The sequence below is a fragment of the Pimephales promelas genome, chromosome 25, assembly GCF_988280905.1.
Source record: "Pimephales promelas chromosome 25, fPimPro1.hap1.1, whole genome shotgun sequence".
NCBI classification, from domain to species: Eukaryota; Metazoa; Chordata; class Actinopteri; order Cypriniformes; family Leuciscidae; genus Pimephales; species Pimephales promelas.
Window position 1 is genome coordinate 23,263,899 of NC_142793.1, and position 144,179 is coordinate 23,408,077.

At 37.0% G+C, this 144,179-nt stretch overlaps 8 protein-coding genes across 9 annotated transcripts; 5 read left to right on the plus strand and 3 right to left on the minus strand.

The window, feature by feature from the left end:
• Nucleotides 1-14,005: 14,005 nt before the first annotated feature.
• Nucleotides 14,006-18,857, plus strand: LOC120460299 (troponin I, fast skeletal muscle-like). Its single transcript, XM_089127922.1, has 6 exons — nt 14,006-14,062; nt 14,156-14,192; nt 14,714-14,842; nt 15,561-15,650; nt 17,813-17,989; nt 18,593-18,857. Exons 1-6 carry the CDS (start codon nt 14,055-14,057, stop codon nt 18,677-18,679), a joined length of 528 nt encoding a protein of 175 aa, XP_088984048.1. The 5' UTR covers nt 14,006-14,054; the 3' UTR covers nt 18,680-18,857.
• A 5,146-nt stretch (nt 18,858-24,003) lies between these two features.
• On the plus strand, nt 24,004-29,449 carry LOC120460301 (troponin I, fast skeletal muscle-like). 2 transcript variants are annotated; one of them, XM_039648007.2, is made up of 7 exons: nt 24,004-24,140; nt 25,356-25,388; nt 25,496-25,532; nt 25,647-25,775; nt 26,696-26,785; nt 26,918-27,094; nt 29,188-29,449. In XM_039648007.2, the coding sequence occupies exons 2-7, from the start codon at nt 25,381-25,383 to the stop codon at nt 29,272-29,274; spliced, it is 528 nt and encodes a 175-aa protein (XP_039503941.1). In that variant the 5' UTR covers nt 24,004-24,140; nt 25,356-25,380; the 3' UTR covers nt 29,275-29,449. The 2 variants fall into 2 exon arrangements, with proteins under 2 accessions (XP_039503941.1, XP_039503943.1); XM_039648009.2 differs by having other exon boundaries at nt 24,079-24,140; nt 25,359-25,388.
• Nucleotides 29,450-29,979: 530 nt separating this feature from the next.
• On the plus strand, nt 29,980-34,154 carry LOC120460300 (troponin I, fast skeletal muscle). Its single transcript, XM_039648006.2, has 7 exons — nt 29,980-30,068; nt 31,035-31,067; nt 31,264-31,300; nt 31,393-31,521; nt 33,108-33,197; nt 33,292-33,468; nt 33,598-34,154. The coding sequence occupies exons 2-7, from the start codon at nt 31,060-31,062 to the stop codon at nt 33,685-33,687; spliced, it is 531 nt and encodes a 176-aa protein (XP_039503940.2). The 5' UTR covers nt 29,980-30,068; nt 31,035-31,059; the 3' UTR covers nt 33,688-34,154.
• An 11,409-nt stretch (nt 34,155-45,563) lies between these two features.
• On the plus strand, nt 45,564-78,095 carry lsp1a (lymphocyte specific protein 1 a). The gene is given in 14 exon segments (XM_039648012.2): nt 45,564-45,763; nt 54,024-54,173; nt 58,835-59,207; nt 59,294-59,433; nt 61,432-61,693; nt 62,183-62,323; nt 65,679-65,722; nt 66,244-66,325; nt 66,614-66,754; nt 67,309-67,407; nt 70,236-70,328; nt 70,430-70,491; nt 70,493-70,533; nt 76,707-78,095. Coding segments are annotated over 14 exon segments (1,713 nt in total). The 5' UTR covers nt 45,564-45,704; the 3' UTR covers nt 76,733-78,095.
• On the minus strand, nt 72,816-79,839 carry prr33 (proline rich 33). Its single transcript, XM_039648011.2, has 3 exons — nt 79,040-79,839; nt 78,736-78,781; nt 72,816-76,539 (listed from the first exon to the last, which is right to left on the minus strand). Exon 3 carries the CDS (start codon nt 76,522-76,524, stop codon nt 73,492-73,494), a length of 3,033 nt encoding a protein of 1,010 aa, XP_039503945.2. The 5' UTR covers nt 76,525-76,539; nt 78,736-78,781; nt 79,040-79,839; the 3' UTR covers nt 72,816-73,491.
• Nucleotides 79,840-81,003: 1,164 nt separating this feature from the next.
• On the plus strand, nt 81,004-88,300 carry tnnt3a (troponin T type 3a (skeletal, fast)). Its single transcript, XM_039648133.2, has 12 exons — nt 81,004-81,052; nt 82,158-82,197; nt 82,294-82,307; nt 83,582-83,600; nt 83,698-83,743; nt 83,833-83,949; nt 84,053-84,130; nt 85,832-85,945; nt 86,027-86,139; nt 86,223-86,313; nt 86,447-86,487; nt 88,051-88,300. Exons 2-12 carry the CDS (start codon nt 82,178-82,180, stop codon nt 88,085-88,087), a joined length of 690 nt encoding a protein of 229 aa, XP_039504067.1. The 5' UTR covers nt 81,004-81,052; nt 82,158-82,177; the 3' UTR covers nt 88,088-88,300.
• A 1,517-nt stretch (nt 88,301-89,817) lies between these two features.
• On the minus strand, nt 89,818-92,099 carry myod1 (myogenic differentiation 1). The gene is made up of 3 exons (XM_039647847.2): nt 91,405-92,099; nt 90,891-90,969; nt 89,818-90,780 (listed from the first exon to the last, which is right to left on the minus strand). The coding sequence occupies exons 1-3, from the start codon at nt 91,912-91,914 to the stop codon at nt 90,542-90,544; spliced, it is 828 nt and encodes a 275-aa protein (XP_039503781.1). The 5' UTR covers nt 91,915-92,099; the 3' UTR covers nt 89,818-90,541.
• Nucleotides 92,100-93,251: 1,152 nt separating this feature from the next.
• LOC120460445 (ferritin, middle subunit) lies at nt 93,252-98,268 on the minus strand. The gene is made up of 3 exons (XM_039648215.2): nt 97,868-98,268; nt 96,845-96,991; nt 93,252-94,260 (listed from the first exon to the last, which is right to left on the minus strand). The coding sequence occupies exons 1-3, from the start codon at nt 98,033-98,035 to the stop codon at nt 93,967-93,969; spliced, it is 609 nt and encodes a 202-aa protein (XP_039504149.2). The 5' UTR covers nt 98,036-98,268; the 3' UTR covers nt 93,252-93,966.
• Nucleotides 98,269-144,179: the final 45,911 nt, after the last annotated feature.

The following is a 144,179-nucleotide window of genomic DNA, read 5'->3' on the forward strand; positions in this document are numbered from 1 at the left end:
CCCCAATCTTCTCGAAACTCTGGATTCTGATAGAGGGCACTGAGACTTACACCTGAGTGCAAAAATGGAGGCTCTAGACCCTTCCAGAGCTGAGATATCGAAACTCAAAATTTCGACCCGAAAAAAAAAACGACAGTGTTACCCCTTTCGTTTTTTTTCATTTTTGGGCGAAAAATTAAGTTTCTCCAATCTTCTCGAAACTCTGGATTCTGATAGAGGGCACTGAGACTTACACCTGAGTGCAAAAATGGAGGCTCTAGACCCTTCCAGAGCTGAGATATCGAAACTCAAAATTTCGACCCGAAAAAAAAACGACAGTGTTACCCTTTTCGTTTTTTTTCGTTTTCGGGCGAAAAATTAAGTTTCTCCAATCTTCTCAAAACTCTGGATTATGATAGAGGGCTGTGAGACTTTGACCTGAGTGCAAAAAATGGAGGCTCTAGACCCTTCCAGAGCTGGGATATCGAAACTCAAAATTTCGACCCGAAAAAAAAACGACAGTGTTACCCCTTACGTTTTTTTTTTTCATTTTTGGGTGAAAAATTAAGTTTCTCCAATCTTCTCGAAACTCTGGATTCTGATAGAGGGCACTGAGACTTGCACCTGAGTGCAAAAATGGAGGCTCTAGACCCTTCCAGAGCTGAGATATCGAAACTCAAAATTCCGACCCGAAAAAAAACGACAGTGTTACCCCTTACGTTTTTGTTTTTTTTTTGGGCGAAAAATTAAGTATCCCCAATCTTCTTGAAACTCTGGATTCTGATAGAGGGCACTGAAACTTACACCTGAGTGCAAAAATGGAGGCTCTAGACCCTTCCAGAGCTGAGATATCGAAATTAAAAATTTCGACCCGAAAAAAAAAAACGACAGTGTTACCCCTTTCGTTTTTTTTAATTTTCGGGCGAAAAATTAAGTTTCTCCAAACTTCTCAAAACTCTGGATTATGATAGAGGGCTGTGAGACTTTGACCTGAGTGCAAAAATGGAATCTCTAGACCCTTCCAGAGCTGAGATATCGAAATTCTAAATTTCGACCCGAAAAAAAAAACGACAGTGTTACCCCTTTCGTTTTTTTTCGTTTTTGGGCGAAAAATTAAGTTTCTCCAAACTTCTCAAAACTCTGGATTATGATAGAGGGCTGTGAGACTTTGACCTGAGTGCAAAAATTGAATCTCTAGACCCTTCCAGAGCTGAGATATCGAAATTCTAAATTTCGACCCGAAAAAAAAACGACAGTGTTACCCCTTTCGTTTTTTTTTAATTTTCGGGCGAAAAATTAAGTTTCTCCAAACTTCTCAAAACTCTGGATTCTGATAGAGGGCTGTGAGACTTTGACCTGAGTGCAAAAATGGAATCTCTAGACCCTTCCAGAGCTGAGATATCGAAATTCTAAATTTCGACCCGAAAAAAAAAAAACGACAGTGTTACCCCTTTCGTTTTTTTTCATTTTTGGGTGAAAAATTAAGTTTCTCCAATCTTCTCGAAACTCTGGATTCTGATAGAGGGCACTGAGACTTACACCTGAGTGCAAAAATGGAGGCTCTAGACCCTTCCAGAGCTGAGATATCGAAATTCAAAATTTCGACCCCAAAAAAAAACGACAGTGTTACCCCTTTCGTTTTTTTTCGTTTGCGGGCGAAAAATTAAGTTTCTCCAATCTTCTCGAAACTCTGGATTCTGATAGAGGGCACTGAGACTTACACCTGAGTGCAAAAATGGAGGCTCTAGACCCTTCCAGAGCTGAGATATCGAAACTCAAAATTTCGACCCGAAAAAAAACCCGACAGTGTTACCCCTTACGTTTTTTTTTTGGGCGAAAAATTAAGTATCCCCAATCTTCTCGAAACTCTGGATTATGATAGAGGGCTGTGAGACTTTGACCTGAGTGCAAAAATGGAGGCTCTAGACCCTTCCAGAGCTGAGATATCGAAACTCAAAATTTCGACCCCAAAAAAAAACGACTGTTACCCCTTACGTTTTTTTTTCATTTTTGGGCGAAAATTTAAGTTTCTCCAATCTTCTCGAAACTCTGGATTCTGATAGAGGGCACTGAGACTTACACCTGAGTGCAAAAATGGAGGCTCTAGACCCTTCCAGAGCTGAGATATCGAAACTCAAAATTTCGACCCGAAAAAAAAACGACAGTGTTACCCCTTACGTTTTTTTTTTTTGGGCGAAAAATTAAGTATCCCCAATCTTCTCGAAACTCTGGATTATGATAGAGGGCTGTGAGACTTTGACCTGAGTGCAAAAATGGAGGCTCTAGACCCTTCCAGAGCTGAGATATCGAAACTCAAAATTTCGACCCGAAAAAAAAAACGAAAGTGTTACCCCTTACGTTTTTTTTTTTGGGCGAAAAATTAAGTATCCCCAATCTTCTCGAAACTCTGGATTCTGATAGAGGGCACTGAGACTTACACCTGAGTGCAAAAATGGAGGCTCTAGACCCTCCTAGAGCTGAGATATCGAAACTCAAAATTTCGACCCGAAAAAAAAACGACAGTGTTACCCCTTACGTTTTTTTTTTTTGGGCGAAAAATTAAGTATCCCCAATCTTCTCGAAACTCTGGATTCTGATAGAGGGCACTGAGACTTACGCCTGAGTGCAAAAATGGAGGCTCTAGACCCTTCCAGAGCTGAGATATCGAAACTCAAAATTTCGACCCGAAAAAAAAACGACAGTGTTACCCCTTACGTTTTTTTTTTTGGGCGAAAAATTAAGTATCCCCAATCTTCTCGAAACTCTGGATTCTGATAGAGGGCACTGAGACTTACACCTGAGTGCAAAAATGGAGGCTCTAGACCCTTCCAGAGCTGAGATATCGAAACTCAAAATTTCGACCCGAAAAAAAAACGACAGTGTTACCCCTTACGTTTTTTTTTGGGCGAAAAATTAAGTATTCCCAATCTTCTCGAAACTCTGGATTCTGATAGAGGGCACTGAGACTTACACCTGAGTGCAAAAATGGAGGCTCTAGACCCTTCCAGAGCTGAGATATAGAAACTCAAAATTTCGACCCGAAAAAAAAACGACAGTTACCCCTTACGTTTTTTTTTTTTGGGCGAAAAATTAAGTATCCCCAATCTTCTCGAAACTCTGGATTCTGATAGAGGGCACTGAGACTTACACCTGAGTGCAAAAATGGAGGCTCTAGACCCTTCCAGAGCTGAGATATCGAAACTCAAAATTTCGACCCGAAAAAAAAACGACAGTGTTACCCCTTACGTTTTTTTTTTTGGGCGAAAAATTAAGTATCCCCAATCTTCTCGAAACTCTGGATTATGATAGAGGGCTGTGAGACTTTGACCTGAGTGCAAAAATGGAGGCTCTAGACCCTTCCAGAGCTGAGATATCGAAACTCAAAATTTCGACCCCAAAAAAAAACGACAGTGTTACCCCTTACGTTTTTTTTCATTTTTGGGCGAAAAATTAAGTTTCTCCAATCTTCTCGAAACTCTGGATTCTGATAGAGGGCACTGAGACTTACACCTGAGTGCAAAAATGGAGGCTCTAGACCCTTCCAGAGCTGAGATATCGAAATTCAAAATTTCGACCCGAAAAAAAAACGACAGTGTTACCCCTTTCGTTTTTTTTAATTTTCGGGCGAAAAATTAAGTTTCTCCAAACTTCTCAAAACTCTGGATTATGATAGAGGGCTGTGAGACTTTGACCTGAGTTCAAAAATGGAGGCTCTAGACCCTTCCAGAGCTGAGATATCGAAATTCTAAATTTCGACCCGAAAAAAAAACGACAGTGTTACCCCTTTCGTTTTTTTTCGTTTTTGGGCGAAAAATTAAGTTTCTTCAAACTTCTCAAAACTCTGGATTATGATAGAGGGCTGTGAGACTTTGACCTGAGTGCAAAAATGGAATCTCTAGACCCTTCCAGAGCTGAGATATCGAAATTCTAAATTTCGACCCGAAAAAAAAACGACAGTGTTACCCCTTTCGTTTTTTTTCATTTTTGGGCGAAAAATTAAGTTTCTCCAATCTTCTCGAAACTCTGGATTCTGATAGAGGGCACTGAGACTTACACCTGAGTGCAAAAATGGAGGCTCTAGACCCTTCCAGAGCTGAGATAACGAAATTCAAAATTTCGACCCCAAAAAAAAACGACAGTGTTACCCCTTTTGTTTTTTTTCGTTTTCGGGCGAAAAATTAAGTTTCTCCTATCTTCTTGAAACTCTGGATTATGATAGAGGGCTGTGAGACTTTGACCTGAGTGCAAAAATGGAGGCTCTAGACCCTTCCAGAGCTGAGATATCGAAACTCAAAATTTCGACCCGAAAAAAAAACGACAGTGTTACCCCTTACGTTATTTTTCATTTTTGGGTGCAAAATTAAGTTTCTCCAATCTTCTCGAAACTCTGGATTCTGATAGAGGGCACTGAGACTTACACCTGAGTGCAAAAATGGAGGCTCTAGACCCTTCCAGAGCTGAGATATCGAAACTCAAAATTTCGACCCGAAAAAAAAACGACAGTGTTACACCTTACGTTTTTTTTTTTTGGGCGAAAAATTAAGTATCCCCAATCTTCTCGAAACTCTGGATTCTGATAGAGGGCACTGAGACTTACACCTGAGTGCAAAAATGGAGGCTCTAGACCCTTCCAGAGCTGAGATATCGAAACTCAAAATTTCGACCCGAAAAAAAAAACGACAGTGTTACCCCTTACGTTTTTTTTTTTGGGGCGAAAAATTAAGTATCCCCAATCTTCTCGAAACTCTGGATTCTGATAGAGGGCACTGAGACTTACACCTGAGTGCAAAAATGGAGGCTCTAGACCCTTCCAGAGCTGAGATATCGAAACTCAAAATTTCGACCCGAAAAAAAAAACGACAGTGTTACCCCTTTCGTTTTTTTTCATTTTTGGGCGAAAAATTAAGTTTCTCCAATCTTCTCGAAACTCTGGATTCTGATAGAGGGCACTGAGACTTACACCTGAGTGCAAAAATGGAGGCTCTAGACCCTTCCAGAGCTGAGATATCGAAACTCAAAATTTCGACCCGAAAAAAAAACGACAGTGTTACCCTTTTCGTTTTTTTTCGTTTTCGGGCGAAAAATTAAGTTTCTCCAATCTTCTCAAAACTCTGGATTATGATAGAGGGCTGTGAGACTTTGACCTGAGTGCAAAAAATGGAGGCTCTAGACCCTTCCAGAGCTGGGATATCGAAACTCAAAATTTCGACCCGAAAAAAAAACGACAGTGTTACCCCTTACGTTTTTTTTTTTCATTTTTGGGTGAAAAATTAAGTTTCTCCAATCTTCTCGAAACTCTGGATTCTGATAGAGGGCACTGAGACTTGCACCTGAGTGCAAAAATGGAGGCTCTAGACCCTTCCAGAGCTGAGATATCGAAACTCAAAATTCCGACCCGAAAAAAAACGACAGTGTTACCCCTTACGTTTTTGTTTTTTTTTTGGGCGAAAAATTAAGTATCCCCAATCTTCTTGAAACTCTGGATTCTGATAGAGGGCACTGAAACTTACACCTGAGTGCAAAAATGGAGGCTCTAGACCCTTCCAGAGCTGAGATATCGAAATTAAAAATTTCGACCCGAAAAAAAAAAACGACAGTGTTACCCCTTTCGTTTTTTTTAATTTTCGGGCGAAAAATTAAGTTTCTCCAAACTTCTCAAAACTCTGGATTATGATAGAGGGCTGTGAGACTTTGACCTGAGTGCAAAAATGGAATCTCTAGACCCTTCCAGAGCTGAGATATCGAAATTCTAAATTTCGACCCGAAAAAAAAAACGACAGTGTTACCCCTTTCGTTTTTTTTCGTTTTTGGGCGAAAAATTAAGTTTCTCCAAACTTCTCAAAACTCTGGATTATGATAGAGGGCTGTGAGACTTTGACCTGAGTGCAAAAATTGAATCTCTAGACCCTTCCAGAGCTGAGATATCGAAATTCTAAATTTCGACCCGAAAAAAAAACGACAGTGTTACCCCTTTCGTTTTTTTTTAATTTTCGGGCGAAAAATTAAGTTTCTCCAAACTTCTCAAAACTCTGGATTCTGATAGAGGGCTGTGAGACTTTGACCTGAGTGCAAAAATGGAATCTCTAGACCCTTCCAGAGCTGAGATATCGAAATTCTAAATTTCGACCCGAAAAAAAAAAAACGACAGTGTTACCCCTTTCGTTTTTTTTCATTTTTGGGTGAAAAATTAAGTTTCTCCAATCTTCTCGAAACTCTGGATTCTGATAGAGGGCACTGAGACTTACACCTGAGTGCAAAAATGGAGGCTCTAGACCCTTCCAGAGCTGAGATATCGAAATTCAAAATTTCGACCCCAAAAAAAAACGACAGTGTTACCCCTTTCGTTTTTTTTCGTTTGCGGGCGAAAAATTAAGTTTCTCCAATCTTCTCGAAACTCTGGATTCTGATAGAGGGCACTGAGACTTACACCTGAGTGCAAAAATGGAGGCTCTAGACCCTTCCAGAGCTGAGATATCGAAACTCAAAATTTCGACCCGAAAAAAAACCCGACAGTGTTACCCCTTACGTTTTTTTTTTTGGGCGAAAAATTAAGTATCCCCAATCTTCTCGAAACTCTGGATTATGATAGAGGGCTGTGAGACTTTGACCTGAGTGCAAAAATGGAGGCTCTAGACCCTTCCAGAGCTGAGATATCGAAACTCAAAATTTCGACCCCAAAAAAAAACGACAGTGTTACCCCTTACGTTTTTTCTTCATTTTTGGGCGAAAATTTAAGTTTCTCCAATCTTCTCGAAACTCTGGATTCTGATAGAGGGCACTGAGACTTACACCTGAGTGCAAAAATGGAGGCTCTAGACCCTTCCAGAGCTGAGATATCGAAACTCAAAATTTCGACCCGAAAAAAAAACGACAGTGTTACCCCTTACGTTTTTTTTTTTTGGGCGAAAAATTAAGTATCCCCAATCTTCTCGAAACTCTGGATTATGATAGAGGGCTGTGAGACTTTGACCTGAGTGCAAAAATGGAGGCTCTAGACCCTTCCAGAGCTGAGATATCGAAACTCAAAATTTCGACCCGAAAAAAAAACACGACAGTGTTACCCCTTACATTTTTTTTTTTGGGCGAAAAATTAAGTATCCCCAATCTTCTCGAAACTCTGGATTCTGATAGAGGGCACTGAGACTTACACCTGAGTGCAAAAATGGAGGCTCTAGACCCTCCTAGAGCTGAGATATCGAAACTCAAAATTTCGACCCGAAAAAAAAACGACAGTGTTACCCCTTACGTTTTTTTTTTTGGGCGAAAAATTAAGTATCCCCAATCTTCTCGAAACTCTGGATTATGATAGAGGGCTGTGAGACTTTGACCTGAGTGCAAAAATGGAGGCTCTAGACCCTTCCAGAGCTGAGATATCGAAACTCAAAATTTCGACCCCAAAAAAAAACGACAGTGTTACCCCTTACGTTTTTTTTCATTTTTGGGCGAAAAATTAAGTTTCTCCAATCTTCTCGAAACTCTGGATTCTGATAGAGGGCACTGAGACTTACACCTGAGTGCAAAAATGGAGGCTCTAGACCCTCCTAGAGCTGAGATATCGAAACTCAAAATTTCGACCCGAAAAAAAAACGACAGTGTTACCCCTTACGTTTTTTTTTTTTGGGCGAAAAATTAAGTATCCCCAATCTTCTCGAAACTCTGGATTCTGATAGAGGGCACTGAGACTTACACCGGAGTGCAAAAATGGAGGCTCTAGACCCTTCCAGAGCTGAGATATCGAAACTCAAAATTTCGACCCGAAAAAAAACCGACAGTTACCCCTTACGTTTTTTTTTTTGGGCGAAGAATGAAGTATCCCCAATCTTCTCGAAACTCTGGATTCTGATAGAGGGCACTGAGACTTACACCTGAGTGCAAAAATGGAGGCTCTAGACCCTTCCAGAGCTGAGATATCGAAACTCAAAATTTCGACCCGAAAAAAAAACGACAGTGTTACCCCTTACGTTTTTTTTTGAGCGAAAAATTAAGTATCCCCAATCTTCTCGAAACTCTGGATTCTGATAGAGGGCACTGAGACTTACACCTGAGTGCAAAAATGGAGGCTCTAGACCCTTCCAGAGCTGAGATATAGAAACTCAAAATTTCGACCCGAAAAAAAAACGACAGTTACCCCTTACGTTTTTTTTTTTTGGGCGAAAAATTAAGTATCCCCAATCTTCTCGAAACTCTGGATTCTGATAGAGGGCACTGAGACTTAGACCTGAGTGCAAAAATGGAGGCTCTAGACCCTTCCAGAGCTGAGATATCGAAACTCAAAATTTCGACCCGGAAAAAAAACTGACAGTGTTACCCCTTACGTTTTTTTTCGGGCGAAAAATTAAGTATCCCCAATCTTCTCTAAACTCTGGATTCTGATAGAGGGCACTGAGACTTACACCTGAGTGCAAAAATGGAGGCTCTAGACCCTTCCAGAGCTGAGATATCGAAACTCAAAATTTCGACCCGAAAAAAAACGACAGTGTTACCCCTCACGTTTTTTGTTTTTTTTTTGGGCAAAAAATTAAGTATCCCCAATCTTCTCGAAACTCTGGATTCTGATAGAGGGCACTGAGACTTACACCTGAGTGCAAAAATGGAGGCTCTAGACCCTTCCAGAGCTGAGATATCGAAACTCAAAATTTCGACCCAAAAAAAAAACGACAGTGTTACCCCTTACGTTTTTTTTTTTTGGGCGAAAAATTAAGTATCCCCAATCTTCTCAAAACTATTGAGATATTTATAATGGCATAAATGCTATGTGGGATCTCAATATCTCAGCTCTGGAAGGGTCTAGAACCTCCATTTTGGCACTCAGATCTAAGACTGATGGCCCTCCATCAGAATCCAGAGTTTCAAGATCATCACAAAATGAACCTAATACCACATGGGTACTGAGTCGAAAGCTCTCTGGGATGTTTTTTCATGCTAATCAAATGTACCCAGTTTTAGCTCAAACCACTGATTAGCTTATAATGCTAGTATATAGGGCATATAGTAAGTAAAAAGAAATCTCTAGTTAATAACACTAACAAGGCTCAAAATAGCCCCGCACCAGCACAGTAACATAATGAGGGGACATGCAAACCGAAGCATTGAGAACTTTGTAAGTATAACAAGAAATAAGGACAGTACACTTCGCTAAAACTGGGTACATTTGATTAGCATGAAAAAACATCCAAAGCAGCGAAGAATTCATCTATTGTATCCTTCATTTCAAAGGAAACGAAGGACGCGGTTTAAGGAGCCTTTAAAATTGGGACAGCCTTTGGATTGGCCTTTGAATTGGGATGCAGCATGGGAGTGTTTGGTAATCTGTCTGTAAAACGGAAAACAAAAATATCAGTGCAAATATCAACTATACTTCTACCTTACGCTTGGAGCATTGGTTTGGGTGTTTTTAGTCCCAGACTAAAATTCATGTTTGAGCTGATTTAAATGAAAGCAAGTTTTGTTTTGTATCAGGATGCACATCAGTTACATTTTTTTCTGAGGCACATTTAAAAAAAAGCTATTTAAATGTCCAAATTGAACTAAGGCCTAATCTTAGTTTAATATAAGCCCTGTCTGGGAAATCAGGCCTTTAAATTGTACTTTATTTTTTTACTTTTATAACATAGCCTTTGATTTTTCTTATCAGGGATTAACGGTGAACGGAATCAGGAAGAGAGCTGGATCGAGAGTTGCAGAAGCGGTATCTGCTGGTCATGGTGGGAACTGCAGGTAATCTGACTCTTCAAACCCTATCTAGATTTACATGACCGTGTGTTATGCATAATTGTACATAACGTGCACAAAACAACTGTACAAAACATGCAATTGATAAAACATAATACCAGTGGCGTAGGTTTGATTTTGAAATTGGTGGGGACAGGGACATCAATATATAAATATATTAAAAAGTTTTGATCGAAATTATTGTTAGGGATATATCAGTGTCACTGGATGTAGGTAGGGAGTTGGGACACGTCCCTGGCGTCCCTACTAAATTCTACTGCATGATACTGACTGCTATTTTTATAATAAATGTGATACTGTAGTGTGATATGCAGTGATAAATGTGTCAACTTTAATATTCTTGTTTTTACATTAAGCATAGCCAACCTCATTCCATTTACATGCTTAAGTCAGTAAAGTAGATACTGAATGGTTTTCACTTTTTTAATCCAAGAATGTAAAATTTGGTTTGGTAAACAGGAAGTTGATGTTACTTTCGGTTTATGTATCACACCATAAATGGAAAGGTACGTTGATAGCTTTGTAAATTGGAATAACTAGTATATAGTAATTAGTCATGCATACAAAAATGTGCATAGTGGGCACAGTATATGTACATATTAATCATGCTATATTGAGTGTTGTTGAGTATGCTGTTCCAAACATTGCCAGTATGATAGTGTGAGCAAAAATATGCATGACATAACATTACTTGGTTGTTGAAAAGTCTAAAGTTGTTTTTACATTGCTGATTTACCAAAAAAAAAAAATCCTCAATGTAAATAATTTGTAATTAATAATAATAATAAATACATTTAACAAGCGTATTTTGGTTCTGTAAATTACTAATGGGCAGCAAATTTCATCATCATTGATTCATTTGCTGTTTGGACACTATTGGTTATTTTGGACAATTGTCTTGGACTTAATACTGCCATCTGCTGATGTGGATGCAGTTTTAGTCTCATGTAGCCAGAACTTCAGACTGATGGATTGGCCAAAGACCACCCAAGAGACCACCTCACTAACTTGTAAAGCAACTAAGTCAGCATCATGTTTAGTGACGTGAAAAATGTAAAGTCAATGTCCCTACAATAACAGACTGGCATGTAAAACTCTACGCCTGTCTGTGACAAGATGGCCGCCGGTGATGACGATAAATACTCCGCCGTGAGACATCTAGCCTTTCTATAGATATCTATGGGGCGACCTGCCTATTGCATAATAAAACAGATACTACATGACTGTAGTCTTCATCTCCCGTAATTAAAGGGTTAGTTCACCCAAAAATGAAAATTCTGTCAGTATTGACTCACCCTCATGTTGTTCCAACCCCGTAAGACCTTCGTTCATCTTCGGAACACAAATTATGATATTTTTGATGAAATCTGAGAGCTGGATCACTCCTGCATACTAGTCCATAGGCTTCTTGAGGGATTGAAACTTGCCGGCCTTGAAAAGTTAATAAAGACATCGTTAAAATACTCCAAGTGACTTCAATGGCTCAATCTTAACTTTATCAAGTGACGTGAATACTTTTTGTGCGCAAAAACAAACAAAAATAACGACTTTATTTCAACTATTCACTTCCTTCTCTATGAGCCTCTAGTCAGTTAACGTAGTGTGATAGAGCTACGTCACACGTAGGCTCACTATTGGCCGACGCTGGTCATGTGTGTGACGCATGTGACGTACAACAACAGATCATACGCTGTTAAACTAGTAACCTGACTCGAGGCAGAGAGAGAAGTAAATGAATAGTTGAAATAAAGTCGTTATTTTTGTTGTTTTTCGCGATCATAAAGTATTCTCGTCGTTTGCTAAACTTGTTGAGCATTGCTCCTGTCCTGTGTGTTCTTGACTCTTCAGATCTAGAGAGAGCGTGTTTGAAATTGTTGTAGTATTAATACAAATGTAATACATAATTTAATAGCGGGAGTGACGGTTACATTCGTATAGTGTTTGAGTGTGTTTCAACACTTACAAATAAAGCCACAAAAAGCTCATGGAAAGGCCTTTTTAATCATCTTGATGGATGATGAAGAGGAAATCTGACCAATAAGAGGACAGTTGTGCTCGCATGTGATTTTGTGCCTCGTTGGGATGGCACCACAAGGTAACGTTCACTTGCAGGACGCAAGCTTCTGGAGAGCTCTTAAGTGAGTTTAGGTATATGGGTGCAGAGCCATTGGTTGTTCTGTAGGCAAACATCAGTGCAGTGAATTTGATGCGAGTGGCTATTGGAAATCTGAGCAAATTTATGAAGAGAGGTGTAACGTGTACTCTCTTCGGCTTGTTAAAGACCACTCTGGGTGCAGCATGTTGGATCTCTTGCATAGGTTTGACAGTCCATGCTGGAAGGCCTGCCAAAAGAGCATTACAATATTCCAGTCTGGATAGAACAAGAGCTTCGACAAGGAGTCTCCTGGATGGAGATTTGTTTGACAAACCTAGCTGGATGGACTGTTGGGTTGGGCGGGACTACAAGCAGTTCTGTCTTAGGTTGAGTTTAGGTTTCTGAAAATAGTCCACCACCAGCTTAACAACTGTTTTACGTATATTAGCAAGCACTGCTGACTTTGCAACCCAGAGGATCATGTTAGGTCAAAGCAGGGAGGAGCACCATAAATCAGTTGTTTCTATTAATTAAACATGAGAAAAGTAATCATCACAAAGTAGAAATGGCAGCTTGTCTTCCGCAAAAAAAACCCCAAACAAATTTTTTTTCCTTAATTATAGCCAAAAAATGAAAGTAGAATAAACACAAAAATAAGTGTTATTCTTCAACTCCAACACCCTGCATGTTAATCAATTCATTTGTTAGATGAACGACTCCTGTCAGCCCTCATCAGATCATATTCAACAACTGCCTTGACCTAATTATCCTTGTTAGTTTCATTATCCTGACATCTGGAAATCTGTTTTCTTCGATAGACTATTTTAAGCAGTGTGATTGGCGGACAATAAAAGTGGATATTTCAAGAGCCTGGCAAACCAACTGTGGTTAGTACCTTGCCATAAAGAGGGGAGCCGAATGATGACGCTAGCTTTATATACCGTCCTTAAGTGTGTGTCCTGCTGCTAGTGGTCTGCTTCCTTCAGACATTCTTCTTTCAGGGCTGAGCTGCTGCTTAACTTTCTCACACAGGTGAGGACAATGTCTATTCATGGTTTGATTCCATTTAATCTCATCCAAAGATGCTTGACTTGTTTTTGGGGAGTTATTCACTTGGAGTTTACTGAACTCATGCTTTGGATTGCATTTTTAGGATGACAAACGTATTTCTGTAAGCATTGTAGTGATTTGGAACTATAAAATAAACTAAATAATATATTTTATTAAATTTTATTAAGTGATTAGCATTGAAATTAATTTGTACAAAAAGGTAATTTTCGAGTATTGTGCACAAATGATTTAATCCTAAATTCGTATTAAATATTTTATTTTCTTGTTACTGAGTTATACGGCAGTTGAATATCTTGCAATGTGTTGGAGTGCTAAAATGAGCTTGGCACAAACATGACATTTTAATTAAGTGTGAACATGAATATGCATGTTAAAATGCCACTACAAATGCTAATGCATTTATTGTTTAGATCATTAAAGGGATAGTTGAAAAATCCAAACTGTCATGATTTTCTCTCCCTCACATTGTTCCAAACCTGTATTCATTTCTTGTGCTGAGCACAAAATTAGATATTTTTTAAGATATATTGTGGGTTGTTATACCATTGACTTCCATGGTATAGAAAATAACACAATGGAAGGCAATGGGCACCAGAAACTGTTTAGTTAACAAACATTCTTCAAAATCTTCCTTTATATTCAAAAGAGGAAATAAACTCATACAGGTTTAGAACAACATGAGAGTGAGTAAATAGTGACAGAATTTTCATTTTGGATGAAATAACTCTTAAATTGTATAAAATTAGATTAAAATTATTTGCAAAGAAAGAAAGAAAATAAACTGTTCCTTAAATATCTCTGTCGAACCACCATAAGCTTTGAGGGTATCTCCTATAAATATGCAAGACATCTGAAGACAGCAAATCAGGATCTGTGTGATTTATACAGCTGTCTGCAGAGTATTGTATTGTTGGCAAATGCATAGATTGTTCCAGAAGCAGGGAGACGGGGATACTGATATCAGAGGGGGAAATTCACCCACCTCCCTCTGGATCGCAAGACATTTCCAAGTGCTGGTTTCAAATTATAATGCAGAAAATATAGCCCGTAATAAAGATTTAATATTGTATATCAAAAGGTATATATATAAAAGATGTTTCATCTCTCTAAAAATTTCTTTACATTTTTTTTTGCTCTGTTTTGCACTCTACAGGGGTGAAGAAAACAAGGGCTCAAAATGGCTGAGTGAGTATATGAATGTCTTATTTGATTGATTTCAAATAAAAAAAATGGGAATATATTCCTATTCGATTGTAATTCTTTCATCATCCATCACAGCAAAAAGATGACATCGAGCCGCAGGCACCATCTTAAGGTAGAGTAAAGAATGCACAGATGCTTTTGATACTATATAATATAATAAAATATTTATTGAAGACCTCATGAAATAATATTTGACTTTTGTAAACTGTAATATAATATAATATAATATAATATAATATAATATAATATAATATAATATAATATAATATAGAGAAACCGCAAGGCTATCAGGAATTCTTACTTTCCTTACTCTCTTGTGAATACGGAGCAAGAAAATGTATGGCTTTGTCTAATCAAATGCTTGATGAGATTGTCCCTCATTCTAATACTATCTACAACAGACCAGCAAGTACCACATCACATCATGGCTTTAAAAAGTAAAATCCAACCTTTTGAAATTTTCCACCCTCCTGTTTAAATAGGAAAGAAAACTGCATATCATGTGATTAGGTCTTTACCATACTGTCATTTTTTTCTGACTGCTTTTATGTTTGTCAGTATGTGTGCTGCTGATAAAAACTCTATAATGGTGTTGTATGAAATGAAGGTCTAACTGATGTATTTGCTCTACAGAGTTTGGTGCTTAGCATTGCAAAGGGCCTTATGGATAAAGAAGCCGCTCAATTAATTGTAGACAGGGAGAATTACATGACAGAAGCCTGCCCTCCTCTGTCCATGCCCTCATCTACAGCGGAACTGCAGGTCTGTCGCCACATTCACCGAATGCATTATAAGTACTTGAAACTACAGAAAATATATGAAATTAGAAAACACAACATATTTACGAAAACTTAAAACATAAAAAAAAAACATTTGCTAAAACAAAAAACCCAGAAAATATACAAATGTATTTAGTTATTTTAGTAAAAACTATAATATTAATAAAATAAAACAACTGATGCACTTATGAAATTTACACGCCAGTATAGTGTAGCGTATTGATGTAGTCGGTACTTGAAGAAAACCGTAGACGCATATGGAAAACCAATGGAATCTATTTTGATTTTACAAGAATGCCATTTGAAATATGTTTTTCTTGACGTTTATGGTTGTGAACGAACAAATAGGCTCTTAATATTGTTTATTAATTCTTAACTTCTGTGGCTTTTAATATTATAATATAATACAATACAATGTAATATAATATAAACATTGAATGTACTCATGTTATTTAGATGGCGCCATGAATTAAGAAAACTATAGTAAACATCCAGAAAACCAATGGAATTTATTTAGATTTTGCTACAATCATCTCTTTTGGATATTAGAATGGCATTCAATATATTTTTTTTCTTGAAATTTATGGTTGTGAACGAACAAATATGTTCTTAGAATGTAGAGCTGTCCAGGTGTTTCACTGCATGCAAAAGATGCAAAAGGTTATAAAAGAGAGCTTGACTCTTTCAATGTCGCCATTCAGGAACTGTGCAAGAAACTTCACCATCAGATCGACAAGGTTGATGAGGAGAGATATGACTTGCAGAGCAAAGTAAACAAGGGAGAAAAAGAGGTAACTTATAAACTAAATACTCAAACACACCTTATGATGATGATGTTTCTGTTGAGTCTTGCGAACTTGAGCTGCTTCGAGAACGCTTTTGCGTGATTACATCATGAAGCATGTATGAAATCAGTCCAATGGTGTGACTGAACATGGTGGATATTATTTTAATGGGGCATTTAACCCATTTCAACATTAATCTTTATTGAAAGTGGATCATATATGTAGTCGAAATGTAAAATAGTTTTTGAATTTGGTGCCCTCTTGACCGAGAAAAGACAGAAAATAACCGAAGGGTGCATTTGTATGAAAGACTACAACACCCACAATGCACCACATTGCACAGCTCCACAAGCCACACCCACTAATCCGGAACTGTGCGATAGAAGAGAAATCATTCATCAGAGCAATCAGTCTTTCGTCTACAAGGCTAACGTTAGCTGCCATCAGAGTTTGAAATCCGTTTCACGCAAAATTTCTAGCTGTGGCGAGCAGGACGAGGGACGTGAAAGTGGTGCGAGAGGACGGCGCGAGCCCGGTGGTGTGAGTGATAATGAAAGACAAGAGACACACCGATCGGTCTCGTATCTCTCACAGATTTTATGTTGTGTGTGGACATAAATCGTCAATTAGGGGCTGTTGGCTTAAAATTTCGTTTTGTATTTGTTCATTTTACTATTAAAATGTTTAAATGTTCGCAGATTCCCGCCGCCTTCTTCGCACAACTACAAACCCCGTTAACGTTACATTGGCAAACTCATTAGTGAATTACTCCTCGTTTGTATTTCTTTCTAAATATGGTGTATTACTGCATGATACCTGAATGTTCAGTCAGTTGAACTGGGATGGTTCACATCACAACACAAACGTCCGTGTGCTCGTCTGAATCAGAGATTTCGTCCAGGAGAAATTGCCATTGTTGAAATTCTCTGCAGCAGACGGACTATCTTTGTCTGTAGGCCGTAGCACGTAGCGAGAGCACATGCACAGCAGTCCGCCTCAGCTCGAGCCAGTCCGGGCTCCTCGACCGCGACAGGCAGCCGCCTCCTGTTCCTCCATCAGCCTCAAATGCTCTTCACTATATTGCGGCTCGTAAAGATAGCCACGAATATCGGATTCGAGCAGCAGAATTTCAAAATTCTCTTCTTCCATATCATGTTTAGTTTCTTCTGTCATCGTCATACTTCCTATCTCCACAGTACTTCTTAGCTTAGCTTCCAAAAACAAGATGGCGGATATTGATTTAGTTTCTGCAAGTGAAGTCCCACCCACTGATCTGTAATAGTCCCACCCCCTGGAATAATAATGAGCTAATGTTTGTAGTCTACACTTTTCAATGAAACGTGACTCCCTGCTTATTATGAGGCAAAATGACGATTTTTTTCGTCATAATAAGCAGGAAGTAAAACACCTAAATCCTTTCCCCAGCGATCCTCCGAGGTGAGTCGTATAACAGTCAGTTCGGTTGTTCCTTCCCGGTTCGCCTTTTCAGGGCGCCGAGGTGGCTGTTCGAGAGAATGATCCCCTTAGCAGATTTTCTGAGATGGTGCTCACTGCGGAACATGAAATCCACGGGGAGGAGTCGGATCCAGATCCAACTCCTCCCACCTTACATACACCTAAACCTAACCAACTCCGCCCCCTGATCTCTAAACCCACCCCTAATCCCTAAACCCAACCCTAATCCTACCCATCTCCACCCCTTGGATCGTGATCCGACTCCTCCCCGTGGATCTCATGTTCTGCATTGAGGTGCTACTGGATTTTCTGGCAGCGTGGATATCTCGTTGGGTCCTACTCAGGCTCTGATTATGTAGCAAGAAGTACAGACTCTTCTCAGAAACGAGGCTATAGATAGGGTTCCTCTTCCCAGCAGGGAGTTATGGTTTTACAGCCATTACTACATTATTCCAACAAAGGATGATGTATGGTGATGTATCAGCTGTATGGTGATGTGGCCCAAAGGTCAGTCCTTCCAGAAAAATGTGGAGTTTTTTTTTGTGTGATTGTTGCGGGCAAAAATCCTTGATTATTCATGATGCAATCATGCAGAGGCATTAAAACAGTGTCTCGACGCAGCATCTTGTTCCCTCCATAGGGAACCAGGGTCACAGTCGAAATCCGAGACGTTCTCTGAGGTCCGTTTTGAGTCTAGTCTAATGTGTGTGTAGATTGAAGAACTGAAGATCAAGGTGGTCGACCTCATTGGCAAGTTCAAGAAACCCGCGTTGAAGAAAGTGCGCATGTCTGCCGATCAGATGCTTCAGGCTCTTCTGGGCTCCAAACACAAGGTGTCCCTGGATCTGAGAGCCAACCTGAAACAAGTCAAGAAGGAAGTTAAAGAAGAGGTGAGTGAAATATGATCCTGTGACTATTCCTTTGTCCTTATAGTACAGGGTAGATGTTATCTAAATCCATGAAGCCCCGAGAGGCATTGCATTAGTGATTTTACCATGGGTAAATCTCCCTAACTGGCCTCAATTCGCTCATTGGTTCTTATCAACCGCTAACCATGGCAAAAATCATGCTAACGCATGGCTCTCTGCCATCTTTGATGTAATCAGTCTGGTTTTCTTTCCATTCGCGCTGATTGTTTCAATGCATTCGCTAATTGGATAATTGGACTGAAAACGTTCTTAATGGCTTAAAATAATCTGATCGCAAACAGAGAAACAAAACCGGTTTAAAGCGTTAGAATATACATTTCCGCCTACCAGGGTTACAGGTTATTGTGCCATTGTAGATCCTCAGAGTCAGTCTGAGAAACTCCTGACTTCTAAGATCAACTAATTGCATGACGTAAATTCAGTTAATGACGCAATTGTGTGTTTCCACATAAGGAATTTTTAAATAATTGCATGTGTTGACAGCCCTGATATGTACACAGTATACAGGCCTATGCTCAGTTGAACTACCATTCCTTCACACTCAATTCTTCTCTCATAATCCAGACCTCAGATGTCGGTGACTGGCGTAAGAACGTTGAGGACAAGGCTGGTATGGGCGGCAGGAAGAAGATGTTTGAGGGCGAAGCCTAAATTCCTAGACATTTCTTTGTTTAATTATCGTCAGTGCTATGCAATCATTTATCTTTTTTGCCATAGTTTCAGTCCCACAAATGAGCATTTGTTTCATGTAGTATGTATATGTCCTGAAAGAGAATTGTGTATCATCGCTGAGCCACGACCATTAAATGAATGCTTTTGAGGAAAATCACTTTTGTGTTTGTTTTATTACGCATGTTTTGGTTCTTTCACTCCCTTACACTCTTTGACTAGTGCTTTGTTTTCACTGTAATGAATGAATACTAGACCATTTCACAAGATGTAAACAACACTGGTCCAGAAGCACATGTAAAGAAAACATCTTAAAGATGTTTGTTTAAATTTTTGATTCAGTTTTAAATGTTCTGTTGGTTGTATTTTATCCCAGCTTTTATGTAGTGTTAAAAAACTGAAACAGGAAGTGCTTCTGGACCAGTGTTGTTTACATCTTGTGAAATGGTCTATAGTACTGAAATTTAATTTGGTCGGTACACAACTTGAAGAAAGAAATATGGGTGGCATTTCAACTCACATTTATGGAGATCTCCTCTTTTGCTGTATGGTGATTGGTGAGTAAATATCCCATTATTTTGATATATAACCCTTTATTTGTTCTGTGAGATACGTTATGCATTGGTGTATTATGCATTGCTTCCGTTTTACGGCACACGCGCATGTGCGTCTTGAAGGAAGGGACATTTTGTCCTGATATTTCAGGAGCTTAGCGGTTTATTGGTCTAGGCTGAAACCTACTTCCATAAACAGGAATAAAAAACAGTATTTCCATCTTTCAAGGCATGCCTGGCTTTGCTCAGAAAGTCAAGAACGAGATCAAATCGCTGTATTCCTTTCAGTTGATTCGGTCAGACTGGGGCAAATTTGGAAACCAAAAATGTTTCATTCCTGTTGCTTGAAAAGTGAAGGTTTAATAAGATATTGTATATATATTTTTAATATTATAAAATATGTAATACAATATTTTTTGTTTTGTTTTAGCAAATGCATTTTTTTTATTAACTTAGAAAACTGTTAATGAACGGTTCCTCGTGTGTGGGCTTCAGTTTGTTAGATTAAAAATAAACTGCACAATCTAAAGAGGAGTTATTTATATGGACGGGGTTCGGGTGGAGATGAGGGATTTGATATTGTGTTTCAGGTGTGTGTGTGTTTTCTATTGGTTCTCTGAATGGATCTACTACCATAAAAAGAGAGATGGGATTTCCTTGGTCATGGGGGAATACAATATATACTGTAGTTATGATGCCCGCTCCCTGCAGAGACGCAGTTCTTCCTCCATTCTTCTGCGTGTGCCTCAGCTCAAAGGTGAGATGCTGCTTTCTCTATTTCATTATCTTATTGGTAATGTTGTAATAGCATCTGTGTGAATCTTGACCAACTGCACAGTATACATTTTTGCCATTGACAGATTTAATATTTTAACCAAATTAAGCTATTTGTGATGCATTTGAAAGGTGTTTTTCCTGCTTGTTTATTTGTTATTGTTTCAGTTATAAGCACAAATTGAGATGCGTAGTTTGCGCATGATATAAAACAGTCTGTATGTACTTTACAAAACGACCAACTGTCACTTATGACCCTGAGGTGCTTGTCAACCAAGAGAAGATTAGAGTAGTGCCGGACTGTAAATATTTGGGAATCATCCTAGACTCAAATCTATTATTCAAAAAGCATACTAAAAAGGTTGCCAATATTGTTAAATTTAACCTAGCAAATTTTAAGCATATAAGATCGTATTTATCAATGAAGGCCGCAAAAATCTTTCTGAATGCAATGATTCTCTCACATTTCTCTTACTGTTTAACTAGTTGGTCGCAAGCAAACAAAACAACAATGCAACCTTTGGAGTCACTTTATAAACAGGCATTAAAGACTCTGGACCGGAAAGGAAATAGTCATCATCATTGTCTTATAATTAAAAAACACAATATGCTCAGCTTTGAAAATTTCATACATTTCGCTGATGCATGTCTTGTTTTTAAGGTACTCCGTGGGTTTGCTCCACCACCACTGTGCCAATTCATAAAACAGAAAGACAAGGCCAATAGAGCTACTAGAGCAACAACAAGAGGGGACTGCATTGTTCAGTATAGACAAAGCAGGTTTGGAAATGCAGTCTTCTCTATTAGAGCCACAATTTTCTGGAATAGTTTGCCCAAAGAGTTAAGGGAGTGTAATAGTCTCTTCTCCTTTAAAAAACAACTTAGGTCTTGGTTTGGGGACACTTATACGTGTAAGCATACATCCTATACTTAGGTTTAAAATACACTTGTATGTGTATATGTGGATGGATGTATGTGTATATGGGTTGTGTACATGTATGAATGTATGTAGAGATGTGCGTATGTATATTGCGTACATTTGTTTGCGTATATGTATGGGTGAGAGAGTGTATGTATATTTATATATGGCCTGTGTATGCTCTTTATGTTTTTTAGGCTTATATTGATCCTGATATGTCCTGTTCATATTTTATTATATTACTACTGTACTTATTAAATGTATTTTTTACTGACTTTTGCATTTTAGGCAGCCTGCTAAGACCTGGCTAGGGACAGCAGATGAAAATTAGCACGCGTAGCTAACTCTGGCTTGTTTACAACATGTATTGTTGTTGATTAATGAGCATTGTCCCTATCAAATAAAAAAAAAAAAATATCATTTTTCAGAGCGTTTAAGAAATGTTTGTGCAGACTTGGATCGATTTGTTGGCAAATCAATAATCTGGTTTTATTTTGTTTTACTGGTATTTGTCATAATCTGTATTCTTGTTGGGAATATGAAAAAAAACTGCTACTGAAAAATCACTACAGTATGTATTTTGACACACACTTGGTCGATGAAAGATAATGTGTTGATTTGAGATTTTGAACCATTCACTTCAGCTGGTGTGTCTACAATCAACCCCATCGGATCTTGGTGCTTTAGACAATGATGCTATGGCTTAAATCTGGGGTATTAGCATTGTTCAAATGTAAAGGACTTTGCTACATATTTACTCACATTATCACAATGGTACTCATTGTCATACTTTTGACCTGGCATTGCAATTTGCATCGAGTAATCCTGACACAGAAGAAGAATAGACAGTTGATAATTGCTCTGTTTTTAACTAATTATCATATACATTTGTTATCCTATTAGAGATGTTTATGTTGTAAATATTAAATTAAGTTGAATGTTATTTGACACATTTATTTAAACGATACAATCTTTAATATAACATAATATGTGAGTTACTATTACAGGATTTTCAGGGATGTATGTTTAAGTCTGTTTGGTTTCATCGTGTTTTGGTTTATTTTTCCCTGTTCCTGTTTTGTCTGTGGCTTTAATCTAGTTCCAGACTAAAATACATTTTTGAGCTGTTTTAAAGTATGGAATCTTAGAATATGTCAGAGCAATTGTTTTGTATCAAGATGCACATCAGTTATATTTTTTTCTAAGCCACATTTAAAAAAAAAGATTTAAATGTCCTAATTGAACTAAGGCCTAATCTTGACTTAACCTAAGCGCCTTCTGTAAAACCATAAACCTTATTATTATTATTATTATTATTTATTTTGTGTAACATAGCCTTTGATTCTTCTTATCAGGGATTAACAATGAACGGAATCAGGAAGAGAGCTGGATGGAGAGTTGCAGAAGTATTTAGCGGCGTCTGCTGGTCATGGTGGGAACTGCAGGTAATCTGAATCTTCAAACCCTAACTAGATTTACATGACCGTGTGTTATGCATAATATTTCATGCACGACGTGCACAATATAACTGTGCAATAATAACTCTACATAACATGCAATTGATAAAACAGGATACTGACTACTGTTTCTTGTAATCAGTTTGATACTACACTCTTAGAAGAAATGGTTCTATTTAGAACCAGAAATGGTTCCATCCCCCGCTTCATATATGGAACTCCAAAATGGTTCTATTTTTTTTGTAAAAAGGTTCTATTAGCCAAGTATGGAACCCCAGGGTTCTATTTAGAACCCAGAGGAACCCTTTTTTAAGAGTGTATAGAACTTTCAGGGGTTCCAAATACGTAGCGCTGATAGAACCTTTTAAGGTTCTATATAGAACCTTTTCTTCTAAGAGTGTAGTCTGTAGCCAATGTGAAATGTGTCAATTGTTTCTGCATAAAACATAGCCTACCAACTCATTACATTACCCGTTTAATTAATGCCAAGTTCAGACTGCACGATTTTCAAAGCAGTCGGGTCACTGTTCTTTTCACACTGCATGACTAACTTGGCCAGCATTCAGTCGCTACTGAGTTCACACTGGACGATGGATCGGTGACAGAAGGTTTCACACTGCATGATTTTACAATAGAATCGCCGACAACTCTGTCTAGCACGCTGCGCGCAAACTACGTACGTTTCAAAACAAACACACGCGAGATGCGACAAGGAAACAACCTCACACGTTCAAGACCAGAGTTCTCACGTGAGACTTTTTCTTTTTCGACCCGGTTGTGGTACAGCTCAGATGAAACGTCAAACAGACACGAGTGCTCCTGCCAAATTTCTACTAATTTTTCTTCAATTTCTTGGGTCCCATCCAAATAGACAGAGAAGAAGCCTTTTTCTGAAACAATGCCATGTTGATTTATGTATGATCTATAACTCCTCCCCGAACTCCCCGCTGCTCTGTATCTTGCTCTCTCATGGGCTGTCGGTAATCGCCGATGTAGTTTTCAGTCAGAACTTGAATTTGTTAGCTGCAGAGTCTAATGAACACGCTATTATGTCATCTAAATCATCTGACTAGGGCTGTGGAGAATCTTTCTCAACTGAAAATAACTCATAATTGCAATTTGATGAAAATGAGAACATAAAACATTACATAATGTACATCATATCCTGTTGGAATTGATTAAAACAGTAGTAGCATCTCTATGACCAACATAAGCAGTCTTAGAAGTTTCTGTAAATAGTACACTATTAACAACTGAGTAAGTATTTGTAAATGATCTTATGTTTATTAGTAAGCACTGCTGACTTTGCAACCTAGAGGATCATGTTAGGTCAAAGCAGTGGGGGGAGCACCTCTGTAAAACACAATAAATTAGTTGTTTCTATTAATTAAACATAAAATTAAGTGTTATTCTCCAACACCCTGCATGTTAAACAATTCATTTATCAGATTCAACAACTGCCTTGAGCTAATTCTTCTTGTTAGTTTCATTATCCTGACATCTGGAAATTTGTTTTCTCCATTAGTCTATTTTAAGCAGTGTGATTGGCATACATTCGAAGCGGATATTTCAAGAGTCTGGCAAACCAACTGTGGTTAGTGCCTTGCCATAAAGAGGGGAGCCGAATGATGACGCCAGGTTTATATACCGTCCTTAAGTGCGTGTCCTGCTGCTAGTGGTCTGCTTCCTTCAGACATTCTTCTTTCAGGGCTGAGCTGCTGCTTAACTTTCTCACACAGGTGAGGACAATGTCTATTCACGGTTTGATTCCATTTAATCTCATCCAAAGATGCTTGACTTGTTTTTGGGGAGTTATTCACTTGGATTTTGGCATTTTTAGCAGATTGTAGTGATTTGGAACTCTAAAATAACTAGGAATATCAAATATTTTTAGTTTATTAAGTGATTATTTTTGCGTTATTTTTTCAATTAATTTAAATGAGTATTGTGCACAGATGATTTAATTCTAAATTCGCATGTATTAAATATTTTATTTTCTTGATACTGAATCATATGCTTGTTGAGTATCTTGCAATGCGTGTTGGACTGCCAAAATGAGCTTGGCACAAACATGACATTTTAACTGTATGACCATATTAACAGGAATATGTATGCTAAAATGCCACTCAGATGACAGAACTGTATTTCTAATGTATTTATTGTTTATACCATTAAAGGGATAGTTGAAAATTATATCATCATTTACTCACCCTCACATTGTTCCAAACCTGTATTCATTTCTTGTTTTGAGCACAGAAGGAGATATTATCAAGATATATTATGGGTTGTTATACCATTGACTTCCATGGTATAGAAAATAACACAATGGAAGGCAATGGGCACCAGAAACTGTTTAGTTAACAAACATTCTTCAAAATCTTCCTTTATATTCAAAAGAGGAAAGAAACTCATACAGGTTTAGAACAACATGAGAGTGAGTAAATGGTGACATAATTTTCATTTTGGATGAAATAACTCTTAAATTGTATAAAATTAGATTAAAATTATTTGCAAAGAAAGAAAGAAAATAAACTGTTCCTTAAATATCTCCATAAGCTTTGAGGGTATCTCCTATAAATATGCAAGACATCTGAAGGCAGCAAAACAGGATCTGTGTGATTTTTACAGCTGTCTGCAGAGTATTGTATATTGTTGGCAAATGCATAGATTGTTCCAGAAGCAGGGAGACGGAGATACTGATATCAGAGGGGGAAATTCACCCACCTCCCTCTGGATCGCAAGACATTTCCAAGTGCTGGTTTCAAATTATAATGCAGAAAATATAGCCCACTCTATATGACACAATATCTCTTAATGTGTATATCACATAAAGAACCTTTGAAGGAATCAAGATTAAATATTGCATATCAAAAGGTAAAATATATAAAACTTGTTTCATCTCTCTAAAAATGTCTTTAAATTTTCTTGCACTGTTTCCCACTCTGTACAAAAAGAAGGTGAAGAAAAGAAGGGGACAAAATGTCTGAGTGAGTATACGAATATATCTGTTATTTATTTTATGTATTTAATATTAAAGAAATGGGATTCTATTTCTTGTTTTGTTCAATTGTAATTCCTTAATCATCCATCACAGCAAAAAGATGACATCGAGCCGCAGGCACCATCTCAAGGTAGAGTAAAGAATGCACAGACGCTTTTGATACTATATACTATAATAAAATTGATTTATAGCACTATAATGGTGTTGTATGAAATGAAGGTCTAACTGTGTATTTGCTCTACAGAGTTTGGTGCTTAGCATTGCAAAGGGCCTTATGGATAAAGAAGCCGCTCAATTAATTGTAGACAGGGAGAATTACATGGCACAAGCCTGCCCTCCTCTGTCCATGCCCTCATCTACAGCGGATTTGCAGGTCTGTCGCCACATTCTCCGAATGAATTAAAAGTCCTTCAAACTACAGAAAATATGATTTTCGGTCTCTCATAGCACATGTACATCACTTAGATGTTTCTTTTTGTTTGTTTAGAAGACAGAATGTTTAAGTACATTCTTTACAAAAACAGTTAATCAATGAATATATCATTATACTCATGATCTTCAGGGTTATTATCCTTACCTAAAACTGAATATTTATATGGTAGTAGTCAAGGCAACATTTGAATTAAAAAATAATTAAAACTAAGACAAAACACAAATTTACTAAAACTTAAAATTTTTAATTTTTTTAAAGTTATTTGCAAATTTTAGTAAAAACTATAATATTAATAAAATAAAACAACTGATGCACACAAGGTATTTACAAGGCACTTCGAAAATACTTCAAGAAAACCAGATGCATCTCGAAAACCAATGAAATATATTTAGATTTTTCAAAAATATTTTGAATGTTAGAATGGCATTTTAAAATATTTTTTTTTCTTGAGGTTTCTGGAACGAACAAATGTGCCCTTAATATTATTTATTAATGCTAAACTTTGTGGCTTTTTATAATATAATAATACAATTCATTTTATAGAATATAATATAAACATTGATGTACTCATCTTGTTATTTCGATACTTTAAGAAAACCAATGGAATTTATTTAGATTTTGCTACAATCTTCTCTTTTGGATATTAGAATGGCATTCAAAATATTTTTTTCTTGACATTTATGATTGTGAACGAACAAATATGTTCTTAGTATGTAGTGTTGCCCAGATGTTCCACTGATGTCTCAGTGATGTATATGCGGCTAGGGATGATACAAGTTACATTGCATACTCTTGAAACATTATGATGCAAAAGATAGTTAGAAAAAAGAACTTGGCATTTTTTTAATGTCGCCATTCAGGAACTGTGCAAGAAACTTCACCATCAGATCGACACGGTTGATGAGGAGAGATATGACTTGCAGAGCAAAGTAAACAAGGGAGAAAAAGAGGTAACTTTACAAAATACTCAAACATACCTTATGATGATGATGACGATGATTATGATGATGGCGATGTTTCTGTTGAGTCTATATATTGGATTTTCTGAGGTCCGTTTTGAGTCTAGTCTAATGTGTGTGTAGATTGAAGATCTGAAGATCAAGGTGGTCGACCTCATTGGCAAGTTCAAGAAACCCGCGTTGAAGAAAGTGCGCATGTCTGCCGATCAGATGCTTGGGGCTCTTCTGGGCTCCAAACACAAGGTGTCCCTGGATCTGAGAGCCAACCTGAAACAAGTCAAGAAGGAGGTCAAAGAGGAGGTGAGTGAATGGTTATAGTATCTAAATTAAGTGTAGCATCAGTTCTGGCAGGTTAGTCAAGCTCGCCTCAGCTGATCCACGTCTACCTATAGGAATATGACGCCTATCACTGTACACATGTACACTCACCTAAAGGATTATTAGGAACACCTGTTCAATTTCTCATTAATGCAATTATCTAATCACCCAATCACATGGCTGTTGCTTCAATGGCCCCTTAGTGCCAATTGGGCATTGTTTAAATGCCACGCCCTGGTGCTGGTCAAGACAATCTCCTGTACTCCAAACTGGGAGAGAAAGGTGATTTAAGCAAATTTGAGCATGGCATTGAGTGTTGTTGAGACATTCAGATGGTAGAGTCAGAATTTGGCGTAAACAGAATGAGAACATGGATCATCATGCCTTGTTACCACTGTGCAGGCTGGTGGTGGTGGTGGTGTAATGGTGTGGGGGATGTTTTCTTGGCACACTTTAGTCCTCTTAGTGCCAATTGGGCATCGTTTAAATGCCACGGCCTACCTGAGCATTGTTTCTGACCATGTTCATCCCTTTATGGCCACCATGTCCCCATCCTCTGATGGCTACTTCCAGCAGGATAATGCACCATGTCACAAAGCTCCAATCATTTCAAATTGGTTTCTTGAACATGCCAATGAGTTGACTGTACTAAAATGGCCCCCACAGTCACCAGATCTCAACCCAATAGAGGATCTTTGGGATGTGGTGGAACGGGAGCTTCGTGTCCCACAAATCTCCATCAACTGCAAGATGCTATCCTATCAATATGGACCAATGTTTCTAAAGAATGCTTTCAACACCTTGTTGAATCAATGCCACGAAGAATTAAGGCAGTTCTGAAGGCGGAAGGGGGTCAAACACAGTATTAGTGTGGTGTTCCTAATAATCCTAAAATAATTCCTAAAATAAGTGAGTGTATAATCTCCTTTAGTATTATCAGCAGCTATCGCGTTTCTCAGGAGCTAATTACCCTCCTCCATCCCCAGCTCCTCCTCAGTCAGTCAGGAGGAGCTGGAGTATGGCATTCTGATTCGCCTTGAATCAGAATAAATTCTTCGAATTATGGTGTACTTTAAAATCTCGAATTAATGATATCTGCAATACATTCATGTTTGTTAACTGTTAACCCTAAGGGGGGTTACTGCTGCTCCCCCGGCTCTTATCCATGCACAGGGTGATCTCGCCCAGAACAGAACCATACTGCCAATCCTTACTGTATGCTAATTGTCAATTGTATTTGACGATAGTGGTCCTGACAGAAATAATAATGCCATAAGCCCTGAAAGGCCGTGCATTACAGTGATTTTACCATGGGTAAATCCTCCTAACTGGCCTCAAGTCGTCTATTGCTTGTAGCATGGGTGGGCATTTAAATAATTATAATATAATAATAATAATATAATATAAACACTTATCACATAAATATAATTAAAAATAATATTTATTATTTAAACAAACGTCAACCGTCCCAGACAACAACATAGTGTTGGCTCTCATGATTTACTGCTTTAATAAATATGCAAAGCAACAGCAAAGAGCTTGTTTACGTTTTAGACATGTCAAGTTCCAATACTGAACAGAACCACATGGATGTAACACTTTTGAGAAACAATCACATAATATGACAACGCTCGTGTTTTAAACCTGAACAGACCCTGGAATGAATAATTCACTGAGTCTCTTTGATGTAATCAGTCTGGTTTTCTTTCCATTAGCGCTGATTGTTTCAATGCATTCGCTAATTGGATAATTGGACTGAAAACTTTCTTAATGTCTTAAAATCTGATCGCAAACAGAGAAACAAAACCGGTTTAAAGCGTTAGAACATTTCCGCCTACCAGGGTTACAGGTTATTGTGCCATTGTAGATCCTCAGAGTCAGTCTGAGAAACTCCTGACTTCTAAGATCAACTAATTGCATGACGTAAATTCAGTTAATGACGCAATTGTGTGTTCCCACATAAGGAATTTTTAAATAATTGCATGCGTTGACAGCCCTGATATGTACACAGTATACAGGCCTATGCTCAATTGAACTACCATTCCTTCACACTCAATTCTTCTCTCATAATCCAGACCTCAGATGTCGGAGACTGGCGTAAGAACGTTGAGGACAAGGCTGGTATGGGCGGCAGGAAGAAGATGTTTGAGGGCGAAGCCTAAATTCCTAGACATTTCTTTGTTTAATTATTGTCAGTGCTATGCAATCATTTATCTTTTTTGCCATAGTTTCAGTCCCACAAATGAGCATTTGTTTCATGCAGTATGTATATGTCCTGAAAGAGAATTGTGTATCATCGCTGAGCCACGACCATTAAATGAATGCTTTTGAGGAAAATCCCTTTTGTGTTTGTTTTATTACGCATGTTTTGGTTCTTTCACTCCCTTACACTCTGTTTTGACTGTAATGAATGAATACTATAGTGCTACTGTATGCTGTATTTTTTCATTAGTTTCATTGCTCTATATGTATTCCTTCAATTAAATTAAATTTTAATTTAATGAAATTTAATTTGGTCGGTACACAACTTCCAGAAGAAATATGGGTGGTATTTCAATCTCTTTTGCTGTATGGTGAGTAATTTAAAATACTTCTTCTTTTTTTTTTTTTTTTTTTTTGCTGAAATATCTCTCATTATTTTGATTTTTTTTTTGATGATTTGTTCTGTCAGATGTGTTATGCATCTGGGTGAATTAAGCATTGCTTCCGTTTTACAGCACACACACACATCTGCGTCTTGAAGGAAGGGAAATTTTGTCATGCCGAGGATGGGCTCAGGATATTTCAGGAGCTCAGCGGCTTATTGGTCTAGGCTGGAACCCACTTCCATAAACAGGACTCCCAAGATATGCTGACCCATCAGACTACAACATATATATCCTATTTAACTTTTCTCTCTCTGAGGCTCACCAGTCTTTCCAGTTCTTCCTCCAAGTGTTCCTCTTCTTCTCATTAGGTGAGCGTCATTCCAGAACTCTCTGTAGATCTGTACGTAAAAGACAAAGGCACATCTTTGAAAGCAAACATTTGTGCATAGATTTAGATAATATTTATCTACTAAAACAATTACGTTACTGATGAATCTTTCCATGTTGTTTAGAGACATACTGTGCTCTAAGTGCTTGATTTTTACATCCATATGTCCAGACACATATACAGTAGACTTTTAATATTCATGAGTGTGCTTTTAAATGTAGTTATGAATTACCTGATAATTTATGTATATAAGTATACATTATCTTTATTAATAATAAAATAGAGAATTTATATGAATTTGAAATGTAGGTATTGCAAGGAAACCATAGTTAACAGCAATACCATTAATTTATTTATTTCCATTATTCAATTAAATGTTCTATTTTAATATGCTCTAATTGATACGACAGTTTATTGTGTTTAAATCACGGGGTTGACTGTAGTTGTTACTGATAAAATATATCTTTATATTATTTTTATCATTAAAATGATTGATTAATACATTATAACATCTTTACTCTTCAAAAAAAGGTCAGCAATTTTCAACTTTTTTAAATGTCATACAAGATTAGAGTTGGAGTTGAACTCTAATTCAACTTTTTAAGTCAGTTTAATGTAATTTAAGTTGAAATGACTTAAACATGCAAGTTGATTGTATTTAATTTAAGGTAGTAACGTTTTTAACAGTATAATCTTTAATCACATTTGTCTTATAGCCTGAATACAGCAGCTGATCGCTGGTATCATGTTTATGACCTTTTGAAGTCGTGTCAAATGTGTCTCAAGCATCTCAGTATGTTGAGCTAAACTTACAGACTCAGTCTCCCTGATTGAATTTCATTTCTTACCAAACTTTACCAGTTTAAAACCGCATTGAGGTGCTTGTCTTGGATTGGCCAATTAACTAAACTGCCAATATCTAATGAGTAATTTCTATCCCATCCAGGGTGAAAACACACTAAACCACCAAGATGTCAGAGTAAGTATTCTAATCTTAATTGCTGTGGGTTCTTTATCAGTTTAGAATAACATTTTACATAGTGTAAAGACTACTATGTGTAATTTAAAATGAAGCTATGTTTATTTTGAATAGAATAGTTTATAATAGAATCCCTAGCGCTCTGAGTAAGTACAGCTCTGTTTGATACTCATGGTGAACTTGTTTTCATAAACAGAAAAAAGATGACCTCCAGCCGCAGGCATCATTTGAAGGTTAGCCAATTTTACAGTCATTTCATTTTTTTTAATTTTTTTTTTATGTTTTGTAAAGCGTATTGTTGATTTCTCTTCCTCTAACCCCTCAGAGCCTGGTGCTCTCCATCGCCTTCAATCTGCTGGAAGCGGAAGCCAAGCAGGCGGTTATTGATAAGGAGAACTACATGAGTGAACACTGCCCTGCTCTGGATCTGCCTGGATCCCAGCAAGAGCTGCAGGTGACCCCCTTATTGCTCGTTTCACCTGTAAAAATTATATGATCAATAATTTATTTTTGCATTGCTTTAACTCATCAAAATAAGTTAAGCGATTTTCAACTTTTTTTTTATAAGTTATTCAAGCTTCAACTAAGTCAGTTTAATGTAATTTACGTTGAAATGACTTAAACATGCAAGTTGATTTTAGATTGTAGTTAAAAAAAATACTGCAGCAACTTTTTTCTTTACAGTTTATGAATATTGTTATACAATATTTAAGCATTATTTTTTATCATCACATCAATACTATAGCTGTTTTTGCAATATAACTGTATTAGTATTTTGTATTACTTTTGTAATTATATATCATATATATATTGCAATTTTACATTATAAATAACTTTAACTAACTCTTAATTTATTAGTTATTTAAAAAGTTACTTATAGTCAACAGAATGTCTGGACCAACAAAATAAAGTGTTACCAACTTGTATATATAAACAATTATATTAATATAAAAATAGTAATGTATATTAATACGTGGTCAATTAATTTTATATGATCTATGCATGATTATATAATAATATGAGGTCACTATATATATAAATATATAAACATTTTTTTCAAACTATTTTTATACCATTCATTAACACTTTGTCAATGTTAGTTAAAATGTGTGCTCATGTTAGTTCACATTGCATTAACTAATGTTGACAACTTTTGATATTAAAATGCAAATATTGGCAATTTTAGAAAATATTGGTATTAGTATTAGTAATATTAGTATTAGTCTAGTATTTACTTAGAGTAAGAAATGCAGTATTGTTTATTTAAAAAATAATTGATTATTGTTGGTTCATATATATATATATATATATATATATATATATATATATGAAGAGTTCAGATGCAAAAGCCTCTAAATGCCATTTGAAATTTTCTTCTTTAATGATGATTTTTATCAAACTTGTATATTTAAGTTCAGTAATTTCACTTAAATAACAATTAATAGGTAATTATCATTGCCATTTAAGTGAAATTACTGAACTTAAATATACAAGTTTGATAAAAATCATCATTAAAGAAGAAAATTTCAAATGGCATTTAGAGGCTTTTGCATCTGAACTCTTCATATATGATCACATATTATTGATACTCCATATATAATTAGATCATATGTAATTAAGTGACCCCATATTAATACACATTTATTAAATATAATTACTTAATTGTATATATTATATTAAATATATTTGTTTATATATAAGTTATATATAAACTAATTGTTTATATTTAAGTTGGTAACACTTTATTTCGATAGTCCCCTTTAGACATTCAGTTGACTATACATGTAACTTTGCAAGTACGTCAGCCTAACACCTAAGGGTCTAATACTAATACTCTAACGACTGTAAGTTGATATTAAGTTGCAGTTACTTATAGTTAGTAGAAAGCAGACCAGTGTAACCTAAACGTTATATAAAGTTACACTGCATTCAATGTATATGTTTTTAGGTGCTTTACTTGTGAACTGAAGCAAGGAAGGTTATAGAATGCATACATAATTGTTATATGTTTGATAATCAATATCATATATCATGTATCAGGACCTGTGCAAGAAACTGCACCAACAGATCGACACTATTGATGAGGAGAGATACGACTTGGAGGCCAAGGTTTCCAAGGCAAACAAGGAGGTAAAGACCATAACACCTCAGTGTCATCATTTGATCAGTGATTCATCTATTTATAAGTTTTTCCAAAGTTATTTATTATTATTATATAATATAGATTGAGGATCTGAAGCTCAAGGTGGTCGACCTCATTGGCAAGTTCAAGAAACCCGCGTTGAAGAAAGTGCGCATGTCTGCCGATCAGATGCTTGGGGCTCTTCTGGGCTCCAAACACAAGGTGTCCATGGATCTGAGAGCCAACCTGAAACAAGTCAAGAAGGAGGTCAAGGAAGAGGTGGGTTGCACATTCAGACATGTTTCTTTCCTTTGTTTGGCCATGGGAACATCTCCAAGTGTGATGTATTTGGGCTTTATCCTCATCTCAGCACATTGTATTCATGTCTGATGTTTTTATGTTCCACAGTCTGTAGAACAAGTCGGCGACTGGCGTAAGAACGTTGAGGACAAGGCTGGTATGGGCGGCAGGAAGAAGATGTTTGAGTCCGAGGCTTAAGATGTATCGTTTTTGTTCTCCCAAATGTCTTACATTTTCTCTGCCAAACATCGTTCTATCCTGTGAGCCTCCCGTTCAAATAAAAAGTATTTTTCCTGGACTATTTTGCACATTGTACATTGTCCGAGTGTTGAATGGCATGGCGTTAAATATTAGTGTATACATGTATGCCTTTGTATCCTCTACTGAGCAGCCAATAGCATTCGCATGTTCACTACTGTTCAAAGGTTTGGGGTCGGTAATATTTGAAATGTTTTTGAAAGAAGACTATTATGATCATCAAGGCTGCATTTTAAGATTAAAAAAACACAGTGAATACAGTACTTTTGTTAACATTTAAAATAAATGTTTTCTATTTGAAGATATGTTCAAATGTAATTTATTCCTGTGATGAATTTTCAGCATCAGTACTGTCACATGATCCTTCAGAAATCATCATAATATAATAAAACCCATTTCTGATTATGATCAATGTTGCAAACAGTTTTGCTGCTCCATATTTGGTTGGAAAACCATTCTTTCAGGTTTCTACGATGAATGGAAAGTTCAAAAGAACAGCATTTATTTGAAATGTATACATTATAAATGTATTTTTTTTTTACTGTCACTTTTGATTAATTTAATGCATCCTTGCTGAACAAATGCAAAAAGGTAAACTTTTGAATGGTATTGTAGGCTTCATGTAAACTTTAAAACAATTGCCTACATAAAACAGATTTAATATTACATTTTTGTCTGCAGTACGAGTTTATTTTATGAAAGATCCTGAAAGGCATAAAGGAAGATTTAAACTCATTTTCATGTATTGAAAAATGAATGAATTATGATTGAGTTATTATGATATTGTACAGTAATACAAGGTAAATTTTCATATAAAATGCTACAAATCAATTACCGTACCATATTCATGTACCATTTTATTTCCAAGTTCCCTTGAGAATACCATGGTAATACCAAGGCCTAAAAATAAAACATGTTAATTATGTGGTTCATTAGTTATTTTTTTCTTAGTTTAGTCTGCTTTTGTAAACAATTTTCTTACAATTGATGTAAAATACTGATAGCGGTATTAATATGGAATTATGCTTCTTGATAAAAATCCTCTGCTAGTACTATGGTGGTTGGTATAAGACGGTAATACAATGTAACTGACATGCTTTAAACATGGAATGAAATTGAATTACCTACTAATTACAGGCTATTTTTTGCATATATTTTAAATAATTGTTATATAATTGTAGATCCAGGTTGAGAGCCACTGAATAATATAAAATAACAATCGTATTAATATAATATAACAAGATAAGATATATAATATAATAGCTTGTTTATAAGTATGCTTTGTTTTAGTATCATGAATGGGTAAATGCAATTTTGCTGGGGTGTTTTGTAAAACCACAGACTTTTTAAGTTTAACTTAAGGCAAATATTTAGATTGAAAAAATAAACTCTCCATCTCAATCATCCCAGCTGTTCTTAGTTAGAATAATACTGGGAATAATACTAATTCTCAAAGACAACAGAGGAACCCCCTGCACTCTCACTATACGAGACCCTGAGCCATTTCAGGCTTGCACTTTCACACCCAACATCTCCTGTTTCTGGATCTAGGGCACACAACTCCCTCCATGTACGGTCAGGGCGCTCAGTATTTAATAGCTTGTGTGGTCCAGGGTCCTTCTTAAGTTTCTCCAAGGAGCTCAAGTGTTGAACTGCAAGGAGTCGACTTGCTAAGAATATCTCCTGACCCAGCTGCACTAAATGCAAGAAGATGCCAAACTATGTCGAGGGCACATAATTTCCAAGGGCACTTATAGACAAGACACCCTGAAACCGAATACAAAGGTTATAACATTTGGAAAACTGTATAGCACCATGAGATCTGGTGTCCATTGGGACCATTTAGGAGACTGAATTTCAGTTTAAACAACCACTTATGTAGGCTACATGATTAGATTTGTTGTCATTCATTTTATTTTACCCGTCTGAATACTGCATTAGAATCAAATGCAAATGGTACGAATGGAAAGAGTTTTTATTGGCTAATGAGGTCCTGCTTTCAGGCATTCCTGTGACGCATTATTATGTCAGTAATGTCACGACCCATCTGCGGTCTCTGGCCCTTCACAGTCACATGAACTTATGAGAAACAGCTGCCTTTAAATGGCACATACTGTATAGGCAAAGTTGGTAAGGAAGCCTAATTCTGTCACATGAGAAAAAATCTAAAATATATATTATGACAAGTCTTACGATATTGTGACACACAAGTCATAATTATGAACATTTTGTTTACTTATGTTCACTTTATTTCATAATTAGTACTTAGTATGTCAGAAATGCACATTTTTAATCTATTAATTATGATTCAGTGTAAATGTTAAAGTAATAATTATGAAATTAAAAAAATCACAATAATGAGATGTCAAACAAAAGGTCAAAATTATTATATAATATGTCATAATTACAACACAATTGTCATAATTATGGCTTTGGCAACTCAATTGAGACTTATAATTGTTACTTATAATTCTGACTTTGTAACTCATAATTTTTGAATTCTTATTACAATTATGACATTGCAGATCAGAATTTTGACTTTATACCTGAATGTGTTTAATAACTTTGACTTTTTATGTCATAATTCTGACTTTTCATATAATAATGTAGAACTTCTGTCATAATTATGACATGACTTTATTTCATAACTTTTTATTTTATAATTATTACTTAGATTGTCCGAATTTAGACTTTTTAATCTATGATTCAGTGTCATAATTTTGACCAAGTCATAATTATGAAATAAAACGTCAATAATGAGATGTCATAATTATGACAAAAGGTCTAGATTATTATGTAAAAAAGTCATAATTAGGACAAAAATTCACAATTGTGACTGTCATTATTAATACTTATCTCATAATTTCAGCGTTTTTCCTTATTATGATTTTACCTCATAATTCAGACTTTATTAGAATTACGACTTTACATCTCAGTTTTGACTATATCTAACTTAAGGTTTAATATGTCATAATGACTTTTAATGTTCTAATGACGATTTATCAAAGAATTTTCTTATGTGGCAGAAATGGGCTTTCAAACATTGTTAGAATCACATTCAGAATTTTGTTCATGTCAATCCATGCATTATTCAACTGTTTTAAGTTGATAAGGAATTTAGAAAGTGTGAGTAATCCAATACTTTTGGGAGAGAGTAATTAGTACAGTCATTTAAGTACACTGTTCAAGATGTAATTAGTAGTAATTCATTATTTTTTAGAGTAACAAAATGTATTCAGGTTGATTCAGTCATCATATATGCTTATATATTTTTAATTAACATGTTTTTATGTTATTTAAATTTTATTTGATTTTTTTTAAAGAGAGAATAGGAATGGCGTTATAAACGTACAGTAGTGTGGTTTCAGGGACAGCTTCCACTGGACTGCTGCCCGTCAGACTCACTCTGCTGGTCAACTCTACCACCATCTGGTCATTCATAACACAGACATCAGATCAGGACATTTTCGATACAGGATGTCATTAGAGTCCAGAACCTACAGTAAACTGTCTGTTCTGCCAATGTCAACATTTGTCATAATTGCTTGTCATTCATTGGTTTGTATATAAAACCAAAAACTGGAAATCCAATGTGTCAGTGGCAAATACATGTTAACATACAACCTGATTATTACAGATGCAGTTTCTTATATCAAAAATATTATTCTGCACTATTATTATTCCCATCATGCAGGCCAGAATGTCACATTGTGTCTTGCAAAATCAAAAAATGGTTCTGAGCTGTTCCCATGGAAAGTGGGATTGTGATTACATCAGCAAAACAGGAATGTGCCTGGGTCTCGTCTGGTGTTTGTGTATTCGGCCATTAGAGGGCAGATTAAGTCATGTCATATATTTGTGTGTTTTCGTTACCACATATAGGAGTCAAAACAAGATTAGTACAAATGACATTCTAGCAAAAATAAAACAGAAAGGAGGCAATAGTAACTACATTTTTCCATTCCTGATGTATACAGTACATACTCGTGAAAAGGAAGTGTGATCATTTTTAAAGATTTTTTTAAACAAAACAAAACTAAACAAAAATGATAGATTTTGGTTTCATTTTTCTTCTCTTGTCTGATGTTTTGATGCATTTTGAGAAAATATTTCTAGGTTGTTGGATAAACGTTAACATAAATGAGATGCTCATGTCTCTGGTGGCTAACAAGTAACTCATCTTTTATCATGGCTGAAGTGCTTAAATATCAATTCAATTCAAATAAATTCATTATTAAGAATTATAATTAATTATAAGCGTCTATATATTTTTGGGATCTGGATTTATAAACAGCTTCAAAATATATTGTATTCCTGGATAAGAAAACATGCATGTTTGTTTCCTCAGGCTGAGTCTCAGACTATAAATATATTTAAGTTTAAACTGGGGCATGACAAACATTTGAAGGGCATTTAGAGATGGTCTGAGAAAACAATGATGTGATTTTTTTTATTTATTATTTAAATTATTTTATCTTAGTCCTATGGTGGGAATTCAAGTCCTTACAATTCCTTGCCTAAAGCATTTGGCTTACAAGCCCTCTTATTCCCTCATCACTGACTCCATTTTTATTATCACCCAAATTCTAGCTTTTTGAATTGCCAAGTTTCTAGCACAGGTTTGGCCTTGGCCTCGATCAGCAAGCAAATTGTTGTAAACATCCACTGACGTCAACAACCCCATTTGCACCTATTTGCCCACTTGTAAGAAGTGAACCACATGGCATGCGATTCCCCTATTATAAAAAGTATCACCTCTGAACTGTTATCTCAGTCTATTGGAATGCACTGCACTGTTCCTATTCCCAAAACATGCCAGGGTTAACAACCTCTGGAAACTGAATTCCTCATACTGGGGACAGATTATTGGGGCATTAGTCTGTCAGCACATAATGATTTTGCCTTTGTGCTGTAGAAACAAGAAACTGATCAAAACAGGTAGAATCATGAATGATATTCTGAGAAAATTGTGGGTGATATAACCTGATGTTAAGGTAAATAGGGCAAATTATTAATAATTGAATCATAAGAAAAAGAATATAGTCGACTCTGATTAGTTTGTTGATAAAACTACTGCTGTAACAACGCTTTACTTTGGAAGAATTGTGAGACAAACTCGGAGAAACTCGGAAAAAAGGAGTAGAAAGTAGCCTAAATGTAAGGAGTAGAAGTAAAAAGTTGGCTGAAAAACAATTACGCCAGTAAAGTATAGAAGCCCAATATACGAAATTAGTTCTTTATAAAATTCATAAGACCATATACAGGAATACTGGCTTCTAAACCTCAAAGAAATGCCACAACCAAGACCTCAGAGCTGAAATAAGTAAGAAAACACCTCACATGTGCCGCTCACAGTATGACTCTTTCCTTGCCATTAATACTTCAACATGACATCATGACTTTTGCGTAAACATATACGCCACTTTCGCGCCAGGTGGCGTGTTATCTCTACGCATTTTGAGCTATCCGCGTGTATCCGCGTGTATGCGTATATGTCTACGCCATTAACGTCCGCGTCATTCCGCGTGTCTGTACACGCAGTCAAATCTCCAGTCATAAATGCCATTAACCCCAGTGACGGTTAAGTTTAGGGATGGGGTTGAGGTAAGTCATATCTTTTTCTTTCCTAGGATGGTGAGGGAACAGTTATAAATGCTATTAACCCCAGTGATGGTTAGGTTTAGGGACGGGGTTGAGGTAAGTCATATATTTATATAACGTTAAGTCAACGGCGTTCATAAACACGCTGAAAGGCGATTATGCGTCTTGATAGCACGCCAAAAATGGAAATACGAATTGGCGTGTCATACACACGCTACTTCATGAGATCAGTCTGAATGCTTGGATAACACGCTTAGGGCTACGTCTCTTTTATATATAATATATATAAACCAATCAATCTCCATTGCCATGTTTTTTGGAATGACTTAACGCGAGAGGAAAAAATGACATTTTAGTCCCATTACATTGTTTAATAGACACCCCATCATTTCGCAATAGTTTTTTATCGTTATTTGGAGAGAAAAAAAAACGTGTGAATCTGTAATGTAAACACGACAGCGTTAAACATAGACTAACTTCTCAGAGTTATAGTGTTCATTATAATAACCATTCAACACAAAATACAACAATACACAGACCTAAAGAGCGTTCTGCCCAAGGGAAACTCGAAACTACATGCTCACACAGAGACCAGTCGACAGGAGTTTCAGAGTTCTTTCAGCAAACCAAGAATAAAACCCGACCGAAGTGGCAGAATCCTGACCCATAATGTCTGTCTCGAAATCTTTTATCTTATGAAACTGTATATGAATTGAGAAATTATACAAATATATTAAACATTGTTCCATATATTTGTAAAATATCTTGAAGTTGTGGACATGTACCTGCAATGTTGCAATGACTGACTTCATAGAGTATTCCTCTAGTTGTGTTATTCTTGGAGTCTCTAATGAGATTGCAGCTCAAGCTGATGGCATGGGGCTCTGGTTTTCACTCCATTTTAAAAGGCTTTAAAATTGTCCAGCAGCTTTGTCCAAACAAGCTGGAATTTATGGAGAAATAAAGAGCAGTGAAATGTGTCATGATATTGGCCCCACAAAATCTGGACGTAATGGCCATGATGCAATTTAGGAAGGAGAGATGCTAAAGTGAGAGTGTGGAGTTCCCCCAGTAACCCAGCTTAACCCCAGGTTTCTCCTGTTTGATTGCCCAATACTAAAAATATACAGAAGGTCAGTGTCAGGATCAGAGAATATTTTTTTTTTTGGTACTATTTGGTAACTTGGCCCTTCATTGTCCAAATTCATTAATATTGTATAGTTTATTTTTAATTAAAATATTAACAAATAAAAGAATTAAGAATCATATGTTGTTCGTATGACTGAAATAACTGCTACATTCTGCAATTTCTTTCTTTATTCTCTTTTTCCTCAACTATAAACTATAATCTTGATCAATGTCATGACTAGGTTATTTTAAACCGCATAATTGGTTCTCTCAATCTATTACTGAAATTGAAAAAAAAAGCTAAATAATTAAGGTATGTATGAATTGTAAATTAATTTGTCACAACAAGTAGATGTTTCATGTATAAAACATTATAATGACAAAATGTATTTCTCAAACATAGACAAAACTGTGTTGGCAAAAATGCTAGGCGAAGAACTTTTGGACAGGAATGAACACTTCACCGGGCAGTGCCACAAATCCGTCTGACCTTTGAATTTATGGCATGACCTGAGAGCAATGGAAAAAGTTATATAGTCTTCTGAGTCATCTCTTACCCTGAAGACCTCAATTCTTGTCTCATCAGGAAAGAGAATGTTTTCCTCTTGCTCTCAGGGTCCTATAAAGGCCATTTGTCAAACTCCAGGGGGCATTAGCATGCATTAGCCTGTCTAAAAGTAAATTACATCCAGCCGCTCTCTAATGAAGAACTGATTGATAGCATCCTATTGAGATGGTTTATCTTTTTGCAGGACATCCTATCTCAGTACTCAACAACATTTACCTGAATTTATCCATATGTAAGTGGAGCATAATATCTGGACAGTCACAACCAAGATGGCGTACATAACCAGGCAGTCCATATCTTCATGGGAGTCCCCCAGGGTTATGTTCTGGGCCCTATTCTATTCTCTGCACATCTAAAGCCCCTTTTCCACCAAAGCATTTTGAGAGCCGGTTCGGAGCCGGTGCCTGCGCGCGAACCAGTTCTTTGTGTTTCGACAGCCAAAGAACCGGTTCTCGGCCAGGAAAACTGGTTCCAAAGCGGCACCAACTCTTTGCTGGACTAGAACCGTTCTTTTACCACGTCATGCTTACGTCGGGATCTGGGGCGGGTTTAGATGTGTTCTAAACATCTTTTCTGACCATAATAAACGATCGCAGAAACACGATGGAGTCCTCCTTTGTAATTGTTATGCTTGAAGTTAACGCAAGCGTTTCTATTTTTGTAATTTTTTTATTGAAGACATTATAAGCAAAGAAGAAAAGTCACAATATAGAACAAATAAATGGAACAATTACAGGGGTAGGCTATATAACTTATCAGAAAAAACTACATAACAAACAAAAAGATTAAAAGACTTATATATTTCAATTGTTTTAAAGCTTTCTTGGAGTTAGAGATAATCCGAAACGAAAGTAATGTTGTATTTGCAAGCGTTTCTAGCTAAGACGTATGGCGACGTACACAGTGACGTAACGACGTCGTTCCCTGGGCGCTCTAGTCAGTGGAAAAACAAATAGGTTCTGAAGCGGTTCGCAAGTTGAACCAACTCCGAACCAACTTTGAACCAGCACCAGTTCCGAACCGGTTCTTTTTTTGGTGGAAAAGGGGTATAAAAATGGCTGGCTCCAAATCAAAATTGCATTTTGATTTCATTGTTTTTTAAATGCCCATGTAAAACATGAGGTGATTTCTAGGGTATTGCCAAGTGGTCACTAAGAGGATATGGGTGGTTGTTAGGTAGGTAGTTACTTATTTTCCAAAGAAAACTGTAAAACCACAAGACTGGCTTATGAGTGTTCATGTGTATTTGAGAGGGCAGTACTGTGTAAGTGGGAGACAACAGGAATGTGGGTAATGGCTTGAAACTTTCTGTGTTTGTGTGTGTGAGGGAGTGCAGAACTCTGCATTCCCATGGTGAATCATAGGTCAGCACATAGTCCTGTAAGATGACAGGGCTGATTTCCTGTGATTATTAAAATTTTCTTTTTTTATCTGTTAATGGAGACAAGCAAAAAAAAGAAAGATTAATTGAGAAATACATGGTAATCCTCTGCCCTAACATTTACTAAAACCCCAGCACCACAAGCTCAAAATGCTCCACAACAATTATTCAAAGATGCTATTAGCTAATATCACACATACAATGTTCCCACTAACTGACAGACATCACTGAAATAGGGGTCCAGGGAAATTTTAGTGGACTGCATGTTCTTCCAGGGATGGTTCGTTGTTTAAAGTGTGGACTGAATAAAACTGCACTTAAATATGCCCGACTTACACTGATAGAAAAGTCTAAGGGCCCTATTTTAAGCGCATGGTTTAAAGTGCAGGGCGTAAGTGCAGTAAGGTCGTGTCCAAAAAAATCCACTTTTGCTTGTTTAAGATGGGAAAAATGGTCGACGCGCCCAGCACGTGGTCTAAAAGGGTTGTCCCTATTCTCTTAATGAGTAATGGGTGTGTTTGGGCGTAACGTGAAATAAACCAACCAGAGTCTCATCTCCCATTCCCTTTAAAAGCCAATGGCGCAGTCTATTTCAGTTGCCTCATAATACTAACACGCCAACAATGCGCCTGAACACATCTCGTTTTCAGACCAGCATGCCCATTGGTGCACAAATGGGCGCAAATGCATTTGCTATTTAAACAACGTAGCGCAGGACGTGAAAATGATAACTGCGTTGGGCTGAAACTAGAAAAAAAAAAAAAAACTGGCATTGCGCCAGGTGTATAATAGGGCCCCATGTATATTTAGCCTGTACAAAGTATATTTGGCCTATACTCAATCGAAATATACAGTACTTATACAGTAAAAAAAACAACAACGAAAAAAACGGGGGATGTTTAAAAAAATGTGCTACTAGTAAATTGATATTTACTACATAAAGTATAATTATAAATATACTAAATAAAATTAACAAGTAGTATACTTATTTTTGTAAGGGTTGTTTCTCAGGCTTAAGCAGGATAATTTATTTTTTGGGGGTTGTTAAACTATTCCTTTAATTCAAAACATCATCACAATCCTATATGGCAACTGCATGTATAATAGAAACTCAAATAGAAACTTCAGATAACTTAACTGAAGGACTTCATTTCTTCCTGATATCCACAAATTCCCCTTTCTCTGTGTGGGCTTGTGGGTCAGTGTTTAAGTGAGGGCCGGACTTGTTAAACAAGGCTCAGTAAAGTGTTGAAGACTGCAAATGCTCAGTGCCGTTATTGTCTGGAGAGAGACCTAAACAGTCATACAGGCCTGAATGGTGCGTAGTTTACCATAGTTACCGGGTTAACAAGGCTGTTGCTTTAGTAGATGTGCTTGTGTGTGAATGTGTCTGTGTGTGGTGAATCAGGAAGTAAATGAGACCAGAGAGAGTGTAAATATATTGATTTTTAAATCTGCTGGACACATGCTGATTAGTTTGACAATTAAAAGTGAATTGTGTAATTTTTTTCTGCTTAAAATGGCAGTTTAATATGCAGAGAAAACTATAAAGAAGCTATTCGTTGGTGTATTTTCTGAAAAGTGTACACACTGTGTGACTGTGGTGGTTACAAAACATTGCTCTGTTTGTTTGAGCTACCTAATATAACAATTGCTGACCCAATGGCATGAGTTTGGGGCAGGGAAACCAGCTTCCTCGACCAAATGGGGAAATTACACATTTCACTTTTTCACATTCAAGAATGTCAAGCAATATTCTGTAAGGTGATAATAGTACAATATAAGTCTAATAAGATGAAAGAATGTTTTAGGAAATGTTATATTTAACATGTACTGGTCACCATTTGACCATTTCTGGATTATTGTCAAATATAAAAACACATCACTCATAAGTTACTCAAAAAAAAAAAGTATATTTTGAAACTTTTCGTCTGAAAACCCTGTATTTGTGTTTCTTAAAATGTGGACCTTCTTGACTTTTAGAGAAAAAAAATATATATTTTTCTATATAATAATGAATATTTCCACCACAATGTCACTGTCATTTTAGTGGAAATGACAGTGATAGAAATAACAATTTTAGGAATAAAGTCTTTGTCTTGCGGAAAGCTATTATCATATCTAGCATTTCATATCCTAAATAAGTATTTATCCTAAATACACATAAATAAATAATATTTTCTAAATCATTTTAATTGATTTTAAAAATTGCAAAAAATAAATGAGGGGATGATGTGCCTTTGTGACAAATGTCTTTTGTTCCTGTGGATAAAATGCTAAATGCATAAATGGAAATGTACTAAAAAGTTTCCAAGACAGTTTTAATGTTGACCTTCATATACTGTGACAAAAAGATAAAAGGTGAAATCTATTTCAGTAAAAATCAACGCCTGGTGCAAAAAAAGTGCAAGAAACAGTACCTTTCAACAGCTTGGAGTCTCTTAAGCTCACCATTTATTTTATGAAAATAAAGAAAATATTTAATGTGAGATTGTTACAACATAAAATTAATGTTTTCGATATTAATATACTTTAAAATGTAATTTATTCCTGTGATGGAAAACCTGAATTTTTAGCAGTCTAGCCCCCCTTTATATTTTGGCAGATTTATTAATTTTTCAAGATTTTTTGATAAACAGCAAGTTCAAAAGAACAGCATTTATTTGAACTATAATCATAATCTTTTGTAACATTATAATTGCCTCTGCTAACACATTTGATCAATTGAATGTGTCCTTGATGAATAAAGCTATTCATTTATTTTAAAAAGGAAACTTTTGAACGGTAGTGTAATTATGTCATCATCAAGAATGATTGATCCTACAAGTATATAAGAAAAGCAATGCTTCCTGAAGTTTGTTTGTAAGCATGTCTGGGAGCTATGTTACTAATGTAAACAGAGTAAAAGAAAGGCTGAATTCTGGGTTTGGGACGGGGGTCATGTGGGGGGCTGGATTCATAGCATGGGGTGGGGTATCATCTTACATTTTCCCCCGGGGCGGCCACATGACCCCGAAAAAGAGGGAAAAGGAGGGGGAAAAGATGTAAGGTCTGAGCTCTCTCAATGAGAACCACATGCAGGAAAGGGAAAAAAGAGGAGGAGAGGAGGAGGGGACAGTGTGTGACTAAAGCCAGTCTCTGAGACGAGACCGAGTGCCGCGTGGATCTCTCCTCAAAAGCTGAGCGTCCAGGGAAAGAGCGCGAGGGAGTGTTTGTGAATAAGATTTCACGGAATTCAAAACATCTCAGAAAAAAAAGAAGCTCGGAGAAGAAAGAACAATGTCAAGTGCATTCATGAGACGAAACTCCAGCAAGGAAGGTTTGCAGAAGCTCTTGAGGTGAGGAATTTGTATTCCAGACTTTCACATCAAATTTAAGGTTTATAGCTGGGATCTCAGGTGTGATGATGGACATGTAGTTTGTTTTCATTGTTCTTTTGTAATTGCTAATGTCAGTTTTGCGGGTAACGATTCGGTTTATTGTTTTTGTATTAATGTAAATATTTAATGCCATGTTGTGTTTTTTAAGAACCTGTCATCCTGTGTTATGGGAGGATATTAACTTTTTACATTTGGGCAATGGAAATGTCTGTATTTGGTTAGTTGATATAACATTAAGATGTTAGGTTAAATTGTATATATAACATAAGCTGTATTTCGTGGGTTCTTTAACTGGTCGTTATTTATTAGTTTATTTAAAGAACAAAATAAGCATTAAATCATTTGTCTTTAATAGTTAAATATAAAAAATAAAAAAAACCTCAATTCACAAAAAGTCTTTCAATTAATGTGAGCTGATCAAATTAGCTAAAACAACACTTATATAAATGCCAACATTGTGATTATTGCTTACAAATAGCTTACAAATTTACCTACAAATAGGTAAAAACAGATTTACACCTAAGAACAGTTTACACCTAAAGAAGACCTGAACACATTCTATGATTCATTTATATATAGTATATAAAATAAAATAATTAACTCTCAGCATATTTGATAACATTCTAGTAGGGCTGTCAAACGATTAATCGCATCAATCGCATTAATCCCAAAATAAAAGTTTGTGTTTACATAATATATATATATATATATATATATATATATATATATATATACACACACACACACACACACATGAATCTATATTTAAAAATATATATATTTATATATAAAATATTTATATTTAAATATAATATAAATTATTTATCAATCTATATACTGTATATACATTAAAATATTTCTTAAATATATACAAGCATGTGTGTGTATTTATATATATATATATATATAATTATACACAGTGCACACACATATATTATGTACACAAACTTTTATTTTGGATGCGACTAATCGCGATTAATCCTTTGACAGCCCTACATTCTAGCAATTTGTAACATCTTCACGCCTTGTTGTCTTTATAGAGAAATGCATGATGTGTCGTTTACTGTGGCTTTTATAAGCTGGAATTTTGTCAGGGTTCCAGATGAGAGTTTATTGTTTGTGCTGTGGGATTGTGGATAGATGACGGGACAGGAGAGGGAAGGAAGGAGAGGGTTGAGGGCACCTAATTAAAGATGTGACCTGCTGACATTCATTGGCAATGACACCGGTTATCACTAAAGGTGCAACAAGCCAACTATAATTTAGGCAGAAAACTGTAGGTTTATTTACTGTAAACAATGAAACTGCCATTTCCCAATGTACTAATTTAAACACCAAAAAACCCAGCGGTATTGCATGAACAGAAGGCGATCCTCTTTCCTTAATCTAACAAAACTGAGTTGATCAAACTTAAATAAATTTGATAAATGACGCAATTTAAATATTTTATGTTAGACTGATTAAATACGTATTACTCCTAGTTAGATATGTTTAAGTAAAGTAACCACAATTTAAATGTGTCATATCTATGAAGGGACTTTTTTTAAGTGTACAAACATAAACCTGTCTTTTCAGAGTTCACCTAAAAATGATAGTCATTGTTTACCCCTCATGCCTTTCAAAACCTGCATGATTGCCTTTCTTCCGTGGAACACAAAAGGAGTGTTTTAAAGATAAGACACAATTTGGACAAACATAGCGTAACCTCTCAGGTTACACTGTAGAAAACACTGTAAAAAATATTATTGGTTTAACTAAAAAAAAAAGTGAGAAACCTGGTTGCTTAAAGGGATACTCCACTTTTTATTGGAAATAGGCTCATTTTACCACTCCCCCAGAGTTAAACAGTCGGGTTTTACCGTTTTTAAATCCATTCAGACGATTTTCTGATATTTAGAAGAATATCAGTAACCAGATAGTTTGTCTCATTGACTTCCATAGTAGGAAAAGAATATACAATGGAAGTCAATGAGACCAGAAACTGTCTGGTTACTGATATTCTTCTAAATATAAAAAAATCGGCATTCAAAAACGGTAAAACTCAACTGTTTAACTCTGGGGGAGTGGTAAAATGAGCTTATTTCCAAAAAAAGTGGAGAATCCCTTTAAGTTAATTGAGGTTAAAATAATTGAGTTAATGCAATGAAGGAGATTGGTTTAATCACCAGAAACTCAAAATATTATGTTATGAGATCCACATTAATTATATAAGTTGATTTGATTAAAAAAAATGTTGTGATAACAAGTTTTCACTTCTGTACAAAAAGGATATGAGGTGGATTAGGTGTGCTTTGTCAAACACTAACAGGTTGACTTAATGGCAGACATGATTTTCGCCCCAAGGGTTTTCAGAGCTGCCAAAAAGCAGCTTTTTCTCACACTCAACAAGCTGCTTTATCTATTAACGGCCTACAATCATCAGAACCGCTGCGACATGTTCCGGATATGTCAATTGCAACACTGTGAAAGCAGTATTTTGTATACCATTGTCAAAGTGTTTTGAAAACCATTACAAACTCTACAGATTGCACAGTACACGCAGCACGTCACACTGACTCCTGCCGCAAAATCGTTTTAGATTTGGCAAGATGTCAATTTTTGGTTTCGTGATGTTGATTCTTTAATGTCAGTATCTTACACTAAACATCTTTCTCATTGTGGTCAAAGCCGTGACCCCCTGATCTGTGGACTGTGGAGCCACTCTTCTATTTACGATTCTCTGATAAGAGCTGCTGGAATGCAGAAGGCTAAGCCGTTTGACTGAAAGGGGGAAAAAAAACTTTAGCATCCCTGTTTTAGGCAGCAGAGTAGAATAAACACTGAGGGCACTGTGTTATGTTTAGTTAAGCATTAAAGACGTATATATAGGGGGAGTGGGGTAAGATGAGCCACTAAAGTTAGGTGAGAAATGAGATAAGGTTAAAAATTCAGGTTAGTATGTATATTTTAGGATGTCAATCATTTGAAATTAGAAGAATGTGTTTATTCCTGGGCCATTGAAATACAGGGAAACATAAACTACATGATATATGAAAAAGCTCACTTTAAAAAGTAAACTATACATTTCAAATAAAAATCTAAACATACATGGAAAAAAAGCAGCAAATCAATCACAATCCCATTCCAAATTTTTTGGCATCTTTTGTTCTATAAATAACCTTTAACATCCATTGAATGTCACCATTAAAATAAAAGGTTCTTTATACTGAAAAATTATTCTTTAGATTTTTTTTTACATGTCCTTTAATTAAATAAACTTTTTTTGGGAGAAACCCCTCTTTTGGAAACTTCATTTTTAAGTGCGAGTAATTTAGGAATCTAACCTCTCATTTTACAGTGACACTTTCAACAGCTTAGATCAGTGCTTTGAAATGTCTTCAGCCGTTTAGGGAACACTGGAAAACGTATGTGAGGTTTGCAGTGATGTGACCACACACTGACAGCAGGAAGATACTAACATGCCTGGGAAAATAACTCTCCTTTGCTCTTTAAATCTGTCGTTAGGATGACATCATCTGACTCAGAGAGTCAATAAACCTCACAGCTGCCCTTCAATTCAGATATGAAATGAGAGAGGAAGAAAATAACAGCATCCATCATTCAAATCATTCAAATACAGAAGGATTATTTTCCCTGTAAACAAACTCTTAACGGTTTTTTCTTCTTCATTCAAACAGGATTGAATTACTTTGCTGAGGTAAATGTAACATCACATGTGTTGTTCACACACTTTTAGGACATTTTAGGTGAACCTGAGTCACCAACTTTGTTGATCCTGGAACAACATTCCAATCAACCAATCAGATTTGAGGGACAAGTTTACAGTTTATGTCCGGTTTAGTCTTACAACCAGGGCTAGGTGTTTCTACATCAGTGTTCACGTAGCGATATCACTCCACATTGAACTGTCCTAAAACAACATTTATTGTTTGAATTTCATAATAATCTAACTCTATGCACAATTTTTATGTGGGAACTGGGTCGAGACACATCGTTCAGAACAGTCAAATCCCAGTAACATTTACCTGATCACTATATTGTCTTGTCTTCTATTGAACAATGAACGACATCCAATTTCTGTCAGTGTAAACGGCTTATTTAACCCCAAAATGGCTGCATACTTCTCTATTATATAATAGGTGAAAACCAGTATATGAAAAAGTAGTGTGTCTAAATAAAATGGTCCCACTTTATATTAAGTGGCTTTAAGTTCTATGTACTTGGATTTAAAAATATGTACAAGGTACTTATTGTGCTCATGTTGTATTGTAAATCACTCTTGCTGCTATTGAGGTGTGAAAGGGGTAAGGTTAGGGACAGGTGTGGTGGTATGGGTAGGTTTAAGGGTGGGTTTAAGTGTAAGGGATTGGTCAGCTGTGTAATTACATAAATTAATTAAGGCTGTACTTACATGCTGGTATTTTTTAAATATAAGTACAATGTAAAAACATGTATGTACACAATAAGTCCACTGTATCAAATTATTCATTTCAATGTAAGTACATGGTACTTAAAGCCACTTAATAAAAAGTGGGACCAATAAAATTATAGAAGGCAAAAAGTACTCAGATTGCACTTCTGGCAAGATTCTGCAAATCCAGAGCACACTACACTATCCCATGAAGCCATGGGACAGCATACACACACTGACGCTGCCAGAAATCGACTTCCAGTTGCTCAGTTGCTGGTGTAAACAGGGCTTTAAAAGAGGGAGTTTACCCAAAAAATAATTTGCTCACCCTAATGTTGTTTCAAACCTTTATGCTTTTCTTTCTTCTGTGGAACATTGAAGGTATTTTGACTTTGAAAAATTACTTAAAACATGAAAAATAGGTTGTCTTGGACCCTTTTGGCTTTCATAATATGGTCAAAAACAGTTTAAATATCTTGGTTTTGTGCTCCACAGAACAATGAAAGTCATACATCCCTTCAAACAATGATAATGACACCCTGTCTGGAGAGCATGTATCAGACAATTGGCATTTATTGATCACTGATTTCACTTTAATAATTAAGGCTAAGAGCTGAAAAGGGAAACTCAGGTCAGAGGTCAACTTCCATGTGACCCATTTGTGACTGACCCATGTAGCTCATCCTGTGCTCTGCAAGACCAGACTTGGCTGTGGTAAATTAGGGCAGGCAACAATGGCCAAAAAACATTTCACAATCCATCAAGCTTTCCAAATCCTTTCTGCCCCAGGGCACCAGGCTGTGGAAGTTTAGTCAACACATTTTCATGGGAGGATATAAGGTGATACATGCTGAATATAAGCCAGGCTCTTGTTTGCTTTTCCCTTTCTTTCTCTCACACTTTATTGTTTCCATTTAATTCAGAAATGGGTCTGAGAAACATTTTGTCAGTCTGTGTTTGACAAATACGCTCACCATGACTGAAAATCTGTTTTCACTTCCATAACTATTGAAAGATGGCATTTCCAGACATAAAGGGAAAAGGCTACATAATCAGACTAATAGAGGTAAATAAATCTGATGTTGAATGACATCATTGGCAGGATTGACATCATTCAAGTGGCTTCTGCCAAAAAATGAAGTAATCCCGTCTGAGTGATTAACAGCCTATAATCAGAGGCACGGGAACTGTGTGTGACAAATCAGATCCTGCCATAAGCCTTTTGTGAAACTGTATGGTTGGTTTCAAGATGTAGTTGGGTTATGAGTCAACTGGTTTGTACCAGTTGCTGAAGGCAGAGTGCCACAGGGAACTGCAGCAATTGCTGATATATTCGGTACATCTTGATTGCAAGTATTATTGGGTGATTCCGTATAAAATCAACCAAATTTCAGAAACTTCCCCAGCTCAATTAGAAAGATGGTAGATAGCATCATTATTTTATTTGTACACAGAGATTGACATGTCTATTAGTAAAATGTGTTGAGTTAATCAATCTTTGTTACATTATATGCCAATGGTGCCTGCCTCAAAATAACTCAATATAACTCAAAAATATATGCTTTTACATTTTGTTTTTTAACAAACTTTTCTTTTAGTATCCATATTTTTAAGGTCCCAGAGATATTGGGACCTCAATATGGCACTTAGGCTGCATTTACACTGCAGGTCTTGATGCACAAATCCGATTTTCTGACTATATCCGATTTTTTTGACGACCTGCTTACATCATCTTTTAAAAGTGACCCATATCCGATTTTTGCATTTACACTATACACTGCTGAAACTACCAAATGCAGACGTTCTGACCTGGGAAATTAAGCAAAACAGAACGAAATTCAATGGATGGAGATGCGAATAAAATCCAGTGTTTCCTTTCCACAATATTTCAATAAGTCATCTAAACATTGGTCTCGTACGGCGGAAGAAAAGAGAAGAGGCACTGTAGCCACGAGCACTTAAAGGGTTAGTTCACCCAAAAATGAAAATTAAGTCATTAATTACTCACCCATATCCTGTTCCAACCCCGTAAGACCTTCGTTCATCTTCGGGACACAAATAAAGATATTTTTGATTGAATCTGAGAGCTTTATCAGTCCTACATAGACTGCCTAAGGGACTGGCTCTTGACGGCCCATAAAGTCATTAAAGAAAAGGTTTAAATATTCCATGTGCCTACAGCGGCTCAATTATAAGTTTATCAAGCGACGAGACTACTTTTTGTGCGAAAAAAAACATAAATAACGACTTTATTCGACTATTCCATTACTTCCTTATGGGCGCATGCGCGAGAACTGAGACGAGGACGTTCTTCTTCGTCTACTTCTTGTTACCGGCTGCTCACCGCTTAGGAGTATTACCGCCCCCTACCGTATAAGATGATGTGCTGATATAGCTGGAAGCGCAAAACTTTCTGTTTACAAGCAGAGGAAGCAGAGGAGCCATATATATGGATCATCTTATACGGTAGGGGGCGGTAAAACTCCTACGCGGTGAGCAGCCGGTAACAAGAAGTAGTCGAAGAAGAACGTCCTCGTCTCAGTTCTCGCGCATGCGCCCATAAGGAAGTAATGGAATAGTCAAATAAAGTCGTTATTTATGTTTTTTTCGCACAAAAAGTATTCTCGTCGCTTGATAAACTTATAATTGAGCCGCTGTAGGCACATGGAATATTTAAACCTTTTATTTAATGACTTTATGGGCCGTCAAGAGCCAGTCCCTTAGGAAGCCTATGGAAGAGTGATCCAGCTCTCAGATTCAATCAAAAATATCTTTATTTGTGTTCCGAAGATGATCGAAGGTCTTACGGGGTTGGAATTAGTAATTAATGACTTAATTATTATTTTTGGGTGAACTAACCCTTTAAAACGATGCCTCATATCTCGTGAAATGTCTTCAAAAACAGATTTATTTCTGTAACAACCCTGCACTCTTCACCCCAAACACTCAAAAGACATGAAACCTCCGCATTGCTCCACTGTGTGTATCCTTTCTTCCATCGCGCCTATAATCGGGCACTTTTTAATGAAGTACGACTCGCATTACCGGGGAATATCCGATTTGTCTGCTTACATGGCACACGCAAATGCACGTCTCTGATTCATATCCGATTTATTACCACATATGAATGAGGCCTGAATCCGATCTGAGAAAATCGGAATCCATGCGTTTTTTTCCCGCACACGTTCACTGGTCATATCCGATCTGTGCCACATGAGGGAAAAAAATCGGATTTGGGTCACTTGAACCATGCAGTGTAAACGAGGCCTTAGAGTAAATTGTTAAATTCACTAAAGTCACTTTGCACACAGCTGATACTTATTGTATTTAAGTATCAGCATTGCAATCTTGACATCGCAGCCTGTTCATTATGCGGTCACACCAAACACGAATAGAGCGCCAAATTCGCGTCTAGTTCGACGCTAGTCCAAAGCGAGTATGCACGTATAAAGCCAAGTTAGACAACGTTAGTTTGTTTGGCTTACTTTTTCAAGTGTTGGAGACACGAAGAGCATGTTTGTGTATGTTTACAGGCTAGATAAACACAGAGATGCCTTAGTATCTTGAGTGTGAGTTTGCATAGGCCTCCAATCTGTCACTCAAGCATTGGCGGTGTCGAATGCCAGAGCAGATGTTCCACCGGCTTTAAATCTCAAACAAGGGACTAAACAAACTGTATTGTTGGAGATTTCTTGAAGAGGTCCATGTATCATAGTCAACAGCACTTTAGGCTAGGGGGTCATTTATCATTCGACCACGATTCTCATCTGGATCAACAGGGGCTCATTCTCACTTCTATTCCTGCAGAGTGACGGCCCAGCGAAGTGTCGAAGATGCTGAGGAGATCGAGAGAGAAAGGCGACGTCGGGCCCGGGAGGCTTTCCGCAATCAACATAGCCTGTCTAGATCTGCCGGGTCCCCTCAGGACAGTGTGAACCACCCACCTGAGGCCAGCCTGTAAGTTTCAACGTCATTCTATACATCGCACTTCACCTGGTATTTGTTAAGCTTGTTTTGTTGCCTGGCAGATTTCCATATGAAATATGGAAATGTGGACTTGCAACATGTCTGGTTCTCATTGCAGCTTATTCTGGCCAAGAGCTGTCCACTTAGACAGAAGGAGACGTCTGACCGACATGTAAACAACTACAGTTTTTGTTTAGTTTTTGGGTCAAAAAAGAATGTCCATAATAAATAAAAGGAAAAACTTAGTTTAAAACAGAAGTGCCATGTTCTTCGAAATGTAATCTTTGTATTCATGTGGTTTTCATATGGTTTTGAAAAACATGTGTAACCATCAATTAAAAAATAACAATGTATTTTTTCAACACATTGAAAACATGAACACATCTTAACCACTATTTTGAAAAACGTGTTTTAATATATTATTGATGTTAAAATAAATTTATATCAACCAAATACAGAAGTTTGTTGCGCATGACCCGCATTCTTTAAAATAAACCTTATCATTATATATATCATTATCATTCATAAAGACTAAGTAAGTACTAAGTAACTCGAGTTATGTAATCAGATTACTTTTTTCAAGTAACTAAGTAATGCATTACTTTTAAATTCACAAAATGATTCCATAATTTTTATATATATATATATATATATATATATATGAAGAGTTCAGATGCAAAAGCCTCTAAATGCCATTTGAAATTTTCTTCTTTAATGATGATTTTTATGAAACCTGTATATTTAAGTTCAGTAATTTCACTTAAATAACAATTAATAGGTAATTATCATTGCCATTTAAGTGAAATTACTGAACTTAAATATACAAGTTTGATAAAAATCATCATTAAAGAAGAAAATTTTAAATGGCATTTAGAGGCTTTTGCATCTGAACTCTTCATATATATATATATATATATATATATATATAAAAATTACATATATATTATATAAATATATATATATATATATATATATATATATATATAAAAGTAATGCATTACTTAGTTACTTGAAAAAAGTAATCTGATTACATAACTCGAGTTACTTAGTACTTACTTAGTCTTTATGAATGATCTCAGGACAGTACAACAACCGCACCCAAATAAAATAATATACAATTTTAAACAGAAATTAAAACATGCTTTTCATTAAAATAAAAATATACAATTTCCAAAAATAACATTCATGCACTTCTATGTGTGAGTTGCATTTTTTAATGTATTTTTGAATAGATTTACATATCTGAAAAAAGGAGCATTAAGTCGTTGATGGTGAGGTTGGACTTCGCAAAATGTCTGTTTAGTTTTCTTTCTCTCTTGTTTTCTCACAACCAAAGACATGTGCACATGTACAGTGGGCGGCACAGCTGGTCTCTCATCATTACCTAATCTCTGAAGAAATTTCAGCAAGGCATGCCTTTGGAACAGGGTTTGTCATATCCCACAACATAGTGCTTTGCTTTTAATCAAGTAAACATTAAGGACCTCACACACATTTTATATGTGTGAAGTTAAACACAGCTGTCTGAGTCAACCTGTTCAAAGCACAAATAGGTCGTCTAGGGCCACTTTGTGATAATCCTTGATCAGAGATTAGAAGCTCACTCTTGGCTTAGATACACATGAATAATTTTAAGACTTTTTAGATCGGTTCAACATAAAAAAGAGTTTTTTAGTAATGCATGCGCAAGAGTTTTTGGATTCATACAATAAGCTTTCGGAGAAAGTAAATAAGCATGGCTATTCTGTATTGAATTGTAATGACTGATTGTTGATGTTCGCTGAAAATCTGCTTAATAATCTTGTGGAGTGTGCTTGGCATTCCTTTCCGGCAGGTCCTGGGCAGATGAAATAGATTTTAATTCAAGGCGTCACAATGAACAGAAAATAGTAAGAGGGGCAGATGGTGTCTGTGAAAACAGCTTTTTTTTTAATCTGTATTTTGAGTGTTTTAATTGTAGGTGTGTTTTAACTTTTTGCGAAGCCTTTGAACAGACCCTTAGACAAATTTGCCATGGTAAGAATAGTTTTCACCTAAATAGTGTATATGGGTCAGTGACGTGACCTGTTAAGCAAAAATACATTAAAAAAAGCAATTTATACATACAATGACAACATAACAAATATTTTTGATATTTGAAAAATGTATATCTGCCAAATCCACATGGTATGAGCAACCAGCCAACTTTACAACCAACATCCAGATAAAACCGAACAAAACAAAACAAAAAAGGATAAATATGAATAAGTAATCGATGATATTTGCATTTTTTTCCTTGAACAAGATTTAATAACTTTTAAATATAAATAAAAATTTAATTTTTCTTGAAAATATTTTTTCAAAACCATACGACACCAACATGAATACAAAGAGTGCATTTCTGAAAGTGCCGTCACATAAAGCAAAAAAAGTCCAAAGTATATATGGTCAATAATGTTGCTATATGTGAAGCGCAGCTCAAACAGAAGTCACAGCTGGAAAAGCATTATATATGGTAGTATGACAATGATTATCTCAGGTACTGTTTATGTACTTTATTGAAAGTTAGAAGTTTCTAATGTGAGACCTTAATTACCATACTGAAAGCGACAATGGATAATTCATTTTGAAACCAAATTAAAGGAAACAAGAACGTCCAAACTGTCAACTCAATGTGAACAAAGTATATTTTATGAAAATGATGTTGAATTTATTAAATTATTTTTGTGTTTATCCATTTTGTTGCGAGTGCAGTGCGCTTGTAGATAGACTCCACCCAAATGCTCTTCTGATTGGCTGTGATTTTTGATTGATTTTGATGCGCCTCACAGTCATGTCGCATCTGGTGTGGAAAAATTAGGCCAAAAAAAGTGTAATTGGAATCTTATCGCAATGCGTCAGAATTGTACAGAGTTAGAAGAAAGAGTTCTCTGTAGAACCTTAAAAGGAATTTGTCAAGTGCATGTAACCTTTTATCTTTCCCATCATCATGACATAACTTCACAGATTTTAGTTAAGTAATTATGTTTTTATTATTATTATTATCATTTAAATGTTTATATGCCTTTGAGACCACTGCCTTTATTATAGAACCTTTTTGACATTAAGCCTTCTATAAGATTGAGTCAAGAACCCTAGGGTTCTATATAGAATTTTCCCCCGTTTCTAATAGTTTCTATGCAGTAAGGCGAAAATCCACAATCCAGGGATGCATTTTTGCATTTAATCTACACTACTTTTTAAACTAGCATACGGCTCACTGCCTGTTTTTTGTTTCAAAGCTCCATGAAACAGTTCACATTATGGAACATTATGCATTTCATCAAAATCCTCTGGTTGCCCATGGCAAAAGAAAGAAAACAACAACAAACAACCAACCACCTTTCAGATCCTCACACGCACCTCAAACATCTGTTTTCTGAGGAACGTGTTTGAAGTCAGCCTCTCGTGTTAATAGGCTGGCACAGTGACTTCAGCGCATAGTTTCTTTCATCAAAGAAACACCATCACAGGTGTGTGGGCTCAAGCGTGCCTTCACTGACTGGGGCCGTTCATGCCTGACTGACTGTTAACTTGCCCAGATTCCCTATGAATGTGATTATATAGGTCTGCCTCTCGTTCTAGTAAAACGTTCCAGTGTCTCACCTCAAAGTAATTGAGTCTAAATCATCTTAAAGAAAAGGTCAAATTTTTGTTCGTTTTGGGAGAGCATGATTGAGTATACTTTACCTTTTTTCTAAATCGAATAAACATGTAGGCAATACATGACAAAATAATATTAAAAGAAGAGTTCATGAAAATAACCTCAGGAATTGTGATAGCAACATGCTAAAACGTGTTAGCATTGTGCTAAATCGTTCAAAAAACATGTTAACATGTTGAATCATGCCTGCAATGTGCTAAATCATGCTAAAACATGTTAGCAACTTCCTAAAACATGTTAGCAATGTGCAAGAGCATGTTAATAACAAGTTATTTCACACTTTAAGATAAGGCTTTGTCATGCCAACAACAAGGTTTGCCATCAAACTTGTTACAGTAAAATTCTGTTACATGGTTTTTGTAAGTAAAAAATAAGACATTCTCAGAGTCCCCTTTTCTTTCACTCAGCGCCATCTTTGAAATGCCTCTCGGGCAGCTATTTCAGTCATACTAGCTCAGCTTCTATCTCTTTGAATGTGGAATCATCAAATTCTCCAAAGCTGTTCACAAAAATTAGGATTGAATTTTATGTTTGAAATCAACAATGAAATTCAACTTTCTCTTTACCATCTGTTTGTAAAGTCAGCATGAAATGGGAGTTGCAATAATCCATTGTGACATATATCCAAGTTAAACAGCTTCTTGAACAAAAAAAATGTAGAGCAGGACTTGGTGTGTGGAATTTGGTATATTATCATTATTTCAGTTAAAAAAAAAATGTATTTTAACAGTAAATTTAAGTACAATTTGTAAAATGTCAATCAGTTTGCTGTCCATTTTTTTAACCATAAATTTCACATTATTTTAAAGTGCAGGAAATAAATAGTGATTAAAAATGAGTTAACTTTTTTAGTGTAAGTTTGAAAGCAAGATTAAAATCTCCGTTTCGCACTACAGTTAAATACACATGCTAAATCTGCTAAGCAATGGCTCTATGAAGATGTTATACTCATAGTTATGTTATTTTTCAGCTACGAAAGCGAACTTAAACCCAGCAGAAATATTGCTGTGGATGAGGATGAAGGTTTCAGCGATTGGACCCAGAAGTTGGAACGGAAAATGCGGCCAAAAATAGATGAGAATGGCATTGGAGAAGAGTTGCAAGAGAAGGAGAAAAATGTAAATCCAATATCTAGACAAAGAGAGAAAACCAGCTTCACCACCTCCAAACAGTATCAGCAAATTCAGGACAGGGAGGAAGAGGAGAAAATACCAGAGATGAGGAGCGCTGAGAGACGAATGGAGATCAGTGAAAGGGTGAGCAGTCAAAAACCAGAGGAATGGCATGATGACACGACCGACAGCAAAAGACAACAGGAAATAAAACCACCAAAGGAGAACAAGGTGCCAGGAGAATTGTTACAATATTAGACGTACAGTACATCTTTCCATGTATGTTACTATGTATAAATCATAACCATCACTCACAGATAAAAGAGGAGAGGAAGGAGGTAAAGGTGTCATACACATCTAAAGTCTTCCTACAGCAAGACAGAACAACTAATGGCAATGAAGAGGCATCTGCAGAGGAAATTACATCACATCTTATCAAAACCAAAAGAACACCAAGGTAAGCTGATCCTACACACTTTCTGACCCATAGGTTTTATGCTGTCATATTAGTGATGCTTCGATGGATCGGCCGATATTGGCTAAAAATAGCTTGATTGGCAAATAATAGCTTGATTGGTCAGATGGCCCAGTGAGTCAGCTGTGATTGGTCTAAAACTCAGCCATTGTACACAAAGTAAAGACAATAACAATATCGTTGATTTTAACATATTAATTTGAGCACGAGTCATTTATGAAACATTGGAAGAACTAGTTATTCAACCCGAACCTCCATTGCAAGGACGACATGAGCAGGATGTTTCTCAGTGATACACAACTTAGTTTAACGTACAACATGAGATGTAACAACTGTAATACCTCACAGCATTCCATCAGCATTAACACGTGTTTGTCCATCAACAAACAGATGTGTATATTTCTAAATTATTGCGGTGCACATGTGGGAACTGCATTGTATCTGTATCTGTTACCCCATTTCCACTAAAAAAAGAGCTGGTTCGGAACTGGTGCTGGTTCAAAGTTGGTTCGGAGTTGGTTCAACTTGCGAACCGCTTCAGAACCTATTTGTTTTTCCACTGACTAGAGCGCCCAGGGAACGACCTCGTTACATCACTGTGTACGTCGCCATACGTCTTAGCTAGAAACGCTTGCAAGTACAACATTACTTTGGGATTATCTCTAACTCGTATACCAAGAAGGCTTTAAAAACAATTAAAAATATGTAAGTCTTCTAATCTTTTCGATTGGTGTGTAATCTTTTCTGATAAGTTATGTACCCCTGTTTTGTGTCTTTTTTTCTTTGCTTATAAATGTCTTCAATAAAAAAAATTACAAAATAGAAACGCTTGTGTTAACTTCAAGCATAACAATTACAAAGGAGGACTCCATCGTGTTTCTGCGAATGTTTCTTTTGGCTTTGCGATCGTTTTTATGGTCGTTTTATTTTATTATGGTCAGAAAAGATGTTTAGAACACATCTAAACCCGCCCCAGATCCCGACGCAAGCATGATGTGGTAAAAGAACGGTTCTAGTCCAGCAAAGAGTTGGTGCCGGCGTGCCGCTTTGGAACCAGTTCTCCTGGCCGAGAACCGGTTCTTTGGCTGTCGAAACACAAAGAACTGGTTCGCGCGCGCAGGCACCGGCTCCGAACCGGCTCTCAAAATGCTTTGGTGGAAAAGGGGCTAGAATCAACAACGGTGCATACGTTAGCTGAGCGCTGACGTAAATGACTAATGTAACATTAAAGTTTGTCAAACAAATTTTACTCCAACCTTTATCTTTACTCAAAGTAGTAAAAACAACACAATCTGCATTAATAGACAGAGTTTTAGGTAATAGTGGCCCACAGCTGATTAAGTATTTCAGAACGACCAGAGACACACAATATAAAACACAAAACTATGTAGGAGCTCCACCGCCTCGGGGTGGAGTCTCCATTCCCCGGGCCTCGGCCCCTGCCTCGACAGGATGTCTTCTCCCTGATGTAAATACCCCGGGATGTAAATTGCCCTCAGCGTGAGCAACTTCCCTTGGGCCCACAGGAGGATCTGGATCGCAGAATTTGGTCCTGCTAAATTTAGAGGCTTATGTCATATATGTTATAGACGTGACCTAATATTGTAGCTGCCAAAAACTCGTGCCAGGAAGCTTCTAATAGGGCTGTTAAGGGAGCTGGTTAATATCTACTCTTGTATAGCCAGACCTTTAACCGTAAGGTCTGGCCCATTCAACTTCTTATTCTGGCCAAAAACTATCCATTTCGAAAGAAAAAGACAGCCTGACTGGCACGTAAAGCGACCTACCTCAGTTTATGTCCCATTTAAGGTTATTTGAGATATATTCATATTCAAATGTGTGTAAATATCATAATCTCTGTGAACATGTGGATGATAAGAATATCTGCCTGTCCAAAAGTACGTACTGATTGTTTCACAGAAATAACAAATATGCCATCTTGAGACTAACCACATTTTCCTGTTCTCCACTCTTCTCCAGCAGGACTGTAAATGCAGATCAGGCCTTTGAAAGTAAGAAAGACATGCATGCCGGTTTGGAGACAGAGCTAAAGCTCGAGAAGATTAGACATAGCCACCAAGAAAAGGCGAGCCAGGAAATGGAGCACCTACAGCAGCGTCAGGCCAAGGCTGAGCTGGAGCTAGAGGAACTGAAAAAGAAGAGAGAGGAACGTCGCAAAGCTCGTGAAGAGGAGGAGCGGAGGAGAGATGAAGAGGAACAGCAGAAAACAGCCAAACAGGAGGTGGCCGAGCTGATTTAAAAACACAAATATTAGCCCAGCTAACGAATATATGTCTTTAAATGCTTTTCAAACACTCTGTTTTGGTTGTGGGAATGTTAACTTTTTTTGGAAATACTAATTTTACAAATCCCCCAGAGTAAAACAGTTGAGTTTTACCGTTTTCAAATCCATTCAGCCGATTTTCTGATATTTAGAAGAATATCAGTAACCAGATAGATTCTGGTCTCATTGACTTCCATAGTAGGAAAAAAAATATACTATGGAAGTCAATGAGACCAGATACTGTCTGGTTACTGATATTCTTCTAAATATCAAAAAATCGGCTGAATGGATTCGAAAACGGTAAAACTCAACTGTTTAATTCTGGGGGAGCTGTAAAATGAGCCTATTTCCAAAAAAAGTGGAGTATCCCTTTAAACTGTCTAGGTTTCTTCCAGAAGCAGAACATTAATTAAAGCTTCTATTTTCATTTTGTATTAATGACTACAGGAGGAAAAGAGACAGATGAAGGAGGACATTGAGAGGAGGAGGATGGAAGCGGCAGAGAAGAGAATGAAGAATATAAACATCACTTCCACAGATGGTGATGACCCATTTAACCCTCTAAACCCCATCAGTCCAACTTTCAAGGTAACTAAATATCTTCATAAACATTCATAAAGGGATAGTTCACCCAAAAATAAAAATTGCTGTTAATTTACTCGCCATCCAAAATGTAGTTGTCTTTTTTTTATTCAGTAGAACAGTAAAGAAGATTTTTAGATGAAACTGCGGTCTTTGGTGATTTGTATAAAGCAAGTCAATGGCTATATCGTCACTTTGAGAGTCAAAAAAGCATATTGCAGGCAAAACAAAATTAATGCCCGAGACTCTTGAAAATTTATTTGTGACTTATGCACTGGAGCTCAAGGCGTTGAGAATCTGTGACAAGCCAATCTTCCCGATTGAGGTTCCCGATAGGTTGTTGTATACAGGACAAGCACTAAGTATGAGTTTGATTAACAATACAACACACACGTCCCCCTTCTCCTTAATTCCTCCAATGTCAGAGGTGCCTGAGGGTAGGTAAATTAACAGCAAATTTTCATTTTTGGATAAATAATCTTTAAAAAATATTTCTTCAATTGCATCGCAATGAAAATCTAGAAAAGCTTTCGCAACCACAAAAAAAACAAAAAAAAAAAACAATTCTCAGACAGTGAACATTATGATGAATAATCCTGTCCTTTTTTTCAGAACACAAGCCCCATTTTATTTTGTAAGTTGCTTGTGCTTGTTGTGCTGTGATCATAACCACCTGTTTGCAGTGTACATACATTATAAGCGGTTAAACACCTCTTTTGAGTCAAGTGACGTGGTGCATGCATATTCATATGTTGATCTCCAGATAAGAATTACAGGAATATTCCAGGTTCAAAACAAATGAATATGTTTTTAAGTATCAGAGAAAACAATAATTATCTGTACTTTGTAAAATCAAACTAATAAAAATACTTAATTTTATTTGGTAACTGTTAACATGTCATTAGTGACTCATTACTAAACTTGGGATATTCCTTTAAATTGGTTTAGTCCGTTGCCATTTTCTTTTTTTAAGTTTTTGTTTCTTTGCTTGAACTACCAAAACTGTTTGAAAGGTGTTGCTTGTTTCTTTGCTGCATTTGCTTTACAGTTAATTATAAAACAGCTGTGTTTTTACACATACACTTATGGGACTTTAATTTTGTGTACATCTTGTAAAATTTATTTGACAAATTTTTCCATTTCTTGAAGACGTTTTATCAGTTCGGACACAACCGATGAGTTGAATTTCATCAATAAATGGAAAAGCACATGTTTAGAGGCTCCATAAAAAAAATTTAACATGACATTTTGTTATGATTAAGCATTTGCATAGACATATTCATTAATGAACTGTCCTAGATTTTCTAAAAACAGGATCATACATCCAAAAGTTGGAATAAAATGAAAACATAATGGTAGATTTCATAACCAGTGGTGCTCGCACAACAAACAAACTCATAACCCTAACTAGAGACTAGAGCATCATAGAGACTTGTGGCATGGACAACCACCAAAAAACCAACCAGACCATCTTAAAAACCACATAGCAACACCCTGGCAACTACCCAGCATTATGACGGTGAGGTTGCACAGGCAATAAGTCTGCAGACTCTTTAATGTCTGGGGGAATCGGTCTCTACTCAGCCACTTAGTGGTTCAGTCTAAACACAAAATGTAGGTCATGAGCCTACTGTAGCAAAGCTGAAATTTATAGCTAGGCTGGCTTTTATCCAATGGTATCCAAGGTCAACCCATAAAGATGTAGAACATAGTGTGAGGGGCACAAAACCTAGTCCCCTGAGCAATGGAAAACAAGTAATATAGCCTTATGAGTCATCTTCCTACACTGCAAGATCCTAAGGCCAATTAACACTGCACCGATAGACGCAGACCAACACCCTCAGTCACCAAAGAACGGCACGTCACTTCTCAGACATTATAATTCCGATTTAGCATGTTTAGTCAGGGAACACAAGCTTTGACAGACGCCAACAGACTCTGAGAGAGGTAACACACTGATCAAAGTTACGGTTGCCGTCTGTCTGTGCCGTCTAACGCTACATCCACATTATCCGGTTTTTCGGTTTCTTGCCACTGTTGCCTTTGGCTTGCTCAGTTGGGGATGTTCAAATTAAATGACCCATCATACCATTGATCAGCTCTACCAAACTTGATTGTCTTTTTTTTCATGAATAAACTAACACTGTTATGTTGTCTTGATTGATACTGTGAAGCATCTTTGATACAATCTGTATTGTGAAAAGCGCTATATAAATATATTTGACTTCACTTGACTTGATTTTAAAACAGTTTTCATTTCAACACGCTCCCCGTCCACACTAACGTTTTCAAGCGTTTAAGTAGCTCATCCACATTGAAACATCTGAAAATGCTTAAATTACCTTACTGAGCACACATAAATACTACAAAATGCTGGGTTGTTTTAACCCAATTTTGGGTAAAATATGGACAAACCCAGCCATTGGGTTACATTTTTAAATTACATTATTAACCCAATGGCTGGGTTTGTCCATATTTTACCCAAAATTGGGTTAAAACAACCCAGCATTTTTTAGAGTGTAAATATTTAGGGGACGGGCTATCTGAAATAAATGATTTTTTGTTCTCAACTCTGTTCTGTTCTTCAAATCTGTTTGGCAAATCATTCTTCTTTCTACCACAGCCAATAAATTGACATGAAAACGACATTTGACCTCACAAGACTTAGTTTGTAAAACCCTCTAAATGATCTGGGCCCGTATACATGAAAATTCTTAGTGCAAAGAGTTGCTCCTAGTGACAAATTTCTAAGAAAATCCTTAGAAATGTGGGTGTTTCCCCTTAAAATTTACAAGTAGATCCTAGTAAAGATAAAAGTTATTCACAAAGCATCTTAACCCTTAAAAGAGCTCTTAAGGTCAAAAAGTGTTAGGAGAAGGGAGGAGGACTTTTAAGAGGCTTACGAGTTTCTTCAGCCAAAGAGAAAATGGCAGAAAGAAAATGCTGCGGACAATGGATGACAGTGAGTTAATGAGACATTATAGATTAGATTGTGCAGGAATGATGTTTGTGAACGAGATCTCCCACACAGCACAGAAATGCCACAGCGTCAGAAATTAAAGTAATCACTACATTAAGATATTTGGCAACTGGGAAAATGCAACTATGCGGCAGTGATTATTTGGGTCTGTCACAATCTTCTATAAGCAGAGTGATCACTTAAACAATTATAGCACTATATTAAAAATACAACTTTCAAAGCACTACATAAATAGACAAGCCAGCAATCCTAAATGAATAAAAAAAGAACTGACTGAATGATCCAGTCACAGCAATTCTCAAGGTAACAGTTCACTGGAGGGGAAATGACTACCTTTTGTTGCTTGATCACTAAATATTAAACTTTTTTTTTTTATTCTAGATCACAGAGAGAACAGAATCACTGAATCGATCTTTAAAGAAAAGGTGAGTTCACGCAACAACATAACATCATTATAATGTTGATGTTACACAGCAAACGAGCATGTGGCCAGTGTAAATTACTTGACCTTTTTGGCCTCAGTGACTGCTATAAATGGCAGATTCTTACAAGTATGTTGGCAAAATGCCTGTTGTCTAAATGTAAATAATGACAGGTGGCATAGGTCACTATAATAATTTTGTTTGTCCACCGCCTTGTCAGCAATGATTTATGGGCCGGCTAACTTCAACCAGGCTGTATGCTTTTTCTGATGTCTAGTAAGATGTTGTGGTGGATTAAAACAAGACTTATCACCAATGTACAAAAAAGTTCATGGCACTATGTAAACAATGATAATAAAAAAATGTTACACCGTTTTTGTAGCAATTTTGTTTTTACTGCAACTTTTTTTTTATCTAATATATGTATTTTATTTCAATTAAATGATTTTTTTTTTTAATATTTTAGTTAACAATAACAACACTGGTTCGTATGTACCAATCAAGAATTTTTGTATTGAAAACAGTAACAGTTTCAAGAAGTCCCAGAGACCCGTCCTCCTGCCTAAGATTGACGACAAACTGGAACAATACACGCATGCAATCCAGGTTCAATTTACAGTCTCATCATACTATATGTTATGCTTTCATGTATCAGTATATATTAGTTTCTTGTCAAAATGTGCACAACTTCTTATTTTAGTATCTAATGCCTTGTTTAACAGTCTCTTGTTAAACGCATTGTTTAGGACTACCAGGCCTGTCTCGGGCAGCATTTAAACTAATGGATTAGATGTTTATATTTAGAGTATCTCTGCCTCCTGATGCAGTCTATTGTTCAATATGCATTTTCTTAGAAACAATATTTCACTCTTGACTAGCCCTAATGTGTTTCAGAGCTCGTCTAAAGAAGCAAAGATGACTAAGCCAGTAGTAGTGGATATGCCATGTGTCTCTACTCCGGTGGCCTCCAAAAAAAATCTGTTTGAAGCAGGAGAGGCCTGGAGTCAAACCAGCCTAAAAGGAACGCCCTCAAAGGTCAGAAATCAGATGGTCACTTATAGCAAAATGAAAGATAAGCTTTAAAAATGCAAGCACAATAAAATCATAAAAGTGTTCCACACAACTCTTATGATACATTTCAAATCTGTATGGGAGTTCTGTGTGAATGAAAATTTCATATCACACTTTTAAATATTATGAGGGAAAACAAAGATGTCAGTGCACTTCTATTATTACTATCAGATTGTGCAAGTATGGAGGTCATGACTCATGAGGCATGAGTTTAGCAGCGTGAGATAAGTCATGGAGTGTGGAACAACATCTGTTCTTTACACTTTCACACTCAAACACAAACAGTTTGCCAGAGTCTGACACACATAAAGATCAATCAGTTGGGAAGATGTTGTGTAACGAAGTCTCTGGTAACATTAGCAAAATCATTCATAACTTTATGAATTCTGCTTCACCACACCCCCAGGGCCTGAGCACCGATGGTGTGAGAACCCTCTTGGAATTGCTCTGTTTATTTGTTTTTGCTATTTATACTTTTTTGGAAGAGTGCTAATTTATGTACGGTTCTATATTTTTAGGATACAGACATTGTGAAAGTCGGAGTAGCAACTTTGATCAACCATTGGGTGAAAGGAAGTCCAGAAGGCGGGAACAGACACTCCCCTTCCACACCATCTGTGAGTCTATTAATGAACCTGGCTAATGTTAACCACTGGGATAAGGAGTTAAATGTATTTGACCCATGGTGGAGTACAAACTGTAATCGTAATAAAGTAAAAATACCAATTTTAATCCAGTAAAATCACAAAATAATGCATTTCTAGTGCCCCCTTGTGGCAGAATGATCTACTGCAACTTTTCACAAAATCCAGTTCATCAATCATCGTGTCTCATAAACTGCAATATTCTTTGATGTGGATATGTGGTTTATAATGTTAGTGATTAAGGTCTAATGAAAAATACTTCAGATCATTCCATCCAGATGTAATGAACATTGTTTCTTTCAAATGTAAGGACTTTTGAAGACAAAACATTCCTTGCTCATTGAAAATGATTAGGCTACACAACAGCAATTTATCTTTGAATCATTAATCAAGTGACGCTTATGAACATTAGGATTATGTAATGTCTCTTTAAGTTTAACATGACATCCCCTGGTTTATGTCAAACAAATAGTTCAACCAACAATCGTTTACTCACCAACACGTTGTTCCAATTTACTTTCTTTTGTGGAACACAAAACGAGCAATTCTGAAGCCAGTTCCTCTCTCTTCCATGCAATTACAATGAATGGGAATGGTAGATTTCCAGTTTCTGAAAGGACACAAAAGCACCATAAAAATATCGTGAAAGTAATCCATACAAAGGTTATTATAGTTTTGCATTATAAATTAATTAGCTTTTATTTAAATATAATTATCAAATTTGCCATAAATTATATTTAAAAAAAATATTATATATATTTGTATTGTATTTTTTATAATAAAACGCTCGCAGACGCCTCGCCGAGCCCAGAAAAATATCTAGCCTGCTGCTAGATATCCAGAGCCATCGCACGACTCAATCTCAGTGATGTCATGAGTACAACCAATCATAGCAACGCATGGGTTGAGGACACCAGGTAAATCTTAGTTTTTATATTTGTTTTGCATTTTTTTCTCAGAGCAGATCGTCGCGCAAACATACAGTGTGCAGCACTAGTTTCTGTCAGACGTCCATATTCACGTGTTGTGTTCTCTTCTGCGCTGGGTATAGGCGCACGTGCTGTTTCGCGTCATTTCTGGTTCGTTTTATTGCTGGTTTTTCGCGACAAAACGTGGTTTGTAAAGATAGAATCGTTGGGTGACAGAGTTGTTGTCAACTCGTTATTTATTTGATTATTTTCATGATTTAGACCGTACCATAGTACTGAAAGCTCTCATTAGAGTCAAAAATGATTCGCTCTTATCATCCGATCGTGGTTGTATCTCTATGTAGTACGTTGTGAACAGCTAAACAACTTGAACACTCCTGATTTCACAGAGAGCAAGTCATGTAGTGTGAACCGCACAGTTCAGCCCGACGTTTTAAAATCATGTAGTGTGAACTAGGCTTTAATGTCCAAGCAGTGCATAAGCAAATTGATTGTTGAGGCTATCTCTATGGTTTCTGAGGCACATGACCTCTAAGTTGCCTCTAGTTGTGAGGGCCCATTCTATTAGGAGTACAGTAGCATCTAACGCTGCCTTCACACTGGCAGTTGAAATCAGCTCCGTAATACGCAATACGTTCCCAACGGATGTCGTACTACACAGTGAAAAGCGTCGGACGCGGGTAGAACAAAAATGGCGGAGAGATTAAAGTTTGATTCTGTCAGTTCTGTATGATCTCTCTGATTAGGGTTATGCTGCGTGAGGAAAGTTGCTCAGGACGTTGACATGTCAGGTCGGCTAAAAAATGTGATATAGTGGTCAATAGTTCAATGTCTACCTTCAATTTAATTGTATTAACTGCCCTTATAAACGTTAGAAAGTCATGAAAATAAAAAATGACATCACAACTTATCGTTATAAAATCAATATTTATTTTATTAAAAGTTAATAATTCAGGTTTGTTTATCAGTACCATAGCAACGGTCAACTTCCGCTGGAATTGTCGGATAGGAACCGTCCGTAGCTTTTCGCAAGAGTTCAAATTTTTGAACGCATCCGGATGACCAACGGACACGATTTTCTTCGCACCGCACTCGGTCGGAGCCGTTTCGGACCCATTCGCATGCGGTCTGCGAATCTCCATAGGAAATGAATGACTTCCGGTCGTTTCGCAGCCGCATCGGAGCTGATTTCAACTGCCAGTGTGAAGGCGGCGTAAGGCTTAACTGTCAGGAGTTTCTCTCCAAGTGTATGGTGCGGGAGGCTGGGCCTCTTCACACAAATTCATCAGATTTTACAGCCTGGATCAAGACTCTACACCAGGGTCTCAGGTGTTTATCTCCTAGGCTTTGGTCGTCATGATTCACACTATGACATGCATTTGTCAGTATGGTGCAGACGGTATTATTGTTCTCATAGCATCAACATTCTGTTGGCACAGGACCAACATTCTGAAGGATGCGTTGAGTTCCCTCGAAAGTGAACGTTACCCATATTTTAAAGAGAACAGAACATAGACGTATCAAATGTTTAATCTGTTGATGCCATTTAAAAGAAAAAATAAGGTCAATTTGAATTTGATGGATTTAATGTGTCTCAAAAAAGTTGGGACAGGGACATATTTATAGCATAGCATCCCCGTTTTCCCCTTCCTTCTCAGGGAGCCCGGGTCACTGTCATAACAGACATTCTTGAGTTCAACTGACTAAATGATCTAGTCACTCATTTAGTGAACAATGTCTTAAATTTCAGGTGAACTATTCAATAAAAGCCAATATAGCTTTTATCAATATAGCCAGGAACAAAACAGCAGATTTAGGAGAATAAAGTCATTCTCAGCAATGTTTATTGTTCCTTCTAATGTTCATTCACAGGATCTTAAACCTGGAGATGTTCTGCAGAAAAAGAACATGTGGGAAATTATTGGAGAAGGTTCTGCGGCAGAGAAGCCAGGACTGGGAGGAAAGGTAAAGAATTTTGTACTGATAAACCTCAAAATCATAAAAATAGGTTGAGAATGAGTCACTTGCTTAATGCCATTTCTTTTACCCACCTTTTATATTTGTAGGGCTCCTCCTCAGGTAAACGGTACAAGTTTGTTGTGACAGGCCATGGCAAATACAACAAGATTTGAAGGTGATCACTACAGTGTCTACCCAAATGGAAAACCAAGTGAGACACACATCTATTTTACATAATAAAATCTCAAATTTTGAAAGCTTTTTAAAATAAAAAATAAAAACAACTCTACTGAAAATTACTCCTTGTGAGAACATTTAAATGGATCATGAGTTTTTATTATCATTTCATGTTTCCTGGCGCTAATAATGATTTTTACAGCAGAATTGTCATAATTTAGAAATAAAACGCAATTTCTCTCCCCTGACTTTAGTCCTTTAGAAAATTGCATAAACCCATATTTTACTCGCAATAGAAAATAGAAAACAAATAAAATGTTTAAACTGAAGAAATGTACAATTGTGAGGATAAATTAAGGTAATTTAGATTTTTGGGGGGAACATAAGTTGGGACAGGGTCATGTTTATCACTGTGTCCCAACCACTTTTTACAACAGTCCGTATACATCTGGGAACTGAGGAGACCAGTTGCATGGAGTTTTGGGAAATAAAAGTCTTTAGATACTCTTTTTATACCCAATCATGTTACTGACCTGTTGCAATTAACTCTATTAGTTGCTTAATGTTCCCGCCAGCTTTTTCTTTTTAGTAACACTTACTTTTCCAGCCTTTTGTTGCCCCCGTCCCAACATTTCTTAAACGTGTTGTGGAAATCGAATTCAAAATTAACTTCTTTTTTTCCCCCGTTTCCATCTACATCCCATCTTTTTTAGAATAGTGGTTGTACATCTGGAACTCTCTCGAAAACTTTTACGTTTTTACTGTTAACTGTCAAGATCTAATCATGAACAGTGTTAATTATAGCGTTATATTTCGATCTTCTGCCAACGCATGAAAGGTTGCAGCAATGGGCATTATAGCTGACACATTCTGTTGAGTGCATGAATGCAGTGATCTAGTCATCACAACTCAATTTTTGTACTCATAATGAATGCTTTCATCATAACCAACAGTGCGAACATGATGTAAATAAGAGATTAATTGTGCAGTGTAGACGGCACAATGCCATCAATGGGGGTTTTGTCGAGAGTCCAGAACTCTGACAAAATCATTGTCTTATTGACAGCTCCAGCGATTATAAAAGGGATGGTTCTTTGATCACTTTCTGTATGTAAATTAATCACAATTTAAATAACAAGTTATTTGAATGCTATAAAGAGAAATAATGTTAATTTGACCGTTTAGTCACTGGCTTGATTTACAGATGCATAAACAGCAAAAAAATGATTATGAGAAAAAGAATGCACATGAATCCTTACATATCAGAAATCACTGACCACAGATCAGGCATTAGAATTGACACGGTTACTTATGTTGTTGCATTACAGTCAGGTTCATATCTTACAGTGAAAGTTTACAAAGCCTGACAAGTACATATATATAAAAAAACACTTAAGACTAATGTATGACATCTAAACTATGGAGGAGTAATATAATGCTTGTTAAAAATAGGCTATATCTGAAAACGCCTGTAAATTATTTTAACATTTTGAAGTCTTGCAATCTGCAGGGTTTGATCATATATTTGCCACTTGTATCTCAAACAAATCACAGCAAGCTGCTAACACAATGCAAATGTTTTCATTCAATGGCTAGTGCCATAAAAGTGATGTAATACAAAAGAATAATAATAATATAATCTCTTAAAACAGGTATTTTATTAGAAAAATATATAAAAGAACATTAAATCTAGTACAGTGCAGCTTAAAATGCAAAGCATTATACACATCACTGTCAGTAAAGAAAAAAAATTCTCAGTCTGACGGTTTTAGCAACAAAAGACAAACATGCAAAATATGCCAAGCCTACAACTTAACATTACCTAAGCCTGAAATGAGAACATGCAGGAGTTGACAATCAGCAATCACTGCTATTCATGTAATCACATGGAAAAACCAGAGCACTTATATTCAAGGTTTGTAAACCCCATTTTAGGGCTCCATCAGTGAAAGCTATTTGTCAATAGTGAGCACCAAGTATGCAATCGGCAGAGTGCACCATGCCTTGCTTTCAGTACTAATAAGGCTTTGAACAAATCCCAAAACTTAGCATACTTACTTTTTACATCTCTCTTATAATATTTCTTAATTCTTTCTTTCAGTTAACCAGTTCCACTTTGCCCAGCCACCTAAAACTTACACTCAATTGTTCATACACCTTAAAAAAAAAAAGAAAAAAAAAAGCAATTATATATGACCTACCCCGTCCCTAAACCTACCCGTCACTGGGGTTAATACCATTTAGGAGTCTTCACCTACCATCCTAGGAAAAAAAAAATATCGCTCCCCCAATGTAGATCTACATTTTGCTCGGACATTTAACGGCATGTACATACACGCAGAATCACTCGGACATTTAACGGCGTAGATATACACGCAGACAGCTCAAAATGTGTATAGAAAACATGCCACTTGACTTGAAAGTGGTGTGTATGTTTACGCAAAAGTCATGATGTCATGTTGTAATATTTTTTAGATGACTAAAAGCTGAATATATTTCATATTTGTATACCCAAAAACACTTTCTTGATTTTCTTAGATTTGTTGTCTTGTGGCAGACTGGAGTCATCATTTTTCCTTTTATTCAATTCAAAAAATTTTTTTTTTTTTTTGACAAAGATGTTCAGGGATGCAATTATTATTAAAATTTTACCATATTTGACATGCTTATGAAAAATGTCAAGGTAAGTTTTGAAAGTCTCCAGCAAAAAACTAATTTAAAACTTCCAAAAAGATTTTTTTTCTTTATTCATTATTCTTATTAACTTAAATGGCTAATGCCAACTGACAAGTGGGCAATTACTTTAGTACTGCAAACTGGTTATTGTCAATTTGGCAGAGTCATTTAGTTTAATTAAAAACTGTCCTGTTATAAAGTTATAAAAAAAAAAGTTTTAGGGAAAGAGTTGTGCGAGATAATAAACATAACTCTACAATTGCAATGACAGCTAACAACATTTTGCCTATCATTTAGCCATTTAGATTTCAGTGGTTTAATTAGTACTGAAGCCTTTGGCTGTTCTATTAAAGTCTTTTGGTTCTTCGTCTTTATTTTTGCGGCCTATGAGTCCCATTTCAAAAACTGTTGCAATCTTTGTCGCTGGTCGAGAAGCTGCCTCTCTTAGTCTTCTGGCATCAAACCGCGGGCTGTACAGGAGAATTGGCAAACGCTGCGCAAATGAAGGAATCTCCTTTGCCGTCTTCTGTTCTGTCTCCATCTTCTTTTGCTCCTCAGTTTTACTGGATTCAATTTGTTGTATTATGTTCTCTTCGGTGGAGAACATTTGGAAGAGGACAGCATCCCACATCTTTGCTGCCCTAGGGGTGTCTTTACTGTCCTGGCTCTCACTAAGCTTAACTTCATCTTCAGACTTATTTTGCATTTCACTTGTATTGGCATGGACATCTTTTTTTGAACCAGGCTCTACCTCTGGAAACTTGGGTTCCTCTGCTTCGACCACCATGTGTTTTTTAAGGCGAGACCAGCCACTGAGTTTTGACTTCATGCCTTTTGGTTTTTGCATCACCTTCAAAAGAGGTTCTGCAGATAGGGAAGAGCCTTCACCCTCCTCCTTTTCCACGGTAGGCTTGATCACTTGTTGGGGACTAGCTTTTGTCTCCCCTCTTTCAACCTTTACATGTCCAGTATCCTTTGTTTCAAGGTGCTTTTGGTCTTCTTTTGGTTCAGTCAAAGGCTTAACCACATCTTTAACCTCTCCATTTTCAGAAGAAACAGATGCAAGATTCTGCTTCTTAATTCTCTCGAACAAATTTATTTTTGCCTCAGTTGGCTTCTCTTGCACTTTGGTTGTTTCAGCATTAACTTTACCTTTCGACAGCTTTGGAAGTGCTGGCTTTCCCGTGTCTAGGTCACGCAATTTCACAGCCTTAATTTCAGGTTTCGGAGTTTCCTGCAGAGTTGGAGGGGTTGGTGTCATTTGGGAAAGTCTGGGAGATCCATAGGTTGGAGTTCTGACTCTTGGCATCACAGTACTTATAGCCTCTGCTTTTACTGTTAATGGTGGTGTGTCAGCTACAGACACCACAATAGTTGGAATTTTAACATCAGGAATTTTTGGCAAATGTTGCTTGGGAACATCCTCTACAGAATTGGATTCTAGTTCAGATGCTGCCTTTGGAAATTCTGGAGGTGGAGCTACCACAGTGGTTTCATCTTTAACAACAACAGTCTGAAGTGGCTGGACTGTACCTCGCTCTTTAGGCTTTACCTCAGACTTGTCATTTGTTATGGTCACAGTTTCATCAGGTTGAGGTACTACTGGTTCCTGTTTTGGAAGATGAGTTTCCTCTACACTTGGTAGTGAAGTTGGTGTAGAAATGCTAAAACTGGGCGAGTAACTCTTTATTCCTCCATGGGCAACATATTCAGCGGGAGTCAATCCATAATATGTTGGTTGGGATTTAGGTGTTGTTGGTGTTTTGGGTCTTTGACCTGCAAATGGAGGGACTCTAAATAATGGTCTTTGATACCCAACTGAAGACAAACCAGGCTGTGCGGGTTCAACATTGGCTGCTGTTGGGGTTTCAGGCTTTGGATGTTGATTTGCATCAAGTTTTGCGCTTTCCTCTATTTGAGTCTTTGGCTTTGGTGACTCGACTTTTGATAGGTTTTCTGAAGTGGCCATATCTAGTTTTTCTTTTAAGAGTTCAGTTGATTTGACATCTAAGTCCCCATTTTGAAATATTCCTGAATGATCTGTGTTATTTAACTGATTTGAAATTTTATGAATTTCATTATGTGGACCAGCCGAGCTTGAAGTTGGCGTTTTGGATCTTCTGCCCTCCATGTGCACAGGAGAAACAGCAAATAAAAGTGGATTTGGTCTTGAAATCTCAATCACAGGTACTCTAACACGTGAAACATTACCCGAGGGTGTCTTGGGTCGCCCTGAATATGTTTTTGTTGAGGTTAAGTCATATGTTGGTGTTTTTACTCTGGTTGGTATTCCAACTCCCTTTATCTCGAGTGTTGGAGTTGTACCTTGTTTTGTCTCGAGTGTCGGTGCTGCACTTTGTTTAATCTCTGAGGCAGGAGTATTGACCCTCTTTATTTCAGAAGAGGGAATTGTCTCTTTCTTAGCAGGAGTACTCACCCTCTTCATTTCAGAAGATGGAATTGTCTCTTTCTTGATTTCAGAAGTTGGAGATTGGGTTTTCTTAATTTCTAAAGTTGGGGTAATCCTCTTGATTTCAAGCGTTGGTGTTGCAACTCTTCTGATCTCTCTAGTCGGCGTTCTGTCTCTTATTTCCGCTGTTGGTGTCACTATCCTTCTAACCTCAAATGTTGGTGTTGGGCCTCTCATTAACTCTGCAGTAGGTGTTTTACTCCTTGTTGGTGATGTATAAGGTGTTATCAAACCTGCTGACTTTGCCGTATAATTGGTGATCTGAGGAACTTCAAACAAAGGTTTTGTTGTTCTAGAAACCTTCATAACAGTTGGCTGAGGGCTTGGAGTTTTAGAGGTAATTACATGGGTGGTAAGAGTTGAGCTCACTTCCGCTCTTTGTGCAGTATGCAGAATAGTGATTGGAGCCGTAGCATGTGTGTCAAGTCCTGGTTTTGGTGAGGCTGGGTATGAAAATGCTGGAGCTAGGTGTTGGGGAGTGTTGTGGCCCAGAGCCACATTTGGCTGTGGTGAAAACCTTGTTGTCTTGCCAAATGTGAATTCTCTGTGATGAGGATAAGGGGACGCAACATGCTGATACAGTGGTCGGACGTTAAAGCGCGGATGTACCGTGCCAATATAGAAAGGTGCCTCTGGAGTTTTAGGAGGAGTTGAGTGATCACTGTGCTCCAGGTCAGGGCTTGCTTCATTTACTGGAGAGAGGCTTGAGCGGAAGGGGGCCGATGGTTGTAAGGCCTGGACAGCTGCTTTTTTCTTGGCTGTCTTCTTGAGTAGTTTCTGGAGCCGGACATTTTCTTTCCCAGGTTTGGGAGGCAAAGGTGGTGGGTACTGCTGGGATAGCAGGCCAGCCTGGGCAGTATTGGTGATATTGCCAGCCATAAAATCGTCAACCCCCTGAAACAAATAATAGATATTGTGTACTTTGAACATGACAATAATGATTGTTTTTGCTAATAATGGTAACAAAGTGCAAACCATTCCAAAAATAGACCATTTAAAATAAATCAGCAAAAAAAGCTTTGTTGTTCACTAATACTGTTGTTTTCCTTTTTTTTTTTCAGATGAATTATCCAGCGATGATTTGTGAGGAATTGAATTCAGCAATAGCATCTTTCCAGATTCACCATGAACATATACATTAACACACACACACACAGCCTAATATATATAATATATATATATATATATTCGGGGTAGGTTATTGATTATTGGTTTTAAATCAAATTTCGATTTGATTGTCATTCATGGTTATGAATTACTTTTTTTCAGTTAAATAGGTCTAGAAGAAAAAGAGAGATTCAGAAAGCAGCTATTGGGTTTTTGTTTTTTGATTAATGAAACATATAGCAACAGTTTATTACGTTGCTGTCCCTCAAAGAACAAATGCACTGATCTACTATATTGTTAAACATCCGATTTGCTTCCAACTGTCTATGTTCATCTAGGACATAACAGATTGTGTTTATATGAATACTCCACACAATGTGCATTTTGACATAATTGTGTATGTATGTGACCATCGGAGCGCAATAGGCTGTGAAAGAGAACTGATTTCGAGATCGTAAGCATCTGAGTGCCGCATGCGAGTCCATTTTCGCGGCTTATTGTAATTAATAACACTAATATGTCAATAGCTTTAAGTACAGCAAAGTTTAAGTAATGTACCACACTAGAATATGGATTTTTTAAATTTGTGAATCGATGCAAATCGGCAGAAGATAGAATTGCGAGTCATATGTGAATCAAATCCCACCCCCACCCAAATAAGGAAGAAACAATTGCAATGTATGTATACAATGTATGTGCTTTTCTGTCTTTGATTTTAGATGATTGCTTATTTTTTTAAAGTTCTAATGTCAAGGCTTTGGATTGTTTTCTTAAAATCTATTTGTCATACGATGTAAAGCAAAAAAAAAATATTATTCTCTTATTAAATTTTTTTTTCCTCAGTATTTTTCTGCAGTATTTGTGCTGATATTATGTCCACTTTTAACAATGTATGAGTGTGAACTGAATGTGAACGTCAAACAGATCAACTACGTTTTTATATTGATTTTATATGCTATTTTTATACTCTGACACATTGTTACATTTATATAGTATATTAATAGTAGAATAATCCAAAAACTTTCCAAATTCCGGCAGCTGATTTGTATGCCTTATAAGTCATTAGCAATCTTTGTGTTATATTTCATTACAAATATGACATTGATTTTCTTACCTCTCTGCTATTGTTCATCGTTTTGCATTACATAATTGACTACACTCTTTGGTTTTCAAGAAAACACTGGAATTAGTCCATTTATCAGATTTATAATATTAATATAATCCTGTTTGTTTAGTTATGAACTTTTTTCTACCCAATGGTATCATGGTTAAAAAAGAATGTGATTTACAGTCCATTAACGTTTTTTATTTTCAATAAACTTGATATTTTGTATGATTCTTAATTTTGAGTTTGTAGGACTCAAGTTTATGACACATTCACATGCAGTAAACTTCCATCACAAATCTAGGATGGCTCCTTGGCCTAATTTTAGGGTGAACGCAAATGAGCAAGTAATCTGCTCTGTCACAGAGTGTGGTGCCACTCTCCACCCTCCATGTAAACCAATGCCAAGGGGGCAGCCACTGCTTTAGCCATGGGCGGAACTACATTAAATTACATAATAAATCACTGGAAATGTACTACTAATCAGTTTCAGTGGTGTCTATTGACGCACAACCTAAGATCATACATCAAAGAGCTGCTTTTATCCACTTTCATACAGTATTGATCATGACTGGAGTATTAAAAATATATATATTCATATTCATAACTAATCTTTTGCAACAGTTCAAATGTAGGCCATCTGTAAGAGCTTGTAAAAGAAGTCTCCAGCCCAGAGAGACACACATAAGAGGAGGTCATCCTTTTAAGGGCCTGGTAGGCTGGGCAGTTTGGAGAATTTCCAAGATGCAAGTTCAAAAGAGGAAAGGGCGAGAATAGCAAAGCAGTAAAATCATGCACTGCCTAATTGCTTCTTAGCAAATATAAATAAATAAAAGCATACATGTAAAGAGTGCATGTGTGTGCTTAAAAAAACTCACCAAGAGATGACTGAAAGACAGTTGAAGACACTTCAGACAAGGTCCCCTGTAGATATAAACATGCATGAATTATGCAACTGTATTTTAATGAAAAGGACATATATTAATGAGACATAAAATATGGTTGCATTGAAACAAATATCTCATTTTAATGGGAGTACACTCCCTGATGCGTAAAGTTAGCCTGCTACAACTGTTAATGCCTTTTCCCAAAGGACAGACATGGCATGCACTTCCACACTAGGTATTCATATAATAATAACCAGAAATCGAATTTCAAGCGTTTTTTCTGTGGTTTTAATACCTGTGTGTCTGCTGTTCAGGGGTGTACGGCGGCTGCCTGCTTGTCCCAGCTTGGACTGTCAGAACGGGAGACTCATGTTGAGTTCAACTATTCCCCCTTCCTTCAAATGGAAGGCACAGGCTCCATAGCAGTCCAAAAATAAAACCCAGCGTCCGTTACTCAGAATGCACACTGACTGGTGACGGTGTAGAGGGACCCGTCAGCGAAGCAGGGGGGATCCAGGTCACCTTAGATTTTACCAAGTGCCCCCCTCCCCCATAACACCAGATGCACACCCTCATTTACACATCTATAAGCACAGCACCCCCTACAGTAAAGAAGAAGCAGATGTTTCCTTTAAAGGGCTATTACAAGTCAATTCTTTTAAGTCAACATGAAATTGGAGGAATAGCAAACTACAATAATTCAATGATCCAATCAATTCCTGATGAACAAAATCAAGTCCTGTCCAAAATCAAGAAGCAGTTTCACTCGGATATACGTCACAATAGGGAAAAAGAGGCTACAGCAAATTCCATTGATGTCGACTTTAAAAAAGACCCCTGTGGATTGTCGTTTGCAAGACATTTCACTTTCTTCATATATATGAAACCGAATTTTTCAATTTCATATTGATTGGCAAAGGTTGTAGTGTAAACAAGCACCAAGTGTGATTGAACTTTTAAAGTTGAACTTTTCTTCAACTTAAGTTGAAACTTAATCCCGAAAACACACCAAATATATACAGAAGCCTCTGGCAAGAAGTAAGGCTTGAAATCAAACGCCAGACTGATTTGATTACACCAATGTGTTACATGACAGACGTCAATCCTTCTGACATAAATGATGAAGTTGACATTTACACTTGTTTACAAAATAAGAGAACATTTTGTGACTGGCTTGTTAGCATGTCTCCAACATGAAACTCATCTAAATAGTGCATTTCAGAATGTAACTAACTGGCGAAATTCACAAATCCTCTGTATGCAGAGTGGTGTGAGCGGTTTCATATTTAAATTAGTGCTGTCAATCAAATTAAATCATACAATCTTCTGTAATTATTAATCGCAAATAATCGCACCAAGTTAATATATTTTACTTTGTAATACTTTCACATTAAATCTCCCAAATAACACCGAAACAACATCGAGTGTGTTTAAAATATTTGTTTAATTGTATATTTTTACTGAGAACTATAAATAAAATTCTTAGTAAAAATATATGTATGACAAAAATAAAGTATGACACTGATGTCCCCATTAAACAGTGTGAAACTTTAACTTTTTATAGGCTTTAAAACTTTTAATTTAAGTGAACTTTTTTTCTACTGCTCCAGTCGGGCCGGTTCAGATTTTTACCTGACCTGCTAATATGCAAAAAACGATCATGTGTGTATGCGTGTGTTTTGTCACATTTAAATAAAATAAATAAATAAAATTAGCTAAATTAACATATAAATCTTGACCGCACTGATTTAAATATACTATAATTATTTATATAATTATTAATAATTATATTATATAAATATACTATAATATAATATAATTAATGATTATGTATTCACTTGCTTATAGCATTAGTGACCTCTAGACATTTATAATGAAAAGGATTAAGGTGTTTGTAACATATGTGGACTTGGGAGCGAGCTCTGGGGCACACCCCAAAACCTCATCTGACGCATTATCTATTATGTTGAAAATAACACCAAAAGCTAAGTCCAACCCACTCACGTTCGGCCTTTTCAGAAAATGTGATAATTGTGCTTGCGTAGTACCACAGCAAATATAGCAACAGTGTCTGGACTCACTCCTCCAAACTTACACCTCTGTTACATTTACTCAAACTCTCATTCATCTCCTTATTCAGCGCATGGGCCAAGATCTGGACCTTCCCTTTTTAATCCTTCCCACTACAGAATCTCCACCAATGGGAGATTTCCACAGATCAGGTGTCACTATAACAGAAATGCATGTTTGCTGAACTTTACAGCCAGTCTTCGCCAGCAGGGAGCTCACTTCTTTCAGCTTTTCTGAGGTAAGGGGTAAGGAGGGGATGAGTGCAGAGTGTGAGGAAATTGTGAAATCAGGACAGTTTGTGTGTAGTTGTGAGTCAGTTTAGACTAATTTGTGATAACTCATCAGGTTTTACACAAACTTGCGGAAATCATAAATCAATTTAGTTAAAATATCATTCACGGACTCTTAATTTTAAAAAGTATATATACACATTAAAGCTGTGTAGCTTTAAAATGACGTTTACATTTACATTTAATTTATTTTGAGATGTCTGAATAACAATCTATTTAATATATATGATCATAACATTCTATGTCCAAATATAGAAGAAAAAAAAATCTTAAGATGGAACTTGGAAACTAGATCCTGAACAATGTTTGGGCCTATTAAGTGCAGCTGTCTTGTCAAATTCAGTTTGCCCCGAGATGCTTTTAGGTATTGCTCACATCCATTCCCAGATTGTTATTCAGAAGTTAACAACTGATTGATATGTATTTTTAAATTAATCAAACCCAGTAATTTTTATTTAAGATTTTGTACTATTTTGTATTGATTTGTTACAAAATCCGAGTCCTGCACTATATATAAAAATATTTGTTCCGAAATTGGGAATCAATACAAATAATCTGCATTTAACACAATATTCTCAAAGATCTGTTTTTCTACTGCTTGTTTGTATACACAATAATATGTTCTGAAGGTAAATGCCTTACTATTGTGCTTTTCCCGTCCTGACAAGGCCAAGCATATATCAGGCAAAGTGGAAACAAACTTGTACATGTAAAAGTATGGATAAGGGCATTTATGATTGATCAAGTGTCAGCCAGTTCACAGGTCAGCTAATAATAAAATTTGGTCAATACTTAGCTAAATGACTTTGCTATGTTTTTCTTTTGTCAGTTTCTCTTAAGATGTGCAGACTACTATAAACAAAAATGTAATTGTTGCCTTTTAATTTAAACTGGAAGAGTATTTGAATCCTACATTCCTGGTCCTCACTGAAACTATTGACGATTATTTCATTTGGCAAAATGCCACAAGTATTCTCATATAAAGAGACTTTGAATAATTGCAGTCTTCCCTTGAAGTTCTGATTTGTGCGTCATTATTTCATTTTCGTTTAGTCTCAAAGTCCACTATCAACATGTCAGACACAGAGGAGGTGTAAGTATCATGTTTCTATGCATATTGAACTGGATTTATATGAGATGCACTAAAGGGGCATAATCAGGCTTCTGTTTTTTATTTTGTTTTTTACAGCGAGCATTTCGAGGGTGAGTACAATTTTTCAATGTTTTCTTGTAGAATTTTGTTGCCAAAGCATTTTTAAAAACAATTACAAACGATGTAATGTATCCGTTCAAACATTTCTGCCAATAATCGTTCTTGTTAGAACATGGTGAAAGTAGGCAATCACAATGGGACATGTGTAATAACTTTGCAATGTGTGATACTGCTGCACTGGTCTTAAAATAATTAAGAAATTTGAAATACATTTATCTAGAACATCTTGGTCTGAATTCTCCATCTTAGAGTTTTTATTTTTACATTGCATTTGATTTTATTACACAATAAGAAAAATCATATGGTATTTGTCTTTGCACTGAATCTGTAGTGTATACATTGCACAATGTGGACTGGAAACATGCCCCCTCATTACCTTACACACATAAAAAAGTAAATAACTAAATGTGGAAATAGATTCATTTAAAATATATACATATATTTAGAAATAAATGTAAAAATAAATAAAATAATACATAAGGACTTTTATTTTGACTAATGTTGGTAGATTCGGTCCCCCACAGTATTATAGTTAATAACAATAATATTAATATTATCTATCCTGTTCTTGTTTTCTGTTCTTGTTTAATGCTTGCGGTCACTGAAGGGGAAGGTATGTTGAATACAGATGTATCCCAGTGCTGAAGGGACTTGTTACTGTTGTCTGTTGTCTCCTCCTAGTGGACAACATCTATAACGTTGTGGAAAATAACCTATTCACATAGTGGACAAGATTTATGATGCTGTGGGAAATAACCTATTCACACTATGTAATGAAATATGGGGAAAGAATATTAAATGATAACTACCGTGCAGTGACGCGCTGTTTGAGTTCTGCATGGCTTGTACTTAAAACTGACCAACTCATTTTAAGGAGCAGAGCTGCCGTTTCAGAAGAAGAAGCCTCTTGAATTGGACACATTTAGCTCTAAATATTTTAATAATTTGATATTTAAAAAAATAAGGAAAAGTAATGTTATATTTTAATTTAAAATCACTTTTTTACAAAATTATTTAAATCTTTAATAATATTTAAATTTATAACAAGTCACAATTTTTTTTTAATAATTATGAGCATCTGGGTATAATGGCTGTGCTTGGATGTTTGTTCTAAAATCAATGTAGATATTTAATCACTTTAATATTTTAATAACTAATCATTTAAAATGATTTAAAACGTTTGCTGTGTACCGTTAACTGCATTGCCCTGAGGGGATTTCACAATAACACGTCTCCTCTTCACTCTTCACCTCTTTACATACAGATGAGAAGCCAAAGTTCAAGTAAGTATTAGAAACTAGCCTATATTTGCACATTACTGCACATAATTTAAATAATTTAATCTACGATATAATGCTCATTTTATTTCTTTGACTCCAGGCCATCAGCACCCAAGATCCCAGATGGTGAGAAAGTGGACTTTGATGTAAGATTTTGTTTTCTTTGGTGCGCTTTAAAATGGCCATGTATTTGTTAGTGAGATAACCACATTGTTTCTTGTGTGTCTGAACACAGGACATTCAGAAGAAACGTCAGAACAAGGATACGCTTGAGCTGCAGAGCCTCATCGATGCTCACTTTGAGCACAGGAAAAAGGAGGAGGAGGAACTCATCGCCCTCAAGTCGAGAATTGTAAGTGAACGTAAACCGAGAAGTAAAACAGTCAAAAAATCGTTGGCATAGCTTGATCTTCTTCAGAAAGTTGTAAATGAACATGTTTTCTGTCATCAAACAGGAGAAGCGCAGAGCTGAGAGAGCCGAGCAGCAGAGGATTCGAGCTGAGAAGGATAAGGAACGCCAGGCGAGACGCGAGGTGTGTAACACTAGCGATTAAATTTGCGATTAAATTAAATTTGCGAATTTAATTTATGCGTGAAAGTGGAAAATCATATAAAATATTTGCCACGTTTCCATCCAGTGAGCTTAAAAAAAAAAAAAAGACGATTCCTGATAAACTGCCGCTAAATATCAGAAAGGTATAAAAAAATAAGTGGAAGTTGTTGCTGTAGGACAAACCACATAATATAATAATTATCGTATATAATAAATTACTTGTGCCTCATAATAACAGACTTTTTTCAGGCATTTCAGAACGACCAAAATGAGATCGGTCCGCTGGTTAGTCCCAAGTCACATGTCTTTTTTGATGCGCATCTTAGTATTAATTCGGTAAAAGTGTTTCCATTGTAGTTTATGGGCATGTTTTCTTATTTAGACTCAAATAAGCGCAATTTTTTTTATGCACATTTTTAGAATTTACGTGCATCTTGCGACGTTTCCGTCCAGAGATTTTTATGCGACACCCCAAAATGCGCATAAAAAGAGGTGGATGGAAACATACTGACCTTGCAAGGCTAGAAAGTGTCCACCTTCTAGCAACAGCATCGACATTAGTGTTCGACCGATATATCACCAAGGCTAATATATCGGTTGGTATTTGTTTTTGTTTTTTGTTATCAGCAACACTCAAAAAGGTTTTGGAAGTGGGACTTTTATTTTGATATATTTGATAATGCCAGGCAAGAGCACATAGAGCTCCCAACATGACATCATGACTTTTGCGTAAACATACACGCCACTTTCGAGTCAAGTGGCGTGTTCTCTATGCATTTTGAGCTATCCGCATGTATGTGTGTTGGTCTACGCCATTAACGTCCGAGTGATTCCGCGTGTCTGTACACGCCGTCAAATGGAGCAATCTTTTTTTTTTTCCTAGGATGGTAAGGGAACAGTCATAAATGCCATTAACCCCAGTGACGGTTAGGTTTAGGGACAGGGTTGAGGTAAGTCATATACTTATATATACAGCAATAACGTTAAGTCAACGGCGTTCATAAACACGCTGAAAGCGATTATGCGTCTTGATAGCACGCCAAAAATGGAAATACGAATTGGCGTGTCATACACACGCTACTTCATGAGATCAGTCTGCAGCTTTACTCACATGTGACTAGGGTTGGGTATAGTTTGAATTTGAACGATTCTGATTCCGATTTCGATTCCTTGTTTCGATTCCGGTTCCTAAAGATTCTCGATTCCGATTCTTTTAAGAGGCAGGGTCAAAAAAGTTTAGCTAACCTTGGTAACCAACGGTCTTTCTGTCGAGATTTCGTTATTTTTAGAAAAGTGAAGCCACACTTTGGACCGCCGACGTAAGCTACTCATGTTCGACTCGCCATCACTTACGGTAGACGCTTCTTCGTTGGTGTTGTTCAGCAGTTTCTTCTTCCGGTCGGCGGACTGTGAATATCGAAACTAGGAATCGAAATTTTCACTTTTGAACGATTCCGGGAAAAACGAAAAGCTAGTCACGGTTCCAATCGATTCTCGATACCCAACCCTACATGTGGCTTACATAAACACATTTTGTTACGAATTGAAAAGCGATCTGAACCCTGTTTCAGAAAAACGCAAACAGCTCTGAAAATGCCCTAAGATATCGGCACCAGCCTTAAAAAACAAAACAATAATGGGTCGACCGCTAACTGACAGTGTTTCCTGGTGTTTCCCACAGGAGGAGAGGCTGAAGAGAGAGGAGGCAGATGCTAAGAAGAAAGCAGAGGAAGACGCCAAGAAGAAGTCAGCTCTTTCCAACATGGGCAGCAACTACAGCAGCTACCTGCAGAAGGTAACTGTTTAAAACAGTGCAAATGAACGGAGGAGAATGAACTAAAACAACACTGAACCCCTAGGCTCTGTTGTCCTTTAGGCTGACTCCAAGAAAGGTGGCAAAAAACAGACAGAGAGAGAGAAGAAGAAAAAGATCCTGGCTGACAGACGCAAGCCACTCAACGTCGACCATCTCAACGAGGACAAACTGAAGTGAGTTACACTCGAATTATAAACTGTTAAAGGGAGGCAATGTAAACTTTCTTACATTTTCTTACTTGTGTCCCGGACTTCAGAGATAAAGCACAGGAGCTGTTTGAATGGATAAAGACCCTGGAATCTGAGAAGTTTGAACACACAGAGAGGTTGAAGAGACAGAAGTATGAGGTGAGAAAACAAACAGCCAAAGAGACAAGAGGACAGGAAACATTCATGAACCTGTACATCTAATTGTCATCAGCAGTACGTTTTCCCTTGAGGTAAATTTTGATATCACTGATAAAGCTCTGATCTTCTACAGATTACTACACTGCGCAAGAGAGTGGAGGAGCTTGGCAAATTGTAAGTTGAATGTTTCTTGAATGTTATGGCGCCCCCTGCTGTGCATGGCCTGTGTGTGACTGCTTCATTGACTGATCTTCTGTGATGCTGAAAACAAAGTGAACCTAGGGTACGTTTTCAGGACAAACGGAAAAGTTTTCCTTTGCATTTTCCGTGTACAGGCGACGACGTTGTCAAAACAATCCCAATTCACACGGATCCACGGAAACTATCAAAATCGCTGTATTATTCATGCCAGGCCAGTAATTAGCAGTCACTTTGTAAAGAAAAAGTACCCTGAACACCCCAAAAGTTATCTTTTTTTTTTTTTTTTTTTGGAAAATGGTGTTGTGTAAAAGGCCCCTTAACTAGCAAGAACACTGCACTCGCTTTCTGAGAACAGCAACATCTTAATCTGCAGATTTATAGATACAAGGAAACATTTGTAATACATTTTGCTTCAATTATTATCAATATGCAGAAATTGAAAATCAGCATTCGTTCATTATGTCTCTCTATTTTCCACCAAGCTGCCTTCGCATGTAAAGCTATCCATAAAATACATACATAACTAAGCTATGAAATGCCATTACATGCTTAATATCACAGACAACATTATTACTTCTTATTGTAAAAACTACATATTTTTTTTTCCATTTTATAATAAAAAAATATTATAATTAATCACTTCAAACCCCCCTGTGGTGAAAATCACGTTAAGTGAATAAACAATCCCTAATGAAAAAAATTATACTTTATTGTATTTGAAATAATATTCCATTTTGCAATAGCACATGAATTTATGCGTTTAGAACTAAAACACCCTTTTCTCTTGTATTTTTTTTCACCATCAGTCTAGCTAAGGCGAAAAAATTGCAAGAATTTATATTAGGCTAAAATCTGTATTATTTGACGTTTATGTGAAACCTCAAAAGATCAGGGTAGCCTAGACGATAGATACTCACCAATAACAGATTACAAGATGACTCTGTTGTCTTCTGAACTATTCTGAGATGTGAAAAAAAGTCTGCAGTCTTTTCCTTCATATTTAATAGCTCTCCAATATGATCATTGTTGATGAAGAGGCACATTTACAACATTAATTAAGGGATACAATTATAACTACAGGGGGACATAGGTCTAAGGGACAAGACAGAGGAGGTTTACGAGAAAAAAAAGTAAAGATAAAACAAATTATAATAATAAAAGCTAAAAAAAAACGAATAATAGGCCGATATATAATAAATATTAATAATACCTGGATATAAATGTAAACTAAGTAAAAAGGACAATAGGGAATATGGATTTACACATTGCTCCAGGACTGAGCAGACTAGTTTGAACTAGTTTTGTTGATTCATTCATTCACAAATTGACAAATTAATTTTTGATTGATGCTGCCAAAAAACATCATTAGGCCAATGATGGGACAGTAGGCCTAGTAAGTGAAGCCTGGGTTGAAAGAGCAGGTGTGTGCTTGCTGTGGTGTGAAATGTAAATTCGAGTGTTGTGGTGTAAAATCGGTCGAGTGTTAAATCAAATCACAATTTTAATCACATGTTTTGACAAATCTTGACATTGCAGCAGCAAGAAGGGTGCCGGCGCTCGTCGCAGAAAGTAAGTGCGTCGTCCTGCAGACCAAGACCCCCACAATGATGATGGACAAGATCCACCCCCTCTGTGCTGACTGCACAGGACTAGTTGTTGATCAACCCACTCTTCATCGTCTTGGACTGTAGTTTAATTCCTTTATATGTCATGTAAATAAAGTGTGACTTAAGGCCTTAGTACTACTTGTTCTTATTGAAACATCAATAAAATCGTTGTTTTTGGAGGTTGTCATCCAAGACCATTTTTTCTAATTCCACGAGTGCAGCAAAAATTCTGTCGCGTGAAATTCGCGCGTTTTATTGCACACGGATACAAATTAAAAAGCACGGTTTCTAAATAATGTTACACTGTCTCGTATGTGACAAGTAAGCGATTAAACTGGAGATTCTTACCTTGTCTGTGCAAATATACTCAATGTTCAACTCCTGTCACAGTGCCACGACACCGACGCAGCAGGTAAAATGTGACTGACAGGCGGAAGGATACAGTAACTTGTGATCCAAATGTTCCTCCGCCTTCGACAGTAGGCTAGTCCCAACAAAATAAAAGTTTCCAGCATTCAAAATGTCTTTTAGTTTTTAGTTTGTTTTTAGGCTACACGCTGAGGTACGAGTTCTACGAGTCGAAATTATAGACCTCATGCACCACAGAAATGTGGGCGCCGTCATCTTTAGAATATTGTCTTGGAACTTCCGGTTTTGCGGTCACCCTGTATATTTCTATGGCATCACTGTCGAGGAGTAATTAGCTGGTGAAGTGGATTCACTTATTGTAGAGTTAACAAAAGTTATCACGAGCATTGTAATGTTTATCATAAGCATTGTAAAGCAGATGTCTAAACAAATGTCAACCGGGATTTTTTTACGAGCTGTTCATTCAAGATCGCTGTGAAAATACAGACCGGAAGTCAAAAAAGACAACGAGCGCAACGCTGAAAAGGGGCGGGGCTACATAAGGTCTATATTGTCGTAATCGACGGTCCCAGATCCTGTCTATAAAATTTAAAATTTGAAGTCTAAAAAAAATTTAAAATTGGTTAAATTATTTTGATGAGAAAGGCGGCAAAAATGACGTATTTGCTCATAAAGTTTTACAGTGACACAATAATGCACATGGTGCAAATGCTACATCGTTCAATGCACAAGATGGTGCTGTTGTTATAATATCATGATGTCTATCAAGCATAAACCCTATTTTTCTTTTGTATTCATTTTTACGCCGTATATGCATAGGATATCTCTGAGTTATTAAAAAAATATGTTATTAAAAAGCAGGCTAAAGTTTTACATTTTTTTATTAACATAATCAAACGTTTTCGTATTACATAGCCTCATTGTTGCTAAACAATCCTACATCTGCAGGCTATTCATATTACATCAACTGAATAAAATGACTGGTTTATTATGGATGGTGAAGTGTTATCGAAATTCTTAATGTGAAACGAAAACGTCGTATCCCTTAACAGGCTGTTCCCTCAATTGTCATCAAGCAGGGTAGTCTAAATGATTCCCTCTAACTTTTATGTTTAGCGTAACGCTTAGCCTATTTGATTTGGAAAACACTAAATTAAGATTCGATAAAAAACATTCTTAGCCTATAGGCTAGCAGGGTTCTCTGTAACGGCATGGACAAAATATGAACAAAAAATGTAAAATATAATTTTATAGGCTATGTCTTTTTGTGATAAAATAATTTTTTTTAAAAAGAGCTCACCTGGAAACCAGTTCAAGTTTTTTTTTTTCCCCATCACGCTAAATCCTTTTTGTTTTTCAATGGTGCCATTTCAATCTCATGGAATAAATCACAAAATCCCAACAAATATTTGAGTATAAATTAGTTATAGGCTTTTTTTTATTAATCCGACATTCACTCATTTAAGAAGTATAAATATAAAGTTTAACACAAGACACAACAAACTAGTGTTTCAAACAGGCATCATCATTAAATACAATAATATGTTTGTTCGTTTTCGTCGCTTTAACAAAACAGATCTTATTTACACATATACAAAAGTGGTCCTACTATCCGTATCTGGATTACGATTCTCTCGTGAATAATTAGGAAATCAAAGGTGATGGCGACATAAAATATATCACAAAGGGGGAGAAAAAAATATGGTCACATTTTCACATGGATAAAATAATATAAATAAGCGTAGTTAAGAAACTCACTTGCTGATCCGAGCCATTTTCATAAAGGAATTAGATTTTCCACAGCATAAAAAAGAAAGAAAGAAAGAAAGAAAGAAAGAAAGAAAGAAAGAAAGAAAGAAAGAAAGAAAGAAAGAAAGAAAGAAAGAAAGAAAGAAAGAAAGAAAGAAAGATCATTCGTTCCTAGTTTCCAGCAGTGGATCGAAATAGTCTTTCTTTTGTCGTTAAGATTGGATTTGCATTTTTTGTCTGCTGAATGTTTCTTGATTCAGATTGTCTCTTTCAATTTGCTTTGAAATATCTATTGCGGATCTTTAAAGCACTTGATAGATGGGATCCTGAGCCTGCTGTTGAGGGCAGTTGGCCGGGGACTGCGCAGGGGCCCCGCTCTCACTCAGGACAGACCCCTCCTGCGGAGAACACGGGCTGCCCTCGTTCCCCTCCGGTACCGACAGCACGGGACATGCGGGGGTCTCTGTGGAAATCCGCTCCACGATGCTGGACAGACAATCCAAACTCGACACCACTGAGCTTTTATTATTCCGTGCGTCAGCTACAAAACAAAACAGATTTTAACTTTAACTCAAATATTTTATTTAACTTGAACTAAAATGTTAATTTTTTTAAAATGATTTTTTCTGGAAATATTTCGACATGACCTACCATTTGGCGTGTCGTTGAAGTAAGAGCTGTCATAACTGTGCCGTCTTCTCGACTGACATGTAGGGCCCATGAAATCCATCTAAACACGAAAAGAAAATTAATTACAATGAAGACAGTTAATAAACAAGTAGTAGGTAGCCTATAGGCTACAATAAACAAATAATTTACTTAGGCCTAATTAATAATGTTTCATTCATAGCGATATCTTTTTTGGCTGTTGAATGAAAGAAATGTCACATGTTTCCAAATACTAATGAAATAAAAACAATATAGCTAAAACGCTGGGTTGTTGCAACGGTAAAAAATGGACAACACGAGTTCGTTGGTTTCCATTTTTAAACGGTTGGGTTTGTCCATATTTGACAATTGAAACAACTTAGGCTACGTAAAGAATAAACCATTAATAAAATGGCCAATATAATAAAATGTAATAGGTAAAAAAAACATATAAATAGCTACTATTATAAAACCACTACATCTAGGCTACTATATATATATAAATACTCCTTCTCACCATGCCATCGGAGCAGTTGGATCTCGGGCTGGAGGCATCCGAGTCCCCACTGTAATGTTCCAGAACGGGGTAGTAGTTTTCCTCTTGACCCCTAAGCAGCGCCTGCAGAGACTCGATGTAACTAATGGCGTTTCTCAGAATCTCCACTTTGGGCAGCCTCTGGTTTGGGTTGGTGGACGTGCATCTCTTGAGGGTCTCGAAAGCATCGTTGACTTTGCTCAGTCGTCTCCTCTCCCTCATGGTGGCGGCTTTGCGGCGGTCAGCATTGGTTGTTTTCCTCTTGCAGGCTTTGCATGCCCACAGCAAGCACCTGCCGGCTTGGTGATGCCCACTGGGTGCTCTCACGTGCTCGTCCTCGATGTGGTGATGCTCGTCGGGCTTGAGCAGGCCCACGTGAACGAGCCTGGGGTCCAGGTCTTCAAAGAAGTGCATGTCGTTGGTATTGAAGCAAGGGTCGTCGTAGAAATCATCAGCTGATGAGATGGGGAAGGGAATATCCGACAACTCCATCTTTATGTATTAAGGAACAAAAATGTATAGGCTTATAACTAGGATAGCCTACTTGAATGCTTCCCAAGTAGTAAAGTTTTCAAGGATTTAGGAATATTAAGACAAATTCCTTCAGATCCTGAAACAATGTATTGCCCGAGACAACCGTTTTAAAACCGCAGACCCTCAAAAAGTTTCTATGCTTGTACCCTTCAGGTACTTGATGCTGGTCAGAGATCACGGCCTGCATATATACAGCCCAGCCAGTCTGGGGGCGTGTCTTGCAGAGGACTGTTTGCCCAATGAGTATGTGCGCTGAGAAAGAGGGCGTGGTTTTGACGGCCTGCCACTGCAGCTAATGACGGTGTCATAAAACTGTTAAAATTACAAATTCATTTATAAATAACGACATAAGTTGCTCTTACTGCTTTTGTTACGTGAATATTTGGACTGAAATGTTTATTTATTTGTTTATTTGTCATCAAATTAAAGATTTAAGCCTTTCAGCCGTTTTTCAACACTTTTACAATGTTCAGAATTTTCTCAGGAAAGAAAATCGAGGAAGGACTTTCCTTTATATTTTCTAAGGGGATCTTTTCACTATCATTTGTTTCTAATTAATAAGTTAATAACTGTGTTATACTGTATTTGATAAGACGTCAAACAACAGGGATTTCAGTAGGCTAATGTAACAGAAAAAAACGGATCCATGCCTTAATGTTTTTCTTTTTTCTTTTCTTCCAAATGTTCAAAAATAAAACACTAAAATGCTAATAATGCCAAATGAACACTAAAATCAATCATTCGTCGGGAATCTCAAACAAACGTGAATAATAAATGATAAAATATATGAAAAATAAAAATGCCATCATTTTAACAATACATAGCCTATAGGCCTATGCATGCGCATGTGAATAACAGTTTAGACTTACATGTAGGCCTATTAAATGTTAGGATGCTTATCAGTAGGTTACTGAAATAAAAACATAGGCTACACTGACTAATGTTTAGGTTGTATTATAGCCTACAAAAAATCGGTAGGCTTTTTATTATTTTATTTAACCAATTAATTAATTATTTATTAATTTAGACAGAAAATTTTAAGTAGCTATTGCCGTTCAAGATCTGTTTATGATTTGGCCCATTTTATTTAGCGTTTCTTACAATAGCAGACGGACGCACAACAGTCGTGCAATAGGGGGCGTTAAAGAGCCGGGTGAGAGTTCAAAACTTCAATTCTGTTTCTAAAGTGCAATAATAACTCCATCAGCCTGACAACTATGTGACAAAAAGCACATTGTTTTAGAAAACATTTCTTTTTTTAATGCTATAAAGAAAAAAATACACAATGGCATACGGAATGTGGACATTGTTTATTAAAACCACTGCAGGATCATATACAAAAGTCAAAACTTAAAATAACCTTTTCATTTGACATAATGTTCACAAATCAAATTCATACGCAAATATAGCACATTTATTTTGAGAAGATACAAATAAATCTCTCACACACTGAGAATAAACAGCCCAAAGCTGTGGTCCATATACTGCATCTAATGTTGTGGTCTGAAGCACTAATACATGAAGAGAAAATAAGTTTAAACTCTTATTTAAACTTCTCATTCTTGTTATTGAAGAATACCTTGATTTTACAGCAATGATATTATAATAATCGTAACACTTTAGATTAATTAGGGGACACATATTCAATATTAAATAGGAGTTTTCCCGCAATAACCCCCTAATTATTGATAGTAATTAAGGAAGTTGTTGTTACGTTTAGGTATTAGGTATATTATGGGATGTACAATAAGGTAATGCAGAATAAGGTAATATGTGCTTTATAAGTACTAATTAACATCCAATATTCAAGTACTATGCATGATAACAAGCAACTACTTAATAGTGAATATGTATTCTCTAATCTTAAGTGCAACCAAAGTTACCTACAATTGAATACGTGTTACATACAAAACTTTTATTGTGAGTGCATCTTTCCCCTTTACGTAATCTGTCTCAGTCTATTGTTCTGTTTAAGTGCTATCTGCTTCCTCAGTGATTGGGAGAGGAAGTCTAGGCCGTAGTCAGGGTCTCTTGTAGCTGGTCGATAAGGTACTCGCCGAAGCCCCCTGTGCTGTCACTGGTGCAGCCCACTCTGCGAGCGCTGGTCAAGAGGTCACCGACGAGCTTGACCTTTGGGACGAGGGGCTCAACGAACTGACTTTTGATCACGCTGGCGGTGTGTGGATCTCCGCACTCACGAGCCAGCTGATTCAACTCCACCATGACGCTTATCTCCTCCTTCCACTGGTCAAGCATGATCTCCAGACCGGGAAGGACGGCGCACACATTTTCAGTGACTGGCCTCTGCGCACAAACATACAATTCGTTTATAAGCCTAATATCATAAAGTTGAAACTTATCACGCGTATAAAAGCTGCTGTGTGTTAAGAATTAGAAGTATTGATGTAAATGTTACATCGATTATAAAATATAAGGTAACAATTTGTTTTAATTTGACATAGTTACACGTTAGTTACTAGTAATAACAGTATGCGGTTAGACTTTATTTGACACTACTTTATTTAGTATTCATTCATTCATGTTAGAATCACTGCAAGGCACATTTGAGCCAATGGCAAATAAATGTGTCCATGATAAAGAAAAAAAAAAAAAACTTTACAAAAAATTATTTTGTTTTAAACCAGTGCCAAGTTCTTAAATAAATATGTTTAATACTTAATGTAATTGAAATACTGAAATACTTTCAAAGTAAAAGGTTATTTTTAGAGGTGAAATTTTAGATTTTCGATTTTTTTTACAAATATCACGAATTATTATTTATTTATTATATAATAAGAAGAAATTTAAATGTTTTGTGAAATGATCCGCAAAAACGACTAAAAACAAGGTATTATTCATGCCAGACCAGTAGATGGTGATGTCACTTTATAAAGAAACATTACACGACTGAACAAGTAATACACATGACGTCACCAAGTCTTGTTTTTGTACTTTACGAAACGGTATGATTTTCCAAAACTTGCACTTTGATAACCGTTTTCAAAGTTTTGCGTTTTCAGGGATGCCATTGCCAAAAATGCCATTGTCGTAAAAAAATAAATGCTAAAACATAGAAAAGGTTTCCTGTTTTTAGTTGAAAATGGTTTTGTGTAAACGGCCCCTACTACTTTTATTCAGCAAGGCTGCATTAAATGGACCAAAAGTGACAGTAAAGACATCCGCTGTTCTTTTAAAACTTTCAATTCTAAAAAAAAAATAAAAAATAATCACAGTTTCCACAAAAAAAGTAGGCACCACAACTGTTTTATGTTATAGGAGATGTGTGTTTTGTATGTTTCGATGTTTTCACTAGTTTATTTTTCAGTTCTTTAGTTGCTCATTGTTTGATTATCGTTTGCACCTGACTTTCATTTGTTTCTCAGCATATTTAAGTTTTAGATAGCCCTTTATTTTGTGTCATCAACCAACTTTTTTATGACCTTTTTTAAGATTGATAAAAATAAGAAATCCTTCTTGAGCAGCAAATCATCATATTAGAGTGATTTATTTCTGAAGGATCATGTGACACTGAAGACTGGAGTAATGATGCTGAATATTCAGCTTTGATCAGAGAAATAAATTATATTAAATAATATTGTATATTCAAATAGAAAATGGCTATTTAAGCAATTTAATTCAACAATACTGTTTTATTGTATTTTTGATCAAAGAAATGCAATTGGTAAAGCTTAACTTAAGTGTTAATTTAAGCAACTTAAAATTGTTTCAAGAGATTTGATAAAAAACTCAAAAGCTATCTAAATTGATTAATCCTCATATCAGTCATATTTTAATTGAGCTACAATTAATGAAGACATCACACAATTGCTTCCAAGTGTGCACAACCATGACCCAGCGCAGAGAAGCTGATAACAAGGTGTTCAAAATCGCTGTTGATGGACCCTCACCAGTACCAGTCCGGATCAATTTCACACGAGTCATAAAATCAGGGAAGGGTGGATACTGGATAGTAAAAAAAAAATAAAAAATAGAATAGAGGACGCAGTGTAAAATGACAGCATTGCAAGTGCCACGGAATCCATCTGGAACTACAATTAATGCACTGTCCTTCCGCCTTCCCATTAATCTCCTCAATTTTCTGGAACTCAGGGGAAACGTATACCCTAACAGGCATTAAAGGGGAGACCTCTGCAAAACCCCCTGCCAGTTTACCCCCATCGCTCTCCTTTTCTCTACCCTCCACCCCCTCTTAAGTGCTGCTGCCCCACAAACAGGAGTAAAAGGATATCTTCAGGTTTTTGGGGAAAAAATAGGCTTATGATTAATAATTTGTCAGGGTCTGAGTTTTCTATTTCGCATTTTAAAACATGAGTTTAAATAAACGAGATGTCTTCAATCCCAGCTAACAAGGAACATTCTAACGTAACGTTCTGTCAATACCAGCAGTCCCGGTAAATTACCGTAAAATTGCCAGAATGACTTTTCCGGGAAAATACACAAATATGCTGTTCACACAAGCAACGACGTTCCGGCTTTTTACCGGTAAGAGACCATTAACGCATCATCTCCAAATACAGGTCAATTCTAGGATGTGAGTCATCGGAAGGACGGACATTTTCAAATTAGTTGATTCAGAACATTCAGAGAAGATTCAAAATTTGCGTTCGCAAAATGTTTGCAGAATGATGAAATAGAATGTTTTATTAACGTTCACATTACCAAGCAAAAAAAAAAGTTTTTAAAACATTTAAAAAATGGAGCGGTTTAAACATTTCATAATTTAATGTCCTTAACTCAATAACTTAATTAGCAAAAATATCGAACATATTTTTGTTGGGCTGGTCCAAAAGGTGCTATTTCTTTTAAGAAACAATATGGGTCACTTGTGCCAAGTCTTGGTGGAACAGGTTATGTGGCAGAGTTATACCTGAATGTTCTTGCCGCAGAATTTCCCTCCCCGCTGGGACAGGTACTGCAACATTGCCTCTGCCCGTTCTAGTTCTTTCACTGATTCCTGATGAAAATACGCAGCCACTCTGGGTAAAGACAAGTCACTCTGCTCAAAGATTTTGGCCTAAAACAGAAAGAAAGACAGATCTGATTTAAAACGAAACTAGCTGGAAAACAGTGTAATAACTTTGCCAACCAGTTTCCTGTAAGTGAAGAAAATGCGTCAGTCAGTCAGTCCATTATTTCTGCTTTCAGAGAATATATGTACATGTTTGTTTATTTTTAAAGCCAATAAAGTAAATGTCATTGTGGATTATACTTATTTATAGACAAATTCTACTGATACATTAAAAATATGTAGACATGACGTAGTAAAAGATTTAGGAATGTTAGGATAAGAGAAGAACAAATTATTGTTGTTATCATTATAAAGCAGTTTTGTTAAAAATATTTGTTGTCATGTGAAGCCATTTTATTGTCATTTGACAAGAACTAACAGAGAGGACCCTCATGACTTTCATAATCTCATGATTATCATATTTTTTTAAAAGGGTAAATAAATAATACATTGAAAATGCTGACTGATTTTTGTAAACAAACAGTACAGTACAAGGCAAAGTGTTTTAGGATATACCACTTGATAGGCTATTTTGTGGAATAAATCTTTTATTGAAAATATAGGCAAAACTTTTTTTTAAACTAAAAAAAAAACAACCAGAGATTTTAAAACATTGACAACCTATTTGTCTCATGTTTTAAGTTATACAGTGATAAAATCAAGTGTTTTCAGGGCGACAATTGGCTCAGGGTGGGGGGTAGCAACTTGACAACAACACAAACTTTTCCATAAAACGCAATTATCAAATGGCACATAACTCTATCCTAAATATAAAACTTTATAAAGCAATGCTATAACTGTTAAATTAATGCAGTTTATTCTACAATAGGCAACACGGATGATTCGGGGTGTTATTTTTCAATGCGCATCGTTTCTTCTTACCAGCGCTTCCAGTCTGTAAGAGACCTCCATGAGTAAAGTGGAAACTCCACACAGACTTTCTTCCACAACAGTCGGGAAGTTTTGTCTGACCTGACTCCCAGCTGTAGATAGATGTGTTTTACAGAGAGGAAGGCAAGTTTTTATTCGCTTTGCTGTCGGTTCCGACATGTTGATTTTTCCGCTCTCACGGACATCAACAGGCTGAACGTCCTCCTGACTGTCCTCGGTGATTTCAGGCGTTTCGCATAACCTCACAGACGCTATTAGGATGTTTCCGTATTGTGTATGTATAAGTGACGAACTAATATTCAAAAAGTCAACTGTAGGCTAAAAGTAGACGCGGAAAGATTAAACATGCGAGCGTTTCCCGTTCATTCTGTCAAGATCATCCGGTATTATGTGGGTGGATAAGTAGACAAGCTGCCCTCTTTTAGCCTAAGTAGGCTATAGTTTTAGTGTAGTTTAGTAGTCCTGTTACATGGATTCAATATTGGTACAAAATGATCTAGAATAAGGGATCTAGTTTTATTATCATTATATTAATAATTGTATGCCTTCCATGCTGAATAGGTTCTTGTTGCACTTGGGAAAAAGCACAATAATAACTGATTTGAATGTTAATAATCATTATGTTTCAATAATCTTTTGTCGTGCTTTAAAGTGCACTTTGAAGTTTGACTAACTAAACATGTAAATTACATTGATAGTCATTTGATTTAATGACATGATAGCCTTTGTGTTGGGATTCTGCAGGGTTTATTCTGTGTTTTTAGGCAACTATATTTCACTATAAATGACATAGCTAATGTGTTTAAATGGCTTATTGATTTAAACATGGTCATATGATGAGCCATTCATTGTATTCTTTTCCCCCATTTATTTAGCCGAATTTTTTTTCTTCTTTTCTTTTGTTCTTTGAATCTTTGTTTTCAATCTAAAAATGTTCTTAAAAATTACTATACATTCGTCCTTTCTTATTATCCTGCATGAACTATAAAAATAATATCTCATCTCATTTTTGACAAAAATCAAGGACACATTCATAAAAAACTAATATTCTAGTTTAGAAATGGTCGTTTAACATTATAAATGTCTTCTTTTTTTATGAAATAAAAATGTCTTTTTTTAATGTTATAAATGTCTTCTTTTCAGGTGGACTTTTATTTCATGAGATCTCATCTCAACTCAAATTTTATTTCTAAAGCATTGTCAAACACCAACCATTGCGGAACCAATGTGCTGTACAAAGAAATATAAATAAAAACAGGCATAATAACAAGTACCACAAAAAAACAAGCAACAAATTACAGCTTTTTAAAATGCTAAAGAAGACAAATATGCACTTTGAAAAACATTTAATGTGTGGGATTTTTATAAGAACAGGGGAAACTCATTCCAAAGCATTTCATTTCAAACAATATCGAGGAACAGTATGATTTAATTGATCATTTGAGCAAAGATAGCTATTTGATTGATGCAGATTGCAGACTGATTAAAACTCAGGTGCTAAGCCACAAAACTTTGAATAAATCTAACAGCAATTTTTAATGAATTCTGTAACGTATAATGACCAGTACAGTGACGTAACCAGGGTAGTTTGATTAGTGCAGGAGTTACAGTATGTGCCCTCTCTTCTTAGTACCAGTTAGAAACCTAGCAGCTGAATGTTGAACAAGCTGCAGGTGTGAGAGAGACCTGGATCACACTACAGTCAGCTCAGAGTCAAAAATTACACCACTTACACTAGAAAGTTTTTTGTTTTGTTTTTTGCTGGAAGCAACCAGACCAACATTAACATCCTCTACACATTCCTTTATTACCAAATAGAATAAACTTGGTCAGACATTACAGAGAAAATTTCCCACGTTTCAATGATATATAAATTTGAGAATCATCAGCATACAAATAAAAATGAATGTCACGGAAGCACCTAACAAAAGCATAAATGATGAGAACAAGACTGGCCCCAAAATTGAACCCTGAGGAACCCCACACACAAGGGGGGCAACAGAAGAACAGTATTTCCCTAAACAAACTGAGAAAGTCCTTTAAATACAAGGAAAACCAATCCAAGGCAAAAGCCAAACTCTAAAGTGATCAATGAGACTATTATGATCAATAGTGCCGAATGCCGTGGTAAGATCTAACAATAATAGAGCAACACAACTTCCAGAAGCAACACCGAGGAGGATATCATTCAGGGGCGAAAATTTCATCAAAATGTTGGGGGGGGGGACAATAAACATAACAATTCTCAAGAGCAAATTTTGAAGGGGACACCAATAATACAGGCAAAAAAATACAGAGAAAAGCCTTACTACTATTATTAGTGTAGCATGGAGACCATTTCATTAGACTTCTTAAAATTTCTTTCTGGTTTAAGCCAGCGGTGAATCTGTTTACGTACTCTCCTCACGCAGCGAGCGACTCATTTCATTTCATTCATTGACTCACTCTTTAACTACATTAAATGATATAATCATTAGAAACCTTCAAATAAGGGTTCGCTTCACATTTATAATACTCATTCAGACTTATTCATCCATCTATTATAATTGTTTACCATCCTATCTTTTTTGGCGCTATTTGTAAAAATCTACATTTGACTTGTGTGTTAATGATTTACAAGAAAACCATATTTATGTCATGTTCCTCTTTATGAAGCAACAAGTATTAGCACAGCCAAAAAGAGTCACGCAATGTGAATGACAACATCTTCGCTATGTTCCCTGGTGGACTCGTCTCTTGTTTCATCAGTGGCCCGTGTCATTGGGCCCTCCTCAGTGCGGATGACTGACACGAGGGACTGGGAAATCCCCGGGGGCCAGTTGGGTCTGGATGGAAGAAAGGGGAACACTCAGAGTACATGGAGCATTGGGTCAACAGGACCTGCACCCTTGACTTGACCTCTGCACCTTTCAGACACATATACAATGACCTGAGCTGAACTTAAGTGTAACAAATTACAGACACACTCAGGGGGAACAGAGCTGGATCAGGCTAAATTTCAGTTTGAATTTGGAATTAAGGCTGCAAGAGTGATTCACATTTTTGAGTTACTTCAGGTCACAACCTAGTGTGGTGGGTATGTGTTGTATTCCTTAAGATAATGACGTTACAGAGTTGTCATACATTTTGGCAGCTTCATGTAGACCTCCTTCAAGGATACCACCTGCCTTTTGTCCATGTTTTGTCTGTTTCTTTGTGCAGCTGTCCAAAAGCACTCAAGTCTTTCTGTCTTTTACTTGCTCTTGTTAATCGCCTCACCTGAAATATTCTCCATTCATTCTTCAATATTACTGTATTTTGAATTCTCTTTATAAAGTTGTATGAATCCAGTGACCACAGTGTTTCAGTCGGGTTTCGTTCCATAATTTAAAAATAGTTTTATTCAATTATTCAACCTATTGTCATGGGTGAATCTCTTATGACTGCTTTCTCTCAGAAGGACTCCAATTGTTTTATTCACACAATCACGATCACAAACTCCTTCTATCAGCAGGCGAACAAGTACAAGACCATGTGGCAACATCCTTGACAATCATCGTGACATCTCGTTGCTCTCAATTGCAGGCAAAGTTTTGGAACGAATTCTGTTGAACCGCCTCCAAAAACACGTTTATGACAGTGACGTCATCCCGGAAAGTCAGTGTGGATTTCGCGTAGGCCGCGGTACTATGGACATAGCAGAAATCAACAGGAACATCCAAAGCAAAAAGTTAAAAAAAATTCGGCATACAACCCTGAGTCCCAGACGAAGCCGAAACGCGTCGGAGTGTTTTAATAGTGTTGATTATGATCAACCCATAGAAATAAAGGCTTTTTAACTTTTCTAAAGAGAGTGCCTTGGATGTTCCTGTTTCTACATGTTTTTTCTATCCAAAGAGCACCTCAAGCTTATTTACTTGAGTCCAGACATTTGTTTACCATGGACATGGTGTTTAAAAAAATAGGCAGATTCAGGAGAAGTGCCGAGAACAACACCTTGATCTTTATTGACCTCACGAAAGCCTTCGACTCAGTTTACGCACCAGGCTCTGTCTCATTCTACATAAGATTGGATGCCCAGAGAAATTCATTAACACCGTCCGTTCATTTCATGATGGCATGCTTCAGGTGTTGGGTGATGGCATACTGTTTGACCCATTTAGCATCTCCAGTGGCACCAAACAGGGATGTGTGTTAGCCCCACTGTTATTCAGCATCTTTTTTCTATAGAGAGCCTAAGCCCCTTCCCTTCCGGTCGACCACCATGGGACCTTATTTCGGAAAAATGTTGAATGGTAGTCAATGGCGAGAGACAACAAATATTTTGATCTCGTTTGAATTGTGCCCTGAATTACACATATGATGTTTGTCAATTTAAAAGATACATTTTAAAGTAAAAAAAGTCGCAGTTTGATGCAAAACCGTTGAGGACTGTGAAAATACGTAATTACAAAGACTACAAACCCCAAAGGCGCACATTTTCTCTCAATGAATGAAGCTAACTTTACTAAGGCTATTGTCTGTCATTGTTTCTATAGTCTTACGTTATAATCGTAACGTTACGCCGTCACACCCGAGTGTTTTGTACCAGACTGCACACACACGAGCAGCGGATCTCACTCGTTGTTTCGCTTCCTGGGAGATGTAGTTCATACAGCGATTTTCACATTAAACTAAACGTTACTCTTCTGTTTTATGACAAACTGCGACGTTTTTGACTTTCAGAATTATCTTTCAAATTGACAAACATCATATGTGTAATTGAGGGCACAGATCAGACGGAATAAAAAGATTGACTACCATTCATATTTTTTCCGAAATAAGGTCCCCGGAAGCGGAGGGGCGGGACTTAGGCTCTCTATGATGCTGTCCGTGGCTTTTAAGGACTGCGACATGGTCATTCCAACCCAGTTCCTTGCAGATGGCTATGTCTTCAATCTGCACAGGCTTCAGGCAAATGTACAAATAAAATTCACATTCAGCAATTTTGCATGACCTCCTGTATGCAAATGATTGCGCACTGATGGCGCACACATTAACCGAAGCTCGGTCACTATTCGATCGTTTTTGAACTGCAGCTTCAAGGTTTGGGCTCACTGTCTAACACAGTCTCATCCCAAAAAGTCATATAACTGACGTTTTGGGACGTATTTTGACCATACGTCAATATCAGCCTTTTTAGGGCCCCCTTAAACGTCGGTAGATGGCGATCCCGGGCCGTCATACAACTGACGCTTTACCTTTAACGTCAGTTAGGTGACGGGTTAGGTTTAGGGTTAGGTTTAGGTATGGGGTAGAGTTAGGATCCCATAACCTCATCTACCGACGTTTAAGGGGGCCCTAAAAAGGCGAATATTGACGTATGGTCAAAAGACGTCCCAAAACGTCAGTTATATGACGTCTTGGGGTGAGATCGGGTTGCACTGTCAGTCTAAAGAAGACGTCATGCCTCATGCGGTGAACAAGTGAAACTCCAATCCACTGGTAATTACTGAATATGAGACCGTGCCGACGGCCGTTGACAAATTCTGCTACCTCGGTGGCAATCTCGCAGCTGATAGGACAGCGTACTCCGACATCAGTGCCTGCAACGCAAAAGCTAGCTTTGCCTTCGGTCGACTGTCCAAGGGATGAGCACGGCATTCGGCTGGACAAAAGTGGCAGTATATAAGGCACTCATCCTCAAGGATCTGAGTCCTGGACCATTTATCGCCCGTCAGATCACCAAACTTGATCAGTTCCATATGTGGTGCTGTCTCGTCGTATTACACATGTCAAATGGCAGGATAAAGCCCCAATTATTGAGGTACTTCAGACCTGTGGCATCACTGGTATTGAGGCCTTCCTGCTTCTGCGCAGTTTCGCTGGTCTGGACATGTTGTACGCATGGCAGATTCTCGATTCATGCGCTCTCAACTAAAATGCTACAAGAATGGCCTCAAGGCCAGTTTGAAACTATGCAACATGGACCCAAATGACCTTGAAGAGATGGTTGCAGACTGGACAATATGGCGAGTTCAGCCGCATCACTACTGTAGTAGTCAAACGAAGACGCAGAAGCAACATCTACAACAACATCTAGCCAGTTTGTGTAAGGGCCATGTGCGTCAAGGATCGGCCTCTATTCACATCGTAGGACACTCCAACAACAACAACTGTGATGAGACCTGCTATGTCGACAGCTCATATATATATAAACTCTTATTACACCAATTGCAATTATCCAGTAGCATCACATGGAACATGGAATATCAACGTCCAACAATCTTTACAACAAACATTCACATGCATAGGCCTACAAATTGGTGATGGGACGAGTGCTTTCCACACCTGCTTTGAGCTGTAAAGATGGTGAATTGCCCTGACGAGACATTTTTACAACAACCCTGACTCTGTGTTTGGACAGGCCCAGTGCTAGATTACGTTACCAATGGACAATGAGTGGACAGAGGGTCCTGTTGAACATGTGGGCTCAACCGTGTTGCAGCATTACAGGGATTATAGCCCCCAAAACAGATTTATGAATATGTCATCCAGGAGTCAGCCATAGTCGCTGCTTGTCTTACATAACTTCAACTCTGTCGGCTTAAAGGGACCAGGCCTCTATAGCTGCAGTGTCTGGCCTTGTTAAAGACTGAGTATTGTCTTTACTTATTGATAGTCTAGGGTGGCTCATCCTGGCTAGACATCTCCCCCTTCATGTTACCCAAACGCAGCAGAGGCTTAACTGTTTAACCCGTTGGGATATCGTTTTCTGACCGAGCAGAGGACAATTCTGGCATCCTTTATTGAAAATGTGTGTGGTGGGTAGCATGAGCTAAATCATTTTAAAGATTCTTGTGTAGAACGATGCTAATTATATTCCAGATGTGATCGTTCAGTGGTTTGCTGTAAAAGGTGTTCCTCATTGTGGATTAAACATGTATACGTAAATGGATAAATATATACATTTAAAAGCTACAATGAGGAACACCTTTTACACCAAAAGTAAAAAATATATACAGTACATAGATTATAGTGTTTAAATTTCGCCTTATCAAATTTAGTTTTATTTATTATCAAATTTATATCAAAAATAGTATGTTTAACTATATAAATACATAGTTAAACATACTACAGTATAAAAAAAATAGGATTCAGTGTATATTTTTATATTTGCATTTGTTGCACCATCCCAAATCCTGCTAGTCACTGTAATTATGGGAAGTCTTTTCAGGAGTATTCCTCTTTAGATGTCTGGAAGGGCTGCCCAGTTGGGTCATTATGCCCGCTATGTTAATCCGGCCCGTTTTATCAATTACAGTCTAAATTGTTAAAGGACATTGTATCATATTTCTAATACATTCTTTAAAAATCGCCCAAGTGTTTTATTTCAGATTAATGAGGGTGTCTGATCCTTTATAGTTTACCATCTCATTTGTGGAGCTATTTTTGTGGTTGTTGATCCTGGGCATCAGGGAGTGTGTGTGTAAATTCATACTGCTTCAGCATGGGAATGTGGCCTTTTGCTTTTAATGCCCGTCTCTCATCGCACGACTCAAAATATAAGATCTGGCCCCTGCTCATCTGAGACTTAAGAATTTATCACAGTGCCTTGGAACTTGTTTTTAACAGAGAAGACGCATTAACACATTGGCCGGGACTCATATTTATGGTTTATTTTTGTTACAGACTAAATAAAACATTGGAGTTGTGTTGTGTATGGTATTGTCTTGATTTAATCAATAATCTCAGGGATCTCATAGACTCATAGATTTACATTAAATGAAGGATCCAAGGTATATCCAGAAATAAAACAAACACAAAAAACAGCCTAGCAACCAGTGCAAATTTTTAGTTTTTTGTGACTTGACGATTTTGTGACACTGATTGGCGTAACGCACGCGAAACACCAACACCCACCATTTAAAAAAAAGCTGTGTGTAAACACACAGATAACAGCCTATATATTTACTTCAGAAACTAAGTCTATGAACATGGAAAACAGTTTATAGATGAGCCTCTTTCTGCTAAGGAGAAAATCCAACGCAACTTTGAGAGGACAAACGAAACATGATCATGTATTTCTGCTCAGCTAGTAACACTGGACATCAACCACACGGCATACACTAATAGCTTTTCATATACTGTCTTCTTTCTATGTAAAACAGTTCTATCTAATAACGTATTAGACAGGACTGTTAGACAGATCTACCCTATCTCAAGACCAATTCGTACGAGTTTTACGAGGTGGCTAATTCGTAGCAATTCATACGACCTCACTCGTACAAATTAGTACGATTTTGCTAAATGGTACATATTTTACGAATTGGCCAATTCGTATGAATTCGTACGAATGACCTACCCCTGACCCCGCCCCTAAACCTAACCATCACGTGGGTTTAGACAAATTGTATGAATTCGTACGAGTGAGGTCGTACGAATTAGCCACTTTTTAATCACTCGTACGAATTCATTCGAATTGTCTAAACCCACGTGATGGTTAGGTTTAGGGGCGGGGTCAGGGGTAGGTAATTCGTACGAATTCATACGAATTGGCCATTTCGTAAAATATGTACGACTTAGCAAAATCGTACTAATTTGTACGAGTGAGGTCGTATGAATTGTTACGAATTAGCCACCTCGTAAAATTCGTACGAATTCCGTGAGATCGGGTTGGACAGACAGCACTTTAGAGTTCCTATTGGCGATGCGAATGCAACCAGGAAAATGTTCCTAAGAGAACCATTAGTTCTCGGGGAACCAAACTGGTGGTAAGATCCTAGAACTAAGTTCCTAGAACTACCTGGTGCGAAAGCCCCTTACATATCAACTTATTCTATCAACTAATTCTATTATCAACTTAATTCTATTCTATTATTAAATTCTACCAACCATACCCCTACTCCTATACTCAACTTTACCTCTAGTGAGAATAACTTGACATGTAGTTGCAACGTTACGATATACACTCTAAAAAATGCTGGGTTGTTTTAACCCGATTTTGGGTAAAATATGGACAAACCCAGCCATTGGGATACATTTTTAAATTACATTTTTAACCCAATGGCTGGGTTTGTCCATATTTTACCCAAAATTGCGTTAAAACAACCCAGCATTTTTTAGAGTGTAGTCAACAGGATGTCTAAAGGTGACCTTTAGAATAAAGTGTAACCAATCGTTCAACCTATGAATCCCAGTACATACTGTTAACATTTATTATTCAAAATGAATGGACCAATTGTCAATGCTAAGTATGGTGAGCTAAATAAGGGGTCACTCTTCAGGTTCGACAGCTCTTGACAGAGTAGTGGAGGCAGGCTGTAGCTTACAAGCACAGCTGGTGAATACATCAATGGACCTTAGCTTTTATCGGGGCCAGCAGCTGTCTATAAACAATACTCGGTAACGTCACCCGCACAACTTGGCCCAGCCTGGCAGCTCACTAATTGCCATCTAAACAGGGTGGAAAGAAGGGCAAAGAAAAATACAATGGTGGATCATAACACTCCAAAGCTAATCCTACGGTCGGCACGCTCTTTCATGGCTGGCATTTGACACCGTCCCTAAAGTCATCCCCAGTGGAAAGACTCTGTTATGGGGGCCTTTATGGTTGTGTAAGGGGGTTTTGGAGTGTGCGTCTCCAACTCGTGACTGTCGTTTGTAGCGTTGGTAAAGGTGTAGTTAAAAGCACCATGAGTCAGATGCATGCCGTCTTGTTGACGACCAGCGTGCGTTATGGGGATATGATATGTGTGCGCGCAAGAGGTGTCCAGGCATAGTTGTTCGAGACACAATGATTAGGCTGAAAGCTCTGTGGACCGCTGGACCCTCATTAAAGAGACAAATATAGAGTACAGCATTTCACTGTGTGTAATGAAATCCTCCACGTTACGTCCTATGAATTAAGGTTTTATGAAGGGTGACAGTAGAATCGCAGATCTCAGTGATTCAGATTGCTTTTTGTTTTCAATATTATGAGTTACTACTAGCTAACTTTTATATAAGCTAACTCCACATCCAATGCTACACTGTTAAACGGCAATACCCTCAAAAGTACACTTTTGTCCACTCCTCATCTACTCTTAAAGTAACAAAATGCACACTTTATGGGGGTACATAAGGTAGAAAACAGTTTCAGGTGTTGTAGCTAGCTGTTTTCTATGGGTTTACTTAGAAAGATTCAATCTCTTTGATGATCCAAGTCTCTATCATATTCTGGACTCTAGATAAAACTCTTGGATTCCTCCTTCAATTTAAGTGTAATGGATCTCTCCGCCATTTAATGGCCCACCAGGCAAATGCTGTATGCCAGATTGCGTAATAGGTCACCTCTTCTCAACAAGGCACATGATTTGAGGTATCATTCATGTCTGTATCACATACAGTACAGAACAACAACTTACGATCCAGAGTTTAGTATCTAATGTTAAGGATTTGCTCAAATCCCTAACGCCAAGTCAATGCTTGCCTTAGAAAGTTTCACTACTAAAAATAACATTCAAAGGTTTTGAATGGTCAAATTTTGCATCCCTCACTGTATCCACTTGGACAACAGGCCAATCCCTCACTATCCACCTTATTCTGCGCCCGTTCTATTTCCCACGATTCATTGCGGTTTCAACTGACTAAACGGTTTTCCAGTTCCTGTTGAATTATTGTTTACAAAGAATGCTAGCACTCTAGTCCAGACCACTCATCTATATACAATGATATATTATATAGTTCAGTGGTCCAGACATTAGAAAAATATCAGTTTACACATGCGTTTTATATTCACGGACATGACCGTTATGAAAGCGACTTTAAAACTTTCACCGAGATTTTAAAGAGAAACCACAAAGAAACTTTTCTTTAAAGTGAATTAAATTTTTTTACAAATTGAATCTTCATTTAAATCAATGTTTCATCAACCAATTGACTGGTTTTAATAAATAAGAGGTATATAAACAATAGATGATAATGACGGAGGCCACAGCGCGCAAACTGGACTTTGGTCTAAAACTCGGCGTAACGTTATGCCTAACACAGCCCTGAGAAATATAGACTATGCATCTTTGAAAGCAGAGGTAGACCGGACCGGAGTAAAAGGGCTAACCAGCCTAACCTTTAGTAGCTACTGTTCTGCAGTCGGAGTGATAGAAACTGTCGGATATTTGCTGGATTGGGGAGATCGTGCAGTCATGCATCAGCTATCCTTTGGAAGTTATTAAGAAAAGAAAAACGTTCATTTTGTTTTTAGCTGTGATTTAATAAAAAATAACGTGATCGGATCACATTTGATGAATGTTTTTTTTTTCGATTTAGTTTAGCGATGTGATGATGACCCAATCTAAAACACATGGCAAAAACCCATAGACTAGACTCGAACCGGAAGTTGACAACCAGAGTCGTTGTCATGGCGGCGCCCATTGTTTAGAGCAGAATAAGGTGGATACCAACAAATGTAAGAATTTACTTCAATAACCAAGGTTCACTGATGTAATACAACTATGTTTGGACATTAGAGGTGCTACATGAACACGTACACCATTCGTTTGACTGTAAAGTTACACGAAGGCTCCAGCTTTCCAATGTTGAGTAGACTGTGAGCCATGCTGAATGTTGTAATGGACGGAGTTGGCCCAGGCCGGGGGGGGGAATGTTTGGGAAGGTACAGCTCTGGCACTGCTGCCCTGATCACAGGCTCAGGTTTCAGCAGAGATTCTGTGAATAGTGATGATGACGCCTGTACCGTATGAAAGTTATCTCAGCTTCATACCTGTTCCGTCAATGCATTGTGGGGATTTAAGGCACCCACTTCCTACTCACGAGTTTCATTACACCTTGCTTATTAATGACCATGTAGCCAGTAGCTTAGAATGTGTTACCCCTCTCAATCCTATGGAAAATACTTTTAGTTGAAGTTATTTCTGAACAAGTGAACAACATGCTTCACCAAACATTTTCTCTCTGGCAAGAATTTGGCAGTGCCCAAAACTTGATTCTTGTGTCCATTAGACTTAAAAGTTGTTGGGCAACCAGGACAGCACATGATAATAGACATTAAAAGGTGTATAAAGTGTCCTGGTGTGGATGTATGATTGTCAGATGGCCAGGGGATAGTTGGGGGAAGGGGAATTCAGTAGGACTTTAAATGGAAACTATGAGATACATCAATGAAACTGAACACTTCCACACAGCGGAATATGTGAATAGATATGTGAATAGCTGGAAATATGGATTGGCAATGGGGTCCAAAGCTACCCTACTTCTCTCTCTGTGTGTGTCCCTGTGTGTCAGAACCCCTGGTGCTCTGTGCCCAATCTTTGGCACCCCTGTAAACATGCGCTTTGAAGAGGAGCCCTAAAAAAACAACACTAGTGGTCATCAAGGTACACCTTCAGTTTGGCCCACCCAGAGACGAGTTCTGCCGGGAACTGTCATAGGTCACTGTGTTCCTGTTCACCCAGTTCAGATAAATGAGTCCAGGTTGTTGACACAAACATCATGTGCATCGATGTTTACCAATAAACAGATACATTCTCAGTTTTACTTATCGGGCCAGAGAGAATACCTTTTTGATGGCCCTAGACAAGACAAGATCATACCAAATATTCACATATATACGTAACATTACAGGTTAGGCATGAGGTCATTCCAATGTGTGGTACGTGTGGGTGCTTTCTGTGTGGTCTTTCACCTCTCAATGGTTAAAGTCCTCTTTATACCAGCCCAGACATAATATCAGTAAATTGCTGATATGTAGATCACAACACAAGCGCAGTAGTCTTGTTTGAAGATCCACCCTTTATTGGTTTCTCTAACCTCTTACCTTATCTTGAATCAGTAAAAGCAATTAAATGCACAAGATTATATTGATGTTAATTAGATATTCTGATTATGTATGTATCATATTCCATTATTCTGATTGCCATACAACTGGCAATGCAGACTGATCTCATGAAATGGCGTATGTTTGACACGCCAATTCGTATTTCCATTTTTGGTGTGCTATAAACACGCATAATCGCTTTTCAGCGTGTTTATGAACGCCGTTGACTTAACGTTACATTACTGTATATATAAATATATGACCTACCCCAACCCTGTCCCTAAACCTACCCATCACTGGGGTTAATACCATTTATGAGTCTTCCCCTACCATCCTAGGAAAAAAATATCGCTCCCCAGATGTAGATCTACATTTTGCATTTAACGGCGTGTACACACACATACACGCGAATAGCTCAAAATGCGTATAGACAACACGCCACTTGACTTGAAAGTGGCGTGTATGTTTACGCAAAAGTCATGATGTCATGTTGTGCAATATTGCAAAATCTGAATTTATGAGACAGCCGTTTTCAGAATATCCTTTCTTACGAAATATTATATCTTTATCTATGTCGAAATGCAAGCGCTTTTGGGTGGCGGGATACTGGCAGTTGTGAAAACGCAATCCATTGGAGAAACACGTCAGATCTAACAAATCAACACCAATTGGGAAAAACAAGCCAGTCTCATTGCATACATTACGGATTCATGTATGTGCATAAAATGCACTATAATACATAGTTGTCCTGAGAATCTCCAGCAATAGAAAGGAGAGCCATTCAAGCTTTCAATCTTTCGAGTCCACTGTCCACTTCTCTCTGCTGGGGCCACCGTCTACCCTTCAACGGTCTGACCAAGATCACAGCGCTTCAATATTTTCCTAGTGTCCTCTCTTTGATCTCCCTGTGTAAGCTTGTGTCCCATGGGGAGAGTCCCGAGGAACACACACAGAGACTCTGCCCTGCGACAACAGGACATTAAAACGTAAGAGTTTGGGAACTGGATGGTGACAGGGTGACAGGTGTGAAAACCAGCCTGAAGACACACCGACTTCTGCCAAATTTAGCTACTGGAGGCCAAGAATGAGGAGGAGATGGCCCCAAGTGATGTCTCTGTTATAGTTAGCGGCTGTCACCTCCAAAGCTTTGTTGCTTTTGTCTTGGTGGTCCATTTTGCAACATTTTTTTGTCACATGCAAATGGTGGAAGGGTTTGACATGCATGGTGGCCCAAATGTAGGGTTTAGGTGATGCGTGCTACTGCAAGATTCACACCTTTGAGTGTCTTAATTGTTTGCCATTGGAATGGAATGCAATGAATGGTGTCATTTATTGTCTTTTGAAATGACTGGAATTTAGTTTGGTCCTTTTTAAAAATAGAATTTGCTTGTAAACTTGACAAATAGTTCATGTTTTGATTTAAAAATGCGCAATATCGTCCTCAAAAGATGGCTGGCACTTTTAACCCTAAAAGGCTCGTTTGTAGCATTAACAGACTGATGCTAAATGGATGTCACATGCATATTGAGAAGGGAATGTGTGAAACAGAAGGTGTTTCTTGCTAATTACACTAATTTACAGTAATTAGTGAGGTGGGCATATCTCTCCTCCCCTTGGCTTGTTTACTGGCTGTCACTGATCATATGGAAGGAAGAGAGAATCTTGATTCTGTCACCTACGGTTTTAGAGAGCTAAGATGAAGGTCTTTGATAACATTTGGCACAATCTGTTAACATTGGGTGCGTCCTTACAGAAGTGTTTGAACTTCCAATAGATCATTTTAGGGGGGTTTATTTAGAAAGGAAATCAGATTTAAATGGTTCCCATTGTCAGTTAAATCTAAATGGGTAACGCTTCCTTTTACAGTCCAGTTACCCATGTAAATACTATGTACTTATTTTAGTAACTACAATTACTGGGTAATAACTAGTACTAACCCTGAACCTACCCCTAAACCTACCCCTGTTCCATGTACTTACCTTATATTAGCCAGTACTTTCTAGGTAAGTACACTGTAAGTACTGTACTGTAAAAGGAAGCGTTACCTCTAAATGCAAATTGATTTTATTTAAAACTATTCAACATATACGTACTGTTTGGAAAAACACTACCCTTACAATAATAAATTGCATACAGGCCCATTATTACTTAGCCTAGCCCTAGTAATATACATGTATGAATTTTTCACATCATAAAATTGGAATCCTTGGCTCACGATGAAAAAATATTAAAAATAATTCACTAATGTTGTGTGTGTGTGTGTGTGTGTGTGTGTGTGTGTCAAATTATTTAGATTTTGATTGTTGGCATTTTTTTCCCCCAGATTTTTTTCAGTCATTGGATATGTTGTGCAGTTGTTGAATATTTTATTTAATATAGTTTACATTTGTGTCCTAGTTACATCGGATTGTGTCCAGAACTTCTTATTGACACCATTATATATATATATATATATATATATATATATATATATATATATATATATTGTGTGTGTGTGTCCATATCAATTTGTAATTATTATTATTTATTTATTTTATAAAATCAAACGTACACCATTTTCTACTATCAATGTTCAATGCATGGCAGCCTCACACAATCCTCTAGTCTAGCACATGCATTTTAATAGGCAATGCATAAAGATCGCAAGCCTAATCTTTTGTTCATTCACAATCACTTAAATCATATACTTTTTAACTTCTTAATTCCCTGAGTTCCTGCTATTACTCTCTCAGTGTCCAAGTGACTTAGTTACTACCCAAATAATTTAATGCTAATCTGAAGCGTGGCTGTGACAAAAGCCGTGGAATGTGCTTGGTGTGGACAGTTATGAGTCCACCTTGGTGTTTATAGCCAGAGATATGCAGTTCCCCTCCTAATGCGAGGTGTCGGGACCCCTGTAATACTGCTAGCTTAGGTTACACGAGCATGCAGGGTGAACCTCACAATAGCCAGTGGGTGCATTAAGGTTTTGGGGTCTAACGCCTAAAAATACACATAAGGTGTTTAACATTGGTCATTGACAATTATATTCTGACTGAAGTCTAATTCAAAGTTGCCATACAATTGTTCTGTGAACAGAGTGCATTCATGTATCAATTTAATGCTGTAAATTACAACTCACAGTAGAATAAAATAACATTTATGTGTCTTTTCTTATTAATGGCACTTTATGTCCCTTTTTTTACAATTATAAATGTCTAACTGGATTTATTTGCTTATTTTCTAATTATCAGTGAAACAGAGAAAAAATAAACAAACCATTTTGATTCATTATAATTCTGTCTCTCAGTAATCCTTTCCACCACAATAAATCAACTTTTTCTAATTTGATTAAATTATGTAAGGAAAATGTTGGTTTAAATGTGTGTATTTAGCTTAGGCCTACTACTACTAAATGCTAGCTATGACATTAGCCTTAGCATTTTGCTCCAAATATGATTCAAACATAATTTCTACAACAGAATGCTATTAAACAATTTTACGCACGATTTGAGATGTAACGTAAATGACACTGTTGTGGAAATGACATTGTTGGTTTACAAAACGCATGGATTCACTGATGGACAGTATTAAAAGACAAATTACTTATTATTTTTTTAAAGTTTTTTTGCAAATTGCAGTTTATCTTAAAGGGTTATTTTAATTATAATTATAATTTTTTCACCCTTATGCCATTCCAAATATATATAACTTATAACTTATATACATACATTTCTTTCCCTCCATTGAAAGTTCAGGTAAACCAAAACTTAAAAGATCCAAAAAGGTCATAAAGGCATCATAAAATTCAAGTCAAATTAGATAGATGATATATAGATATTTTTTAATCGATCCCCAGTTCAATTTGACACAAAAGAATATATATATATATATATTCGGTTCGATATGATACACTTGTGTCACAGTTCGGTTCGATACGGTTCGGTACGTTTCCGATACAGCAATAACAAAATAACGAAAATATTGAAAATATTTCGTTAAAAACTGACATTTTTGATGAAATTTTCGTTGTTATTTTTGTTGAAATAACGAAATTTTAGTTGAAAGGAAAAATTGTCCAACGAACCGCTCGGTTCAAAAATGCGCACCGAAAACCGAACCGAAAGCCTTGTACCGAATATACGGTTCAATACGAATACATGTATCGTTACACCCCTAATATATAGACCATTTCACAAGATGTAAACAACACTGGTCCAGAAGCACTTCCTGTTTCAGTTTTTTAACACTACATAAAAGCTGAGATAAAATACAACCAACAGAACATTTAAAACTGAATCAAAAGAGTTAAACAATCATCTTTAAGATGTTTTCTTTATATGTGAAATAAAGAAAACAGTTACAAACTGAAACAGGAAGTGCTTCTGGACCAGTGTTGTTTACATCTTGTGAAATGGTCTATATATATATAGTATGTCCTTTGGTTGACAACTTTGCTTGTTGTGCCTTATGGGCTTGGAACGACACAAGGATGACTAAATGATGACAGACCTTTCATTTTTTAGCGAACTATCCCTTTAAGTGTGTAGGTCATGTATTATAACGATAGTTTGAATTCAGTCCCTTTGGTATGCTGACATCTAATATCCCCCATGTCCAAAATGCTAGTTCCCCTCTGGCAACCTCTCAGCTATACGCCATCCCCTCATAATTCTCTTTTTGTCAGTGCTGCCATTACTGAAAACTTTGGCGTGCGTGTGCAACATTATGGACCTTGTCCTATCAGCACTCGCTCCATCTGCCAAATCTCCCCAACTGGCCTCGGTCAAACAGAGTAAAAGAGTCTGAACCAAGTTTGCACATTAAAGCGCAAAGCTGAACTCTGGAGGCACTGTTGAGGTTCCAAGAGGTGAAATAGGAGCTTTTTTTCTTTTCAAAAACAAATTTGCAAGGATAAACGGGGGAATGGGAAGGGCAATGACTTGATAACTATCCTAAGTACAACATGCAATGAGTGGGCATCGTTTTGGGGGATTTTGAGCATTTTCTGACAGCGCCATTTGGATTCTGCAATTGACTGCCATGTTCGGTGTCTCATCTGAGGGGCTCCCTGACCCAGTCCAGACTTTCAAAGCCCCCTTCTTCCCCAAACAAGACTTTATTGTCATCTCCGAAGCAGTTTGAAAATGTAAACGCATTCGGTTAGATCAAATGTCTGGCTGCACGGGGAACATTTTTAAGTTCTTGTTTTTTATTGGTCATTTCATGCCCATGCCAGGTGCAGGTGTAGCCCTACAGATCTGGATCCGTTCCCCAGTGCCGGGTCTCGTAACGAGCCGTGCCCTCATGTACCGAAGCAAAATAGCCATGCGCTGATTGTTTCCCGCACCGCAGGGTTTAAAGAACGGCAGAGTGTAATCCTGACTCCTACAGCCTTGTGAAACATTAAATGTTTCTTTAAGCGCCAGTGGCGCCGTCCGGCCTGTTCTGCACTTAATGTGGGCACGATGCCAGCCTCAGGGTGGGGGGTCTGCGCCGCTGGCATTGAGCTCGGAAAAATGGGAACGCGTTCTGCCGGGAGAGGGAGGAATGTCAACGAAGTGGCGATCGGGTCTAAACGATGAGAGATGTCGAGGGGCTGTGGTCATGGCCCTCCACCAACCCCTGTCCCAATAGGGATTCTCTCACAAAGAGAAAAGCTTTGATGGCGTGGAAGAGATATGGCTGGGCTCGGATTTGTTTCGCCAGAGACCCGAAGCTTGATCTACATTAAAAGAAGTATTTACTCATCCTTATTTGCTCAAACCTGTTAACAGTTGTTTTTGTGGAACACGAAGCGGAATGTACTTTTTAAGGTCAAACATAACATTTTTGTTTAGTGGACTTTATCGCTGACATAAAATATATGTAAAAGAGTCGAATTGAATGTGTGATTTTCTGTTTTGAGTCTTCTGATCTGCTCCACAATGCTTGGCACAACGATTCTCGACGGCTTAAAGAGTTAACCGCTCATGTGGGGTGGCATGGAAAGGCTCTGTGAGGTGTTGACAGTGGACGTTCTGCAAGGGTCCATGCCATGCCCAATCCCATCCTCCACGCTGCATTCACATGGCCCATTAACATGCGATCATATCCATGCACATCCACTCCTACATGAGCTCTTATGTTCAGTGCCATATAGTCAGATTTTACTTAACAATACATTCCAATGCATGTTTCAAGTCAAGTGTTTAATTTATCTAGATTATTATTGTTATATAAGTTTTTTTGAAGTATCATGTGACACTGATGGCTGGACTAATGATTTGCAGCTTTGCATCACAGGAATACATTTTTATATAGTATATGTACCTGTATATTAGTTTGTGTTCACATAATATATGTGAGTGTACTGTGTATAATTATTTTGTATATTTTCATGATTTGTACTCACAACATTTTTTCTTTTGTCAAATCTACTTAGATAATTCATGTAGTTCAGATAACATAATATTTTGAGTTTCTGAATCTCTTTCATTGTATTAACTCAATTTTTCTATTTCATTGAACTAAAAATTTTAAGGCAACCAGAAGGGCTACTTATTTTTTTAAGTTAAACCAACATTTTTTTTACAGTGTATATACACACAAATGCATATATATATATATATATATATATATATATATATATATATTTGCATGTATATACTGTATATATATATATATATATATATATATATATATATATATATAAATAACACATTTTCCTTAAATATATACAAGCATATATGTGTAATTACATATATAGAATAATCATACACAGTACACACACATGTATTGTGTAAACACAAACTAGTATATATATATATATATATATATATATATATATATATATATATATATATAAAATGTTAATAGACGATTCATATTTTTATATATATATATTTTTAAAAGATTTTTTGGTATTTTTATTTAAAAAAGTATAAGCTATATAAATAAGCTACACAATGTTTGCTAAGAAAATTGTTATTCTAATTGAATTATTTCTTGAATTTGTTCAAATATGTATTACACTGAAAATGTAAACAGTTTTAACGTTGCTTCATAACATTACTTCACAGATTTGCTGTGATCATTGTCATTACAGAGAGTTAATTAACTTGAAACACAACCCGTGCTCGAGCTCAGCACGAAACACGCTGAACCTTGCCTTTCTCACAGTCTCATACTGGATAACAATGGCGTGTAGTTAAACCTCAATGTGTTTTACAGCTTTGGATTGCCCTGTCTGGAAGGATAAACACCATTGGGTATCAGATTTAATATCAACCTGTATATCTGTATGCTTGCTGCTCCTAAAGAGCGTGGTAAAGCGCTTGTGCCCCATGTACGGTGGAATGTGAGCGAGTGTGAATAATTGCGCCACATCCAGGTGTATTTAGTCTGGGTGGCAGAGACGGGGCTGTAAATTGGTTAGTCTGGCCTTTGGGATGTAGTTGTGTTTCTTTAATCCATTTAAAAATCGAAACCTAATATCCAGATGTTTTGACATCCAAGGCCTGTGGGAAAAAAATAGTCGTTAGAGAGATTTCTCTGTTTTGATTGTATACAAATTCTGGTTTGATCCTCTGTTCAGTTTTTGTTTGCTAATATTTTAACTTTCATGTCAGTTTCCTCATTTCAGAGAGTTCTGGCGAAACCTTGGAAACTCTGAATAACGCAAAACACAGAAGTGACTTCAAGTGCAATATGTTTTTTTCACTCTAAATAATGCTGGGTTATTGGGTTAAATATGGACAAATGTTGGGTTAAAAATGTAATTTAAAGTTTGAACCCAACTTCCACTTTCAACTGTACATTTTTTTATTACATTTTTAACCCAACATTTTGGGTTTGTCCATATTTGACCCAAATTTGGGTTGAAATAACCCAGCATTTTTTGAGTGTTGATTTACTCATCCTCAAGTCATCCCAGGTGTACGATAGATTTCTTTCAACCTTTAGACAAAATATAAAAGAAAATGTGCATGTAGTATCAACTGAGCAAAAATAGCCAAATTCAATGCAATGCAACAGGCCTACAATGATGACTGAAAAATGAGCAAATAAGTGTTCCTCAAAAGCCCTTTGTATCATTAATTGATTCTTTTTAACTAATTTTAACTAATAATTATTTTTCTAATGCTAATGATTTTGCTGGTAGAGGTTTTTTCAGCAAAGTTGTTCTGAGCCCAATGTTAAGGTCACAAAAGTAGTAAAAATGTTAGAAGAATGTTGTCTATGTTATATTTTCCCTGCGAAAAAACACGGAAATGGCGCAGATATTGGCAGATAGTAAATCATGGGCTAATTACACTCTAAAAAAATGCCAGCCATTGGGTTACATTTTTAAATTACATTTTTAACCTAATGGCTGGGGTTGTCCATATTTTACCCAAAATTGGGTTAAAACAACCCAGCATAACCCAATGGCTGGGGTTGTTCATATTTTACCCAAAATTGGGTTAAAACAACCCAGCATAACCCAATGGCTGGGGTTGTCCATATTTTACCCAAAATTGGGTTAAAACAACCCAGCATAACCCAATGGCTGGGGTTGTTCATATTTTACCCAAAATTGGGTTAAAACAACCCAGCATAACCCAATGGCTGGGTTTGTCCATATTTTACCCAAAATTGTGTTAAAACAACAGCATTTTTTAGAGTGTACAATGACTGAAAGATGAACAAATAACACTCTAAAAAATGCTGGGTTGTTTTAACCCAATTTTGGGTCAAATATGGACAAACCCGAAATGTTGGGTTAAAAATGTAATGTAAAAATTTAACCCAACGGCTGGGTTAGTCCATATTTGACCCAAAGTTGGGTTAAAACAACCCAGCATTTTTTAGAGTGAAGCATTCCTCAAAAGCCTGTTGTATCATATTTTTCTAATGCTAATGATTTTGCTGGCAGAGATCTTTCAGCAAAGTTGTTCATGATGAGGATTTTGACATTCGTGTATTAAATATGATACAGTATACGAAGAGTTCAGATGCAAAAGCCTCTAAATGCCATTTGAAATTTTCTTCTAGAATGGTCATTTTTATCAAGCGTGTATATTTAAGTTCAGTAATTTCACTTAAATGGCAATGAAGATTACCTATTAATTGCCATTTAAGTGAAATTACTGAGCTTAAATATACAAGCTTGATAAAAATGACCATTCTAGAAGAAAATTTCAAATGGCATTTAGAGGCTTTTGCATCTGAACTCTTCATATATGGATAAGTGGACGACAATTAAGTTTCTCTTCTTCTCAGTGTTCTCTTTTTATAAATTACAGAGCCTAGTGTTGAGGTCACAAAAGTACTGCAACCTCAGAGCACATTAAGGGATAGTTCACCCAAAAATTCTGCTGGGTTGTTTTAACCCAAATTTGGGTCAAAAATGGACAAAACCCAAATGTTGGGTTAAAAATGGCATTTAAACATGAGTTTGTCCATATTTGACCCAAAGATGGGTTAAAACAAGCCAGCATTTTTAGAGTGAAATTCTCCTGATCTATGAACTTAATTCAGCCTTCAGAACTTCCAGTTCATTGCTTTCTCATGAGCTCGCTCTGAATTAGTCCACCACATTGCGTTGTTCTGCAAACAAATCTTTGACCCTAATTAGATCACCCTCGGCAGCTTCGACAGGTCTGGTTCTGTGGGACCAACACTTCCAGCTTCTTCCCAATCGCTGCAGCGCTCACTTGAGAATCGCTTGTCACAACGCTCCCGTCCTTCTCTGATCTGAGGACAGTTTTCGGAGACGCATGTGTCAGCAAACGGAAAAGAGAACTGATCTTAGATCTGTCTTTTCAGTCACAGGAAGGGCACCCAGGAAGAGACATGTTCCAACATGCTGTTCCCGCCTGGGTGTTAATCACGCTGGACTGTCCCCACCCTGGCCTGCGCCTGCAGGGGGTCTTTAGAGGGGAGGCTGAACAAGAGCAGTGCCATTAGATTAACTTTCCATATGAGCTCTGGGGTTTTCCCCAAGAACTGCTTTGTTTTCTTCGCAATTATTACCGCCGTTATCATAAACAGATGACTCGAAGCGTATGATTATTGATACTCTTCTGAAATTGAGTTTTATTGATGTTATCAAGGGCTATGACTAAAGATCCTCCCCTCACCCTTGACCTGAGGACTATTGTGCTTTGTTGTTGACTGGAAAGCACAATGACCTTCCTGGACAGGTTACTCTGAAACAGGAAAGCCGAACAGGTGGTCTGAACACATCTGCAAAACACATACAAAATAAGGCCACGGAACACAGAAAGGAAATATTACACCATGTGGCCGGTGTGTTTAACGTGTTCATTTTCTACAATTCATTGTTTTTTAATGGTGGTTTTAAAAACACACACTTGCACATTATATTACAACCTCTGATAATAAGGATTTAGATTAGGGTCCAATTCTGACTATTAACTATCACTTTTTCCCCAATAAACCCATGATTAATGCTTATTGATAGTAAGTAAGAAAGATGTTATAGTGGTTATGTTAGGTGTGAGATAGGGTTATGGGATGTAGAATATGTTCGTGCAGAATAAGGTATTAATATGTGCTTTATGTACTAATAAACAGCAAATATCCTAGTAATATGCATGATAATCTATCTATCTATCTATCTATCTATCTATCTATCTATCTATCTAGTTAAATGTTGTTTAACACAAAAAAAAAAAAAAAAAACAATTCTTGACCCCTCAAAAATTCTAAATTGTTTTTATTCTGCTGTTGTCAATTATTTGAATTTGTACTTCATATAATTGGAATTTTTTTTTAAATATTTGTTACTAATTTATGTATCGGCAGTCACATGGACAAGAGACCAAGAGAATACATATTATTGTATTATTTTCACAGTTGGCTTGGCTCTGAAACGGATTTCAAAGTGGAAGTTAATGAAAATTATAGTTATCGTCTCGGTGTAAACTACAAAAACACAAATTTGTGAGATGTGGGCCGGATCTGGGCCGACATTATGTTGCAATCTGGGGCGAGAAATTTGTGTTTGAACTTCTGTTTTTGCGATAGATCTGTATATTTCTATGGCATCGCTATCGAAGAGTAATTCGCTGGTGAAGTGGATTTACTTATTATAGAGTTCAAGAAAGTTATCATGGACATTGTAGGTTTGAAGCGGATGTCATAACAAATGTCAGTAAACCGGAAAGATTTTAAAATGAGCGGTTCATTCATTCATCCGTAAGATCTTACCTTCATGATGTAAAAATACAAACCGGAAAAGCGGTGAAAAGGGCTGGGGCTACATAAGGTCTATAGGTCTGTTGTGTTTCTTTACAAAAGTGATATCGCCAACTACTGGCCTGGCATGAACAATACCGCATTTTAGTCGTGGATTTTTCATGGATCTGCTGTAACGGAAATTTGTATCCGTTTATACTACTGTACGTTATTATCATGTAAACTGGCCCCTAAACACATAACCGTGACATTTATATATTCATATATCACTATTTACAAATGTTACACCTATAAATAAAATATGCATTTTTAAAATTCAGGGTCAACTACTTTAACAAGAAAAAAAATGACACTTGCATTCTTTACTATACTCTTGCTCTCAGATTGAACTGTAATGGTGGGGAAATTATTTTTTTTTTTTTACATAAAATAGACAGAACATATAATATTATAATATATTTATTTTTTTAGAGTGTGTCTGGCCACCAGTAACTACACATCTTCTAAATAGACGTCGACTAAGAGCAAATTCTTTCTGGTTAAAGTGCTCGTCGAGGAGCTATTGTGGCACATTAAACGTTTCTTTCATAGCACACATCAGACAAGCCTTACTCATTAATCTCAATAGAAATGACGAGAGACATGCCAAGATAGCAAAAACGAATTGTTATTAATTATTCATTGATTATGTTTAGTCTTTGCTTGACAAGGGTCTAGTTAACAGGTGGACTTCATGAAGGGGGTTGTGGGTATGAAATTGGCACTGGCTGCCTCTAAATTACACTTCAGCTTCCTGTGCCTCGACCTCCAGGTCCCAGACCTACAACTGCAATGTATTTCGTGTGACTAACAGCTGTAATTCTCCAATTATCATGCTGTGTTGTCCAACTGTGCTGTAGTTTCAGTTACCAGGAGTCTGCAGACAGGAGCTGGGTCTCAGTTGTGGCCCCTGACTGGGGATGTTTAAGGTGGGCATTTGTTGCACTCTTTCAAAAGTTCATATTACCCAAAAATTCCTATTCTGTCATCATTTACTCACTCTGATGTTGTTTCAAACCTGTATAACTTTATTTATTCTGGGAAAGACAAAAGATGTTCTTAAGAAGATAACTGGATTTGTCCATACAGTGACTACGTTTACATGCAGATCATTTTCGGGTTATGGTCGGGTTACGGTCACTATTCGGGTTTCTGAAACATTAAGATAGAGAGAGAGTTTCTCCTGTATACATGGAATTGCAATATCCCGATGTAAACCGCGACGCACGGTTAGTGTCTAGACGTACGGACAACCTTAAGACGCAATATGCGTCATTTCCGATTCTTCTTCCTGTATCCAAAGACAACAACAACAGCAGCAAACGGATAATGAATAGTTCGGGGTAGATAGGGATCGCCTTTGTTTGCGCTTTGATGCTGGTAACGTTCCTGAGCTCGCTCCAAAAGTATGCTGTGTCTCGCCATGTTTACTTCCGGTATACTGCATGAGGATTTTTGTATGCGCCGAGAAGTTTCTCTACTCAAAAGACCAAGATTCCTTGCGAATAGAACATATGCCGATACACGTTTACATGACCTAAACGTCGGGTTAGAAAAGGGGTACCCCAGGTATAATACCCCGGTTTTTAAAATCCGGGATATGAGCATATTCGGGTTTTTGCCGGTGTTTACATGGCCGTTCGCAACCGTGTTATTGCTAATATCCCGGGTTATTGGCTAAATTTAAACGTAGTTAGTGAAAGCCATAGGGGTCTAATGCAATATTTGAGCCCGTTCTCATCCCAAGGCGTCATATACAGTACAATGCTTTTGCCAAAGCGACATCCAAAGCACATGGCATCCTATAGCGTCAAATGGGACGCAGATATAGAGTGCCGAAGTGATGACGTCACTTTGTAGGACAACTCGGAAGCTAACGGCACATGGGTTCCCTCGGTCGAAAAGCAATGCATTTTCCCCATAGACTTTTGAAAAAAATCGCAAAAATAAGTTCTGTGTTTAACAAAGAGTTGTGACCCTTACACGTTTTGTCTATCAAGATAATCTTTACAAGTTTATCCAAAATTTATACATTTTGAAGCCTATATAAAGATTTAAAAAAACACAATCAGACACAATAAAGTTTAAAAAAAGGCTTTGTTCACCACAGACCTTATTTCAGGTGATTTAGCAAAAACCCATTCAAAAATCCCATAGACTTTAGAGTGAGGGAACCGGTAGTGCTAAAATGCTAACTCACTTCCGCGTTTTGGCCTACAGAGTGACGTCGTAACGTATATGGGCCAGAAGGCGCCTCCTAGTGGTCTAACCCTAACCCTACCCCAGACCTAAACCTACCATAACCTGAATCTGAATAATAACAGATTGTTTGGTTTCATGCAAATCAAGCCAATGTCTCAAAAATCAGTTTCTATAGGCAGGACACGTCTTATATGCCCTAAAAGCTAACTTTCATTGAAACTTTGTTAAACAATTGGAGTCTAAATGGATTATAAAGCATGAACGTGACAAATTCACGATCATATCCATGTTTTTTCTTCCACCCTCCGTCCCTCCTTCAACTTTATACCCCTCGCTCACTCCCGCCCCTCGGGACAATGTGAACCGTGACATTACACAGCTTTCTCTCTAATTAACTAGTGACTTTCTCCAAGACATCAATCTGAGTCAGTCTAGCTCCAAACAAAAAAGCTAAAGATCCACTTAGCTATCAACAGCGAGGACCTGAGGTGAAAACGCAGTGGGACCTGATGAAAACACCATTTAAATGCTCCGTCTGGCTACTCCATTTTAAGCAGGACATTTTCAACACTTGGAAGGAAAGTGTGAAAAAAATGTTACCTTCTGTGGCACAAGACACATGATAAATAGTCCCATGAGTGTGTTATGGTGTGATGAAGCCCAAACCCCATAGCTTGTGCTTGAGATTCTGGTATGGTGATAATCACTGAGCCAATGCGTGAGCAACATGATTCAGGTTTCGCTTAGCATGCATTGGTGGAACAAGTAAAACATTAAATTGTAAATTATTATTCATTAAAAACTGTCACATTAAAACATGCTTATTTTAATGACTTCATCACTCATACATTTTATGTATAGTATTCATATTAATGATTACATTTCTAAGTGCCTTTGAATATTACCTTTCATGCAGCATGTAATATAACTTTTTGTGAATATAATGGCTTCAAAGTTATAGATCAAAATCCATGACAAATAAAGTTATTGTTTTCTAAAAGAAAGAATTGATTCTAAAATGCTAAAACGAGTCAACCAGCAATCCCAGAATTGTTGTGGACATGTTGAGAAGATGCTGTTTTCAGTGCTGTTCAGATATTGTTATAATCGTTTCTTTTCCGACACGTCACACATTCACATAAATGGCTAGATCAATCACAACAGACTGGGCCATCTGACCAATCAGACCAGAGTGGACAATCACTACAGACTGGGACATCTGACCAATCAGAGCAGAGTACACCAATCACAACAGCCTGGGACATCTGACCAATCAGAGCAGAGTAGACAATCACAACAGACTGGGACATCTGACCAATCAGAGCAGAATACACCAATCACAACAGGCTGGGGCATCTGACCAATCAGAGCAGAGTAGACAATCACAACAGACTGGGACATCTGACTAATCAGAGCAGAATACACCAATCACAACAGGCTGGGCCATCTGACCAATCAGAGCAGAGTAGACCAATCACAACAGACTGGGGCATCTGACCAATCAGACCAGAGTAGACCATCACAACAGACTGGGACATCTGACCAATCAGAGCAGAGTAGACCAATCACAACAGACTGGGACATCTGACCAATCAGACCAGAGTAGACCATCACTACAGACTGGGACATCCGACCAATCAGAGCAGAGTACACCAATCACAACAGGCTGGGCCATCTGACCAATCAGAGCAGAGTACACCAATCACAACAGACTGGGACATCTGACCAATCAGACCAGAGTAGACCATCACAACAGCCTGGGACATCTGACCAATCAGAGCAGAGTACACCAATCACAACAGGCTGGGCCATCTGACCAATCAGAGCAGAGTACACCAATCACAACAGGCTGGGCCATCTGACCAATCAGAGCAGAGTAGACCAATCAAAACAGACTGGGACATCTGACCAATCAGAGCAGAGTAGACCAATCACAACAGACTGGGTCATCTGACCAATCAGAGCAGAGTAGACCAATCACAACAGACTGGGACATCTGACCAATCAGAGCAGAGTAGACCAATCACAACAGACTGGGACAAATTCAATTTCCAAACTGTTATTTTGTGAAATTCTACAAAAAGAAAATATCATTTAATTTTGTGTTTTAATGATACAAACAAGACAAATAAGTCAGCCATTCTTTTTCAAAAACATTCAAAATGTCATTTCCACCACAGAATGCTATCAAGTACAAACTCATAATTTTAAATGTTGTGTAAATAACACTGATGGGAATTTTGATTATTCTTAGGGGATAAAAGGCAAAAAAAAAACACATAAAAACAGTTGGTAACTCAGTTGTCGAAGTTCGCAGTGACAAAAGGCACTGTAGTTACATAGAAACACCCCAATTCAGTTTCAGTTCAATTCAGAACCTCTCCTAACCAGTCTATTCCAGTGGATTTCAAGACTCTTGTCGGTCCAGTTGGCTTTAAAAAAGGGAGAGATTCCTGTTCACCTAGCTTCAGGTTTCTCGGGGCATTGGGGTCAAGTTGGCCTTCCCATCCAGGAGTTTGATTGATAGTGATGCACCAAAATAAGAACAGTCAAGTCATACTCACATAACACACATATCAGCAGCTGAGAAAGCCAGTAAGGGGTGCAATCAGGGCTGAGGGTCAGACACCCAGTCAAGAACCAGACAGGGATGAAGCTTTATAATCATTATAATCTTCTGATTGACACTGACACTGGCATCAACAAGCTACAAGTCTAAAAAGCAAATACCTTCATGAAGAAAAAAAAATATTTTGATAAAAGATTTGGGTTTAGACTTGATACTATTGTCGCATTTAATGTTAATTCATAAAATGTTTTATCATTCAAAGTGCCTTCAAGCTGAAGTGTGTAATTTCAGTGCCATTAGCATCAACAAACTACTTTTTTCCCCCCAAACAGATTTCCTGAAAACATTCTGTCTGCCATTGGTCAACCAGATTCCCCGCCCCCAAACTCTGGAGAATAATGGTCTTTTAACTGTCAAAACTACACACAACTTAAAAATTGCGAATATGGATACAATTTTGAGAAGAGATATTCTCCTGTTCTGTTTATCTTTAGGTAAACCTAGTCATTCTGTGATTTAGGTGTAGAAATGGATATGCCAAGATGATTCTAGCCATTATTTACTCAACTGCTCTTGACATGATCCGTGTTAATGCTGACAAATGACCCGCAGAACAGGAAGTTGGGGAGATTTCTGTACATATTAACCTTGCAAGAAAATATAAAGACTATGAGTTACCAATTTATAAGTCATTTGTCTTGCAAAGTATGAAAAATTACTGGATCCACTTTATATTTTCTCTTTAACTACTATGCAATAACATTTAAATTAATAATCTAAAAAAATACACTTACTTCTGTAACTACACTGTTGAGCCTGCTTTACAAAACCCATTAACTTAGATCCCCTTAGAAATCGTACAATATTTAAATAGCTTTTTTCTGGCTATAGGTAATTTTACAGAGGCAAAATTCTGAAAATGATTTATTAAACACATGAAAAAAAGTTAAATGAGCAGTTCAAACATATTGTATTCTTTGATGGAGATATTTAGCAGAATGTCTTGGTGGCTCTATTCCATTCAATGGAAGTGAATGGATACTTTCAAGTTCCAAAAATTGTATTTCGTAAGTAGTTAATTCAAATCACATTCTATATTCCAGTTCTTCTGAAACCACTCAACAGCTTTCTATGATAACAGACAAAAATGTTGTCACAAACAAGTAAATGAACTTAACTTCAGTGACTATTCGCTTTAATTTGTATGAAAAAGAGTTGCGGCGATATTCTACAAAACAATTTTATATTCTAATTTTGCTCTCCACACAACCATACAAGTTTGGAATGGTTGTGTGTATTCACATCTCTATAATTTTTGAGTGAACTGTCCCTTTAAGAACTCAATTAATTATGCCACACTTTCCCAAATGGTTATCTGAAATTCATTATGATTTAATCATTTGTTTTAGTTATGTGGATCTGTTAATGACCCTATTAGATTTGAATCCTATCTTGGTCAGTGACAGTGTTATTTCAGCTGTCATGGATTTTGTGAAGATTTTACTCCGCCTAAAATAAAAATACCAATTAAAGTTTCTAATAATAACTAGTACACTTACGGACCACGTTACACATATAAATATACAGATGCTCTCTTTGAACCCTCTGATGTTCTCCTTGATGTTTAGAAATAGGATTGTGAAGTATGTCGCCGTAAAGCTGGTTTTGAATTGCTGTGAAATACATTAAAACTACAGTTTGTTCTGGTTTACAGCTTGAGATCTATCTATGCAGTGTGGTGTAGATGGTCCGAAGCCAACACTACAGGCTGTTTAGACTCTCTGCATGATGCATGCATTACATGCTTAAATGTGCTGGGCATCAAACACCTACACGGTCTGTGAACATTTACGCTGACCAGAGATCGGTTTCACTGTAAAGAGGGTTGTGAGGAGTGTGTGTAGAAAGAACTTTTAATGATTCACTAAAAAACATATGTTATTCACTGTAAAAGTCACACATATTCCAGTGTTGTTATTTTATACTAAAACTATTACAAGTATTTTTGTCAATTGAAATAATGATCACCTAAAGGATTATTAGGAACTCCATACTAATACTGTGTTTGACCCCCTTAATTCTATGTGGCATTGATTCCACAAGGTGTTGAAAGCATTCTTTAGAAATGTTGGCCCATATTGATAGGATAGCATCTTGCAGTTGATGGAGATTTGTGGGATGCACATCCAAGACACGAAGCTCCCGTTCCACCACATCCCAAAGATGCTCTATTGGGTTGAGATCTGGTGGCTGTGGCGGCCATTTTAGTACAGTGAACTCATTGTCATGTTCAAGAAACCCATTTGAAATGATCAAGCTTTGTGACATAGTGCATTATCCTGCTGGAAGTAGCCATCAGAGGATGGGGACATGGTAGCCATAAAGGGATGGACATGGTCAGAAACAATGCTAAGGTAGGCCGTGGCATTTAAACAAGGGGCCTAAAGTGTGCCAAGAAAACATCCCCCACACCATTACACCACCACCACCAGCCTGCACAGTGGTAACAAGGCATGATGGATCCATGTTCTCATTCGGTTTACGCCAAATTCTGAATGTCTCAACAGAAATCGAGACTCATGAGACCAGGCAACATTTTTCCAGTCTTCAATTGTCCAAAACTGAGCTCTTGCAAATTGTCGCTTCTTTTTCCTATTTGTAGTGGAGATGAGTGGTACCCGGTGGGGTCTTCTGCTGTTGTAGCCCATCCACCTCAAGGTTGTGTGTGTTGTGGCTTCACAAATGCTTTCTTGCATACCTCGGTTGTAACGAGTGGTTATTTCAGTCAAAGTTGCTCTTCTATCAGCTTGAATCAGTCGGCCCATTCTCCTCTGACCTCTAGCATCATCAAGGCATTTTCGCCCACAGGACTGCCGCATACTGGATATTTTTCCCTTCTCACACCATTCTTTGTAAACCCTAGAAATGGTTGGCCGTATTTACGGCCAATTTTCATTTTTGGGTGAACTAACCCTTGAAGTGAAGCCAGGGAATCCACATCACTGTGCCAGACAGGGAAAGGGGAGGAGAGCAGCACAGAGCTAGCAGAGAGGCCAGAGCTGAGGAGCAGATCCAGGGGAGTGGACGCAAACAACGGGGTCTTGAAGACTTTGAGCGGGTTTGGGTCATCTAGGTAATTCCATAGGTCCGACTTAAGAGGAAAGAGATTTTTGGGTGGGAACTGGCTCCGTTGTCCACAAATCAATGAGCTAGAGCTGGGCTTCTGGTTTGGGGGATGGACTGTGCCACAATCACTGTCTCCTGGATGGATTTGGTGGTAGTCTCTGGCCTCGGAACAGAAATGATGACCATGAAGGACATGGTGGCTGGCTCTGGCTCCATAGCAGGAGTGGGCTCAGGGTCCGTGGTGGGTACTTCATCTTCATCGGGGCTCTGCTTAACAGGCGGTGAGGAGGGAACCACAGTGCAGAAGCACCTAACATCCCCACAACCATAACTATAACCCGCAAACATCCCATTTTTTGTTCCATTTCTTTCTCAAGGACCCTAAGGAAATCCACATATGCAGAGCAAATCCAGCGCTAAATTCATCATATATACATTATTTTCTGTCTCTTCCAGTATAGCTTAGCACGGTGGCCTCTAGCGTTTCATAGTCCCACTCCTCCTACATCATTAGTTTCAAATTTCTCTGTTCTGCTCCCTTAATGGACTAACAATTTAAGCAAACACTCCCTGTGATGTTGGAGACGGACCAGATGGGGCGGCTAAAGTGCTCCTGTACCGCTGTGTTCTTGAAAACCTCTGCATTGGGCGTCTAGTGACAGAGTCTGTCATAGGCCTGTCAACGCTGACAGTGAGCTAATTGCACAACTCATCAAAAACACATACAGCAAGAGGGAGGAAAGATGCCTTGACCTCCTGCAAATGGAACTGGGATTTGCCCTCTGGAATATCAACAAATATGTTTTTTACAAGATGAAAGGATACAATTGTAGCATGTTAGGCCGTGTGGATTTCTCAAATTCCAACTTTATCTGTGCATGAAAGCACAACATTTAATGCTAGACTAATGGTTCATGGCTGCTGATTATTGTTTACTAAAGCAGTTTGCTACGAGACTGTGTGTTACAGTGGTTTTACCATAGTAAAGCAAGCTTCAGTTGATATCATTTTCACAACAGTCACAACTACAATAAGAGTTAAGTAAGCAATAAGGTACGAGAGGCTGTGCTGTATCGTGAATAAGTAATGGCTGAAGGGCGTTGTTAGGCACGACGCGAAGCGGAGTACAGCACTTTATAAAACGGTTGCCACACAATATTAAAGTAAAAAACTATGTATTAGTGCAACTTTCTTGAAGTAAAATCACTAAAAGCCTTCCTTCCGCTAGAAAAACGTCCCCGAGAATGAACAGCAACAAAGTTCCAATGTGTAAAATGAATGAAAGCTCAACTAAAAACAACACAGAACAGCAGCGATCGTGAATAAAGCACAGCTCTTGACCAATCAGAATCAAGGATTCGAACTAACCGTTTTATAAAAGATAATAAAAGAGCCTGATCTTCAATAAATAGCTACATTAATTATTACAGGCTGTTTACTTTTTCAAAGGATGATCAAATGCTGAATTCTGCGACCTGGTGCATTAATGTAGAAGTGTGAATGAAATGGATATTGTTTCGTTCCATTCTAAAAGTTTAAATCTGGTAAACTTAAGTGGATTCTTGCTTTTATAAAATCCACCAATAGATTGTGTTTTTGACAATTTCCATCCATTTGGATTACAGTTTACTGTAACAAACTAGCAAACTTAAAGTGATGGATATTTGTCAGTAATACTGTATATAAACAAAACAATAAGATTTCCGTAATAGTACTAATCAACTGAATTTGTTTTAAACACACTAACCACAAGATGACTGTAATCCAAAACACCCTAATGTACATTAATCATAAAAAATAAGACGAAACAATACAATATAATCACATGTGATTTACCACTTTCTGGGATTGTTCTTTAACTGTTTTTCACCATAAATTATATGGTAATTTAGTTTTTGCTTGCAAAAGCTTTACATTTGACAGTATTTTCTTATATTCCCAGCTAACAAAAAAACATTCTAAGAAGATTTTTGCTAACAATTTCACTAAGTAATGAAAACGTTATTTCTGGATGTTCTCTGAACGTTCAAAACATCCAGTTAAAAAACAATATGTTTTTTAATTTTTTTATTACTGGTTATATGAACATTAACAGACCTTTCCATTTTATCATTCTGCAAAACTTATGGGAACGTTACTTTTGAATGTTTTCTGAACGTTCTGAAACAAGTCACATTTGAACAATGTTAGAAGAACGTCCAACTAACATTTCAGGGAAAATAAATGCTCCACGAACAACGTATAGTAAATGTTTATGCGCTAACATTTTGTCAACATTAATTGATCAGATAACATTGAACGAATGTTATTAGCGTTACTGGAAGAAAGTTTGTTCATAATTTTGAGAGAATCTTGCCTGAATGTTAACCAAAGTTCTGAGAACATTCTCTGTTAGCTGCGTTTACATATAGGCTAATGCTAATATAATATTAAACTATTTACATTTTCCACAGTGGCCTATGGTAAAGTAACGTACAGTTAACCAATTACTGTTGCATTTTTACAGTCTTTTTCTTTACAAACTACAAGACATGGGTCAGATCTACTTTGTTATGAATCACATCCACATTAGCGTAGCAGCTAGCAGACCACTGGCCTTCAGATTTCCACTTGCCTTCCTCAGCCTTTAAACAAAGCTTGTGAAGATCAAAAGACCATGTACGTCCTCACAGATCATCATTGCCTCTCCTGCTGTCAAAGTAGTGTGTTAAAGACGACCTCCACAAAAAGGAACTTGTCCTGTGGGTGTGTGAGAGGTGGCAGGTCACTTCCTCAGAGGTGTACGGGGGACAGATGTCATGCACTCTCTTTCCTGTCACATGGTCAGTCCATTTCTTTGCGCTGTCCATGCTCAGGTCATTAAAGAAGCAGAACTCCACCTGATTCTAACATTAGGATGTGTTCCCACGCTTGACCCCTCCTCCCCCTGTAAATGACCCCAATCAGGCACTTTTAGGGTCTGTGAAAGTGGGCTCTGATAAGTGACTTGTCATTGAGGGGATTTTTCACTCGTTGTCTTTGAAAGGACAACAAACTAAGCTTAATAAACATTTATGCATGTGTTGTGGTAGTTAATTATGCTGTTTGAATATTCATTGCTGATTGAATATGCAAAATATACGGTACAAATTTTACTTTCTATAGACATTTATCAACAATTGAATTATATACAGGGAAAAAAAAAGAAAAAAAAAATATATATATATATATATTTGGGCTGTCAAAAGATTAATCACATCTAAAATAAAAGCTTGTGTTTACATAATATATGTGGGTGCACTGTGTATAATTATTTTGTATATTTATAAACACACACACATGCATGCATATTTAAAATTTTTTTTTATTTATGTATAAAATATTTATATTTATATAATATAAATTATATATAAATCTATATACAGTATAAACATGAAAATATTTCTTAAATATATACAAGCATGTGTGTGTATTTATATATATATATATATATATATATAATAATTATACACAGTGCACACACATATATTATGTAAACAAAAACTTTTATTTTGGATGTGATTAATCACAATTAATCATTTGACAGCCCTAATATATATATAGGATAAATAAATGTGTATTACAATTAAAGAATTTGGGGCAGTATTTTTTCCTTAAAAATGTATTGATACGCATTGATACTAATTAGAAAAGTTTCTTGAGCATGTATATGAATGTATATAAATAATAAATTGTTACAATATAAAAAATAGAATAATATACATTATACAAATTATACAGTATGGCAATTTGTACATATACAAATTATATAGTATGGCATGTAGGCCTACTGTATCAAACATGTTATGGTAGTAAATTGCAATTATTATATTTGATCATTATTATAATTGATAAAGTAATTGTGCATTTAGTAAGGGTAAAATATCTGTTCACATTCACTTTTATTAACTTTAATTCAGTTTCAATCCACTTCTTGTCTCTTTAAATGCATAATCTGTGATTAATGAATAGAAGATTTGCAGTAAACTGTTATGCTGGACTGTTATGCAACATATCAGAGGACGATCATTACAAATATTGTTCTTCTTTCGTGTGCGATGCAGAGCTAGATAGACTGATAAGATTTATGCAGTTTTTGAGGCAGTAAGCCTCGACCAGCTGCTGTTATAGTCACGGGAATCAGAGAGGACAGTGTATGCTCCTCACCATGAAACAATGAGCGCAGTGAGAGCCAGAGCGAGAGCGTCTGTGGACTGCATCAGCTCTGTGAGTGCGAGAGAACGCTGCCCTCATCGTTTAGGCAGGTGCAGTCTGAGGACTTGCTGCTTGGGTGATCGCAGGTTCGATCTGTTCCCTGGAGTATTTAGCCTGATGGGATTAAGCTCTGGATTTGATGTTGAAACTGTTTTTTGATTTCTGATAATTCATAATATATTTTAAGGGGGTTTGATCATTTTAATGCCATGGACCTCCTTACCAGGGACCCCAATTATAAAGGCAGTAGTATGTTTGAAATAATAAATACGATTTTGTAAAGATATTATGTTGTTTACAGAACAAAACAATTGGCTTTTACTTGTCAAATATTCTCTGGAAAATGTCATTTATTCACTGTAAAAATAAAACCGCAATTTTTACGGTAAAAAAACGGCAACTGTGGTTGCCAAGAACCCTAATGTACATAACTGATATAAAAAAAAAGAAAACTATGAGGAACCATAGATATTTCAACAAAAATACATAAAATGTTAAAGGGATACTCCACTTTTTTTTGGAATTAGGCTAATTTTACCTCTCCCCCAGAGTTAAACAGTCGAGTTTTACCGTTTTCAAATCCATTCAGCCGATTTTCTGATTTAGAAGAATATCAGTAACCAGACAGTTTCTGGTCTCATTGACTTCCATAGTAGGAAAAAAATATATACTATGGAAGTCAATGAGACCAGAAACTGAAATTCTTCTAAATATCAGAAAATCGGCTGAATACATTCAAAAATGGTAAAACCCAACTGTTTAACTCTGGGGGAGTGGTAAAATTAGCCTAATTCCAAAAAAAAGTGTCACACAGGGAATTGTGGGAATGTCAATTTACGTTTTTCACTGTAAATTATACAATGAGTTGTTCTTACAGTTGTTTCAAAAACTGTAAATTTAACAGTATTTTACAGTAAAATTATATCACAGTTATTTACTGTATATAGTACAGAAACTTTCCATTAACCAATTAACAGTTTTGCACTGTAGCATTTTTACAGTCTTTTACCGTTAAAATCACGATAACTTTTTACAGTGATATATTCACGATTATGTTCTGTTTAGTTGTTCCTGACGTGTTTGCATGAGTTTTCGCTAGTTTCTATGGTTACTGATTAATTAATCTTTGTTGAGCTGTTCCTGTTTATTTCCACAGCCTGCGAACCCAAGGCACCCTCAAGGTGAACCAGACACTGAACCGGATGACATCAAAGCCCCTGAGTCTATGCATGCTGATCAGTCCATCTCAGAGCCAGGAGCGAACCTAAACCTGATAGATCTGTGTTCCATGGATCCAGTTACCACCCACGTCCCCACCCTCGAATCCTCTTCTTCTTTCGTGTCTGATTTCCTCCACTGTTTACGGCCAGTCCCCTGGATCCGTCGGCTCCACGCCACTAGCTACGTGTGGTTCGTCAGCTTCGCTTTGGGCTTCTCCTCCACCAGCTGGGCATGAGGCTGAGTCCTGACTACACTTCCAGCCTCCACCTTGGCCTGTCAGCCCGTCGGCTCCACCCCGGCTCTACGTTCCCTCGTCTCCACCATGGTCCATTTGCCCTGGGACTCCTCTGACCTCCCTCATCTATCTGGATCAGCCTTGGTCGATGTGCGCTCAGCTTCCGCCATGGACTTCCATGTCACTGGCTGTGCCACGTCCCTCCACCCCTTCGGCTCCACCAGGCCTCCCCTTCCCTCCAGATTCTCCATCGTCCTCGATCTCTCCGTCATTGCCCGGGTCAGCCGTGTCAGTGTCTCTGCCTCAGTCCCATGAGCCAGCAGATTCCAGATTTCAAAATGGCTGCCACCACCCACTTTATATACAACAAAATAGCTTTTCTGAGCCATTGATATATAATTCTGTTTGCATCATTGAAATATATTTATCAAAAACATTTTTAAATGGATAAAATCCATTTGTTCTAATCTTTCAATGGTATTATTACACTGTTGATGTCAAGTCCCATCTAAATAAATGATAAATATAGCAACTATCCCATTTGAGTTGAATGAGCTGACAGGAACTTCCTGGACCACCCGTTGACAAGATGAAAATAGATAAAATATTGACTGTATTCTCATAGGAGGAAGTGTCAAGATGTATATTTGCGCTCGCTGAAGCTGCTTTCCAGTGTACGGCAGGGCTTGGAATGGTGTTTACTGTCCACGGCCAACTGCCCCCTCCAATTCTGCAGCAGTTGATCATGTTCAAACCCATAAGCCTCATCTCCACCCCGCCACCCCCAGCTCGGACCCAAACCTCATTGGCCACGAGTGTCGTCACAAAGACAACAGCTGTCTCCAGGATGAAGAAGCTACATTTGGGGTGCCAGCCAGTCTGCCTGCCTGCAATTGGAGAATCCCAAAGTCCCTCATGGCCTCAACACCACACACTGACTTAAAACCAGCCAACACAAATATGGAACAGCGCCCTCTAGGGGCCGATGGTTTATCTACACTCACACAGGCCTTAAACTTCTTCCATGTTTCCAAAGTGATGAAGCAAACACATACTGAATACACAGCGGGGTCCAAAAGTCTAAGATCATCAGACGTAATTGGAAATTTTGTGTTATAAAAATATATATATATAAAAGGTTTGCACAGAATAATAATTATAATTGTTATGATTATAGTTTTGTAATAATTTTATATTTTGAGACATTTCACAGAATAATTTACTGCATATTATTTATTATTTATTTATACACAAACAAATGATCTACAATAATACAACCATATACTGCATACTTTTTTGTAAACAATAATTTTGTAATAATTGTAGATAGTTGCATATCTGTATGCTGTATAAATTATTATGCAGATCATTTGAATATATTTTAATTAAAAAAAATCAACATTTATATAAATAGAATATGATTATTTTCACTAGTTAGCCTATTTTTTAACCAAGATCACGTCAAGAAAGTTAAATACACTGTATATGTATATACACTCTTAGAAGAAAAGGTTCTATATAGAACCTTTAAAAGGTTCTAAAGCGCTACGTATTTGGAACCCCTAAAAATGTTCTATCAAAATTCAAGATATGGGGGTTATAAAATGTATATATTTATATTATTTTATGTAGTTAATCAATATACCACGAAGAGTGCCATTTCAGATTTTCTCCTCCAAAAATCAGCATGATTAAAATGTGATATTAAGTTTAATAAACAATAATTTAATTACAACTACAAAATATTGCAGAATAATGTAATATATGAATGAATAATAGCCTATAAAGAACCTTTGTGCCAAAAGGGTTCTTTCTTGTCATTATAGAAACTTTTTTAGCATAAAATATCATTTGGAGTTGAGTAAAGAACCCTATATGCTACATATATAGAACCATTTTTTCTAAGAGTGTATATATATAAATATATACAGTATATGCTGATGTAAATAAAGTCAGCAAATAAGTAACTTAGAATGTGCAAAATCAAAAATGATGTGCACTTACATATTAGTGTGGGCTTGCATTCAGACTAATTCCCTTCAAACTGCATTGATTGATTGATTTTTCAAAAGTAGCTTCTTAGAAAGTTTAGTTTCACTTTGAGAGTCTGCATGCGTTTGTGTGTGTGTACTGTATGTGAGTCGTACAGTGCAGCAGTTGAGCTGTCCTTCACACTCGCACCTGCTGCCCACCCAGCACACACGGGTCCGGCCGGCAGCTCAGGCAACTCTATAAGAGCTGGTGCCGTTTCACAAGGGGCATTAGCTGTCCGAAACCAATGGGAACTGCTACCATGGCCCAGGCTGGAAGTCCCACATTGATGGATGGATGATTCATGGATGTATGAGTGATTTACAGGATGCAGAAGGAAAGACAAGGAGAAATTGTGACCTCCTTGTAGGAACCATCAGGGATTTGTTCTGAAAGTGTTTCCAAAAGACGTGCTTTACAAAGTCGTGCTTGAAAAAGGCATTAATGGCATTGTTGTTTCATGGATGTTTTTTCGATGTTGTCAATGGTTTCTTGATTGAAGTCTTATTGTGTTGCAATTATGATTTCTAAATTGGAAACTAACCTTTTCCAACCGGAGTGTGTTTTTTTTTCTTTCCAGTATTTCTTTTAAAGCATTCACAAAAAGATGAATTCATTGTAAAGTTGTATTGCTAGTAGATTTATCATTGGTGTTTTTTTTAAAAATCCAAACAAAGATATATTCTCTAAATATATTCTCAAAATTTGCCTTCTGAAAAGTTGGCAGAAGTTTTGGAAACTATTTTTTTCCACATAATAGTTTTAACCTCATACTAAATCTCTGAAGGTTACCCATTAGATATACTTATCTTAAACAACAAGACAAGGCCATGTCGACTGTAAAAACATTTATCCAATTTTCACTCCAGCTCTTCAATGACTCGGTCAGTCAGATTTACCAGCGTAAAGGGAAAATCCAGAGAGATTTTTCTAAACTCTAGAAGACACCATGTACACGTACAGTAGTACTCCAATGTCTCCTGTTGATTGACAGTCAGGGCAGGTGTGGGTCATCCTGAGTCAGTTCCAGAAGCCTCTGTACACCCCACCTGTTCTCTGCATGCTCCCCTTGGCCCTTGACCTGATGACCAACTTTTTATCCCCTTCAGCCCGGTGGCATCTGTGGCCCAGGGGCCGGATGGCTTTCATAAATAATCGCTGGTCTAAACAGACAGTTCTCTGCGGGAGCCCACCAGCGCAATTATCTGCTCCTGACCTCTTACCTCTCTTCTCACTCGTTCAGCTCATTTCGTTGTTTTACTCACTGGTTTGACTTATGGTATACAGTAATTAATATGTAATAACATGTAATAGTATAGTAATAACAGTCTAAGGCCACTGGGTGCGGTTTTATCTGTCACCGATTGTATCACTCATGGGACTCAATTACTTTGTCACTGATCAACCCATTTTCTCATAGTGATGTTTTTGTATGCACTGCCAAATTGATGTTTTTTTTTTTATATTAGGTCTCTGGAAAAAATGTTGGTTTCAAACACATTATGAAATGTGCATGTGACAAGCAAGCAAATATACATGATACAATATAACAAAAGTTAATAAGTCGACTAATGTGGGATAGTAATTTTTTCTAACCTTTGGGTTGCGTGACTTTCTTCCTTCAATTCAATGAAAGGAAATGCGGATAAAAATATACTACAGCATTTTTCTAAATATCTTATTTTGTGTTATACAGAACAGGGAAAGTTAGCAAAAGGTTTGGAAGAACTTTGGGGGTTTGGAAATTTTTCTCTTAAAGGTTATAGCCTAATTTGCCATCGAAGTACCGTAATCTTATGATGTCTGGGTAAATAAAACTTACAGTTGCTTTATGTACCACTGCCCATTTTAATAAGGGATGAGACCGACTATCTATATGTCTCACCACATCTTCCTGATTCAATAGTAACTACGTTTTTTCACTGACAGACATCGAAAGATAAGTAAATCAAGTACTAAAAGCTCATAAATGAAAAACTCAAATGGACATTTTAGAGCAATGTTTTCTTTTGAGCTTGTGTGACATTATATTGCTCATAAGATGTGCATGCAGATGTGTTATTTTAACCCTCAGGTTGTGTATGGGTCATTTGGATTTTCTTTGTCCTCGAAAATGCTAATTATCGTTCTCACATTGGACTAAAACAAGTTTGCTCTCTCATTATTATCTCCAAATGAGTCCTGCAATCAGTTACAAAAAAAAAACCCCACAAAACCTGGCTTAATTGAAAGAAAACAAGTTGGCGATAACATAGCATAATGAGAGATTTAAGCTATTTTGTGTAGGCCGTTTTTGACTGGAAAACACCCCGTGACTTTGTTCCATATTGTACAAAACAATAGCATTTCAAAACAAAATACTGGTTAAACATTAAAGCACACTAGTGTGATAAACAGTGCAATATTTTTCATATTTTGTAGAATATTGACGCGTGATAAATCCACAAATAAGGATTTTTTCACTCAAAAAACAGAGGAGATTCAGTTCAATGAGGCCTATGATCAATCAGTTCCAAAAAGAAATGCAAAACCGATCCTAAATGAAAGAGAACAAGTTGACAAAAATATTTTTTGGTGATAATAATATAGCATAACAAGCGATTTACAAGCGATTGGTGCTTTTAGACTGGGAACATCAAAGGTTTTACAGGGTTTTCGATATGGGAGGGTTAAGTCACCATGATTTGATAATTGGCCTGATGAGGGCGGGACAACCTGTCACTCACATGAGATCCACCAATAGCAACCCACAACCATCCAATCAGTTCCCCATGATCAAAATCAAGTCTCATGTCCGAGAAGATGTTTCACACAGATAAGCGTCACAACAGGGAAGAAAATACTATCACAACTTCCGTCTCATGACGACTTGGCAGTTTTAGCAATTTTAAGACTTTTACCAATTCTGCCAATGTTTATAGTGAATCACGCACCGTTTCTAGCATGCCGTCATTACACAAAGCTACACTGCGTCCCTGAATGAGGGATTGACAAACAGCATAAGCCACTGTGAAGCGAATAATAGCAGGTTGAGATGTTCCATTTGATGGTGGGCTCAATATCTTCTGAGGACTAAACTGGAAAGAATGTCTCCGTCGAGTGAGCTTCCCCGCTCACCATGCAAAATCGAGTGAGGTAATCCACACTTTCATTAGTTATGACTCTATGCCTGAAGTATGAGGATAGCCATGACTACTACGTGAAATGAAATCATGATTTTGGCTGCTCACGGAAAGCAGCCATTACTAAACTTGTTTAGTGGAGTACTTTTAATTCTCATAAAGGGCAGAGAAATTGCCGTAATAGCATTGATCATCATCCTGTTTGGCCTCTGAGTCAGCCATACTAACATTCTGTTCCTGACAAACACTCAAGGATTAACTATCCTCTTGCAAAAAGTTGTGTCAAGTCTTGTGGGACATAAAAATAGCCTGTGTGTATGTGTGTGTGTTCCCAATATAGACGCTCTAGCTTGTAAATTGATACTCGCTCTTGTTGTGTGAAGGCCGGTGTCATACACTCTTAGAAAAAAAGGTTCTATATAGAACCTTAAAAGGTTCTATCAGCGCTATGTATTTGGAACCCCTAAAAGGTTCTATACACTCTTAAAAAAAGGGTTCCTCTGGGTTCTATATAGAACCCTGGGGTTCCATACTTGGCCAATAGAACCTTTTACCAAAAAAATGGTTCTATAGTTCCATATATGAAGCGGGGGATGGAACCATTTCTGGTTCTAAATAGAACCATTTCTTCTAAGAGTGTAGATGTGTTTACAGCAATATTCTGACAGCTTGTGTTGCTATGATTCAGATTTTCGTTCTAAATAGACGAAGTGATATCCGGATTTTACGAATTGTTTGATCGACCCTTTTAACTTTGAAACTATTGAATCGACTATTATTATCAAATGATCTAACCTTAAAGGGATAGTTCACTTTGAAATTAATTGTTGATATGTTTTAGCTTACCTCAAGGGCATCCAAGATGTAGGTGTCTTTGTTTCCACAGTATTTTCAATTTTGACATTTTTAGGTCAAACCGTTCGTCTGTCAGTCATATAATGCAGGTCTATGGTCACCACCTAAAAGAGCATGCACAGAGAAGTCAAAATTAATGACTCGTAAATGTAAGTACAAATTGATGGCCTAAGACACAAAACGAGCGGTTTTTACCTCTTATAATCACAGCAACGTCCAAGTGATCTGACGGCGGTCTGTGCAAGCGCTGGAAGTGATCTATCAATAAAGCTGTAAAAAAAAAAAAAAAAAAAAAGTGAAAATAATCAATTTCCCATAATGCAATGTGTGCCACTTGACCATCCGTCTTGAGTTCGAGGAATGGATCGGAAGTGATATCAACCACAATGTCAGAGTAAATAGTTCACAACATGTCTTTCAAGGATTATTTTTAATCTATTCATCGAAGAATACTGGAAAACCACGGTATCCACAAAAAATGTGCACTGATAATGACAGGAAATCTTTATTATAACATGCATGTTGAGGTCCTGTTTAAAACAGTGTGGCAAAATTATAATTACAAGACCTTTTTGTGTTACAATTGGCCTGAAATTTGTGAAATTGTCACCTCTCGGTATCAATGGTGTAAAGCCTGGGGTAATTGCAGATGTATTTGGCTTTAGCAAAACTATCAACAACACTGTTTTGATCAGGAAACGGGATTAAAGGATCGGACAGGAATGTTGCCTCTGATTAGCTCCTGATGTGGAATGAAGGTGTTAAGAAACTAAGTTCTGTTTCAAGGGGACATCTTTCAGTTTGCATGTTGAGCTGCAGATCATTGCATTAGCGGCATGCAAGTGTTGAGTGCACACATGTGCATGTGAGTATATCCGAACAAACACACGTGTGCCTACAACCACACATACTAGAGTAACCTCTCAAGCTGTCTTTCCTCAGAAAAGTGTCAACAGCCACTAGCGGATTCAACTCGACATCTGCAACATCTCAGACATGGCTTTTGTTTTTTTGTGCCCTCACTCTCTCTCTTTCTCTCTCCATCTCTTTAGCCCAGTGCTGCTCAAACAGGCCTACCCAGCTTTTGTTTCAAAAAGCTGATGAAATTGTCCCATGGTCTACAGCTGGTCCTCTGGACTTGACTTTGAAATCAGAGCCGGCTGCGGAGATGTTTGCATACCGCTTGTAAGCAGTGAGTGGGTTCAAGAGACCACGTTAATTAACGGACAGGATTGCTCTGGTTTATCAACAGACCTCCCGTTTCAGCCCATCTCACGGTTTAGAAGAATGTCAAATGGACGTTTAATAGGACGAATGGGACCGTTGAACTGAGTAACAATTTGAAGCAAAGCTGAGAAAACACGCTGGTGTTGGACTTTGTCTTGAGACCATTTTTTTTAAAGGGGGGGTTAGTTGCGATTTCAATTTTTTCATTTTAAATCATGCATACCTAACATGATGGCTAATTAGCGATTAGCTTTACTAGCGATTAGCAAGCTAAATAATACAATACACATTCATTCATGAATATGAGTGCTATTTTTTTAAGTTTAATCTTCAGTGATGCTGAATTTGCTCAGCCAGCTACCCCATCGAGTTTGTGTGCGTCATTATCTTACCCAAACATTGGAGTGTCCATGTTCAAATTAGAGCTTAGATCGGACCCAAAAATCAAGCCCGTTGTGTCCGTGTCCAGCCCGGCCCGACACATGAACTGTAATTATGAACGCTAGCCCGATTTAAAGGACAACTCCAGTGCAAAATGAACCTTTGGTCTAATTACACATTGCTACCTAGTCAACCGTTATCTGAGATTTGTTTTCATGATTGCCGAATGTAAATAGTGTTATCTCTAAAAACAGTTTAGCCTATAACGCTAGTATATAGGGCATAGAGTAATGACAAATAAAAATCGCTTGTTATTACCTCTAACAAGGCTCAAAATATCCCCACACTAACACGATAGCATAATAAGGGTCCCTACATTCATTGAGAACTTGTAATTTATGTTTTGTTCACTGTCACTGGGAGTGCACGTTTCTAGATCAAAGGACAGAAGATAGTGACGGGAGGTATCGGTGGCCCGGGTCGGGTCAATTAAGTTCGGTCTTGGGCAGAGAATCTAAGCTCTAGCTCAATTAAAGCAGGGGCAGCATCTATCTAGGTGAACGAACAATGGTGTAATGATTCAGTTCGACCTGTCTATGAGTTCGACTCCCAACAGTTCACTGATTTGATCAGAAGACCATTTTAGTTTTTTTACAGTAGCAAAAATACTTAAACAAGGTCACTGTTATGTTTTTTAAGTTACATATATTTGTAATATTTAGTCAATCTTAGTAAAAATGTAGTCATTTAGGTCCTTTTTTCGTAATTTTAGATATTTTTGGTACTTTCTCTTTAGGTTTAATGAGATTTAAAAGTTATATCATATTGCACTCCTACGTTTGAGGTATTGTTGATGGAAAATACTGTGATGGATTCAAAGTTAATTAATTTTTTATTATTATTATTTACATGACCTTATGAAAAATTGATAATTTTTTAACCCAATGCAGGTATTTCCAGAAATATTTTTTGTCTAAATGCTTTTTAACTCATCCCTTTATTTATTTTTTTGAAGGTCACCAACTTAGATTAGCAAACGCAGACCTGCATACTTTGGTTAACTTTGGTTAATGTAAAGTTACCAACATAAAAATAACAGCTAAAAAGAGTCAGCTTAAAAAAAAAAG

Excerpts from the sequence above, each read along its gene's own strand:
- LOC120460301 (XM_039648007.2), top strand. Across the intron at positions 25,776-26,695 it reads CATCTACAGCGGATTTGCAG|GAACTGTGCAAGAAACTTCA; the intron begins GTCTGTCGCCAC and ends GTCGCCATTCAG. Across the intron at positions 27,095-29,187 it reads AGAAGGAGGTCAAAGAGGAG|ACCTCAGATGTCGGAGACTG; the intron begins GTGAGTGAATGG and ends CTCATAATCCAG.
- prr33 (XM_039648011.2), bottom strand. The coding sequence starts at position 76,524 with ATGGCTGGCAATATCACCAATACTGCCCAGGCTGGCCTGCTATCCCAG.
- tnnt3a (XM_039648133.2), top strand. The coding sequence starts at position 82,178 with ATGTCAGACACAGAGGAGGT. Across the intron at positions 83,950-84,052 it reads TCGCCCTCAAGTCGAGAATT|GAGAAGCGCAGAGCTGAGAG; the intron begins GTAAGTGAACGT and ends GTCATCAAACAG. Across the intron at positions 86,314-86,446 it reads TGAAGAGACAGAAGTATGAG|ATTACTACACTGCGCAAGAG; the intron begins GTGAGAAAACAA and ends GATCTTCTACAG.
- LOC120460300 (XM_039648006.2), top strand. Across the intron at positions 31,522-33,107 it reads GATCCCAGCAAGAGCTGCAG|GACCTGTGCAAGAAACTGCA; the intron begins GTGACCCCCTTA and ends ATCATGTATCAG. Across the intron at positions 33,469-33,597 it reads AGAAGGAGGTCAAGGAAGAG|TCTGTAGAACAAGTCGGCGA; the intron begins GTGGGTTGCACA and ends TATGTTCCACAG.
- LOC120460445 (XM_039648215.2), bottom strand. The coding sequence starts at position 98,035 with ATGTCGGAACCGACAGCAAAGCGAATAAAAACTTGCCTTCCTCTCTGT. Across the intron at positions 96,992-97,867 it reads CTTACAGACTGGAAGCGCTG|GCCAAAATCTTTGAGCAGAG; the intron begins GTAAGAAGAAAC and ends TTTCTGTTTTAG. Across the intron at positions 94,261-96,844 it reads TCTGCGGCAAGAACATTCAG|AGGCCAGTCACTGAAAATGT; the intron begins GTATAACTCTGC and ends GTTTGTGCGCAG.
- LOC120460299 (XM_089127922.1), top strand. Across the intron at positions 14,193-14,713 it reads GCCGCAGGCACCATCTTAAG|AGTTTGGTGCTTAGCATTGC; the intron begins GTAGAGTAAAGA and ends TTTGCTCTACAG. Across the intron at positions 14,843-15,560 it reads CATCTACAGCGGAACTGCAG|GAACTGTGCAAGAAACTTCA; the intron begins GTCTGTCGCCAC and ends GTCGCCATTCAG.
- myod1 (XM_039647847.2), bottom strand. The coding sequence starts at position 91,914 with ATGGAGTTGTCGGATATTCCCTTCCCCATCTCATCAGCTGATGATTTC. Across the intron at positions 90,970-91,404 it reads CCAACTGCTCCGATGGCATG|ATGGATTTCATGGGCCCTAC; the intron begins GTGAGAAGGAGT and ends TTTCGTGTTTAG. Across the intron at positions 90,781-90,890 it reads CTTCAACGACACGCCAAATG|CTGACGCACGGAATAATAAA; the intron begins GTAGGTCATGTC and ends TTTGTTTTGTAG.